This window comes from Geotrypetes seraphini, chromosome 2 (genome assembly GCF_902459505.1).
Source record: "Geotrypetes seraphini chromosome 2, aGeoSer1.1, whole genome shotgun sequence".
Taxonomy (NCBI): Eukaryota; Metazoa; Chordata; class Amphibia; order Gymnophiona; family Dermophiidae; genus Geotrypetes; species Geotrypetes seraphini.
In genome coordinates, this window is record NC_047085.1 from 359660384 (window position 1) to 359804562 (window position 144179).

Below are 144179 nucleotides of genomic sequence, written 5' to 3' on the forward strand. Positions count from 1 at the left end.
ATAACCAATAGGAAAAAGGAGGTATTGATGCCTCTCTATAAGACTCTGTTGATGCTTTTCCATATCATGACCAGGGTAGCTATGCAGATGGTAACCTGAAATTGGAAGAACTACGATCGTCTAAAGTTTTGGTGGGCAAATCTGTGCTCCAGCTATAGATATGAAAAAATGAATGGTGATAGTTTGGGGCACAGTAATTTATTTAAATTGGTTTGGGGGCCCGTTGACATCTTATAATACTTCACTATAGTAGGTCTTTGATTATGAGTCAGTTTATGTTTGTTTATTTTGTTTATTTATTTTCGTACACATCCAGGGAAGGGTGGGAGGGGGGGAGCTATTTCTGTCCTAATTTGACCTTTGAGTATTTACACTTGGGGTGGGTGGGACGATGGGAGGGTATTATTAATTTGAAAAGGGTAAGGTTATTGGGAAAATCTGTGTTTTTGTGTTTTATTGAATAATCATTGGGTGGGAGAAAATGGTTGGTTATGTATATTTGTAAGTTGAATGTGTTTTTATTGACTTATATTGCACTATTGAAGTTTGGAAAATCAATAAAGAATTTAAAACAAAAAAGACTCTGTTAACTCATTTATAATATAGTATGCAGTTCTGGAGACTCCATGTCTTTTCTCAAATGTGCCTCCACATGCATACCTTAATGTTTCCTATAAGTTGTGGGAGTGAACTCCACTCTGCCTACGTGAATGGCTACCTGCACAATGCGTGTGACATAAGATATGCATATATTTACAGAATAGTGCTTAGGTGAAATGTTGGCATTTACATGCATTTGTGCATACATATGCAAATATATGCCGTTATTCTAATCACTTACACAAGTAACTGGCCCACAAATGTAAGCATCTACTTTATACTCATAGAGCTTTTACTTTCCCTCTTCTCAGCACAAAATATGTGCTTTAGCTTTTCAATAACCAGGCATATCTGATCTGTTAAAAGAATTGCTTTTCTGACACTGACTCTTTGTCAATCGAATGTCATCAAATCATTTCTTTTTTTTTTGCTTGTATTGATGTTCTTGCTTCAGTGAACAGAAATAAGACGCTTAAAAAAAGGGAGAGAGAACCTTTTCATGAATACTGACCGATTCATACATGGTTTCATCGATTTTGCTAAGGGTACATCAGACTGTACTTAAGCCGACTTTAAAGAACTAAATTCAGAGGCTACTACGTTCGTTTGCAGCTGAAATGATGAAGCACAGTGATGTCACGTGAGTACATGGTCTAGTTGCTGAAAATCATAATTTCATGAGCAGTCACTGGTGATCAGGAATGTGGTGCTTCGATTTTTTATTTTTTATTTTTAATGTTCAAAAAGCATGAAATTTGCATGTGCTTTGTAGCTACTTTAATCCCCTCCCCCACTCCCTTTTACAAAACCATAGTGTGGTTTTTAGCTGTAACAGCTCTGACACTCACCGGAATTCTATGAGCGTCGAAGCTGTTACCACCACGGCAGGCGCTAAAAACTGTGCTACAGTTTTGTAAAAGGGGGGGGGAGGGGTTAATGTTTTAAATTTATGGTAAAATGCTTTATTGTTTTTATAAAAAGGCGTACAGCAAACAAAATTGAACTATACTCTCAAAAGTTCTTGCAGAGAACCATCAATTGAACTACTAAAAACTTCATCTTATATAGTATATCTAAGAATTGCTATTAGAGAATACTAACCTAAATTGGTATTTACATGCCATCATTTAGGCACGCCCACTTATGCCATGTCAATGGCTGGTATAAATGTCCGTGACTGACATGATTCTAGAATTTGAACTTCAGTGGTCTACTAAGGGGGGGTGAGGGGGTGGACTGCCCTGGGCGCCATCTCAATGGGGGCACTGGCAGCTCTCCAACCTGCCATACCATGCCATGCTTGCGCCATCCCTTCCCCCCCCCACCCCGTACCTCTGTAGATCTTTGCCAGCACGAGCAACTTCTCTTGCCTGTTGCTTGCATTGGCCTGGTTCCCCTTTGAATCACTCCAGGTTCTCAGGGCCAGGAAGTCATATCAGAGGGAAACCCAACACTAGCACGAGTGACATGCTGGAGAATCCACTTGCGCTGGCAATGATTTACAGAAGTATGTGAGGGGAAGGGAGATTGCGAGTGTGGAGTGGGGGATGGGAAGGAGCAGGAGGGGGTGCCACCTACCCTCACTATATCACTGCTAAACATGTCCATGTTTGGCATGCCCCTGACCTGCCCATGCTTGTCCTATGTGCACACCCCTTTGCAGTTGCATGCTGTACATTTTGAGCACCATGGGATAGATATCCAAAGCATGTGTGGGACTATCCAGTGATATTCCATGGCAGTTAACTGGAATATTCTATCTAACTGCCATGCTAAAACTAGTTAGTGTGTAGACAAACTGCAGGTGGTGTTAATACAGAGCAAAAGCTTAGCCAATAGTGGCAATTTTCAGTCTATTAACTGGCCGAGCATCCACATGGAATTAGGACAGAAAAATGGATGCTCCCCTAATCCCCCTTAAAAAGCACACAGCCCCCTTCTGATCCCCCCTCCCTCCCTCCCACTTCTGACCAGGCAAGACCTGGATCTCAGTCTCCCAGGTTTATGCCTCCTTCCAACCCTGTTCCCCCTCAAGAAAGTTCTCCAGGCCTCCCTAAAGTCCCTTGTGGTCCATTGGGGTTGATGGGGTAGCAGTGAACCTCACTCCTACCCTTAGTGGCTGTCTCTAGAAAATGGCTGCCCAAACCTCTCACTAGAGGCACTGAGGTACTGTGAAGTTGCCACTAGAGGTTGAGGGCAACCATTTTCTAGAGGCAGCCATTAGGGGCAGGAGTGAATGGGATTTGCTTCTGCCTCCATTTTTCCCACTGGCTCATTAGTAGGCCCAGGGTGCACACCTGGGAGGATAGGAGGTGGTTTTGCTCCATTGGGGGTGGGATGGAAGGAGGGGGGTTGGATGGGGGGCTATGTGCCTTAGGAAGAAGAGAAGGAGAACAGAGGGCATCTACATTCCTTATGTGGATCTCAGCTGGCATTCAGCCATGGCCCACATAAGCATCTTATGTGTATCCCAGCTGAATACTGACCAGGACCTGCATAAGCTCCGGCAGCCATCGCAACTGCAATTAGCCCCAGGTATTCAGTGCCAGTGCCAGGACACGGCCCAGCACTGAATACCTGAGGCCAATTCTGCCTGCTGTGGTAAGTGTTTAAAACAACATTGACGACCGTGGGCTGAATATCAAGCAGTAAGTTCATAAAATAGCAACTAAGTGTAGTTAATGGGTCGTGCAGTGCACTGAGAACTAGGGGAATGGGCTTCAGTTCCCATAGCACCTCCTTCCATTGCCTCAGGCGTAGATTGTAAGCTCACTGGAGAACAGAGAAAATACTTGCATAAAGGGCTCCTTTTACTAAGGTGACATAGCGTTTTTAGTGCACCTAAGGATTTTAGCACGCGCTAAACCCACGCTAGGCTTCTAGAACTAATGCTGGCATTAAGGTCTAGTGCGCGGCAATTTAGCGTGCACTAGTCCGCGCATTAAGGCCCTAACGCACCTTTGTAAAAGGAGCCCAAAGTGCTTTGATTTTATAGGTTCAAAAAGGGACTGGATGACTTCCTGGAAGCGAATGGGATTACAGGGTACAGATAGAGGTACCTTACAGGACATTGAGCGAATAGGGTATGGATATTTTAAGTTAGGTAGGGAACACTTTCAGGTCATGGACCTGGGGGGGCCGCCACGGGAGCGGACTGCCGGACACGATGGACCCCTGGTCTGACCCGGCAGAGGCAATGCTTATGTTCTTATGTTCTTATCCCAGAAAGGGTAGTATATTAAATCCCATTACTCCTTATGTACATAACTGCGTGTTTGCGCCAATTAACTCCAATAATTATTGGCCATTAGCACCTAATTCACTAAAACATTTATTTATTTAAAAATTTATATACCGCATAAAACCTATGCAGTTTACAAAATTACATGCATACATATTTAAGAAATGCTAAACATGCATTCAAAATCTTGGTCCAGTCACTATTATTAAGCCAACTGGACTATTGTAATAGATGTAATAACTACTCGCTTTCTATATCCTATATGCACAATTTTATATACTAACCCCAGATTCTCTATACAACAATCAAAATTGCATGCACAAATCTGTGCAGGCGGCCAATTTGCACCCGCAGCTTAATTGGTTAATAAGCCAATCAGCGTTGACAACAAGCAATTATCGGCACTGATTGGCATTAATTAGAATTTACACACACACACAACTCTGTCTAAGGGCATATTCTATAAAGTGGGGCGCATAAATTCTACTGCGCAGATCTCAAAAGGGAGCATGGGCAGGTCATAGGCTTTCTTAAAAGCTAGGCTCACTGTTACAGAATACGCCTAATCCGCGCACAACTTAGGCACAGGCAGTTAGGCCGGGTTTTCATTGGCATAAATATCTGCATCTACAGTAAAAGTTAGTCGCATTGACGGGCGCTACACGTGATTCTGTAAACCGCATCTAACTCTGGAAGTGGTTTATAGAATAGCACTAACTGCAGAGTTTTGTTTTCAGCATCGATTTTTTTTTTTTTTTTAGGCAACATAATTTGGTCCTAAGCATTGGCCTAGTAAGGGGGCACAGTCTTTGTAAAGGGTGCAGGCACCCGTCCTCCTTGCTGCCCCCCGTGCCACATGCATGCACCCCTTCCCTTGTACCTCTTAAATTTTTCCTGCATGAGCAGTATTATAAACTTGCTGCCCTCACTGGTGTTGCCTCTCTGTTATACACTTCCAGGCCCTGGGCCTAGGAAGTGATGTCAGAGGGATAGCCGACATGATATGGGCAGCAAGTTCGTGCTGTTGCTCTTGCCTGGAAAATTAAAAAGGTACGGGGGAAGAGAAAGGGGGCATGCACACGGGCAGGGGGGTCAGGAAGGAGCAGGGGAGGGGGCGGAGAAGAAGGTGGGGGTGGGGCATCACCACCCCAGGTGCCACTTACTGTCGCTACGTCACTGGTCCTAAGTGCATAAATGTACATGCCAGATTATAGAATTATAGGCGATACTGGATTGTACAGCAGTGATAAGCATTGAGTAAAATGTGCCCCTGCCTCCAACAACTTCCAGTCTAAGTGGGTACATACAGTAAAGCAATGGGAGATGATTTGCCCAAGGTCATAACAATTGTCAATGGCAGCAGTGGGATTTTAATTTTGGCTTCCTTGTTTTCCAGCCCATTGAGCTAACCAGTTGACTACTTCCTTTCCTTAACATCACATGTTAGTGTGCTAAATTGTCACATGTACAAACTAAATACAAATTCAGATCCCTCAGGGAAAAAAAAAAATCACATAGAGCATAACCAGAGCATACTCAGCTAGAATTGTAGGCTCTTTTCCTCTTGAAATTTTGAGAGAATGTTGCAGTTTACTCTTGTTAAATCCACTCAGACATTTAGGGACAATATTGCAAAACTGTAAAGTACAAAGGTTTGGTTCATGCTAAGTTTCAGAAAGGAACTCTCTTAAGTCATTGCTCTTTAAAAGTAATGTAAATATGTACCGTATTATTGACTTACATGCATTTAGCATTTGCTGCAGGTGTCATTTGGTTCTGACTCTCACCATCTTGTTTTTAGGCTTCCAAGGTGTGATGTGCCCTTTGAGTTCTCTCGCCTTGAAAGTGAAGGGTGGGGTACTCTCCAAGTCTAGGTGCATCAATCCATTTTATCAGCACTGGTTGGACAGACTGGATAGGCTTGGATGGTTTTTCTCCCCCCATTGTCTGTTATGGTACAGTGCATGCACATGTGTCTGAATAATACACATTTTTAATATTTATTCATATTTCCTCTCTTTTCTAATCTATTTTAATCTAATCATCCCTGTTCTTTTCCTATATCTAAAATTTTTTTTAAAAAACCCACAAACAAGTAGGTGATACCTGCATGTAATGCATTTTTGTTGTCTTGCTTATGGTGAAACCTAAATATAAACCAGTGTCTCTCCCTTTCACCCTGGTCTGGCTGTCCTTATCAGATCAATTAAGAGATGTGTGAAGAGAGAGGCAATGCAGCTAGAGATTAGTGATATCTGTGCCCTGTCAAGAAAAAAAAAATGTTGGAAAGCCATTCTGATCATGAATAGGCATTGACATTAACAGTGACTAACATCTCTCCTTGAACTCTCCTTACCACCATTACATAATATCTAATATTAGCTCCATAGGTATCATTCTGGGATACCCCAACACACACACACACACACACACACAAATCATGGGTGTTACAGAGAACAGTCACCAATGGCTTAAACTGTACTAATTAAGGAAATATATGGCATGCAGTGTTAATGTGTTGAAATATAAAAAGAAAATAATTGTACATAACTCATATACACACAGTTTTTATCCTTCATTCTTAACTGACTACTACTACTAATATTATTTCTATTAATTATTTTTAGAGTGCTACCAGGCATACACAGCACTGTACAGAGTCACAAAGGAGACAGTCCATGCTCAAAAGAGCATACAATGTAAACAGTCAAGATAGGCAAACAGGATGCCAGGTTGGAGGATACAGTTAGGGGGATGGTTAATCTGCTGGCTAGGGTGGTGAGCAGTAGGGAGTAGAGAGTTGCGCGGGGACAGAAATCCAACCCGTCCTCCCCACCCGTCCCCGCCAAAGTCCCACCCGTCCCCACCCGTCCCCGTGAGGAATCCCACCCGTCCCCACCCGTCCCCGTGAGGAATCCCACCCGTCCCCACCCGTCCCCGTGAGGAATCCCTCTGTCCCCACCCGTCCCCGCGAGGAATCCCCTCCGTCCCCACCCGTCCCCGCGAGGAATCCCCTCCGTCCCCGCCCGTCCATATAAACTTCAGAAATAGTTATTTCATTTAATTATGCTACTGAATTAAAGGCTCTGGTAGAAACCCATTTACAAATAAGCAAAAAGACTTTATTAATTTGAAAATATTAATTGGGAAGAATACATACTTTGCAAATGGGTTTCTACCAGAGCCTCTAATGTTTATAAATTTTTATCAACACAACTAATATACTACTTTATCCTGAAGCAAAATAAAAAAAAAGAAATATAATTCTTTTCCTACCTTTGTTGCCTGGTTTCTGCTTTCCTCATGTTCTCATTCAATTCCTTCCATCCACTGTCTCTCTTCCTTCTGCATCTTCCATTTGCTCTGTTACTGTGCCTCTCCCTTTCTTCCCCTTTCCAAATTGGTCTGGCACCCATCTTCTTCTCTCCGCTCCCCCCATAGTCTGGCATCTGTCTTCTTCCCTGCCAGCGTCTTCTCCCTACTCTCTCTTCCCCATTTCCTTTCAGCGTCCTTCTCCCCCCATCTTCCCCATGTCCTGTCAGCGTCCTTCTCCCCCCTCTGTCTCCCACATGTGCTTTCAGTGTCCTTCTCCCCCCTCTGCTTCCCCATGTCCTTTCAGCGTCCTTCTCCCTTTCTGTCTTCCCCATGGCCTTTCAGCGTCCTTCTCCACCCCCCCCCGTCTTCCCCATGTCCTTTCAGCGTCCTTCTCCACCCTTTTGTCTTCCCCATGTGCTTTCAACATCCTTCTCCCCCCCTCTGTCTTCCACAAGTGCTTTCAGAGTCCTTCCCCCCCCGCCCTTCCCATGGCCTTTCAGCGTCCTTCTCCACCCCTTTGTATTCCCCATGTGCTTTCAGCGTCCTTCTCCCTCCTCTGTCTTCAAGTGCTTTCAGAGTCCTTCCCCCCCTCCTCCCGTCTTCCCCATGGCCTTTCAGCGTCCTTCTCCCCACTCCTTCTCTACCGCCCCGGGTGCAGCACAGCCGGCCAGGTCCCCTTACTTTTGTGGCACTTCCCCGACCGACTGACAACAGCCCCGGTCCGACAAACCTCCCTGCCCTTAACTGCGAATCTAAATTACCTTATTACAGCTGCTGTAAGAAGATAATTTAGATTCGCGGCTACAGGGCAGGGAGGATTGTCGGACCGGGGCTGTTGTCGGTCGGTCGGGGAAGTGCCACAAAAGTAAGGGGACCTGGCCGGCTGTGCTGTAACCGGGGCGGGGTATGGCGGGGCGGACCGCCCCCTCCCTTGGTAGCCACTCGAACCGCGAGGCTACTCTCCTCCTTACCTGCATTGCCTGCAGCACAGAGCCAAACGGAAGTCTTCCCGACGTCAGCGCTGACGTCGGAGGGAGGAGGGCTTTGTTTAAGCCCTCCCTCCCCTCCAACGTCAGCGCTGACATCGGGAAGACTTCCGTTCGGCTCTGTGCTGCAAGCAGAGAAGGTAGGGAGAAGAGCCGCGCGACTGAGTATATCCAGCCCCGCAGGAACCCCGCGACCCTAGGGGGCGTCCCCACGGGATCCCCGCGACCCTAGGGGCGTCCCCACGGGATCCCCGTGACCCAAAGGGGGAACCCGCGGGATGCCCGCGGGTCCCGCGGGATTCCCGTTGTCCCTGTTCCCGTGCAGCTCTCTAGTGGGGAGTAGGGTTATGGATTGAAGGCTTTATAAAAAAAAAAAAAAAAAAAGTGGGTTTTCAGTCTCTTTTTATATTTAATATATTTATAGATTTTCAAATCAGACAACCAAGAATGAGTTGTACAGAAAGCAAAATTAGTAATTCTGCATAGAACAAGAAAATAATACAATAATATTGAAATACATTTATAACTAATATGCTCAAGTCCTCAAATTATGGGATCCAAGGTTTTTCTCAGCGAGAACAAAAAGAAAAGAATTGGACATAATGTACATTCTTATGCATAGAAATGGCTATAGAGCTGATTGCAGGGATTAATCTATAATCTTAGGGCTTAAGATTTTTCTGCCTCCAAACGGGAAAGCGCCAAGAAAGAAGTCAATTGACTAGGCTCAAAAAAATACATATTTGATTGTACGGTGATGCACTATACACTTACAAGGGTGTCGCAAGTAAAAAGTAGCACCTAAAGAACCTGGCTTCAACATAAGAAATTCACGGCGATGCTTTTGGATCTCCCGTGATAAATCGGGGAATATCTGTATTTTAAAGCCCATAAATTCTTTCTGCCTATTTTTAAAGAATAATTTTAACAACCAAACTTTATCAATAGAAAGAGCTACTGATATAATCAAAGTACTTGGTTCTGCTGCCTCTTTATCTGATTTCTCCAAAAACTCCGATACATTCAATGATCCTTGGTCTGGAGACCTTTTTAGAGATTGATTCTTGTTAGGTAGGTAATAAACTCGTAATAAAGGAGGTATCAAATCTTCAAGGAGATATCTCTTAAACATTTCCCTAGGTGTTACTAACGTTAACCTAGGGAAATTAATTAACCTTAAGTTGTTGTATCTGGAGTTGTTTTCCAAGTTTTCCATCTTTCTCCTAAGACTGATGTTATCTTTCATTAAAGTTTCCTGTAATTGTCTAGATGATTTTATTTCCTGTTCAAGCTTCTGAACAGAAGAATTAGAAGCAATCATTTCATTTTTCAATTCTTTAAGTTCAGTATTGTGTTGAAGCAATTTCCCATCAATTAGTTGGAGTTTTGGACTTATGGTCTTCACTAGGCCGGCCATAAGGTCCCATAGTGAGTCCAGGGTTACCTCTGAAGGTTTTTCCAAAGAAATTAAAGAAATGTTAGTGTCATAGTGCTCACCATTCTGTTGAATTTCTTGTCATTGTCAGATTCTTCAAAAGGGCTCATATTAATATGAGCTCCTAACAGCAGGCACTTCGATGGACTGCTTGCCTCCGGGGAAGGTAAAGCCCCAACTTCCGGGGTTTCTGTGCCCCTTGGAGAGCTGCTTGTCTGAGGCTGCGGGGGCGATGTCCTGACGTCGGAGCTCAATGTTTTTTCCAGTCCCTGAGGGACTACCACGGTCTCGCTTGTTCCGTGGGTCCTCTGCAGGCTTCTCTCCAACGCTGAAAATGCTCCTTGCATCCGTCTGAGTAGCTCTTCAATGTTGCTGGATGTGGGGGTGCCGGTGTGCCGCAAGGCACCAGCAGCACTTCGACCCCTCCGTTTAGGCATCAGGTATATGGATAAGTTTTCAGGAGCAAGAATAATTTGAAGAGACAATCCTCCAAACGGTTCCTCAGAGCATCTAGCTTGAAGCCATCTTGGATCTCTCTTCAGTCTCCTTTTAAACAAGGTTTGGGGTGTGACAGACAAACTCAGGTAGTTTATTCCAGGTGTACGGGACAGCTAGATGAAAGAAACTACAACTACGAGTTACATAGCACTACTAGGACGCAAGCCATGTACCTGTCTCATACAAATACATGCAATTTATAAGCCCAGAACTACTGTCATGGCTTTATAATCCCATTCTATACTACACGGCATAGCTAGAGGTACCTGACACTGAAGATTCATTTGTTATAAACATGTGTTCAGTCACCCCTTCCCCCCAGAAATGGTTCGACCTACATGCGCTTCAGTCCAAGAAGCTGGTTTAGTGATTTGATCATTTTCTCATCAGTATTCAACTTGTTTTACTTACTATTAATTTACTGATTTGCCTTGAAAAGCTAGTGTGTAGATTATTAGAATCCTGCTGAAGGATTAATGGATAAAACAAGCTGTACAGTATACATTTTATTTTTCTAATCTTGATACTGTACTATTTTGAATTTTGCTGTGACAGAGAGACTCTCTGATTCAAGCTCTTGAACCTTGGCAATGTGGGTTTTTTTCAATATTTTGCAAAGGCAGTCACTTTTTTGTGTGGTGGTATTACCTACTGACACAGTCTACTGTATGTGCACAATAAATTGGAGTCTGGTGGGAACAGTGGGTCAAACAGGGCCTCCAAAGTTCCCAAAAGCTCAGACTCTTTAACAGTCTCTGGAATATCAATCAGACACAAATTTTTGCAACAGGACCTGTTTTTCCAGGTCGTCCAAGTTCTGCTCAAGTGAGGTGACCCGTTGCTGGAGACGCTTGTGGTCCTGTAATGTAGATTCCATAGATGTTGCTAGGCCCTCAGTACGCTGCAGATGGACATCCATTTCCAAGCCCATCAAATCAAAATGCTTGTGGGAAGTTTCAAACTTATCCTGCAGCTGCTGGAGCTTTCTGTCTAGTGCCTCCTCCGCTGCCACGTGAACCTCATACGACCAAGCGGTAAAGGGGATGGAACTCCTCTCGTATGAGGAAAGACTAAAATGGTTTGGACTCTTCAGCTTGGAAAAGAGACAACTGAGGGGAGATATGATTGAAGTCTACAAAATCCTGAGTGGAGTAGAATGGGTACAAGTGGATCAATTTTTCACTCCATCAAAAATTACAAAGACTAGGGAACACTCGACAAAGTTACAGGGAAATACTTTTAAAACCAATTGGAGGAAATATTTTTTCATTCAGAGAATAATTAAGCTCTGGAACACATTGCCAGAGGATGTGGTAAGAAAGGCTAGCATAGCTGGTTTTAAGAAAGATTTGGATAAGTTCTTGGAGGAAAAGTCCATAGACTGTTATTGAGAAAGCCACGGGGAAAGCCACTGCTTGCCCTGTATTGGTAGCATGGAATATTGCTACTCTTTGGGTTTTGGGTTTTGACCTGGATTGGCCACCGTGAGAACGGGCTACTGGGCTTGATGGACCATTGGTCTGACCCAGTAAGGCTATTCTTATGTTCTTAATCTCCGCAATCCACGCCTAGCTATAAGAAGGGCTGGGCGGAGACATGTGGACCACCTTCTTTGTCCCACCACCTCATGGCTTCTCCTTGTCCTTCCTCACTGATTTAGACGCCATCAAGAGGAGATAGGGGCCAGTGGTTCAGGTAGGATACTTCAGGATGTAATCCAATAATCCTAGAATGCTCTACAATGGTCCAATAACTGCAAAAATGGGATGTAGAGAAGGGTAAACGGAGGAGCCGAGCAGATCAGCTTCCACTTCTGCTCATGGCATCACATGACTCCCTGTGTACATCATATCTATAATATATGAATATTCTTTATTTGTTGCCTATTATCTTATTCTTATTTCTAGGATTCAATTTGCCATCTCCAAGTTTACCTCTTTGATTGCAATTACAATTATGTTTGATCATTTCACTAGTGATATCAGTAAGTTTCATGTCAATCTGAACCTGTTATAGAACTCCCTAGGTGAAACTCTTTGTAAAGGGGGTTAATAAATCCCAATAAGTATAAATCAATCAACCAGAGAGTGGTTCTTTTTAATCAAGAAGCTGTCTAGCAGCCCATGAGATCAATATTGTTTGAAGCAATGTTACCCTCATCTTGCAAACTGAATCCTAGAAATAGGAATAAGATGATACACTATCAGAAATATAACTGGAGAGTGGAACAACCACATAATAGAAATATGATAAATGTCAGCAGAGTTCAAATGATAGCATAATAGGCATCAAGAAAAGAATATAGCTGCAACTCCATTATCTGACCTTTTCAATGCTTCTTTAGAGTCTGGTGTGGTCCCAGAGGACTGGAGAAGGGCAGATGGGATCCCTCTGTACAAGAGTGGGTTGGGAATTACAGGTCTGTTAGCCTGACCTTGGTGGTGAGTAAACTAATGGAAATCCTTCTTAAGAAGAGGATGGTGAGGTTTCTAGAAGCAAATGGACTGCAGGACCTGAGGCAGCATGGTTTTACTAGAGGAAGGTGTTGTCAGACAAATCTATTGATTTCTTTTACTGGGTGATTAAACAGTTGGATATGGGAAGGGTGCTAGATCTTAGCAAAGCCTTTGACATGGTTCCGCATAGGCGGCTGATAAATAAACTGAGTGACCTCGGTATAGGCCCTAAAGTGACTGACTGTGTCAATAGCCAGTTAAGTGGAAGAAAACAGAGGGTGGTGGTAAATGGTGCTTGCTCCAAGGAAAGGGATATTTTCAGTGGTGTGCCACAGGTATCTATCCATGGGCTGGCTCTTTTTAACATTTTTGTGTTGATATGGCAGAAGAACTATCTGGTAAGGTTTGTCTGTGTGCGGATGATACCACATTCTGTAATAGGGTACAGATACCCCAGAGGGTGTGGGTAACATGAGTAGGGACCTAACAAAGTTTGAAGAATGGTCCAGAAATTGGCAACTAAGATTCAATGATAAAAAATGTAGGGTCGGGGGAATGGATACATGCAAAGAGCATCGCTTCTAGATCGAGTCTGGAAAACGCTGTCCCTTACCTGACCAGTTTTGGAATAGGGAAGTGAAAAGGATCATCGTGGGCTGTTGCTCCAGTGGCCGGGATGCCTCAGCAGCTTGTCCAGATGACCTTAGAGGGATTGGCTCTCCACATTCTGCAGGACATACAGGAGTGTCGCAGGTACAGGTGGAGGGCTTCATTGAGCCCTGATTTACAACAGGCTTCTCTCCAGCTTGGACCAAACAGCCCCATGCCAAGTCTCCTGGAGAGGAAACATAAATGTTAAGCCCTGGAGGAGCATCTGGGGGACCCTGTGTGATTGAAAACCCAGACGGAGATCAAACAATGATCTGAAGCTTGGAGACTGAAGAAAGAAGAGAATCCGGAGAGGAGAACTTATAATACGGAGAGTTAGTGAAACCTGCCATCATTAACATGGAAGCTTTTTGGAAAGCAATAGAAGTTATGGACTCCAACCTGAAAAAAGCCGTTGCTATACTGAGGAATGATTGTGGTAATATCAACTCTAAAGTGAACCTCCACGTTGAAATCCTGGAAGAGTATGGTGAGACTATTCAGAAACATGAGCAACAGATCAATCAAGTTAAAGATCTTCAATTAGATATAGTTAAAGAAGGATCTGTTATTCAGAAAAAGTTGGAGTATATGGAAAATTTATGAAGAAAAAATAATTTGAAAATTTTGAATTTTCCTAGATTACCGGTAATATCAGCTATTGAGATGGTTCGCAGATATATGCGTGAAGTGTTATTGATTCCTGTTGAAAATTTGCCATCAATATTAAGAGCTCAATATCTGACCATTAAAACTATACCAATTAGCTCCACACCAACTGGTAAAACAGAGATTGCTGGAGGTGAAATTGATATGACAAATTCTTTTGCGAAATTCTCTTAAAGTGATTGTTGAAAGGATTACACTTGTAGTGACTTTTGCTCTAGACTTTGATAGAGATTTAATTCTTAAAACTTAGTTCAGACATATAAATGCTCAATTTTGGGGCTCTATAATATATATTTTTCCAGATGTCTGACAAATGCCACAACGGAGAAGAAGAAACTTTTTGGCTTACAGACCTAGAGTCCTGTCTCTAGGTGCTACATTTGTTTTGAAAATTCCAGCAAAATGTTATGTTGCTTAGGTTTTGAGCCTAAACGACTGTTAGAATTTATTGTGGTTAGAGAAGGGGTGTGTGTATAGGGGAGGAGGATAGACCCATACTCTCTAAATGCCTCAGTAAATTAGGTGTCTTGATCGCATCTACCGGTGCCTATCTTAATTGCTTTAGTTGGTTTTAATTGGCATGGTAATTGACCACATCAATTAAAAACTCAATAAAAAAGAAACTGCTACTAGGTGCTAGTCGGGTTAGGTTCCAGAATCGTGCCTACAGCATGATGGCTAGTGGCCTTTAAAGTCAAAGTAAGCTGGTTAGGGTCATAAATGACCTCAGGTGCTGCTAGGCCCGGTTCTCAAAAAAAACTTAGGCACCGGTAATGTAGGCCTTTAAAACCCTGGCCTGTATAAATTTGATGTAAAACCGTGTGAAACCCATATCAAAATTATTTATATGACATTATCCAGGACTGGTCAATTCAAAAACATTGAGCCCCTCCAATAAAAACTAAACAATACTACGATCAAAAGAATGAGCAGTCACACCACGTACAAATGACAAATGATAAAACAAAACAATTGACACAGAGGGGTGTAACCAGAGCAGAGCAGCAGGAACTATCCATTAGTGATCTTTAAAGCTGCTTCTTGAGGGACACAATAGAACATCCCGGTGGTTTGTCTATGGACTTGTGCACTATGTAAAACACAGATAGCTGTGTGGGATTTTGTGTCAAATATTTGTCTTCCCCTTTTTGTAAAGTTATCAGCCTCCAGGCTGTTTCAACAATTTTGAGCTACTGTGTCCCTCAAAGGTACCATCCTTGAACCCCTGTCAAAATTTGTTGACCACTTTTTGAAACCAGTGGTGAGCAGGGTGAGGTCTTATGTGAGGGACACTACACATTTTTTGTAACTTATTAGAAACATAAGGTAAGTAGGGTGGAGCAGACACATATTTTGGTAACCATGGATTTGGAAGTGCTATATAGCACCATCCCTCAAGAAGCAGCTTTAAAGATCACGAAAGAAGTTTTAGAATCAGAAAATTCTTCTCACTGGGTTCCTGTTACACTTTTGAAGTCTTTAGCCACTTATGTATTGCAAAAACATTTTTTCAAATGCAGTGACTGGTTTTACTTACAGATTCATGGTGTTGCCATGAGAGCAGCCATGGCGCATAAGTGTGGCCAATTTATACTCGATCCACTTTGAGGAACAATATTTGTATAACTCTGGGCGGTGTTTATTTATTTATTTATATACCACTTATATCCTAAGTGGTTTACATTCGGGTACTTTATCATATTTCCCTATCTGTCCCAGTGGGCTCAAATTCTATCTAGTGTACCTGGGGCAATGAGGGGATTAACTGACATGCCCAGGGTCACAAGGAGCAGCGAGGGATTTGAACCCACAACCTCAGGGCTGTAACTCTAACCATTATGCCAAAAAGCATTTGGACCAGATTCATTGATGATGTTTTTTTTCATTTGGATCTCTACAGAATCTTCTTTGCTTGAATTCTTAGCCTGGTTAAATACTCTACCTTTAATTCACTATGACATGGGACTTACACATGGTTACATTTCTAGATACCAGAGTACATAAGAAGGATATAGTTTTAGGCACTACTGTATATCGCATAAAAAACTGACAGAAACATTTATTTGAATTACAACAGCTGTCATCCAGCGAGACTTAAGCAAGCTCTACCTATTAGTAAGTTTTTAAGGATACATCATATTTGTTCCACAGATGCAGAATTTAAGGATCAGGCAAAGATTCTATTTCAAAGGTTCCACAATATAAATTATTCAGAACTATTGTTTAAGCCCATTACATTAACGGGTGTTAGAGCAGATGTCTGTCTGTCTGGGTTTTTTTTTTTTCTTTGTTCCATCCTATGTCCTTAGTATGTCCTTAGTGCCCCCAGTGCCGCCTTCCATGTCCTTAGTGTCCCATTCTATGTCCTTAGTGCCCTCAGTGTCTCCTATGTCCTTAGTGCCCTCAGTGCCCCTTCCTATATCCTTAGTGTCCCCAGTGCCTCCTTCCCGTGTCCTTAGTGCCCCTTGTGTCATCAAACAAGCATATTTGTGGGCTTTGTATGTGGATCCTACTGTGTTATTGTAACCTCAGCCAAAACAATTCATGGCCAAACAAATCTGTGTGCTGACCTATTCAGATAAGAACATAAGAACATAAGAAGTTGCCCCCGCTGAGTCAGACCAGAGGTCCATCTTGCTCAGTGGTCTGCTCCCGCGGCGGCCCATCAGGCCTAGTGCCTGAACAGTGATCCCTGATTAATTTTATAACTTACCTCTAATCCCATCCCTATAATCTACCTCTACTCTTATCTGTACCCCTCAATCCCTTTGTCTTCCAAGTACCTATCCAAAGCTTCTTTGAACCCCTGTAGCGTGCTCCTGTTTATCACATCCTCCGGTAGTGCGTTCCATGTATCCACCACCCTCTGTGTGAAAAAGAACTACCTAGCGTTTGTTCTAAACTTCTCCCCTTTCAATTTCTTTGAGTGCCCCCTTGTACTTGTTGATCCCCTTAATTTGAAAAATCTGTCCCTGTCTATTTTTTCTATGCCCTTCATGATCTTGAAGGTTTCTATCATGTCTCCTCTAAGTCTCCACTTTTCCAGGGAGAAAAGCCCTAGCCTTTTCAGTCTGTCAGTATATGAGAGGTCCTCCATACCCTTTATTAGCTTAGTTGCTCTTCTTTGAACTCTCTCAAGTACCTCCATGTCCTTCTTGAGGTACGGCGACCAGAATTGAACACAGTACTCCAGGTGCGGGCGCACCATAGCACGATACAGTGGCAGGATGACTTCCTTCTTTCTGGTCGTGATACCCTTCTTAATGATACCCAACATTTTGTTTGCTTTCCTTGAGGCTGTTGCACACTGCGCCGACGCCTTCAATGTTGTGTCTACCATCACTCCCAGGTCTCTTTCAAGGTCGCTCACCTCTAGCGCTGATCCCCCCCATTTTGTAAGAGAACATTGGGTTTTTTTTCCCTATATGTACGACTTTGCACTTCCCTATGTTGAAACTCATTTGCCATTTTTTGGCCTATTCTTCCAGTGTTGTCAGATCTTTTTGGAGATCTTCGCAGTCCTCCATGTTATTTACCTTGCTATATAGTTTGGTGTCATCTGCAAATTTAATAACCTCACATTTTGTTCCTGCCTCCAGGTCGTTAATGAATATGTTAAAAAGTAGCAGTCCCAGCACCGACCCCTGTGGAACTCCGCTCATGACCCATTGCCAGTCTGAGTAATGGCCCTTTACTCCAACCCTCTGTTTCCTGTCCACCAACCAGTTTTTGATCCATCGGTGGACCTCCCCTTGCACCCCGTGGTTCCATAGCTTCTTTAGTAGTCTTTCATGTGGCACCTTGTCGAAGGCTTTTTGGAAGTCAAGGTAAATGATATCTATGGATTCCCCTTTATCCACTTGGCTGGTTACCCCCTCAAAGAAGTATAATAAGTTCGTGAGGCATGACCTGCCCTTGCAGAAGCCATGCTGGCTCGACTTTAGCTGCCCATAGTTGTCGATGTGTTCCCAGATGCTGTCTTTAATCAGTGCTTCCATCATCTTTCCCGGGACCGAGGTCAAGCTCACCGGCCTGTAGTTTCCTGGCTCTCACCTTGAGCCTTTCTTGAAGATGGGCGTAACATTTGCTATTTTCCAGTCTTCCGGAATCTCTCCAGTTTTTAAGGATAGGTTGCATATTTGTCGAAGTGGTTCAGCTATTTCGTTCCTTAGTTCCTTGAGTACTCTTGGATGAATGCCATCTGGACCTGGCGATTTGTCGCTCTTTAGCCTGTCTATCTGCCGGAGGACCTCTAGTTGAATCAGATTTTCATCCTGCTCCCCCTTTACGATCTCCTCAGATTCCGGAATGTTGGTTGTGTCCTCCCTCGTGAAGACTGACGTGAAGAACTTATTTAGCCTGTCAGCTATCTCCTTTTCTTCTTTTACCACTCCCTTTCTGTTCCCATCATCCAAGGGTCCCACTTCCTCCCTTGCTGGTTGCTTCCCCTTAACGTACCTGAAGAATGATTTGAAGTTTGTTGCTTCCCCCACCAGTCTCTCTTCAAATTCTCTTTTTGCTTTCCTAACCACTCGGTGACACTCCTTTTGGTGTTTTTTATGCTCCTTTTGGTTCTCCTCTGTTTTATCCTTTTTCCATTTTTTGAATGATGCTTTCTTGTCACTTATCGCCTTTTTTACTGCATTTGTTAGCCACACTGGGTTTTTTGTTCTATTTTTTTTGCACCCTTTCCTGTACTTGGGGATGCACAGGTTCTGTGCTTCGTGCACTATGCCCTTGAGTAGGGCCCAGGCATTTTCTACAGAGTCCATCTTCCTTGCGCTATCGTTGAGTTTCTTTCTCACCATTTTCCTCATGGCGTCATAATTCCCTTTTTTGAAGTTAAGTGCAGTCGTTGTAGTTCTTTTTACCTTTGATGATCCAATCTCTAGCCTGTACTGGATCGTGTTGTGATCGCTGTTTCCTAGTGGGGCTAGTACCGCCACCTCCTTAGCGGGTCCCCCTAGTCCGTTGAGGATTAGGTCAAGAGTGGCATCACCCCGTGTTGGTTCCGTGACCAGCTGTTCCATGAAACAATCCCTCGTGACTTCCAGGAATTTGGTCTCCCTCATGCAGTTTGAGTGCCCAATACTCCAATTTATTCCCGGGAAGTTGAAGTCTCCCATCACCACCACACTTCCGCTTTTGCATACCTGCCTCAGTTCAGCCTCCAGATCCTGGTCGATTTCTTCCGTTTGTCCAGGTGGGCGATAGTACAGACCCAATTTTGTGTCTGCTCCAGTTCCTCCTGGTAGCTTAACCCATAGTGATTCCAAGTCGCCCGCCCTTACTGTTGTTTCCATCCTGGTTGAAGGTATGGATTCTTTTATGTATAAAGCTATTCCTCCACCCTTCTTGTGTGACCTATCTCTCCTGTATAGTTTAAAACCTGGTAAAGCCACATCCCATTTATTGTCATCAGTCCACCACGTTTCTGTGACTCCAATTATGTCTAGTCCCTTTTTGCTGGCTAGGACTTCCAGCTCTCCCATTTTAGCCCTTAGGCTCCTAGCATTAGTGTATAAGCAAAGTAAGTCCCGTTTGTTCGCCTTTCTTGCTGTTTTTCCTCGTGGTTTGGCGCTCCTGGCGTCCCCCTCGTGAGTAGCCAGATCCCAAGCCTCGTCTCGGTCATCCTCCTCCTGTGGTGTGTCTGTTTCGTCCTCAGCTTGTTTCCCTGTTTTCGGTTGTCCCTCTGGAATCCGTTGTTCTCTATTAGTGCTGCTTGCCAGTTCTATTCGTGCACTAGACCCCTGCATTTCTCCCTTAGGTCCTTTTTCAAAAAGTTCCCACTCAGTCCTGAGCCCTCTTTTACAGTGTCCTTGCTCAATATCTTTGGCCCGTGTTCCCTGCATTGCGTCCTTAGGTTCTTTTTCCAAAAATTCCATCTCAGTCCCGATCCCTTTTTTACAATGTCCTTGCTCCATGTCCATGGCTCTGGGTCCCTGTAATGCATCCTTAGGCCCTTGTTCCAAAAATTTCCACTCAGTCCCGAGCCCTCTTTTACAATGTCCTTGCTCAGTATCCTTACTTGATACTTTTGTCCGATGTGTCAGATCGACTGTCGGCTTTCCCCTCTTCCTCAGTTTAAAGCCAAATCTATGACACTCTGGACGTTGCGTGCCAGCATCCTCGTCCCCGTCGTGCTCAGGTGCAGTCCATCTCTCCTGTAGAGCTTATTCTTTCCCAAGAAAGTTGTCCAGTTCCGTGCAAAAAGGAAACCCTCCTCTTCGCACCATCTCCTGAGCCAACCGTTTATTGCTTGTAGTTCGCTCTGCCTCCTTGCGTCCACTCTCGGTACTGGCAGGATCTCCGAGAAGGCTACCTTCCTTGCCCTCAGTTTCAGTTTCCTCCCCAGGTTCCTGAACTGATCAGTTAGTGCAGTCCTGTTGAAGTCCCTCCTGCTGACGTCGTTGGTTCCAACATGGATTACTACAGCTGTCTCCTCCATCTCGGCCCCTTCCAGGATCCTCTCGACTCTGTCGATGACGTCCTTCGTTCTTGCCCCCGGGAGACATGTCACTAGACGGTCCTCTCTCCCTCCAGCTATGTGACTGTCCACTCCACTCAGGATTGAGTCTCCCACTATGATAGCAGATTTCCCCTTCCTCAACTGGTCTCAGGTCTGTGTCGGTGGCGCAGTCCTCAATTTCCTCCTCCGGGTTCTGTTGGGTCTCCTCCTCATCTGCCTGTCCAGATTCTCCGCAAGGTCCTACTCCCATGGTGTCTGGTGGATTCTGTCGTCCGCCCATTGGTTCCCTCCTGATGAGCTGGTGGTCCCGTGCCTCCACCATCCTGCAGGCCTCCTCGATGAAATTCTCGAGCTCTCTAACTTGTTCTGTGTTCTGTGTTCCACTCTGGCGGTGTCCTCCATTGCCCAGCATTGTTCCTCTATGGTGCAGAGTCCCTCCAGCTCCTGTATTCGAACCTGCAATCTCCCGACCTCCTTCTTCAGGTTATCCAGTTCCTGGCATCGACTGCATATGTACGCCCATCTCCCGGAGGGGAGGTAGTCATACATATGACATTCGATGCAGTATACTGGGTAGCTCTGCTGTGTTCCTACAGCCTCCATTACTTCTTTCTCGTTCCTATGTCCCACGGTGTGTATGGTGGTGCCTGGCACGCAGCTAGCTGAAAGAGTAGAGAGAGAAGAGAGAAATGAGTATAGAAGAGGTACCTGTGGTTTATTTTCAAGAAGTTAGATGTTGTTGCTGGGCTGCCCGGTCTCCTGGCTCCTTCTCAAGGCTCCTTCACAAAGGCGATCTCGCTAAGGCGAGCGCCTTTGCCGCACGGTGAACGGCTGCGCGCCGTTGGCTCCTCCCCTTTTATGGGGGAGTTTGGCTGGTGATGTCGGGGGTGGGCGGAGCTATCTCTCACCTCTTCCCCTTGGCTCCGCTTTGTCTGGTTTCGCCCCTTGGCTCTCCTCCCCTGCTTTCAGCTCCACTCTCCGGTTGCCTGCTTTTAACCCTCTCACTCTGTCCGCTCTAGTCTCTGTCCGCTCCGCTCTCTGTCTCCTCTCTCTTGACCACTTTTAACCTCCTCTCTCTGTCTGCTCCGCTCTCTGGCCACCTGTCTCAGTCTGCACCGTTCTCAGCCCTCTGTTCTCCTCTCTCTGCCCACTTTCCGATTCCTCAAACCCCGCAGCTTCCTCCACTGCCTGCCTGCCTCATGGTTTGGGTTGCAGTTCAGCACAGCACCTCCTAGCTTCCCCTTGCTGCAAAGACTGCGATTGTCGCCGTTGGCTCCTCCCCTTTTATGGAGGAGTTTGGCTGGTGATGTCGGGGGTGGGCGGAGCTATCTCTCGCCTCTTCCCCTTGGCTCCGCTTTGTCTGGTTTCGCCCCTTGGTTCTCTTCCCCTGCTTTCAGCTCCACTCTCCGGTTGCCTGCTTTTAACCCTCTCACTCTGTCCGCTCTGGTCTCTGTCCGCTCCGCTCTCTGTCTCCTCTCTCTTGACCGCTTTTAACCTCCTCTCTCTGTCCGCTCCGCTCTCTGGCCACCTGCCTCAGTTTGCACCGTTCTCAGCCCTCTGTTCTCCTCTCTCTGCCCGCTTTCCGATTCCTCAAACCCCGCAGCTTCCTCCACTGCCTGCCTGCCTCGTGGTTTGGGTTGCAGTTCAGCACAGCACCTCCTAGCTTCCCCTTGCTGCAAAGACTGCGATTGTCGCCGTTGGTTCCTCCCCTTTTATGGAGGAGTTTGGCTGGTGATGTCGGGGGTGGGCGGAGCTATCTCTCGCCTCTTCCCCTTGGCTCCGCTTTGTCTGGTTTCGCCCCTTGGTTCTCCTCCCCTGCTTTCAGCTCCACTCTCCGGTTGCCTGCTTTTAACCCTCTCACTCTGTCCGCTCTGGTCTCTGTCCGCTCCGCTCTCTGTCTCCTCTCTCTTGACCGCTTTTAACCTCCTCTCTCTGTCCGCTCCGCTCTCTGGCCACCTGCCTCAGTCTGCACCGTTCTCAGCCCTCTGTTCTCCTCTCTCTGCCCGCTTTCCGATTCCTCAAACCCCGCAGCTTCCTCCACTGCCTGCCTGCCTCGTGGTTTGGGTTGCAGTTCAGCACAACACCTCCTAGCTTCCCCTTGCTGCAAAGACTCTATAAAGCTTCTATTATTGCAAGCAGATTCATTGTGTCCTTTATCTCGGGGGGCATGTTAGCGGTAAACTGATTGTTGGCATGCTAGTAAAATTGATTCCTGCTACTATCTAGTTTTGGGTTCCTGAAGAAGGGGAAATTTGCCTTGAAACCGAGCTCATTAAAACTAGGGAATTTTATTCAGTTTGGCGTTAAGCAGCTTCATGGGATTGCATGCTATTTGTTGAACCAGAGCAGCCACCTACTTTCAAGCAAATAAAAGAAGATTATTTTGAGATAAACATAGTTACAATTAGACTGTTATTTCATTTTCATTTTTTATCTCTTTATTTTCAAAGGTTTTAACAAAAAAGAGACAGCAACTATTACAATAATCTAGTAATATGTTGGGAAAAAAACCCCAACCATATGTATAGAAGACACACATGAAAACAAAACAATGTGCCTGATTACAAACAATAACAGTATGTGAAGTCATACGACAATATCAAATCCTAACTGAAATATTCATCATATAAAACCAGAATGATTCAAGATGGACCATATTTCGCAGCTAGTGATAATGACAAGTGGTCAAATAATAATCATGATAGAAATAGGAGACCACAGTTTCTTAATGTCATAAACTAATCTAATCTAATATTTGTGAGTCACACAAACCTAAACAGGCTCTAGGCAGCTTGAAGAAGGAAAAGAGTAGATTGGGCAGAGAGGGGAAGTAAGGAAGAAAGGAGGGGAGAAGGAAGAGAAAAACCTATCCATACTAAGCAAAAGAACAAGTGCGTAAGGAGATCTTGTAAATTTAATTGTAAAAGAGTAGAGTTTTCAATTTCTTCCGGAATTGTGCGTGGTTGGCTTCTGTTCTTATTGTCTCTGTGAGATCATTCCAGATTTTGACTCCTAGGAAGGTGAACATGGATTGGGAAATTATTCTGTACTTGTACTTATATATGTCCCTTAGAGGTATGAGAAGTGGCTTTACATTCATAATTGTGGATCATCATTACGTAGATTAAACTAAACTTAAATGAAACTAAACGTATTTTAAATGTCTTATAGGAGTTTTCTTTCTCATTTCATCAGGGAGTATCTTCCAAAATGAAGGAGTGTTCCATTTGAGTAAAGTCCAGCCTAAGCAGAGTTGGAGTTGAAACAAAAAGAAAATTGCTCTGAGGCAATCAAAAAAGACAAAATTGATAGATTTTTATTTGATTAACAACTCTTGAGGTGAACAGCTTCATTTCGTAAAAGCACATAAAAACAACTGGGTCAATATTCAGTGGCAGTTATGCAGGTGAGAGGCACAGCTTCCTCCCAGAAGAGTGTCATCAAGTGCTGTTTTGTCTTGAAGTAAACTACAACCTGCAATCTGACAACCTACAATTTTTCATTCCAATTGAGAAATCACTTGGCCCATTGTTTAAGCTTTTGAAAACGTGCTTGCAAACTATAAGTTGAATGGCAGCAAATTGTGTTGCTTTAAACATCACTAAAACTGTAATCTTAGTGTTACGTAGCAGTAGGGTGCTTGATTTATCAGATGTCTTTCAAATGGATGGTTTAACTATTCCTATTGTAAAGAAAGCTAAAGACTAGTATTTAGGAACACATTTAGATTCTACTTTACTATTACAATCACATCTGAGACACATTGTTAAGACTGCATCTTTCAAGCCAAGATTGTTTTGTCATCTGCGTCATTTCTTGTCAAACAGTAAATTCCGGACTGTTATTCAGGCATGACAAAATGCCACATTTTGACAATTCTGTGGTTTGTCTCTAGGCTACTATATATAAATACCCTGTTATCTTTCTCTGGAAGTCCAGCAAATCCACTGATCAATCAAAAGCTAAGGGAAACAATATTTTTGCCCCTATTTTAAATGTCAACTAGGAGGCTTCTTTCTCATTTCATCAGGAAGTGTCCTCCAAAGTGAAGGGGCAAGGTAGCCAAAAGTGTTCCTTTAAGTAATTTCCAGCCTAAGCAAAGCTGGAGTTGAAACAAAAAGAAGGTTACTTAATGTAGTGATGAGCAAGATTGCCTCGTGGCTGTTTAGGAATGAGCTGGTTTTGAATGTAGCTACAAACGAGATTCGTAATATGCAAAATGTGCCTGCTGACATTTGTACAGGTGACCAAAAGAGTTTGTTGGTTGAGCAGGTACATAGGCCTGGATTCTCAAAATGGCGCCAGAATCGCCCAATGCCTGAAAAAACAGCACCGGTTGCACGTCACTCAAACTATGGTGCTGTTTATAACCCTGGCCTACATTTCCAGCACCTATCTTTGATGTAGAATTATGCTTAGCAGTACCAAACGTCAGCCCCACCTAGAATCATGCCTCTTTTGACATCAATACTGGTAAGCATCTGCATAGATGTGATTCAGGCACATTTTATGTAGGTGCCTCGTGGTGCCTACTTTTTTTTCTTAATTAGTTTTTAATGGCATGGTTTCATAATTAGTTTTTAATGGCATGGTCAATTACCGTACTGTTAATGGCCAATTAAAACACTTAACTTGGGCACTGTTTGGGCGCCTACTGGCGATTTCTGAACAGTGCCATTTTGAGAATCTGGGCCATAGTGTGGTGGTCCTGTTGGTCACAGCTCTGACAATGAAGATGAAGATAAAGAAGGCAGAAACTGTTACTGCAAGTTATGTGTGCTAGACAAATTGAAGATGTTGCCTCCTGAGGACTTTCGCACAGTGTTGCAAAGTTTGATCTATATTGGGATATCAATCCATATTTTTTTAATCTAAGAGAATGACCCCCTTATTCTATAAAGTGTGGCTATATTGATATACCTAGATGTTGTTGGTGCCTAACTTAATAGGCCAAATCGATGCTGATAATTGATAATTAGAATTTCATAAGAACATAAGAAGTTGCCACCGCTGAGGCAGACCAGAGGTCCATCTCGCCCAGCGGTCCACTCCCGCAGCGGCCCATCAGGCCCATTGTCTGAGCAGTGGTCCCAGACTATCCCTAAAACTACCTCTACTCCTATCTGTACCCCTCAATTCCTTTATCCTCTAGGAACCTATCCAAACCTTCTTTGAAGCCTTGTAACGTGCTCCGGCCTATCACAGCCTCCAGAAGCGCATTCCATGTATCCACCACCCTCTGGGTGAAAAAGAACTTTCTGGCATTTGTTCTAAACCTGTCCCCTTTTAATTTCTCCGAGTGCCTCCTTGTACTTGTGGTTCCCCATAATCTGAAAAATCTGTCCCTGTCTACCCTTTCTATACCCTTCAGGATCTTGAAGGTTTCTATCATGTCCCCTCTAAGTCTCCGCTTTTCCAGGGAGAACATCCCCAGCTTTTTCAGTCTGTCATTATATGAGAGGTTTTCCATACCCTTTATCAGTTTAGTTGCTCTTCTCTGGACTCCCTCAAGTACCACCATGTCCTTCTTGAGGTACGGCGACCAGGACTGGACACAGTATTTGACATTAAATGAAGATACTGTAATCTAATGTTAGATGCACAACTCGGTAGACTCATACCACAAATTAGTATGCACCTAGTCCAAAGTGCTTACCTAAAAGTGGGCATGGTTAGTGGCAAATAGTTGGAGTGTGTTTGACTTAGGCATCATTGTGCACACAACGTAGGTGCATGCATTTAGACCAAAAAAACTCTGGCATAAATAGGGTGCAGCTAAAAGTTAGGACTCATAACAACACCTAATTAAGCTTAGGCATCACTAAGTGCAATTCTATACAGTGTGCCTAAGTTTTATAGAATCACGCTTAACGCTGCACTAGTCAGCACAAATTTTTTAGGTGACGACGCTGGTGACGCGGTGCGGGAGAGTAAGCTCCGCCCACCTGCACCGCGTCACCAGCGTCGTCAGCGCCCGGACTCCCCCTTAGCAGGAAGGAGCCGCGGTGCGAGGGGCACAGAAGCCGCGTGGAGGAGGTGAAAGCAGGCAGCAGCTGAGGCAGGAGAGGACAGAGGAAGCAGTCGGGGCAGAGGGAGCAGAGCCCGGAGGAGGCAGGGACTGTTGGTGGCGAGGAGCGGGTAGCAAGAGTAAGTTCCGCCCACCCGCACCGCGTCACCAGCGTCGTCAGCGCCCTGACTCCCCCTTAAAAGGGGGGGAGCCAATGGCGCGCAGCCGTTCGGCGCGTGGCGAAGGCGAGTGGCAAAGGCGCTCGCCTTAGCAAGAGCCGCCTTCGCGAAGGAGCCTTGTGAAGGAGCCAGGAGACCAGGCCACCCAGCAGATTAAACTAGAAAGAAAGTAAGTCACCAGTACTTCTCTCTTATATTCTTTATTCTTTTTCTCTTCACAGCAGGGACCGCCTTGCACACTTCACACCAAGAGACTAGAAAGAGAAATGGAAGCAGCAGGAATCCAGAGAAGCTTTCCGGTGTACTGCACGGAGTGTCATATGTATGACTACCTCCCCTTCGGGAGGCAGGCCTACATATGCAGTCGGTGTCAGGAACTGGAAAGCCTGAAGAAGGAGGTCGGCAGACTGCAGCACAGGGTCCAGGAGCTGGAGGGACTCCGCATCTCGGAAGAACCGTGGGCAGCTGAGGACCCCACAAGAGAGAGCCACTTTGAGGAGCAAGTACGGGAGCTCGAGAGATTCATCGAGGAGGCCTACAGGAGCGTGGAAAATCAGGATCATCAACAGTGCAGACAGGAACCAACAGACGGAAGACAGGAGCCGCCAGACACCAGGGGAGGAGGACCTTATGAAAGCATTGAGCAGACAGAGGAGCCAAGGAGTCACCAGAACCCTGAGGGAGAAGCATCGAGTCTCACCAAGGATACAGACTTGAGACCAAAGAGGAAGCTGAGGAAGGGGAAATCTGCAATCGTGGTGGGAGACTCAATCCTGAGAGAAGTGGACAGTCACATAGCAGGAGGGAGAGAGGACCGGCTGGTGACATGTCTCCCAGGGGCAAGGACGAAGGACATCACCGACAGAATCGAGAGGATCATGGAAGGAGCTGAGACAGAAGAGACAGCGGTGATAATCCACGTAGGAACAAACGACGTAAGCAGCAGAAATTACAGGACTATGCTAACTGAACATTTCAAGAGCCTGGGGAAGAAACTGAAGCTGAGGACGAAGAGGATAGCATTCTCAGAGATCCTGCCAGTACCGAGGGCAGATGTAAAGAGACAGACTGAGCTACAAGCAATGAACGCATGGCTGAGGAGATGGTGTGAAGAGGATGGCTTCCACTTTGTGAAGAATTGGACGACTTTTTGGGGGAAGAACAAGCTCTACAGGAGGGACGGACTACACCTGAGCACGGCGGGAACAAGACTGCTGGCGAACATCAAGAAAGAAGTAGAGATGGCTTTAAACTGAGAAGAAGGGGAAAGCCGAACATCGACCAGACGTCGACATTTCGGAAAACAGTATCAAATGAAGATGCTGAGTGGAAAAAATGCTGGGAAGAAACGAATGACCCACCACAGGGGTCCAAAGGTCAAGCGGAACCAGAGAACAAAAAAAAGAGCATACAGCAGGAGTTAGGGGAACAGTTGAAATTGAGGAACCAGGCTGAGGACGAGAAGGACAAAACATTGGGAGAGGAAGAACAAAACGGTATTCAGGGGCTGGAAGCCCGCAAGGAGGACAGCAAGAGGGAAAATTCACAAGGCAGAACAACGAGGAAGGGAAAATACCAGGACTTAAAATGTTTATATGCTAATGCAAGGAGTCTAAGGGCCAAAATGGGAGAACTGGAAGTCACAGCTAAGAATGAGGACCTGGACATTATAGGAATTACAGAAACATGGTGGACTGAGGACAACAAATGGGACGTAGTATTGCCCGGGTACAATCTCTATAGGAGAGACAGGACCCACAAGAAGGGCGGAGGAATAGCACTATATATAAAGGACACCATTCACTCGACCAGATTGGATACAGCAGCAAGGGTGGAAGAACTGGAATCATTATGGGTTAAATTACCAGGAAGAAATGGAGCTGACATAAAATTGGGACTGTACTATCGCCCGCCTGGACAAACGGAAGCAAACGACAAAGAACTGGAAGCAGAATTGAGGAGAGAATGCAAAAGCGGAAGTGTACTGGTGATGGGGAACTTCAACTACCCCGGGATAGACTGGAACATTGGGAATGCAAGCTGTGCGAGGGAAACGGAATTCCTGGAGGCTGTGGGAGACTGCTTCATGGAACAGCTTGTTAAAGAATCAACGTGAGGAAATGCTACTCTCGACCTAATCCTAAACGGACTAGGGGGACCTGCAAAGGAAGTGGCAGTTGTAGGACCACTAGGAAATAGCGATCACAACATGATCCGGTACAAATTAGAGGTAGGAGCATCCAAAGTGAAAAGAACTGCAGCGACAACGCTCAACTTCAGGAAAGGGAACTATGAAGCTATGAGAGCAGTGGTGAAAAAGAAACTCAAAAATCGCTCAAAACGGATGGAAACCGTAGAGAAAGCATGGTCCATATTCAAGGACACGGTGCTGGAAGCACAAAACCTGTACATTCCCAGGTTTAGGAAAGGGTGCAAAAAAAATCGAACAAAAGACCCGGTATGGATAACGACAGAAGTAAAGAGGGCGTTAGGAGATAAAAGAAAATCGTTCCGAAAATGGAAAAAGGACCAAACCGAGGAGAACCAGACAGAACACAAAAATTACCAGAAAGAATGTCACCGAGTAGTTAGGAATGCAAAGAGAGAATACGAGGAGAAACTGGCTGAGAAATCCAGAGACTTCAAATCGTTCTTCAGATACGTCAAGGGGAAACAACCGGCGAGGGAGGAAGTAGGACCGTTGGATGATGGAGACAGAAAGGGGGTGGTAAAGGAGGAAAAAGAGGTAGCCGACAGGTTAAACAAGTTCTTCTCGTCGGTCTTCACGAGCGAGGACACATCGAATGTACCAGAACCCGAAGAGATCATAAGTGGAGATCAGGAAGAAAAACTGGTGCATATAGAGATAAGCCATGAGGAGGTCCTCAAACAGATAGACAGACTAAAAAGCGACAAATCTCCGGGCCCGGATGGAATCCACCCAAGGGTTCTAAAAGAGCTAAGGAACGAAATAGCGGAAACTCTCCGACAAATTTGCAACTTGTCCTTGAAAACTGGGGAGATCCCAGAGGACTGGAAAATAGCAAATATCACATCTATCTTTAAAAAGGGATCGAGGGGTGACCCGGGGAACTACAGGCCAGTAAGCCTGACATCAGTCCCAGGCAAGATGATGGAGGCACTAATAAAGGACACCATCTGTGAACACATAGAAAAAAATGGACAACTAAAAGTGAGCCAGCATGGCTTTTGTAAGGGAAGATCGTGCCAAACAAACCTACTACACTTCTTTGAAGGGATAAACAGCCAGATGAACAAAGGAGAACCCGTAGGCATCATCTATCTCGACTTCCAAAAGGCCTTTGACACGGTGCCCCATGAGCGGCTTCTTAGGAAGCTGTGGAGCCACGGGATGGAAGGGGACGTACACAGATGGATTAAACACTGGTTGGCAGACAGAAAGCAATGGGTTGGAGTGAAGGGCCACTACTCGGACTTGCGGAAGGTCACGAGCGGTGTTCCCCAGGGGTCGGTGCTCGGACCACTGCTGTTCAATGTATTCATAAACGACCTAGAAGCAGGGACGAAGTGTGAAGTTATAAAATTTGCAGATGACATTAAACTCTGCAGCAGGGTTAGAACCACAGAAGAATGTGAAGACCTACAAAGGGTCCTAAACAAACTGGAGGAGTGGGCAAGCAAATAGCAAATGCGCTTTAATATAGAGAAATGCAAGGTCATGCATTTAGGAAAAAAAACCCCGATGTTCAGCTACAAAATGGGTCAGTGCTAGGGATAGTAATCTTGAAAAAGACTTGGGTGTGCTGGTAGATACTACAATGAAACCAACGGCACAATGTGCAGCGGCCTCCAAGAAAGCAAACAGAATGTTGGGTATTATTAAGAAGGGCATTACAACCAGGAAGAAGGAAGTCATCATGCCGCTGTATCGTGCGATGGTTCATCTGCATCTGGAGTACTGTGTCCAGTATTGGTCACCGTACCTCAAGAAGGACATGGCGATACTTGAAAGGGTCCAGAGAAGAGCGACGAAAATGATAACAGGTATGGAAAACCTTTCATACACAGACAGGTTGGGAAGGCTGGGGCTCTTCTCCCTTTCAAGATCATGAAGGGCATAGAGAGGGTGGAAAGCGACAGATTCTTCAGATTATTGGGAACCACAAGCACCAGGGGGCACTCAGAGAAGCTGAAAGGGGACAATTTTAGAACCAATGCTAGGAAGTTCTTCTTTACACAGAGGGTGGTGGACACCTGGAATGCGCTTCCGGAGGTTGTGATAGGACAGAGTACACTACGGGGGTTCAAGGAAGGATTGGATAAATTCCAGAACGATAGGGGGATTGAAGGATACAGATAGAGGTAGAGATAGGTTTTAGACAGAGTATGGATAGAAGGATAAAAGGGATTAGAGAAGGATCACATTACAGGTCATGGGCCTGAAGGGCCGCCGCGGGTGCAGACTGCTGGGCACGATGGACCTTGTGTCTGACCCAGCGGAGGCAACTTCTTATGTTCTTATGTTCTTATGACATATATAGACTTGGAGCCCTGGAAGGGCATAATTTTAAAAAATGTCTACGTTACCTTTGGGCCTAGGCCCTAAACGCTGAAAGTAGAAGCAGGGAAAATGTCCATTCTAAAAAAAAACCGTCCCAAATGAGGGATTTTTGGGGAATGGCCCACCTCTACGTTCAACAGTTTAAACGGCCATATCACCACTATGTCTATACTTACAACACATTATCAATCCCAAAACAGCCTAAGCCCCAAACGTCCAAAACCAGACCTTTTAGGTCGCCTAAAAGCTGGATTCTGTAACCGGTATCTATCAAAAAAACACCGATTACAGAATCCACACACAAACCCCCTCGTAATGATCACAGTGGGGGTGGGCAGGTTGCCGGGGCTGCTGAACTGATTGCGACAGCCGCAATCAGCTCAGCGGCCCCTTTTCGGCACTCATACCTGTTTTGACTTGGTCTAAGTCAAAACAAATAAGTGCCGACTAAGCAACCTGTTAAAACTTTGGGTTATACCTGCTGTACAACGAAGTCTAGGTTGGCCTACTTCCTGCCCACCTTCCGCCCTTTCCCCTTCTCTAAAAACGCCTCTTTTCACTCTAGGCATTTAGAGGCAGGGGAAAGGCCTAAGCTGGTTTTAGATACGACTAAAACCAGCTTTGATTATCGGTACTTGGATGATCTGGTTTTTTGATTGTCCAAATACCGATTTAGGCCACTTTTTAGATGTTTTTTTTAATTATTATGAGCCCCCTAGTTTTCTAACATTAGTTTTAAATGAATTTTCTTCACAGTAGAGCAGGTGTTCTCCACCCAGTCCTTGGGACACACTCAGCCAGTTGGGTTTTCAGGATATCCATAATGAATAAGCATACTAGCAATAAGTTTAGGACTTATCAAAACAATTAAATAGTTCTAATACAGGGGTCTCAAAGACCCTCCTTGAGGGCCGCAATCCAGTCGGGTTTTCAGGATTTCCCCAATGAATATGCATGGAAAGCAGTGCATGCACATAGATCTAATGCATATTCATTGGGGAAATCCTGAAAACCCGACTGGATTGCGGCCCTCAAGGAGGGACTTTGAGACCCCTGTTCTAATATGATGAATATTTTCTCCTGCCGAATTGCTATTTCAAGTTCTAATATGATGAATACACAGGTATGATAAGTTTAATGATAAATGTTTTGATAAAAAATAATTAATGAGTATATTAAGTAGAGTGGGAGTATAATTTTATTATGTATGCTCTTCGCCTTGAGTTCTCAAGCAAGGTCCTCGGCATCATTATCGATTCCTCCCTCTCCCTAAACGATCACCTGAACTCCTTGGCAAAATCATGTTTTTTCAGCCTCCACATGCTGAGGAAAGTTAGATCCTATTTCCACCAAAAACACTTTACCGTCCTGGTACAATCCATCATCTTATCCAAACTCGATTACTGTAATGCCATTTACCTGTGCCTAACAAAAAAAAAGTCTTCACAGACTCCAGCTCATCCAGAATACTGCGGCCAAATTGATTTTTGCTAAACGCAAATTTGATCACGTCTCCCCCTTACTTACCAATCTTCACTGGCTCCCTGTACTTTCCAGAATTCACTTCAAATGTTCCTGTCTAGCTTTCAAGATAATTCATGGCATCCTTCCGCCACTAATTCCTCTATCCTTCCTCGCCCAAACGCCTGCTACCACCAGATCCGCCCACAGACATAAACTATCCTTCCCCTCTCTACATGGTATCCCCCACGCAGGCAAACTGGGAAGATCCCTCCTCTCCAAAATCACGGGCCTTTGGAACGATCTCACTATCCCCCTGCGGAACCTGGGCTCCCTCCAACTGTTCCGGAAACAACTGAAAACCTGGCTTTTCTCTAATATATAACATCTCCTGCTTACTTCCCCTCTTTCTCATATGCTCTTGTAAACTCTCTCTCCCCTCTCTTCTTGTATTTTTAAACTTTGTAAACCGTGTCGAGCTCCACTTCCGTGGAGATGATGCGGTATATAAACTTAAGGCTTAGTTTAGTTTAGTTTAGTTTAGCAGATGGAGCCTCACATCCATTAGCTCCTGAAGACGCCCTTTTGGAGTGAAACGCGGTCTCGTGTTAAGCAAATGAGCAAGCAATTTCATTGGACATAAATTGCACAGATCTTGGAGATTTTTTATTTCATCTGCTATTTGCATCATCTGTGGAGGTTTTCTACAGCAAGTATTGAACTGGTTACATAGGAATTTGAATAATTTGTGCCATGACATTCCTAGTGCTTTTCTGCTGAAGAGAGGACATTTATAAAGTTGTTTTAAGTGTATCAATTGGGGAAAGGTTTGTGTGCTAGTATGTGAAGTATTTATAGTAATTGATAAATTATTAAATAAACTGTCACACACACATATATATATATATATATATTTATTTATAGAGTATATTTATTGTGATAATAGTTTTCATTTGAATAATGAATGAGCATGAGATAAATTTGCATCTCTACTGCTACTGTATGGAAAACTAGCTCATTTGCATATTCATTGTAGGTTTCCTGACACCTGTTTGACTAGGTTGGTCTCAAGGACTGGATTGAGAACCCTTGCAGTAGAATAACCTGGTTTTAAAATGATTAAGAAACAAGAGTTTGAGCATTTGCTAGGAAAATTTAGTATCTGTGTCAGTATAACAGAACTCACCAAGTAGAGATTTAAGCAAGCTATCTTAAATTTGATTCACAAATGAATAGACAACCAGTGTAAACTTCTAAACAAACTTCCCAAGCCATAAATCAATCTAGCTGATGTATTTTGCAACAATTGCAATCTATGGAGAGGGAGAGTGTGGTGCAGTGGTTAAAGCCTCAGCACCCTGAGGTTGGGGGTGCAAACCCACACTACTCCTTGTGACCCTGGGCAAGTCACTTAGGGCACCTTTTATGAAGGCACTCTAGGGCCTTCACGTGCGGAATAGCGCGCGCTAAAATGCCCCGTGCACTAGCCGCTACCACCTCCTCTTGAGCAGGCGGTGGTTTTTTGGCTAGCGCACGCTAATCCGGTGCATGCGCTAAAAACTCTAGCACACCTTCGTAAAAGGAGCCCTTAGTCCTCCCATTGCCCCCAGGTACATTGAATAGATTGTGAACCCATCCGGACAGGCAAGGAAAAATGCCTGAATAAATTCAGATATCGTCTTTGATATGTCTTTTTTTTTTTTTTTTTTTTTAGTTCATTAGTTTTTATTGAATATTATAAGAGATTTACAGAAGGCAGTTCAAACACACAAAATCTGAATAAGACACAGTGGTGTAGAAAAAGTCCATATCTACAATCATTTACATACAACCAGATTAATAAAAAGAATCTAGGGTATGTGTAACTGCTAATAGAAGATATATGAAAGACAGAAAAGCAGGGAGAGTGAAATAAGAGAGAGGGAAAGAAAGAGGGAGAAAAAGAAAAAGAGAGAGATAGATAGATAGAGATAGAGAGGCAGAAGTGTCTTTGATATTTCTTGACAAAAGGATAAATCCAAAGAACCACAGCCATTTTCAATTTTAGAACCATTGGTTCAAAATCTGAGCTAGGCCACAAGCTATAAGACTTCTACAAAAGCTGTGTCATAATATCCAAAACAACAAAAACACTGCAACATAGGATAACATGCATATTGGATAGATTCCATACAAACGTAAGGAAGTTTTTATTCACCCAGAAAGTGGTAGGAATCTGGAAAGACAAAGTTAGATAACATACGCAGGTAAGGCTAGACCCAATTAGGGCACTGGTATTTGACCTAAGGGCCGCCGTGTGAGCGGACTGCTGGTCACGATGGACCACTGGTCTGACCCAGCAGCGGCAATTCTTATGTTCTTAAGTTATTTTTATTTTCAGTAATCAGATACTTGTGACGGACATGCTATTCTATATAGCATTTAGCTCCATACACTGCATACAACTGATCAGATTTTACTTTAGCCAATTACTTTGTTAGCGTAATTCTGCACACACTTTGAAGGGGACAGGCCCCATAGATCTTCAGGTTTCTGCAGTGTGTTTGGCGAGGCCGAGCCCTTCAGTATCTAGAATCAGGGTTCTGGGATTTCTGCCCGCTAAAGTGTGGATAGATGGTGTCAAAAATAGACATATGATCCATTTACCATCTTTAGCTCTGTGATGTTGCCCTCTTATACTCCGGAAGTTACCAAATACCAGACAGTGTTCAATAACAAACAGTTACACTGGAATAAATGTGTGAACTGTTAGTATGCTGTACAGATCTGAAAAGGAGGCCCGATTTTTGAGGAGATTTTAGTACATGTCCCAGTCCCTCCTTCTCTACCTAGCCATATTCCAAGCCTTACCCACTCTGCCTCCTGACTCCACCTCTTAACATACCTCAATCGCATTGCCATGCCCTAAAAATACCGTATTTACACTGAAAACAACAGGGATGAATGAGAAAAACTACAGATAATTATTTCTCTTATTCTCCTATCATCTCCTCATAACTCTACCACAAGTCTCAAACTCCACCTCTCACTAAAGCCAACTACCCCAAACAAATAACCTTACCCATTTCTCACTCTTTTTGAAAATGACCAATTTAATTTTTTTTTTTTTTTTTGTAAGTTCTTGTTGTAATACATCTTGGATAATTCTTTTGTAATCTGCCTTGAACTGCAAGGTAATGGCGGAATAGAAATCCCTAATGTAATGTAATGTAACTCTTCTTTTAACTTAGAGGGGCATTTTTGATATGGCATCTAAAGTCTGAATTGAGACATTTTGCCAAAAATGTCTCAAAAAAACCCTGTCTAGCTCACAATCATAACTGAACCAGTAAACCGTCTAAATTTCTTTTTCGACTGATTGTGACTGCTAGTATTTACTTAGAATTTAGAGGGCATTTAAAAACATATCTGTTTGCTAAGTACCTGGGTAACTAATTCTGTTCATTCAATTGTATATTTTATCTTTTGTAAACCGCATAGAGCTTCACGGTCCTGTAGTATATAAGCTGATTGTTATATTATGTTATTATGGCTTTGAGCTAGATGTTTTCAAGCTCAACATGTCCATCTGCAAGTATCATTTTTGAAAAAAAGAAATCCCAGGAAAGAAACAAAGAAAAACAAGCCATAGGGATGTCTGGTAGCATGCTTAGAAAACTGGCCACAGGGACATCCAGCAGTGCAGAGGGGCATCCTAGTTGTCAGAGCAGTAGATGTTGCGTTAAGGGACCTACACATAAATCCCATCTAAACCCCTTCATAATATATTAGGATGTGTCAATTTTGGAGATGTCATAATTTTAAAAATCGCTAGTGAAAAAGTAGCACAGTCTCATGTGGAAAATCAACAACTAGCTTTAAAATCTTGTATGTTATTTGCCTACCTGGAATTTCTAGGAAACTATGCAAAAATACACAAATTACTGAAATGTGTTTAAGTGCTCTGATAGTTTTTTCTGTGTTTGTAATGCATATTAATGCCTGCTGTGCCTCAATTATCAATTTATCTTTCTTCTTTACCAATAAGGGAGTCAATATAGGAGACAAGAATTTCAGCCTCTCTTTGGCTTTTAAATTTTCTCAATTATGGAATGAACATCCTTTAACTTTGAGATGTCCCAGTCCTTTCCAATTCTTCCATAAATCTTTAAAAACTTTTCTATTTGCTAAACATTTTGAAAATTAATTTCCTTGCAATTTTATCATATTTTTAATAATTATTGTTAACTGTGTCGAGCTTCCTCTGGTTGATGACATAGAAACTTAGAAATAGACGGCAGATAAGGGCCACGGCCCATCTAGTCTGTCCACCCCAATGACCCTACCTAACTCTATGAATAGATCCCACGTGTCTATCCCATCTGGCCTTAAAATCAGGCACGCTGCTGGCCTCATTTTAAGGCCAGATGGGATAGACACGTGGGATCTATTCACAGAGTTAGGTAGGGGAGGGTCATTGGGGTGGGCAGACTAGATGGGCCGTGGCCCTTATCTGCCGTCTATTTCTATGTTTCTATGTCATCAACCAGAGGAAGCTCGACACAGTTAACAATAATTAATAAAAATATGATAAAATTGCAAGGAAATTAATTTTTAAAATGACCTGGTATATAAAGCTAAGTTTTAGTTTAGTTTAATATTGACACTAAAATGTTAGTTTCATGTTCTCATTCACAGGTTTTCAACATAGCGCTATTATAGTGATAATCTAATATTGAAATTGCCCAAAAGAAAAACAAGACTGCAAGTTTAGGGCTCCTTTTACAAAGCTGCGCTAAGGATTTTAGCGTATACACATTTTTAGTGCATTCTAACCCCCGCGCTAGCCAAAAACCAACCGCCTCCTAAAAAGGAGGCAGTAGTGGATAGCGCACTCGGGAATTTAAACTATACTAAACCTTAAGTTTATATACTGCATCCCGCATCCTGTCCATAAATTATAGAGCTCGGCACGGTTTATAAGAGCTTAAATATAGGAAGGAAATAGAATAAAGGGGTTGGGGTTGAGTACAGGGGGAGGAGAGCATTACATTTTTGTGAAAAGATAGGTTTTCAGGTGCTTGTGGAATAGTTGGAAGGAGCCCAGATTTCGTAGGCCCTAGCGCGTCTTTGTAAAAGGAGCCCTTAGACTTCAAAAAAGATATAAAAAGGATGGAGTCGGTCCAGAGGAAGGCTACTAAAATGTGTGTGGTCTTCGTGATAAGGCTTATGGGGACAGACTTAAAGATCTCAATCTGCATACTTTGGGTGAAAGGTGGAAGAGGGGAGATATGATAGAGAGGTTTAAACACCTACATAATATAAATGTGCATGAGTTGAGTCTCTTTCATTTGAAAGGAAACTGCAATGAGAAGGCATTGGATGAAGTTAAGAGGTGATAGGCTCCGGAGTAATCTAAGGAAATACTTTTTTACAGAAAGGGTGGTAGATGTGTAGAACAGTCTCCCAGAAGAGGTGGTGGAAACAGAGACTGTGTCTGAATTCAAGAGGGCCTGGGATAGTCACATGGGATCTCTCTGAGAGAGAAAGAGATAATGGTTACTATGGATGAGCAGACTAGATGGGCCATTTGGCCTTTATCTGCCGGCGTGTTTCTATGTTTGGTAGGATCATGCAGAGAACTGCAGCTGAACTGTGAACTGTCAGGGATCTCATTAGATGTGGGTTGTAATTGAGAGACATCGGTGATCAAGACAGATGAAATTACAGTACTGATAAACTGGTCAATGACCTAATGACTAGATTGCTTGCCCAGTGGTACAAAGAAAATCCAAAATTAAATGGTCCTGTTATACACAACCATATTAGGATTAAAGCAAAGCTGAAATCCATGTGGGAAGAAGCCAACAAAGTTACTGTGGGCAAAGCAAAACTGGAGGAGAAAGACATTTATGGAGAAGCTCAACACACTGATGGACCTATAAGTATGAAATAAAGAGTTGTACTAGTGTGGGATGCAATTATACCTGTGTCAGTGGAATGCACATACTTAGTGACTACAGCGGAGAAAAGAAGATTCCTGTGATTGATTTAGCATTTATAAAGGCCAAAGAGAGAAGGGTCGGTATATTGGACCTCATCAGATTAGACTAGTTGAGAACTACAGAAGAAATGACTGACAAAAGGGAAGGAGGATAATGGTAGAGTCGCTGACAAAGGATCGCATCATTGATCACCTTGACAGACATGGGCTGAAGAGGACCAGTCAGCATGGTTTTAGCAAAGACAGATCATGTTTGACGAACTTGCTGCACTTCTTTGAGAGAGTAAACAGACAGATAGACAAGGGCAACCCGGTTGACATTGTATATCTGGATTTTCAGAAGGTGTTTGACAAGGTTCCACATGAATGACTACTTTGGAAAATTGTGAGACATGGGATCGAGGGTGAAATACTCACGTGAATTAAAAACTGGCTAGAGCAAAGGAAATAGAGCGTGGGGATAAATGGACAATTCTCGGACTGGAAGAGCATCACCAGTGGGGTGCCGCAGGGCTCAGTGCTTGGACCCGTGCTCTTCAACATCTTTATAAATGATCTGGACATTGGTACGATGAGTGAGGTGATTAAATTTGCAGACGATACGAAGTTGTTCAGAGTAGGGAAGATACAAGGGGATTGCGAAGATCTGCAACTTTACATAATCAGACTCGAGGAATGGGCATCAACATGGCAGATGAGGCTCAACGTGGATAAGTGTAAAGTGATGCATGTAGGTAACAAAAATTTCATGAATGAATACAGGATGTCCGGGGCAGTGCTTGGAGAGACCTCTCAGGAAAGATACTTGGGAGTTATGATCGACAAGTCGATGAAGCTGTCTGCGCAATAATAAAGAAGGAGATCACGAACAGATCAGAGAAGGTTATCATGCCGCTGTACCAGGCCATGGTGCACCTTCACCTGGAGTACTGCGTCCAGCACTGGTCGCCGTACATGAAAAAGGACACGGTACCACTCAAAAGGGTCCAAAGAAGAGCAACTAAGATGGTTAAGGGGCTGGAGGAGTTGCCGTACAGTAAAAGATTAGAGAAACAGAGGAGATTGAGAGGGGACATGATCGAAACATTCAAGGTACTGAAGAGGGAATAGACTTAGTAGATAAGGACAGGTTGTTCACCCTCTCCAAGGGTGAATAAGAGGGCATTCTCTAAAGTTGAAAGGGGATAGATTCCATACGAACGTATGGACGGTCTTCTTCACCCAGAGAGTGATAGAAAACTTGAACGCTCTTCCGGAGTTTGTCATAGGGGAAAACACCCTCCAGGGATTCAAGACAAAGTTAGGCAAGTTCCTGCTGAACTGTAACGTACTCAGGTAGGGCTAGTCTCAGTTAGGGCGCTGGTCTTTGACCAGAGGGCCGCCGTGTGAGCGGACTGCTGAGCATGATGCACCACTGGTCTGACCCAGCAGCAGCAATACTTATGTTCTTATGTGCTGAAAAAAGAACAGTAATAGATGATGGGGAGATCTATTATTGAAGTAGAACAGGAAGATTTGGATGACCTGTTGGAAGAACCAATGGAGGAAGCTCCTGTTGCTCTAGAGAAAACTAGGAAGAGGCCAAAATGTAATACTGAGGATATAATCAAAATAGAACTTGCCAGTTTAAGACACCATACTGGACTTAGAGATGCAGGACCATACTCGACACTTGCCAGTTTAAAACATCATACTGGATTGATACAGGACTCATCACTCACTTGGACACTGCTTTGGTGATTCACCACAACAAGGTAAAGAAGGCTCAGGAAAGAATCATGAAAAAATTGGAGGAAGAACTGTAACAGAATGGCATCAGTTGCATTTTCTATGATGGTCACCATGATGATACCAAGGTCAAGTTAAAGGCAGAAGAGAATGGCAAAATGTATCCAGGTATGGTGAAAGAAGAACATGACCCAGTTTGTATGGAACAAAAAGAGTATAATCCTATGGACACAACAGTTGCCAATACGTCCAATATACAAAACAATCTATAATTGGCTAGACTGGATAAATCCTCAGGGGGAGTGTTTATCCTTGAAGAAATAGAAATATAGGCCTATTAGAAATATTAGTGGACATCAGTATGAGCTCTTGGAATGTAAACGGGGGATTTCTGAGCTCAGGCAGTACCTTTCTTTCAAACAGGATTAAATAAGTACTCCTCGAGTGGCAGTAATTTTGAAACAAGACAGTAGTTTTGAAACAAGACAGTGTATTGTGATTCTTGACCAGAATGTTTCACGAATGAAGTGACATTATGAACTGCTTGTAGATAGATGAACTGTCATGAAGCATTAGGAACGATTATGAGCAATTTTTGAATTATTATCACACATACGAATGTTTATGTATTTATAGTTTGTTTGTACGATATTATCAACTTATTTATTAAGATTTATAGTCTGTTCATGTGATATTATCAACTTATTTATTAACACATTAAGATACTTTGAGGGGTTCTTTTATTTTAGAGTGTATTTATTATCAATTTTTCTAGTTTGGATTATCTATAGCACTTTGCACCCTATTATACTTTGCACTTTATTACATTCACAAGGCAGATTATTGGGAGCCTATAGAGTCTTAAAGTTAAATTTCTCAGGTGTGACTGTTTAACCTTGAATTTTTCTAGCATTTTACTCATTTGCGTGGTTTGCACATTTAGGACCAGATGATGTATGAGGCAGTGCTTATTTAAACTTTTGTCTGGTGCTGGTCACCCATGAGTTGCTGCCTGAGCTCAGAAATCCCCCGTTTACATTGCAAGAGCTCATACTGATGTCCGCTAATATTTCTAATAGGCCTATATTTCTATTTCTTCAAGGCTAAACAGTCCCCCTGAGGATTTATCCAGTCTAGCCAATTATAGATTGTTTTGCCAGTTTGTATGGAGCCAGGAGGCAGACATCTTTGGCATTTTGTTCCTGTAAAAGCAACTAAAGAGAAGGCTCATGCAGAAATAATTGCTGATAATTAGGTTGTGTGACAGAGAAAGAGGAGCAGACAAAACTCTTCAAGCTATTGGAATTGATTCCTGCAATGTAAACACTGATTGGGAGGGAGGAGTGATGCATTATGTTGAGGAGAAGCTACAAAGGAAGCTGGTGTGAATTGTCTGTAGCCTGCACATAGATGAACAACCATTCAGGCACTTGGTGACCGCTTTAGATGGCAAGACATTAAGCAACAACAAATGGGCAGATCCCATTGGAAAAATGCTGGATTCTACTTCTGAACTGGAAATAAATCCTGATTTTACTAAGATCTCTGCTGGCCATGATCTCCCTCAGCTCAGCGATGAAATGATTCAAGACTTAACCACAAATCAAAACTGTTGCTACAGAACTGTAACTACCATTGGAACAGATGTTTTGTGAAAGGATCTGACTCTGCTGGAAGAAGGGCCTGTGTCACAGATCAGATGGCTCACAATAGCTCTAAGGTTCATGAGAATATGGGTTTCCAAAGAAACCAAAATGGAATTGTCCAGATCAGAATGATGTGCACTAAAAAAGTGTCCTCCAACTTATCTGGTAATGTGAAGATCTTTATTCCTCCAATATCACAATGGTATATTCAGCAACTCAATGACTCGACATGTACATGTTTTGGCCAACAGGCCTGCCTCAGGAGTCTTAAGAAACACAAATGATGGTATTTGAAGAAAGCTGCCACTCACATAGATTAAACCAAAATTCAAAAAAGGAATGCCATATCTCGTGTATTTCAACTATTGCCAACTGGTGCCGAACATCTCGATACTAAAAATATGGGTTTCCAAGCATAATCTGAAAGGAAAGAATCTGAAAACTTAAGAATAATTGTAGAGTTTGGGGTTTGGTTTGCATGGTAAACTGGCTCAATGCAAAAATAAATAGTAATTGAACACAAGGTCCCAGATGTCTCCTCTTCTAGCTGCAACGGTTGAAAAAACAGTGTGAAGAAGTAAAGAAGACTGCCGTGCCTAGAGTGAGGTCAGCTTAGTATGGTTACAACGAGTGTGTTTTGCAAGCAACGTTGTGCAGTGAAGAAGAACAGGAGAGAAGAGATGCAGTGCAGAAGATATTGAGGATCAGAGAGAAGACACAGGAAAACATTCACCAACACTGAGGCAACTACATTCTCCCAATTAGTGCTGCCTGATTCGTGATTCGAATCGATTCTCCGATTCACTTTGGGTGAATCGATTCGAATCGGTTTGTTATTGAAAAAAATCGGACTTACCGATTCGTTGGCCCCCTTGCTACCACAGCTTTTACCTGGCCAGGCAGGAGAGGACAGAGCCTTGCTGCCGGGAAGGAGAGAGCCTTGCTCTGGTGCAGATCCGCGGCAGCAAGGCTCTATCCTCTCCTCCCTGGCCAGGAAAAAGCGGCGGTAACGAATTCAATTCACTACCCTACCGCTACTCTGGCCGTCTTCTCTGCATTTGGCTGCCCAAGCAGAAACAGGAAGTTTTCACTGAGGGCGGGCCGCAGTGGAGAGAAGACACGAGGAGTGCTGGCAGGAATGGATTGCTACCGCCACCGGCAGACCTCTTCCCAGATGCATCCCTCCTGCCGGACTCCCTTTGGGAAAGGTGCGGGGGTGTGGTGATGCTGGGGGTTTAGGAGTGCCATAAAAAATGGTAGATGGAGGGAGATGGGAGATTCAGCCTTAGAATCTGTTCAGCAATGCCTCTTTACAGGCTTCTGCTTAAGAATACAAATCACGGAACAGTCAAGAGAGCATATTCTTAGCATAGAATGATCTTTCCAAATTCATTTAGCCCTTCAATTTCCATCAGGGCAGGGCAGATACATCTCAACTTGCTACCAGTAAACAGTCTTACACAGTCCAAAATAGACAACAGGATTCCATAGTATACTGACAGTCAAACAAGATGTCCTGAAAGCACAGCAGTTCATAATAAATTTGTATTACATTGGTACAAAAGTACAGAGATGCCCCATTGAAGACTACGCTGCAAGAAGTTTGAAAATTCAGTCTCTTCTTTTTACCAGTATTTGGTTGTCAAACTGATATGTTGCTTTGGCTGCTCTACATGAACTGCATCTGAGCTCCCGAAACAGGTGCAAAAGGATTTGTTGGCCTTAGACCTGTTTGTGTATAAATCATTGGCTGGGGTGCCATCAAAGGTGTTGCACCAATCTGAGCAGGTACCATTCCATACACAGGCACTTGTGTGGTCACTGGATAGGTCATTGGAGGAGGTACCATCTATGGAATGGCAGCTACTGGGGCAGGAGTCCATGTGGTTGATGTGCTTGTTCATGCTTGCCAATTTGTTTGGTGGACTGGAGGAGAGATGGGGAGAAGATAGATGGGAGAAATGAACTTGGTAGAGGGGGGAGATGGACTTGGGTGAAATCATGGAGAGGGGAGATGGGGAAGGATAGAAGAAATAAGGATCTAACAACAGGAGAGGGAGAGAGATGGTGGACAATGGGATTTAGGGAGGGAAGGAACAAAAAGGAAGAGAAGTTGGACACAAGGGATGGTGTGGAGGGGGGGGGATAGAGATACTGTATAGGAGGGTAGTTGGGAAGAGAAAGGGAGACATGGTGGACCCTGGGGTTGTGGGGAAGGAGAGAGAGATGAAGGATGAAAGGGTAATTCAGAAAAGGTGGATCTGTGGATGGAGATGAAAAAAAAGGAAAGATACTAGACCTCCGGGGAAGGGAAGGGAAACAGAAGGGGAGGACAGAGATAGAAGATGGATGGTTAGCACGGAGAAAGGAGACCCTGGCAAGCAAGTTTATCAGAAGACAACTGGAGCCGGGGACCGATAAGATCTGAATAATGATCAGACAACAAAAGGTAGAAAAAATAATTTTATTTCCTATTTTGTGGTGTTAGACCACGAACAAAAGCTAGGATTTAAGAGAAAGAGGAAAAGTCTTTTTTGTTTGTTTATTTTGTTTACACTACAGCGCCAGTGTGGGTAGGAGAGGGCAAAGTGGGTGAAGAGGCTGTAAAAGGGGTGAAGAGCCTATAAACCCACCAGGATGTTTGAAAAAAACACCCAATTGGGCAGGAAAATCTAATTGAAAAATCAATTCAATAGGCTGAATCGAATCAAATCAATTTTTTTTTCCCTGAATTGGGCAGCACTACTCCCCAGTTGCTTGGCTGGAACCTCCCCTCACTGCGCCATGTCAACAGCAGAGATCAGGGCATTTCTGAGCAAGCCCATGGTTATTCCAGGATGGCCATCACACATCCAGACCATAAAAAGGTGTGTAAAAATAGCAACTGAGGCTATTGGCCATGTGTAAAATCAGGAGAGAAGAAAGCATTACATTAAGGGTCAGATGGTCAGCAGGGATCACATGAGCCGAAGCAGAAGCAAACAAGATATGGCCTCTTTGATAGATTTTGTTAAATAACATTAAACTAACAGCTTAAATGACATTTTAAAGACAATTACATGGCTACAGATGTAGTTCAAATATACTGTATATTACTTAATGTTAGATATATAACAAAAGTGGAATAAAAAAGATTAATTTTGCACAGAATTGCTGTTTGCACAGATACTTTAGCCACTAATTTAATTATTTTTTCATTTTTTGACAATCATATTAACTAATTTATAAAAACTACTACTAAAATTCTTTTCATAGTATTATATTAATTGGCACACTTAACAAATTATTGTATTTATATCAAAAGGAAGGAGGCGGACCAATGATTGAAACGGTCTGAGGTTTGCCTTCTTTCATTAACTATCTATCAGTACAATTGAATTGACGAATTCATAAATCAATCTTTTTATTCCACTTTTGTTATATTTTTGATATTGTGGTCGTGGAATTTTTGCTTTTGTGTTTTGTTTTTTTATTACTTAATGTCAACATATTTCAACTTTAATTTAGAATAGCTAAAACACAATTTAAGCAGCTTCTGAAGATAGCTTTAGATTCAGCATGCAAAAATATTTTTCTTTTACCTATAAAAATGCTTTGATGATTACCATTCCTGAGCTTCAGCCACCAGATATAACCTCCAATATTGTATATACTGTAAACCAGGGGTGTCCAACCTGTGGCCCGAGGGCCACATGCGGCCCCGTGAAGTATTTTGTGCGGCCCCAGTCAAATGCGATGCAGTGTTTTCCTCTGCTGCCTTAAATACTGGGAAGGGGAGCAGCAGAGAAGGCCGGCAGCAAGATGCCACTCCCTGAACAGTGCCTCCTGAGGCTGCCGCCTCAGTTGGCCTGACCATTTCTTCGATTTTGCATAGAGCTTGTTTTAACCTTGTTAGTCTGCTTCATTTTCTAAAGGACAAAGCAGTTTTCATCAAGGAGACAGAGACATACAAAGCATGCACATAAATTCAGTGATGAAAAGCAAAAGTGAGAAAAGGACACAAAGGACACCAGAGAAGCTCATTTCCATACTGTAATGAAGATGGATACAGGACAGAACAATGAGAGAAAGAGAGAGAATTTGGTTAAACAACTGCAGTCCCCAAGCAGCAAGATGTGAAGGCCAGCCAGGTATAACCTCTTTTCTGTCTATAGTGCTGCAGTTGAAATAGGCTCAGGTTTTCTCCTTTCTGAGCTGCGGTGGCATCTAAAAGAGAAATGCTTTGTAACTTTTGTCATTTTTCTTATTTTCTTATAGCTAAAACATTGATAAAAACTGTAACAGCTGGGAATTGTTTGAAAGTTCTCTTGTGCTGTTGAGTGCTTACAGTTTAATGCTGGAGGCATATAACAATGGCTGAGGTCATCTGAGTGTTGTGAGTGGGTAGGTTTTCTGTTTTCTGGGGACAAGTGGAATTAGTTAGGTAAGGGTGGGGGGGGGTTATATTACTGGGGTTTTGAAGTGTGTGCTAAGAATGGATTGGAGGAGGTAGAATGTGAGAGATGGCTGTGAGAGATGGTCGGTGACTAGTGAAGCTGTGTGGAGAATTTGGCAGGTTGAGCCATTTTGTGCAGGGATAGAGTGTAGGAGGGTGAAGGATGCGTGTATGAGGGAGATTATTTTCCGCAGCTTTTGTGGTTGCGGTAAAATGCAAGTGGGGTGAATTTATTGTCTCGTTGTGGCTAAGAAGGAGATGTATCAACTTATTTGTCTGCTCATGTACGAATCCGCCGTGGGTGGAGGTAGGACTCTGTGACACCACGGGTCTTGCTGGAATGGGGAATTGAAGCATAGAAACGTAGAATGTTGGGGAGTTGTAACCAGGGCTAGTGCAACACCAAATCGCTCCGGTTGTTTTTGAACTGTTAAGCTACATTAACATGTATCTCTAATTTAATATTGTAACCTAATTGTTGAGGTATTTTGAATATTGGAATAAAACTGCAGCCCATGTTTTGTCACTAAGTAATTATGTTGTTTTGGTAAGAGGTTGAACATGAGGAATGTGTGAATGCCAGTGTTATCAAAGATATCAAAGTGATGTATAGTTTTCATTAGGAGAAAACACTACACAAACAACAGACCCAATTTTAAAACACAGTATATTAAAGGTGTACAATGTACAACACGACCCCCCACACACACACACACACACACGCACACCCACACACACACACACACCCAGGCACACTGGAAAAACAGTCCTCAATATACGTACAAATTAGCATCACAAAGGCTGTTTTCCGCCAAGATTCTGCATTAATAAGAACATAAGGATAGCTGTACTGGATCAGACGAATGGACCATCTGGCCCAGTATCCTGTTTCCAACAGTTGCCAATCCAGTTCACAAGTGGCTGGCAGAAATCCAAACAGTAGCAGCATTTCATGCTACCAATCCCACTGAATCTTATCATCCATATAAATCACTAACCTTTGCAATCCAAATCAAAAAATCTTTATTCAGATTTTGACAGTCTCAGCAAAATATTTTGCAGTGAAATCAGAAGTCAATATTTGAAATGATTTCATGTGTATAAAACAGGCCCAACCATGCTGTGACTCTGACTGCTTGCACTTTCTCTTCTCATGCCTAAGGTGACCTTATGTCCCGTTTTGACGGGACCGTCCCGTTTTCAGACCTCCTGTCCCGTTGTCCCCACACACAGCTTCGGGACGCCGAAATGTCCCGTTTTCAGGGAAAGCGTCCCGAAGCTGTGCTCGGGGACAATGGGACATGCGATCACTTCCTGATCCTACCTGCCACGCAAAAGCCACCCTCTTTCCTTTCCCCGGTCCGCTGCTATCTTACTGCCCTGCTGCTGCTGCTAAAGCCAACAGGAAGTCTTCTTTCTGACATCAATTCTGACGTCGGAGAGGACGTTCTGGGCCAGCCAGTCGCTGCCTGGCTAGCCCAGAACGTCCTCTCCGACATCAGAATTGACGTCGGAAAGAAGACTTCATGTCAGCTTTAGCAGTAGCAGCAGCAGGGTGGTAAGATAGCAGCGGACCGGGGGAAAGGAAGGAGGGAGACTTTTTTGTTTTTGTGCGGCAGGGAGGGAAGGAGGTAGGCAGGCAAGCAGGCTGGCTTTGGCCAGGGAGGGAGAGAGAGAGGTAGACAGGCAGGCAGGCTGGCTTCGGGGGTGGGGGTGGGACAAAGTGTGGAAGGCAGTGAGAGGGATATAGGAAGGAGGCACTGGGGGCACTAAAGACATAGGAAGGATGCACTGTGGGCACTAAAGACATGGGAAGGAGGCACTGGGGGCACTAAAGATATAGGAAGGAGCCACTGGGGGAACTAGAGACATGGGTAGGAGGCACTGGGGGCACTAAAGACATAGGAAGGGGCACTAAGGACATGGGAAGGAGGCACTGGGGGCACTAAGGACATAGGAAAGAGGCACTGGGGCACTAAGGACACAGGACAGAGACACTGGGGGCACTAAGGACACGGGAAGGAGGCACTGGGGGCACTAAGGACATGGGAAGGAAGGAGGGAGGGAATAGAAAAGGACAATTGTGAAATGAAAGAAAAGATATACAGTCAGAAGGAAACGCAACCAGAGACTCTTGAAATCACCAGACAGCAAAGGTAGGAAAAATGATTTTATTTTCAATTTAGTGATCAAAACGTGTCAGTTTTGAGAATTTATATCTGCTGTCTATATTTTGCACTATATTTGTCTATTTTTCTATAGATACTGAGGTGACATTGCATATTTTAAAGTCATCTGCCTTGACATCTTTGAAACCCCCCCAAATATAAATGATAATGAACATTTTCTCTGCTTTGTACTTTTTAAAAATTTTATGGTTACCATTATGAATTAATAAGATATGTGTACATGAAAAATGAATGAAAGAAATTGGGGGCGGGGCTGGGGGTGGGGCTAGGGCGGGATTGGGGGCGGGACTGAATATTAATAGATGTCCCATTTTGATGAAAAAAAATAAATGGTCATATTACGCATGCGCCAACATGAGCACATTGCTCCTCTACCTCCCCTCCTGGCAACCGGTGTGCAACACAAACAAGTGCCATGGCCATCGGGAGGGAAGTCAGCTGAAAGTCCTGCCAGCCTGGAGCACCAACACCATGCCCACTTCTGGGTCATGTCAGGACTGTGGCCCAGAATTTGCATCGGGCCCTGCATCCCGCATCACAACAGGACCCGCACTTCAACTCCAGGTCCTACCTGGAGCCCTTCTCTCCCCCTGTGAGTTTTACAATTAATTTTTGTTTATACTGGTTGCATATGGGTTAATGTTAAGGATTGCCTGTATAGGATTCAAGGTTCATGGAAATGACTGAGAGAAAAGCACTAAGGGGGTCTTTTACTAAGGTACGCAAGCCGATTTAGTATGCGCTAAGTGCTAACGCATCCATAGAATATAATGGGCATGTTAGCATTTAGCGTGCGCTAAATCGGCTAGCGCACCTTAGAAAAAGACCCCCCTAAATTACTTACATGTGATATTCTGAGGACTGTACTTGATTGAATTTTGTTTTCTCTATTTGCTGGCTTTGTTTTGTTGCTTGGAAATGGACATTGTCTGTTTGTGTTGTTTGATTTGCCTTCACACCGAGAAAAGCACAAAGCCATGTGCCATTGGTTTGTTTTTATTTTAAAAAAAAACCCCCCCACACACACTAACGGCCTCTTTTACAAAGCCGTGCTAGCGGCTGCGCTGCACTAACGGCCCCGAAGCCCATAGAGATTTAAAGGGCTTCGGGGCTGTTGCTGTGCGGCTTTGTAAAAGAGGCTGTAAATTATTTGTGTCTGATATTTTGAGGGCTGTTCTTGATATGTTTTCTCGTATGAATAATTAGAACTAACATTATTGTCTGGACTAAAATATCACTGCTATTGAGCTGATGTTTGGCTTTCTGTGTGCAATGCAGAACCCAGCATGCCTCACAAATTGTAGTTGTATTGATTTCTTTCAATCAAAATTAAAGTTAGAAAAATAACCCAGAAGAGGCATAAAATGTTTATTTGCAATGCCTTAGGCCTATAAAATTGCATAAAATCATCTTTCTGCTTTGAGCGGGGAGAAGCGGGAAAGAAAATTAAGGCTGTGGGGATGGTAAGGGGGCAGGGGTGAAAAATATACTTCATCTGGTTAGGAGCTCTCAGAGATTAAAACTTTCCTTTCCGTCCCTTAAGGGCAAAATCAAATCTATCAGAAAACTTAGGGGTCCTTTTATTAAGGCGCGGTAGGGGTTTAACCCGCGGCATACCGCACGTTAAGCCGCCTGTCACGCTAGTCGCTAACACCTCCATTGACAAGGCGTTAGTTTTTTGGCTTGCCACGGGGGTTAGCGCGTGATGAAATGTCCGATGCACTAACCCCCCGTAGCGCGCCTTGATAAAAGGAGCCCTTAGTCATTCTTTTTCCTACAAACTAACCGAGCTTTGGAATAACTTGCCACTCTTGCTAAGAAGCTTAGGCCCCTTCTTATCTTTCAGGAAGGCTCTGAAGACAGTCTATTTCACCAAACATTTTAGAAATTAATTATTCTATTTTTTCCAAATTATATTTCTTTTATTCTGTTCTTTTGTATTACTCTATTCTTTTTTTTTTATTCTTTATTTATTTTTAATCAAAAACAGTGTCATACAAATTAAAGACCATAAGATATTCCACATATTACACTATTATCTATACAGGTAACATAAATATCATTCAATAATTTCATTTTCCTGCATGTAATAATAACATAATATATCCTAATATACAATACAAATAAAGAATAAAGTTACCCAAATATCACTATCAATATTTATTCCCCTCCCTCCAACCCCCCACCCCCTGGATGTGTAAAGATAAATAAACCAAAGAAAGAAGAGATATGATGAATACATTATTATGTTTTTACAAATTTAGTCAATGGGCTCCAAATTTTATTAAATACCTCAAATTACCCCTACATTCTGCGTTAATTCGTTTGTATCTGTATGTAGTACACACATTCACCCACCAAAATGTATAATTAATTCTATCATGGTTTTTCCAATTACTTGTAATCAATTGAATGGCTATACCTGTTAGGATCATAAATAGACGACTCTTATATTTATCTATTCTTAATGTTAACCAAGTCGAGCTCCAAATTGGTTGATGACCCGGTGTATAAAACTAACTGCCTGTTTTACAAAGCCGTGCTAGCGGCTGCCGTGCAACAACAGCATCGAAGCCCTTTAAATCTCTATAGGTTTCGGGGCCGTTACCGCGTAGCAGCTGCTAGCGCGGCTTTGTAAAACAAACCCTAAGTTTCAGTTTAGTTTTTAAAAATCTTTGATTGCGGGGAGGGAATGGGGATAAATCTTTGTCCTTGGGTTACTCTCCATATGAAGCTAGATTCACTAACTTGCCTGATCCGTTGCCGATTCGCGACAGGCTGACTGATCCATGATGGGTTAGCATGCAAATGGGGGCGATCGGAGGAATGCTCTCCCCCCCCCCCACCGACTAGTGAGCGATCCTGAAGCATGCGCAGACCATCGTCTTTGCCTGTAGATGGTCTGCGCATGTGATTGCCCTCTGTAGCCCAACTTTTATTTAACTTATTTTTAAGTTCCTGATCGATCCAGTGGAGGAAAAGCGTACCCAGGAGGTTACCTAACTGGTTTTTGAGCTGTGCCTCTGAAAGGCTGAGCCCGGGACTAAAGTTTTTCGCCATCCTGGGGAGGCACGGCAGAGCTCCACCAGTGACTGGAGGCAAACAGGGCTTTTAAAGTTTCACTTTCTCTGTCCAACCCCCTTCAGGGGCTCCTTTGCAGTTGTTCAAGACTCCGGCACTGCAAAAACAACTTCGCCGTAGTGCAGCCCCGTCTAAAACTGCATTATGTCTATGTGGCAAGGGGATGTGGTCTGGGTATGTTTTGGGAAGGACTAGGAAGGTGTAAAATATCGACATCCAATCCCCATTTCTGAAGTCGAAGGGATGCCTATATCTGAAAGATAGATTTTGGCATTTATACCTGCTTCCCCAGAAGTCCACGCTCAGAAAAGTAATCTGCTTGAGAAGGGAATGGGGGGGGGGTGTATTACCCCTGTAATCCCCCAATGGTTGCTGTTTCCCCTCTACCCTTTGCATTCTTTAAGTCATTTCAACACCTTCCACCAGTGTGCATCACTTATTGGTTGTAATCCAGAGAGCTCTGTCAGCCTGAGTCAGGCTATCAGGGGATCTCTGGTGTTCCCTCTCTGAATGAAGGAATATGAAAGTACTCTACTCACCTACCTGGATCTTTTCTTAGTTTTTCCTCTAGCCCCAAATGAGGAAGGATGCTGCATTTGAGCTCCTCCACGAACCCTTGAGAAAGCCTTTTGGGCGAAATGGGTCCCGTCGAGGCATGCTAGAGCCACTGCATTAAAATGATAAGTAAAAAGAATTTAAGCTGTTTTTATTTCTGGATCAATAATACAGAAGTAAATAGACAAGCTACACCACATAAGGAGGCAATGAAATGAGCTGAAACCCGACGTACAGTTGTGGATGCTTTGACATAAATGACTTTGAAAGCCCTATTGCCATCCTGGTGTTGAATCCGAGCAGTGAGGATTTCAGTCGCTGTGGTTGTTTCCATTTACTTTTTCATCTTCTGCACCTTTTAGGGAATATTAAAGTACTCTACTCACCTACCTGGATCTTTTCTTAGTTAATTAATATTTTTCCTTTATTCTGCTCTATATTATAAAAATTGGAACTTCTAATTGTAGTGGACTTGAACTGAATACTTTCTGGTTCGTTTCATAATACTAGGTTTCCTATGCTAGCATTGTGCTTATTTCAATACGGTTTTTCTGTACAAATTCTGCATGATTTGTCTTTACTTGAAATTTGATTTTTTTTTTTTAAAAACCCATCAATAACAAAGGGTGGGACCCAAGGGTCCTACTGAAGACCACAGTGTATGTGTGTGATACAGGAGAGATTGAGATAAACTACTATTTTGGAGGTAGAGGAGAGATTCAGAGGCTACTGCAGTGGTGGGGATGTGAGCCGAGGCTGCTGCTGGGGTGGCTGGGCAAGCGATGAGGAGTGGTTGTGTTTGCTAGGGGTTCGTGGGGTGGGCAACCGAAAAAGGCTTAAGCTGCAGCTTTTAGACTAGAGCAGTGGTTCCCAAACCTGTCCTGGGGGACCCCCCAGCCAGTCAGGTTTTCCATATATCCCTAATGAATATGCATGAGAGAGATTTGCATATAATGGAAGTGACAGGTATGCAAATCTCTCTCATGCATATTCATTAGGGTTATCTGTAAAACCTGACTGGCTGGGGGCCCCCATGGAAAGGTTTGGGAACCACTGGACTAGAGGTAGGTGGGTGATACATTGTCCCATCCGTGCTTAGCAGCCACAGCTTTAGTTCCTCTCCCACTGTTCTCTTAGGCTTCCGCAGCTGGCGTTAGGATTGTTGCGACTGTGCCAGTCTCACCGTGTCTGGGCTTTCTTAAAAACAGTGGCGTGGCAAGGGGCGAGCGGCGCTCTGGGCGGTGGCGTCCTGTTGCCCCTGCCGCACACATGTGCGCCCCTTCCCGTACCTTTTTAACTTCAGCGGGAGCAGCCACCAACTTGCTGCCCGCATCGGCTTCGGCACGCTCTCTGATGCCACTTCCTAGAAGTGAGGTCAGAGAGAGCACCAAAGCCAACACGGGTAGCGAGCTGGTGACTGCTCACTCCAAAGGTAAAGGGGGGAGGAGAGGAGGAAGGGGGGCTGGTGCCCAGATCATGACGGCGCCTTGGGGTGGACCACCCTCTTCGCCCCCCCCCTCTTTACTAAGCCACTGCTTAAAAACATTGGTTATACCTACCCAGATGCAGCAAGACCCAGACAACTGCAACCATTCTCTTCCATTGCCCCACCAACCACAGCCTGAAGCCTCTTTCCATTGGCAGATAGGTTGTAGGTGGGTGGGCAAAGAAGACAGCAGTTGCATCCTACTGCTGCTTCCCTGCTACTATGCTTAATAACTTGCTATGCATCATCTTGACCACATTATGAATTTGCACTTTATAAATGTGCATACATTTTTTTTCAGTTCAAAGATTTTTATTGATTTTAATAAAATACAAATGTAAATCATCTATATACAGTCAAACCTGATTAATCGGAGTTGGTGATTGCTATTATTGTCATTCCTTACACTTGTTGTTCACATGTAATTTTCAAAATAAATACAAATTTTTGAACATAAAAAAAACTAATGTAATACAAATATAATTGTTAACAAGGCAAGATGCAGACAAGTTGTAGAAAGCAAAGAATCATAAAATATTATCTATGCAATACAACAAGCTGACCCTTGCCTATCTAAAAAGAGAGTGTCAGCACAACCTGCAGCCATAACCATATACAATATCCAAAGCACAGAGAAACACCGGAGTTATATCCCCATATACATATGGATAGTGAGCCATGATATAATGCATAAGTTTTGTTGTGGATATCTATATTCTAGCACAATAACTGAATGCCATCAGTCTGTATTGCAATAAGAGTTGACCGGACTCCAGATTTTGATAAATGAGCTCATAGACTTGTGCCTTTCCACTTTGACACTTTCATATTTTACTGTAAGGCATAACGGATTCCACCAATTAATATAATTCACCTTAGATAGGTCTTTTCATCAATGTAAGATATTTTTAAGGGCCAAAAATAGCAAGAAATTAAGCAGCCTCGCATTATGATCAGGCAGCGTGTGCAGTAGGCCACGATGACCCAGTATGATAATGCACAAACTTAAGGGCTCTTGTACATTCAAGATTGTAGAAATGGTTTCCCAGACTTTGCTCCAATAGACTGATAGATCATATGAGTTGGCGTGCCTTCCTGTGAGTTACAAGACCAACACATGGTGACAGAGTCCATTTGAAATCTTAGCTACCTTAATTGGAGTCCAGTGCGCTCTATGCATAAGGAAGAGCAGAGATTGAAGAACGCCGGCAGAGCGAGAAGATCGAAACATATTTTTCCAGACTTCCTGCCACGTCTCTTCCTCAGGGAAAAAGTTCCAAATCTCTATGCCAAGCATTCATGTGCACAAATGAATAAAAATTGTAGTCATTATAAGTCTGGCACCAGTTTTGCCTGGCTCCTAGATCCTAAGAAATTTTGTGAAGCCCTGACTTAAAAGCCTCGTTTGTGTTCTTGTCTATGCTTTAACCCTGAATACGCTCCAGCAATGCTGGTAGAAGCAGAATGTGTTCAGCACATCCCTATGAGTTCTTCTGGCTGGTGTAAACAAATCCACTCTATGTTTTGCACTTAGTTGACTGCAGGTTTATTTGAATCCCACAACAAGCAGAAATGCCTTTTTTTCTGGTTTTATTCCAACCAGGGAAGGAAAACTCCAGAATTAGATATGTTTAATACCAGAGGCAGTGGAATGCCTTTTTGTCTACGCTGGGTACCCAAGCTACATCCCGAACTCTACCCCAGTACTAATCCAATTCCCAGTATCTTTCTCTCCTTTCCCTGATGTGGTCTGCAGCATCTCACTCCCTCCTCTCCCCCACTTTCATCTGCAGTGTTACACTTCCTCCCTCCCCCTCTGACTGCAGCACTTCTGGCTTCCTTCCCTCCACTGGATTTCCAGCATCCCTTCTTCCCCTCCCCTTCCCCCAGGTCTCCAAAGTTTCTCTCGTTCCTTTCTTTCGTCCCTCCCTCCACTGAGGTCTCCAGCTTTCTTTTCTTGCCCCCCCCCCCCCCACACACACACACACATACACACTTCATGGTCTTTACCATTTGTCTTTTTCCCTTCCCACCCCAAATTCTCCATTATCATCTTTTCCTTTCGCCTTCCCCCATGTGGTGTTTTCTTACCTCCTCCCTGGGGCAGCAATGCTAGTCAGCACAAGAGGAAACATTAGTTCTAGCAGCATGAAGCTTCAAGCATTGATGCATGCTCAGGGCCTTTTGGCTCCCAGCCCCTCCAACTTCCTGTTTCATAGGAGGCAGAAGCCAGCAGGCTTTCAGCATGAACCGATGCTCAATGCTCTGAGCCAGCAGCTGCAATACTTCATCCACAATTTTGGTTGTAACATCACCACTTTGAGAAAGGAGATAAAAAGAAATACACCTTACCTGAGAGGGGAAGAAACAGAAGGGAAGGAAAATTTTCTGGGTGTCATGGCACTTGGTGCTACTCCCACCCCACCCCCATTCTGACACCTATATTTAATTCTCAGTTCTTTATAAACTCAAGGGGATTAAGTCTTCTTTATAGTGAGGCCCTCTCACACAAGAAATTAATATAGGCCCCTTTTATAAAGCTGCGTTAGGTTGTTCTTATTGCCAGCCGTGGCAGTATTAGCTCCGACGCTCATAGGAATTCTGCGAGCGTCAGAGCTTTTGCCGCTGCAGCTGGCAATAAATAAAAGCCCAACGTGGCTTCATAAAAGGGAGGGATAGAGCATAAAATTTTTGTTTCAAGTACACTTTGCTTTGCTCCTGACATTTAAACATACAGAAAGAGATGTCAAATAAAATGTTTGAACCCTACCAAAATGTCAAAGAGTCAGACAAAAAATTCAGAACAGCCATCTGAAAATCAGTGGTACGTGGAAAATATTTGTACCATATTCTAAAGAGTGATGAACTCTGCTTAATATCTGAAATACACATGCAGCACAAAAGCAAAGTACCTTGATTTTTTTCTTCCATATCTAATCTTATGGTCTTGTTCATGCTGTAAAATAGCCATGTTATTTTAAACTCCTCGCAGTGTACCTTCAGGTTGGTAAATCATGCTGTTAGATCATATGTTCCTCTGTGAGTAATGTTGGAGGGGGGGGGGATTATCTCTTAAATCTGACTACTTTCATAAGAATGCTTAACAATTTATTTATTCTTTCCCGTAACAAAATAAATCACGATGCCATATGTCAAAGCAGGCAAACAAAAATGATACGGCAATATGTCTTTTGATAAAGCTTGTCCAAGGACTTCTAACATCTATTTGCCTGACAGGCAATTTTTTTTTTTTCACCATGCAATTTTTAAAACATGCCTTATGAAGCACTGTTAGGCCATCAGAAACCTTGCAAGTAGATTAATGCTATTTATAAGCAAAAATGGAATGCAAAGTGTTACAATGCTCACAGATTTCTACCTCCAGTGAATCTTGCAAATTAGCTCATTTCAGAGAAACATGTATACAAAATACATTTTCTGAATATTTATTATGAAAACCAGACCTGTTTGCTAGGTAGAGAAGGAAACAGTGACAGAATTTGTCACCGTCTCCGTCCCTGCACATAACCGCGGGAAACCATCCCTGTCTCATTCTTTAAGGAGAGAGGGAAGAATCAAAGTATGAATGGGCACAGTCACTGACCCTCAAGCTTTGAACTGTAGAATGCTGATGTACGTAGAAGGACTGAAGTCAAAATAGACACTCAAGAATGACAGTTTCTGGTATCCAGAGCAGATATTGTGATGTCATAATGCCTCATTCCACCAAAGCCTAAGAGCCAACCTCATCCGTGATGTCACAATGACTTTATTGTCCTATACTTGGCTCACATGAGAATCAGAGTATGAATGGGCACAGCCACTGACCCTCAGGTCTTTCATTGAAGAATGCTGGTGTAGAAGGACTGAGGTTGGGATAGACACTAAAGGATAGCACAGGATGGTTTCCCATGGTTATCTGTGGGGACAGAGACAGTGACAAATTCTGTCACCATGTCATTCTCTAGCTAGGGGTCACTGGTGCCATTTTGGATGATGGCGCCAGCGAGAGCAGTAGTGACTGGGGATCATTCTTTGCCAAACCACTAGACACCAAGGATTCTATAACACTAGGAATGGGAGGGCATTAAAAATAGGGGGGCCCTTCAGATGGGGTGGGGGGACAGTTGAAGGTTTAACTTTTGATGGAGCTTGATTTGGGGGTATGGAGAGTCCTTAGAGAGACTTATGACTTTGAGGGGTACTCTTGCCACCTATTTCAGTTGCAGATGCCAGCCTCTTTAATAACCTGACAGCATCAGGCCACAGCTTGTTGAGTATACCAGTACACTGCAAGCCACATTATAATCTGCATAGTAATAAGCTGATTTCTTTATTTTAAAAGGCTTGATATATTACCAACCATATGTGTGCAGTGTAGCTAAGTAGTTTACAATTCTAGAAAGTAAATGTAAAGCAAATAAGGGAGAAAATTAATAGAACAAAAAAAGGTAAGGAAAGATAGTAAGAACATAAGAATTGCCGCTGCTGGGTCAGACCAGTGGTCCATCGTCCCCAGCAGTCCGCTCACGCGACCAGCCCCCAGGTCAAAGACCAGTGCTCTAAATGAGTTTAGCAGGAACTTGTCCAACTTTGTCTTGAATCCCTGGAGGGTATTTTCCCCTATAACAGACTCCAGAAGAGTGTTCCAGTTTTCTACCACTCTCTGGGTGAAGAAGAACTTCCTTACGTTTGTACGGAATCTATCCCCTTTTAACTTTAGAGAGTGCCCTCTCGTTCTCCCTACCTTGGAGAGGGTGAACAATCTGTCTTTATCTGCTAAGTCTATTCCCTTCAGTGTTTTGAATGTTTCGATCAAGCCCCCTCTCAGTCTCCTCTTTTCAAGGGAGAAGAGGCCCAGTTTCTCCAATTTCTGTACGGCAACTCCTCCAGCCCCTTAACCATTTTAGTCGCTCTTCTCTGGACCCTTTTGAGTAGTACCGTGTCCTTCTTCATGTATGGCGACCCGTGCTAGTAGGGTGAGAAGTTGGGAGAAAAGAGAAAAAAAAATACAGGATTAAGCTTGATACAATGTGGCAGGATTACATAACGGGAAAACTAAAAGTACAATGAAATAACCAAAGCAGTGGTAGCGATTCCCCTGCAGCAAATGTAACAAAGTCCATTCCTAATAGCTTAAAATAGGCCTGAAAGTACACCAAGTTTTCAACCTGCATTTAGGGGTCCTTTTATTAAGGTGTGCTAACCAATTTTATTAAGGTGTGCTAACCAATTTTATTAAGGTGTGCTAACCAATCATATTCCTGTGGACCTCTTAGCATTTAGCACACACTAATCTTTAGCGCGCTAAATCAGTTAGTGCACCTTAGTAAAAGGATCACTTAATATTAAAATATGTGCAGCAATATCACGATTGTGTCTGAGCAGTGGCAAAGCAAGGGATGTTGGCGCCTGGGGCAGAGACACCCAGCATCGCAACTCCAGGTGCAACCCCTGCATTTTTTTCTGCTGCCTTGGCATCGCTGTGCCCCTCATGTGCTGTTCCCTGCTGTCATGAAAGAGTTTCACCCCTTGTACCTCTTCACATCTTCACCAGCAGCGAGCAGTCTGGACTATCACACCTTCTCATGTTTATGTCTATTTAAAAAATAAAATTGGTATACCGTCTGACTTTATTGGATCAGGATGAATTTCAATATTTTAAAATACAGACATAGATAGATAGATACCAGATCCACCCACATACTCAAACTATCTTTCCCCTCGTTAAAAGGCGTCATGTATGCAGGGAAATTAGGGAAATTCCTTTTCTTCAAATTCACTGAGCTTTGGAATAACCTTCCTGCCCCGCTGCGGAACCTAGGCTCATTCCAATTCTTCCAAAAGCATCTGAAAACCTGGCTTTTCTCCAAAACATAAAGCTATCTATTTAAAATGTAAAGCTAGCTATCCTCTTCATAACCTCTAATTTCTTATTATGTCCTTCCCTCATTTATTGAATTACCTGTAAACTGTGTCAAGCTCTATCTTTATGGAGATGATGTGGTAATCAAACTTAAGGTTTAGTTTAGTTTAGTTTAGTTTGGATAAATAGATTAGAATAGAACTTCAAATAATTAATAGGAAACACCTATCACAACCATACCTAGATACATTTTTTCTAGAGTATAATCATACATATAGTCCTAACAAAATTTTAAATAACAAAACAAAACCTACACATCCATTTTGGGAGATTTTCGCTAAACTTCCTTAAAACTAATCAGTTAATGGTCAAAAGCCATTTAAAAAAAAAAAGTATGTCTTCAATTGACCTTTGGAAGAGAATTCAAGATGTTTGAAGAAGGCCACAAAAAAAGTTCTTTCTCTAGCGATGGCCCAATGTGCCATTTTAAAAGGAGGAGATGTGAGCTTAAAATCTTGTAATGATCTTAAACACCTTACAGGTGTATATAGCATTGTCCATCTGTTCATGTAATAAGCCTCATGTTCCCAAAATGCTTTATGGTTTAGGCAGAGCAGTCCCACAAACAGGAAGTGACATAAGAGTGAGGGACAAGGTCAGAATGAGCAGCGTGTAACACAGCCTACCCGCTGCCAGCAAAGATTTGAAGAGGTAGCAGCAGCAGTGGTGGTGGCAACAGGGGGTGAAAATGAGAGATGCCGGTGCTCCTGCCAAGTCAGCGCCCAGGGCAATCCGCCCCACCCCTCCTTGCTACGCCACTGTGTCTGAGCCTGGCCTAACATGGATAATAATGCAAAGAGGAATTTACAAGTAGTCTACAGAGTTTCAGACACTCAGGCCAAGATTCTATAAATAGAGTTTGAAGTTAGGCAACTAGATTGGCTTGCCTAGCCGTTCTAGTGGCCTAACTTAATCATTTAATAGGCTTAATCAGCTCCAATAACAAGCTTAATTGGTTTGATAGTTAGTTTAATTTAAAGTTAATTGGGTGGTAGGTACTTACCAATTTCAGGCAGGCATCTTGCCCAAGTTGCCTACCAGAAAGTGGGCATGGTTAAGGGCAGATTGTGGGTGGAACTTAGGTGTTTTTTCTGTGTAGGCACCTAAAACTGTCTTAGGCACCGATATTTCGGTCAAAAAGTTCTGGCATAAAAAGGGAGGGGGGGCTAAGATTATTTTAAGAGTCACTAGGTACAATTCTATAAACGGTGCTTTTTAGGTGCCGTCTATCGAATCAGGACCTCCCTTTGTATCTCACATTTACTTATCGCCTCAGTTAAGGAGGGCAATTTTCATTCAAGCCATCTTGTCTTATAAAATAGTCCTACTGTAGCTTTCTGTTATGGTAGTTAGATTTGGAAGTGTTCTTAATTGCAAGAAAAGACAATATCTCAGTTTCCAAAGTAGTGTCCCAACATATTCCTAAAAGGTCAGATATCAATTAAATAAATAATAAAAATCTTATCTAATCTAATCTAATGCTTGACTTTATATACCGAGTTATCATTCAAGGAAAGCTCAACTTGGTTTACAGTAGTTAAGTTATCGAATAAAAAAACAGAAAAGAATAAGACTAAATTTGATAAAGTTAATTTTCAAAGTGTTTAGCAAATAAAGTAGTTTTTAAGGATTTGCGAAAAGGTTGAAGTGAGCCAGAACTTCTTAAAAGAAGAGGAAGGTCATTCCACAGTTGAGATAGCTTAAAAATCAGAGAGTGACTGAAAAACTTAACTCCCTTAATCCCTTTTTTGGAAGGAAGAGATAATTTGAATTGTTGATCACCTCTTGGAAAAGGGTAAAAATACCACGTAAAATTTTAAAAACACAGGCACACTTAAATTGAACTCTAAAACAAACTGGGAGCCAATGAAGATTCTGAAGCAACAGCATCACGTGATCAAATTTACATTTTCCAAAAATCAATTTAAAATCAATTCAAAAGCAAGAAAAGCCAGTCTATATACTGCACTTTCTTTTTCCATCATAGCCATTTGCTTTTTTTTCCTTCTCAAACTCAACATGTGATTAAATTTATTCACAAAAGATGGCAGGTGTCTTTTTTTTCTGCTAGAAATTGTCCTACAGACTGAATTGGACTGAATTGAATCATTTGTATTTATAAATGGTGACACAGTACTTTAGGCTTTATTTTCTGCTTTTTGGTGGACTTGTTTCTACTAGAAGCCATTTTCCCTCTTCCCCATTCGCATTTAATTTTAGAATTATCGGCATAAGCCGTGACACCTAGAAACCCATCTTGCTTTGTGCTGGTAGGCAGTACCTTGCTATTTTCAGACAGCTTTCATGCTTTATTCTTTGGGGTTCCGTACTCAAGGCTTAAGATGCTTTACACAGTCTGTTAGCTAAGCATATACAAGAAAGGAAAATCCTCCCAGGATTTAAACCTTTCAGAATTTGCAATCACATGTGGAAAATGCTGAAAATGTGCGGTTAATTAATTCTCATTGTGTATGTGTATGAATCTTTACTTTCCACTGCTGATCCCATAGCAGCATGTTATCAAAAACCTTAAGAACAGTATGAGTTCTCTTTTTTTTCCTGTTGGCTTGTTAATTAAAGAAAACATTAAAAGCAACCAGATGACAAATTAAGTCCCTGCTGAGGTGTCTGAATTAAATTTCAGCTATTATATTGGAATGCCTGTAGACCATAAGCTATATGGAATGAATATAATAAAAGCTATATTTCACTGCATATAAAATGATAGAACACAGACCACTAAGGATTCACTTTACATTTTTGTTTATTTAATTTTCTATATCATTCTCCTAGGCATTTTCCCAGTGGGCTCACAATCTAGCTAATATACCTGGGGGGGGGGGGGATGTGGGACCTATTAGCCTGCCCAGGGTCGCAAGGAATAGCGGGGGTTTGAACCTATAACCTCAGTGTTCAGGCTGTAGCTCTAACCCTTGCGCCATACTCTCAGACACAATATGGTAGAAGGTAGCATGGCAATCATTAACTGACAGAGATGGCAAAACAGTTAACAAAATGTGGTAACTTAATATGACAAAACATGGCATTCTGAGCATAGAATGGCAAAACATTGCAGGGCAAGCTTAGTATTACAAAGCATGGTTAACATAGTATGACACGACTTGGCAAAATTGGTAAGGAAAGCATGCATGATGAAACATAGCATGGAACAGCAAACATATACTATCATACCCAAGTCTCACTCCTCTTTCATGCACAAAAGTTCTGTACTGTTAACTTGAATTTTTGCAGCCCAAATGCATGACATTGCATTTCCTACGAGAGATTAAATCTTAGCTGTCAACTTTCAGACCATTCCTCAAGCTTCATTAGGTCCTTCTTCATGTTATCTACTCCATCAGGGGTGTTTACTCTATTGCAAGTACTATCCACAAAGAGGCAAAAATGTTAAAAATAACAGGCACAAGAACCAAACCTTGAGGCACACCACTGGTAACATCCCTTTCCTCAGAGCAATCTCCATTGACAACTACTCTCTGGCATGTTCCACTCAACCGGTTCCTGGCCCAGTCTGTGACTTTAGGGTCCATCTTGAAGGCAATCAGTTTATTTATTAAACTAGTTTTTAAGCCCATTACATTAACGGGTGCTAGCATAGATGTGTCTGTCTGACTTTCTTTCTGTCTCTCTGTATCCTTAGCCGCTGTCTGTCTGTCTTTCTTTCTTTCTGTGTCTCTCTCTCCTTGGCCGCTTTCTGTCTGTCTTTCTTTCTGTCTCGCTCTCCCCTTGGTCGCTGGCTGTCTGTCTTTTTTTCTTTGTCTCTCTCTCTCTTTGGCCGCTGTCTGTCTGTCTGTCTTTCTGTCTGTCTCTCTGACCCCCCTGTCTGTCATTCTTTCCATGTGTGTCTCTCCCTGGCCCCCTAGTCTGTCTGTCTTTCTTTCTATCTATCTCTCTCTGCCCCCCCTCCCCCCGAGTAAACCAAGATTGCTGTCTGCCCCCCATCACACCCCTCCCCCAAAGCAGCCCCTTTTTCCTCTCCCCTCCACTTTTTTCTGTCTCTCTCCCTGGCCTCCTGCCTATCTCTCTCTCTGCCCCCCCCCCCGAGCAAACCAAGATTGCTGCCTGCCCCCCAGCAAACCCCTCTCCCCAAAACAGCCCCTTTTCCCTCTCCCCCTTCACTTCCCTGTGCAGCAGTAGCAGCCGGACACCTTGCAGCACCTCGATGGACACCCTCCTGCCATTGCTCTCGCCGCCGCACAAGCTGCAAGCCAACGCATGCCACATGTGCCGCAAACCACCACACAAGCCGCAAGCTGCCACACGCCACACGAGCTGCAAGCCGCTGTGCATTGCAAATCGAACATGGCCACAGAGTCACAAATCATGCTGTCAGGGATCACAGCGTTGTAAGTGCGCATGCGCGCTTAGGGTTTTATTATAGAGGATGCCTGTGTGGATTACTGTCAAAGGCTTTGCTAAAATCTAAATACACCACATCTAGTGCACTCCCTCTATCCAATTCTCTGATCATCCAGTCAAAAAAATTGATCATATTTGCCTCTAGTGAATCCATGTTGCCTTGGGTCCTGTAATCTGCTGGATTCCAGAAACTGCACTATTCTGTGTTTTAAAAGTGTTTCCATTAATTTAGGGAAAAGGGATTTGTATACCGCATTTTTGTCACTTCAAAGTGGTAGGCACTGGATGATTAAGTGACTTGCCCAGGGTCATAAGAAGCAACACTGGGATTCAATCTCACAACCTCTGGGTACAGAGGCAGCAGCTCAACCAGTGGGCCAGAAGTCAGATTTGTGGGCTTATAGTTCCCTACCTCTGCCTTACTTTCACTTTAAGGAGAGGGACCACATCCACCGGTACCACTCCAGACACTAGAGAAGCATTAAAAAGGTCACTCATTGGAGCTGCCAGAACTTCCCTAAGTTCCTTCAGTACCCACAGATGTATGCCTTCCATCCCCATGTCTTTGCCCACCTTTAGTTTAGCTAGCTCCTCATGAACACAATCCTCTGAAAATCGATTAGGGTCTACCACACCTCCAGCCCTATTTGCTTTTGTCTTCTGTGGTCCTGCTCCTGGCACTTCAGCTGTGAACACAGAGCAGAAATATTTGCCTTATCTTTCTCAGCTTCTAAATATTCCTCCCATTCACTTGAATCTCTCAACGCCATTTTTGCACTTTCTCCTATCACTAAAATATATATATATATATATATATATGAAAGCCTTGTCCCCCTGTTTTACCGTGTCAGCTATTTTTTCTTCAATTTGAATCTTTGCTACTTGACCAGCCTTTTTTAACTTTTCCAGATATTTTTGCCCATCTTCCTCTTTCTGCAATGTTTTCTAGTTTATGAAAGATAACCTCTTTATCCTTACCTTCTCAGCTACTACTTTTGAGAACCAAACTGGCTTTCTTTTCCTCTTACTTATACTTGCTTTCCTTTCAAATAGGTTTGTTGCCCACTGTTTTCCTTCTTCCAGATGTTCCCATCCAGACAATTCATTGACGTAATCTCCATCTGAATAAAATTAAGGTGTTTTTTTTAAATCTAGAAACTTTACTTTTGAATGAGCCCTCTCTACACCTGTCGTAATAATAATAAATCACACCATATGGTGAACACTGGATGCCAGATGATTACCCACTATAACATCAAAAACATTTTCCCAATTTGTAAGCATTAAGCAGTGGCGTACCTAGGGTATGTGGCACCCGGGGCCCATCATTTTTTGACACCCCCCCCCCCCCCCCTCATGTAAAATTTTTTTTTTTTTTTTTTTGCAATAACCATGAAATGGAATAAATGGTCAGAATAGAAACAGGCAGTGAAAATTTCCTTTTTTTTTTTCCAAAGTATTTTTATTGAGAATGGCAAAAGGTCCAGACAAGCAACCATGGTCTGTACAGAAACTTATACATTATCAAAAAGAACACAGAATGAGAGTAACAAAAATGTGCAAAGGTCTGTTTTTTTCTTTCGATCACTACATAGCCTAATGCCACACAAGCAGCGCTGTTACAAACATATTCTGAAGGTCAATGCTAAGGTTGACAAAGTTTCCTTCCTTGGACCAGAAGGAGATACTGACAAACCACTGGAAGAGATTCTAAAACAACTACCCAGAAATAACACCCAAAGACCCACTCAGTGTGTGAACCAGTTGAGTGGAGTGGACTAACTGGGGGTGGAAATGGGCCCAGAGTTTGCTCAGCAGAATTTCCCAGACTACCTCTTCCTCTCAACACACTGACATGCTACCACCACCACCAACACTAGGAACACCTCACCGAGTATGCCAGCAATGCTTATAAACTTTATAAAACACATTATTATATTTTCTTATAAAGCATATATTTTAACTGAACTCAGCCTTGCCATTCACAAAAATAGAAAAGTTCCCATTTCAAGCTGTCTCATGTACACTTTTCAAATCTAACATATTGTAATCACAAAACAGAAAATAAAATTATTTTTTCTACCTTTTGTTCTCTGATCAATATTCAAATCTTGTTGGTCCCAGGCTCTTGTTGTCTTGCTTGCCAGGGTCTCCTTTCTCCGTGCTAACCATCCGTCTGCCATCTCTGTTCTCCCCTTCCGTTTCCCTTCCCTCTCCCGGAGATCTGGCATCTTTCCTTTTTTTTTGTCTCCATCCACAGATTCACCTTTTCTCAACTCCCCACCACCCCAGGATCCACCATCTCTCCCTTTCTGTTCCCAACTATCCTCCTATCCAGTATCTCTATCCCCCCTCCACACCATCCCCTGTTTCCAAGTTCTCTCCCTTTCTGTTCCTTCCCTCCCTAAATCCCATTATGCACCATCTCTCTCCCACTCCTCTGTTTTTAGACCCATTATTTCTAACCCCCAAAGTCTGGCATATGCATGTATCTTTGAACCCCCCCCCTTCCCTCTCTCCCTCTGTGTACTTTTACACCAGGACCCCCCTCCCCCGAAGGTCTGTCCCCCCTCCGAAGGGCTACACCCCACCCCTGAAGACCTGCACCCCCCGAAGGACTTTACCTCCCACCCGAAGGTCTGTCCCCCTCTGAAGGCCTAACCCCCCCCCCTGAAGGACTGCACCCCCCCCCCGAAGGCCTGCACTCCCTTGAAGGTCTGCACCCCCCCCGAAGGCCTGTCCCCCCCTTGAAGGCCTGTCCCACCCCCTTGTAGGCCTGTCCCCCCTTTAAGGCCTGCCTGCCTGCCTTTCCCCCCCTTGAAGGCCTGTCTCCCCCTTGAAGGCCTGCACCCCCCTTGAAGGCCTGCACCCCCCCTTGAAGGCCTGTCCCCCCCCCTTGTAGGCCTGTCCCCCCCTTGTAGGCCTGTCCCCCCCCCTTGTAGGCCTGTCCCCCCCTTGAAGGCCTGCCTGCCTTTCCCCCCTTGAAGGTCTGCACCCCCCCGAAGGCCTGTCCCCCCCCTTGAAGGCCTGTCCCACCCCCTTGTAGGCCTGTCCCCCCTTTAAGGCCTGCCTGCCTGCCTTTCCCCCCCCTTGAAGGCCTGTCTCCCCCTTGAAGGCCTGCACCCCCCTTGACGGCCTGCACCCCCCTTGAAGGCCTGCACCCCCCCTTGAAGGCCTGTCCCCCCCCTTGTAGGCCTGTCCCCCCCCTTGTAGGCCTGTCCCCCCCCTTGAAGGCCTGCCTGCCTTTCCCCCCTTGAAGGCCTGCACCCCCTTGAAGGTCTGCACCCCCCCAAAGGCCTACACCCCCCCCCCGAAGGTCTGCACCCCCCTGAAGGCCTGCCTGCCCCCCTTGAAGGCCTGCACCCCTTGAATGTCTGCACCCCCCCCCGAAGGCCTGTCCCCCCTTGAAGGCCTGCCTGCCTGCCTGTCACCCCCTCCCCCTTGAAAGCCTGCTTGCCTGCCCGCCCGCCCCACCCTGAAGGCCTGATGCCCCGACCCACCCCGAAGGACCGCTCGCCCCCCTGGCCTCCCCGCACCACCTATGAACAGCCGCAGCAGGATCGCGAAGTCAGCGTCGGGTACCAGCCCTAAGGGGGTGTTCCCGGCCTTGCCGTTCAGTCCCCCGCCACCCCCGAAGGACCGCTCGCCCCCCTGGCCTCCCCGCACCACCTATGAACAGCCGCAGCAGGATCGCGAAGTCAGCGTCAGCGATCCCTGCTGCTTCCTGCGCCACGGTCCCGCCCCTCCTCTGACGTCAGAGGAGGGGCGGGATCGCGTCGTAGGAAGCAGCGCAGGGATGCTGACGCTGACTTCGCGATCCTGCTGCGGCTGTTCATAGGTGGTGCGGGGAGGCCAGGGGGGCGAGCGGTCCTTCGGGGGTGGCGGGGGACTGAACGGCAAGGCCGGGAACACCCCCTTAGGGCTGGTACCCGGGGCGGCCCGCCCCCCCCCCGCCCCCCCCTAGGTACGCCACTGGCATTAAGTCCAGTATGGCCCCATCCCACGTGGGTTCCATTACCAACTGCTGGAATAGTTCTCCTTGTAGAGAATCCAGGATCTCCCTACTTCTAGAAGACCTCGCTATAGGGATAGCCCAATCAACATCTGCCATGTTAAATCACCTATTACTAATACTTCCCCTTTTTTCAGCTACATTTCTGTTCACTTCTTTCTGTGAATGTGGCCTGTATATTAATTACACCCAGTGGCGTACCTAGGGTATGTGGCACCCGGGGCCCATCATTTTTTGACCCCCCCCCCCCCCCATGTAAAAATTTTTTTTTTTTTTTTGCAATAACCATGAAATGGAATAAATGGTCAGAATAGAAACAGGCAGTGAAAATTTTCTTTTATTGAACCTCATATATGTAACCATTATTCCAAACATAACATAACATAAATTATGTCTAAATTGTCATGACATTAGAAGTACATATGGAGTAGTTGCAGGTGATGCTTGGGACAGTTCTGATTGTGTTAGTTCGGTTTTATGTGTTTTTTGAATAGAAGGGTTTTTATTTATTTTTGAAGGTTTTGCAGTCTATGGTTGATATCAATTGGTTGTAGAGTTGGGGGTCGAGTGTTGCAGCTCGAATGGCTAGGAGGTTGTCGAACAGTTTTTTTCTTTTGACGTTTTTGGTTGGAGGGTGTGTGAATGGTGCACAAGTTCTCCTATGTCTGTTTGAAGTGGATTGAATTATTTAGCTGAAGAAATTAGTTACCCCCCATTCCACACACATTAATTCTCTTCCATTTTTGTTCCCATTATAAAAAACACTGATAAGTTCCCAGAAAAAAAATACATTAAAATAAGAAGTGAAAACAAAGGCCCCTACAGATGAGAACATAACATAAGAATAGCCTAACTGGGTCAGACCAATGGTCCATCATGCCCAGTAGCCCATTCTCATGGTAGCCAATCCAGGACACTAATACCTGGTCAAAACCCAAAGAGTAGCAACATTCCATGCTACCGATCCAGGGCAAGCAGACACTTCCCCCATGTCTTAATAACAGATTATGGACTTTTCCTCCAGGAATTTGTCCAAATCTTTCTTAAAACCAGCTACACTATCTGCTTTTACCATAACTTCTGGCCACTTCATTTTTAAGTTTAGATCTTTCCTTTCAAACAGAGACCTTGCTAGATGTCAAATACAGCACAAGGTAACTTCACATGGACTTAGCTGTGCAGGAAATGTGAATCTCCTCATACACCCACCATATAGTGCAAAAATGTGCAAAGGTCTGTTTTTTTCTTTCGATCACTACATAGCCTAATGCCACACAAGCAGCGCTGTTACAAACATATTCTGTAGGTCAATGCTAAGGATAACAAAGTTTCCTTCCTTGGACCAGAAGGAGATAAACCACTGGAAGAGATCCCAAAACAACACCCAAAGACCCACTCAGTGTGTGAATCAGTTGAGTGGAGTGGACTAACTGGGGGGTGGAAATGGGCCCGGAGTTTGCTCAGCAGAATTTCCCAGACCACCTCTTCCTCTCAACACATTGACACGCTGCCACCATCACCACTAGGAACACCTCACTGGGTAGGCCAGCTATGCTATAAACTTTATAAAACACATTATTATATTTTCTTATAAAGCACATATTTTAACTGACCTCTCTGACATCCTCAGCCTTTCCATTCACAAAAATAGAAGGAAGAAAAGTTCCCATTTCCTGCTGTCTCATGTCCCCGGCCTATACAATATTTTTTTTCTGCAGACCCTTCAAAAGTCTGACCAAATCCTCGTTTCACTTGCATTATAAAGTACTGAGGATGCCATCTCTCCCCAATCCCAGGTCCTAAAGTCTAAGACAGTAGCGCAAACTAATGCTGACAGATACAGGAAAAAAAAATTTTGATTCGATTCAGCCCTATTGAATTGGTTTTTCAATTCGATTTTCCTGCCCAGTTGGGTGATTTTTTTCAAAACTCCTGGTGGGTTTTATAGCTTTTTCACCCCCTTTGGCTTCTCCTAACCACACTGGCGCTGTGGTGTAAATAAAATAAAGAAACAAAAAGGACTTTTCCTCTTTCTGTTAAATCCTAGCTCACGTTTGCAGTCCAACACCAGGATACACATTTCAAATCTGACATGTTATAATCACAAAACAGAAAATAAAATTAATTTTTCTACCTTTTGTTGTCTGGTTATATTTCAAATCTTGTTGGTCCAAGGCTCTGGTTTTCTTCTGATAACTTGCTTGCCAGGGTCTCCTTCTTTCTGCATGCTAACCATCCATCTGCCAACTCTGTCCTCCCTTTCCATTTCCCTTCCCTTCCCAGGAAGTCTGGCATCTTTCCTTTTTTTCATCTCCCTCCACAGATCCACCTTTTCTTAAATACCCTTTCATCCGGCATCTCTCCCTCCTTCCCCACCATCCCAGAGTCCACCATCTCTCCGTTTCTTTTCCTAATTACCCTCCTATCCAGTATCTCTATCCCTCCTCCACACCATCCCTTGTGTCCAATTTCTCTCCCTTTCTGTTCCTTCCCTCCCTAAATCCCATGGTCCATCATCTCTCTCCCTCTCCTCTATTTTCAGACCCATTATTTCTTCCCCCCCCCCCCCAAAGTTTGGCATATGCATGTCTCTTTGAACACCCCCTTCCCTCCGTGTACTTCTAAATCATGGTCCCCCCCCAAAGGCCTGTCCCCCCTTAAAGGTCTGCCTGTCCCACCTTGAAGGCCTGCACCCCCCTTGAAGGCCTGTCCCTTCCCCTTGTAGCTTCTCCCCCCCCTTGTAGGTCTGTCCCCCCTTGAAGGCCTGCCTGCCTGCCTTTCCCCCCTTGAAGGCCTGTCCCCCACTTGAAGGCTTGTACCACCCCCTTGTAGCTTCTCCCCCCTTGTAGGCCTGTCCCCCCCTTGAAGGCCTGCCTGCCTGCCTTTCCCCCCCTTGAAGGCCTGCACCCCCTTGAAGGACTGCACCCCCCCCCCCCGAAGGCTTGCACTCCCTTGAAGGTCTGCACCCCCCCGAAGGCCTGCCCCCCCCTTGAAGGCCTGTCCCCCCCCCTTGTAGGCCTGTCCCCCCCCCTTGTAGGCCTGTCCCCCCCTTGAAGGCCTGCCTGCCTTTCCCCCCTTGAAGGCCTGTTCCCCCCCTTGAAGGCCTGCACCCCCTTGAAGGTCTGCACCCCCCCAAAGGCCTACCCCCCCCCCGAAGGCCTGCACCCCCCTGAAGGCCTGCCTGCCCCCCCTTGAAGGCCTGCACCGCTTGAAGGTCTGCACCCTCCCCCCGAAGGCCTGTCCCCCCTTGAAGGCCTGCCTGCCTGTCACCCCCTCCCCCTTGAAAGCCTGCTTGCCTGCCCGCCCACCCCACCCTGAAGGCCTGATGCCCCGACCCACCCCGAAGGACCGCTCGCCCCCCTGGCCTCCCCGCACCACCTATGAAGCAGCCGCAGCAGGATCGCGAAGTCAGCGTCAGCGATCCCTGCGCTGCTTCCTGCGCCACGGTCCCGCCCCTCCTCTGACGTCAGAGGAGGGGCGGGATCGCGGCGCAGGAAGCAGCGCATGGATGCTGACGCTGACTTCTCGATCCTGCTGCGGGCTGCTTCACAGGTGGTGCAGGAAGGTCAGTGGGGCGAGCGGTCCTTCGGGGGTGGCGGGGGACTGAACGGCAAGGCCGGGAACACCCCCTTAGGGCTGGTACCCGGGGCGGCCCGCCCCCCCCCGCCCCCCCCTAGGTACGCCACTGATTACACCAATGTAAATACGTTTTCCATTCCCTTTTCCAGATTGATCCACATTGCCTCTTCCTTACACTGCAGATTCTGTAATTGTGTGGCTTTAATATGATCTTTGGTGGAATATGCTATGCCTTGCAGTAAAATATGAAAGTGTTATAGCAGAAAAGCATAAGGCCATGAGTTCCTATACTAAAATACGGAGTCCGGTTAACTTCTATTGCAAACAGGCTGACGACATTCTGTTCCTGTGCTGAAACATGGATATCATCATTTAAACCTGGCTCTTACTTTATGGCTCACTCCCAGTGTCTCTGTAGGTGTATGGCTTCGGTGTCTCACTGTGTTTTGGATATTACATGTACTTTTGGCTGCGTGTTGTGCTGCTACTTTCTGCCTTATAGACTGGCATGGGTCTGCCTGCTGCACTACATTATGGGCTCCTTTTACAAAGGTGTGCTAGCGTTTTTAGCGCACGCACCGGATTAGCACGTGCTATAGCACGCGCAAGCCGAAAAACTACCGCCTGCTCAAGAGGAGGCGGTGGCGGCTAGCGCGCGGGGTATTTTAGCTATTCCGCGCGTTAAGGCCCTAATGCACCTTTGTGAAAGGAGCCCGATGTAGATAATATTTTGTGACTCTTTGCATTGGTGCGGCGTGCCTGTTTCTTGCCTTGTTAACATTTATTCTACTTTATATACTAAACTCAATAAAAATTTATGAACTAAAAAATAAACTAACAACATATAATGCCCCTCCCCCTCCTTTTCTTCCTACCCTGTCTTTCCTGAACAGATTATAGCCCAGTATAACTACATTCCACTCATGGTTCTCGTGAACCATGGCTCTGTGATCACCATTAAATCCAACTAATTATCTTCCATTGCAGCCTCTAGATTCAGAACCTTGTTTCCCTTTTTCTCATTTGTAAAGAGGTAATTAGTGATTCACTGACCTGATGCATTGCTGATGTTATACAATATGTACAACTATGCATGCTCTAATTGCACTGATCACTTTTTTTGTTAAAATATTTATCTGTGTTGCGCATATGGGCTGCTTTCAGTTCTGTGGTATCACCTCCTCCCCCCCCCCCCCCCCGAGCAATATAATATGTGCAGAAATATTTTAAATAAATAGATAAATTGACAAATGTTAAGGTTTACTGTTCCACTGCTTTGAAAATCTTGCTGCCTTGTCACAGCTGAGTAATGCTTCCACTGTGATAGGCCCCTTTACGGTTATACTCCAGACCCCACTGCTTGCTCTTTTAACAGCAAACGGCTTTGTGACTCCACTGAGAATTTGGATTCGAAAGTTGAAGCTGAATCACCTTCATCTTTTCAGGCGACGGCCCCAATGGTTGTTCCACAAGACAACAATTCAAATGATTTATCAGTCTGATCTGATGGCATCTGTGGGAAAATTCCTTCTAAGAAAGAAGCTTTAAGATCAGATCATTCCTCTCTTGTGCCTGGAATTATGACACTTAAATCTTCCTGATCTGTAAGCATTTTATCACCAGAAATAAGTATGTCAAGCAATTCTTAATTTGGAGGGGAATATAAATAAGAGATTCAATATAATTACTAATACAGTTCAGGCATTTTTCTACTTTACCATAATGTTTATAAGATGACCAGTCTTTAAGCCTGTTGCATTAACGGGTGCTAGAATAGATGTGTGTGTCTGTCTTTCTTTCTTTCTCTCTCTCTCCTTGGCCGCTTTCTGTCTTTCTTTCTTTCTGTCTCTCTCTTTCCTCGGCTGTCTACCACCACCCCTTGCCTAATCCCCCTGTCCAGCAGTAGCCCTTATCCCTTACTTTTACCTCCCCCGTGTCCAGCAGCACCCTTCCATACTCCCCCTGTCCAGCAGCAGCCCTTCTCCAAGTTTTCCAAGTTTATTATATAATTTGATTAATCGCCTATCACAATTTCTAGGCGATGTACAGTTTACATAAATAATCAAATATAGGGAACAGAACAAACAGACAATATTCAAATCAAATTAAAATACTGACTACAAACATTTCTATACACAGTTTAACTTATACATATAATATCGAGGCAAAAGGGAAAATTATTAATGGGTTACAATCAATATTAATTTAATAACGTTTAAGGAAAGAACAATAGGAAGGGCAACAGGTAAAGTTTATAATAATATACAAAGTAGAAAGAAAAAAGAAAGCAAGTCTTTGTGATTTATTCATTAAAAGCATCTATAAAAAGGAAACTCTTAAGTTTGGATTTGAATTTATCTAAGTGCTTTTCCTCTCTAATAAATAGTGGGAGATCATTCCAAGATTGGGGTGCTGTTATTGAAAAAATGGTGTGACGCCTCGTATTGATAACTTTCAGTGAGGGAATGGCCAATAAGTGTTGATCTTGGGATCTTAACTGTCTCGAAGTAAGATGAGGAATTAAAACTCTAAATATAAAAGCAGGGGTTTTAAATAATAATGATTTAAAAGTAAGCAGGCATATTTTATATAAGATTCGGTGTGCAACTGGGAGCCAATGTGCTTTTTTAAGTAATGGAGAAACATGATCGAATTTTTTGGCTTTATAAATAATTTTAACGGAGGCGTTCTGGATAATTTGCAGACGTCTAATTTCTTTTTGCGGTAAACCTTTAAAGAGTGCACTACAATCAATTTTGGAAATTACTAACGAATGAATTAAAATATTCAGAGATTTTGCACATAAAAATTTGGCCACTGAACGAATTTGACGGAGTCTGTAGAAAGTAGATTTGATCACATGGCTTATGTGATCATGATAAGTTAGTTTATTATCGAATATTACTCCAAGAATCCTAATATTGTGTGCCATCTGCAAAGGAGTGCCATTAATAGAAATGGGGGAAAGAAGTCTTTGGCAGTCCTTCCATGGAAAGAGCATAACATTAGTTTTATTGATATTCAAGGCTAGTCTATTGGTATCTAACCAGTGATGAATTTGATCCAGTTTTCCATTTATTGCTGTTATTTCTTGTAAATTATTGGGATCTATTGGATGTATCAACTGTATATCATCTGCATATGCGAATACTGAGAATCTGATAGACTGGCAGAGAGTCATAAGGGGAGCAAGAAAGATGTTGAACATTAACGGTGAAAGTATTGATCCTTGAGGGATGCCATAGGGAAATGAAAAACTATCCGATGATGAATTATTGAAGAAGACATTTGATGAATGGTTTTCGAAGTAAGACTTGAACCAGAGCAATACCTGGTCTGTTACGCCAATAGATTGAAGCCTGTTTATTAAAAGGGTATGGTCAATTGTGTCAAATGCAGATGAAAGATCGAGAGAAATTAATAATACAGAAGTGTGATGATCTAAATGATACAAAATGGACGTGGTCATACCAATTAAAGAGTGCTCTGTGGAATGATTTTGCCTAAATCCTGTCTGATTTGGATGTAAGACGTTGGTTTTTTCAATGTATTCCGATATTTGATTGAACACAATTTTTTCAGTAACTTTTGCTAGAAAAGGAATGTTAGCAATTGGTCTGTAATTAGTTTTTTCCTCGGGGCATATTTTTTGGTATTTTAGGACTGGTCGAATAGTGGATTTTTTCCAAGCTAGAGGCATAACTCCCTGTTGTAAACTCATATGAATTAAGGCAAGTATATGTGGACCAAATATTGAGAAATATTTCTTGAGGATAAAAGGAGGGATGGATTCTATAAAGGATCCCTTGGGATTGACTGTTTTGATTATTAATTCAAGATCTTTAAGACTAGGAAGGTTAAAGTTGGAGCATTTAGAGGAGAATGAGGAATTGGTTTCTTCATCCGAAACAAGAGCGGTTTGTGATTTTAATGAAAAGTTTTTCCTTATATTATTAACTTTATCTACAAAGCAGTCTGTTAATTCCTGTGCAGTTGGAAGTGTTTTAACATCTTGAATAAAGTTTTTAGACTTGTTGGTGATTGATTTTAATATATTGTATAACATGGACGTGTTTTTGGCTTGAATGATTTGTCTGGAATAATGTGTTGATTTGGCTTGAATTATTTTTTTTTTTATAAAATATTGCATGTTCTTTATATTTTGATAAATTTAAGGGACTTTTATCTTTCCTCCAAATTCATTCTAAGGAGCGAAGTTGTTTTTTAATTAAGTTAAGTTCAGCGTTGAACCATGGATTAATGTGTTTTCGTGGTGATATATATTTTATTTGAGTAGGAACCAGTTTATCGATTAGGGACTGCGTAGTGTATAGCCATTTAGTTAATGATTCATCTAAACAAGTTGTTTCTGAGTTTACTGGATCGGGATCGAAATTTGCTGCAATTAGGTCCGAAGATAATTTACTAAAGTCTTTAAACTTACTAACCTGAGGAATTTTGTTTGGTTTAGATAGTACAGATGTGTGTGTTATTGTAATTAGGAAATGATCTGACCAAGGGACTGGTTGAGATGAGTGGACATGAAATTTGTTAAATGTGGATGTAGAAGAAAGGATCATATCAATCGTATGGCCTGCTGTATGTGTTGGTGATAATATTAAAGGGGATAGATCCAATTGCTTGAAGTGAGAGAGAATGTCTTTAGTGTAGTTATTGTTTAAATCCTCAAAATGGATATTAAAGTCTCCTAAAATTAGAGGATTGGAGGTAGAGGATCCAAAATCAAATAAAAGTGATTGTAGGTGAAATAAGTTATTACTATTAATGGGGGGAGGAAGATAAATCAAGAGAACTTCCAATTTGGGTTTAATCCTCACAGAGAATTGTAAAAATTCAATAGGCGTGTTTATTAAGGAAAAATCTGAACCTGCTACTAAAGAATCTTGAAAAATAACTGCTAAACCTCCTCCCCTTTTGTGGAGGCGATGATTAAAGAGGAAGGAGAATCCTGGGGGGCAGGCATACGAAAGGTAGGCTTCCTCCCCCTCAGTAAGCCAGGTTTCTACTAAGCATAATACATTGTAGGATGATTGGATAATAAGGTCTTTTACCAGATGATATTTGTTTTTAATTGACCGAACATTTATTAACCCTATTTTTATTTGATCTATTTTTATGGGGCCTAATTTTCTTGTAGGTGTTGTATTAAGGTCCTGTAGTGGCAAAGAAATATTAAATCTTTCTAAGTTCTCAGTAGAGTAAGATGGGTTAGAGAATTTAGTAGGCCTACGCCCATAAATTACAGGAATATTAGAAGTAAGATTTTCCATTTTAAAAAGAGTTTTAATCGAAAGCTGACCTAGTACGTTTGGTGTAAATGCAAATGAGGTATTAAAGGCAAACTGACCTGGTACACTTGGAGTGAATATGAAAGAAGTAGGGTATGGTGTTAGTATTAGAAATATCAATATGAATGTTAGCAGAATATGCTTACCTAGGACAAGTAAATAGTTTTCTATATATCGAAAAAGTCACGCACAAAGGAGCGCAATAAGGCAAGAGGCTTGAATATAAGTGCCATGTACCGGGGTTAAAGGGGGCGGAGTCCACAGCGTGCCGCCGCTATGCGGCGGCTGAGAGGTCAGAAGTCAAACTGTAGAAGAAAATTAAGAGCAAGGTAAAATAAATAATATCTAAACGAGCATAAAAATAAACTTTAAAACCTTTAAAACCTTCAAGTAAGTCAAAGTGCAACGTGCAAAAATCGCAATGTCCCCTGTCCAGCAGCACCTCTTCCTTGCTCCCCATGTCCAGCAATAGGCCTCCCTTCCTGTTACCTCCCCCCCCCTGTCCAACAGCACTTCTTCCTTGCTCCCCCTGTCCAGCAGTAGGCCTCAATTCCTGTTACCTCCCCCCGTGTCCAGCAGCAACTCTTCCCTACTCCCCCTGTTCAGCAGCACCCTTATCTGCTCTCCCTGGTCCGTTCACTTCTGCTCTCCTCTTCAAACCAGCCTGCTGAGGATTGCAGCCGGCTGTAACGAACCTCGCAGGCCGCTCTGCACGTCGGTAGCATGTTCCCTCTGACGCGATCCTATGCGTCAAAGGGAACGTACTACTGAGGTGCAGAGCGGCCTGTGAGGTTCGCTACAGCTGGCCATGAACCTCAGCAGGCTGCTTTGAAGATGAGCAGCGGCAGTGGCAGCGGTTGGTGAGTGAGGGCGGGAGGGGGGAGTCGCCAGTGTGTTCCCTGCCTCTGTGTTCGAAAATGGAGTTCGGCATGGATGGATACAGCATGCTGCCAGGGAACACGCCGTCCTAAGTGCGCATGCGCGCTTAGGATTTTATTATAGAGGATGTGAAGCTTTTACAAAAGGAAGCCATTAGAATCAATACCAATATGAATCCCTTATACAACCTCCAGATTGCTCTGATCAACACAGCAACATCCATTAGCAATTCCCTCTATTCGCCAGATATTTTATGATTCAACTCGCAAAACAATTTTTTTCAGTCATGGCTCCTGCACTGAGGAGCTCTCATCCCTCGAATATAAGGCAAGAATCATGTGCCTCCAAATTTAAATCTGACCTAAAATCTTTTCTTTCTAAAGATGCCTTTGACCTATAGATTCAGATTTTGATATCAGCTTACTATAAGCTTACCTGTACTCCCTTATGCTTTTTCCTTTCCCCGCTCATTTTTTATTTTATTTTATGAAATGACGTAACCCTTGCTGTTTTCTTTTTGTCTCCTGTGAAGTTTCCCTTATCACTTTAAAGAGTCTGAGTTAACTTCCCTTTATAAGTATATTTTTTAGCTATGATTTTATGTAAACCGCTTAGGCTGTACAATAAGCGATATATCAAGCCGTAATAAACTTGAATCTAGTAAGGCAGTAATTGGGACCTTAATCAAGGAAAATGCAATGTTACAGCATCAACATAAAATGATGCCTAATAGGGTATGTAGTTTCAAGTTTGTTATTGATTTGATATACGACCTTATCATTTATTTCAAGGTGGTTATACAATAAAAAAAATTAGGGTAAAACAGATAATACAATTAACATGACTAAGCAAAAGATAAGGTACACTACTGGACAAACAGGCACAAATGGAGAAAAGGAAAGAACTACAATAGTTAAAGAAAAGTGAGGTACAAAGGAGAAAACAAAAGGACAGGGTTAAAAACATGTAGGTCCAATACAAATGGATTAAAAAGAAAAAGTTTAAAAATCCGTAAAAGGACACTCAAACTGTACAAGGATTACACATCTGATTGGTCTTCCTGAAGAGGCCAAAGATGGCTTTATCAGCTCTATCTGTTAAAACAAAACCCGTTTAATTAGCAAAAACTCTTGATTGTCACTTTGATCATGTGTTATCTTTAAAGCTTAGCATATGCTTTACATATAAGTACGTATCTCAGAGGTTTCCAAGAATAACTCAAATTCATCTGAAATAAAAACAAGAATTCTATGACTTGAGTTCTGAAATTTCTATTTTGTTTTTTGTGAAGCTGTAAGGTATCAAATATACTGTATGGGCTCGATTCAATGAAGGGCAGTAAAAATTAGCTGTCATAAAACTGGGCACTAAGCTAGTGTTACAATATATAAGGGCACATTTGTATAACAAATCTGTTATAGAATACTAACCCCCCTCTTCTAGCGGTTTTTAGCGCAGAAAGATGTGCTTAATGGCCCACACTGCTCCCGACACTCACAGGAACTCAATGAGCGTCGGGAGCAGCGCGGGCCATTCAGCCAAGCTCCCCATGCTAGAAACTGCTAGCGCAGTTTCGTAGAAGAGGGAGTAAGTATAACGAAGAAGTACTTTGCCATTTTTTTTTCTCTATACGTAAAACAGCTTGCTATTCATCTTGTATGGTAGCTTGCTTTTCAAGTGCAGGGAGATCACCAAGAGGAATTTGGGAACGATTCCAAGTTCCTGCCAGTGATAGCTGTGAGACCACAGGTATTCCATAGCCCATAAGCTGCAACAATGACCAGTATATGAGTGTGTGGGAGAATATAGGCTCAACAATATTTCAGTCTTCATCTGTATCTGCTGCACTTGAAAAGCAAGCTACCATACAGGATACAGGATGAATAACAAGCTGTTTCACATATAGAGAAAAAAATTGCAAAGCACTTAAGAACAGAAGAACATAAGCAGTGCTTCCGCCGGGTCAGACCATAGGTTCATCCTGCCCAGCAGTCCGCTCCCGCGGCGGCCCAAACAGGTCACCTGTCTGAATCACCAGAAGGGGCCCCTTGCCACCTTGGTTTCCCATTTAAGTCCTATCTTCCCATCGAAGTCCTAACCCTCTGGTCTTGCACATGCACGACCTGGTTGGGTTTCTATACTTTTTACCTGGATACCTCTCTCAGTATCCCACGATCCCTTTATCCCTCAGGAATCCGTCCAATCCCTGTTTGAATCCCTGTACCGTACTCTGCCTGATCACGTCCTCCGGTAGCGCATTCCAAGTGTCCACGACCCTTTGGGTGAAAAAAAACTTCCTTACATTTGTTTTGAACCTATCTCCCTTCAGTTTCTCTGAATGCCCCCTCGTACCTGTTGTCCCCTTCAGTCTGAAGAATCTGTCTCTATCCACCCTCTCTATGCCCCTCATGATCTTGAAGGTCTCTATCATATCTCCCCTGAGCCTCCTTTTTTCCAGAGAGAAGAGCCCCAGCCTATCCAACCTCTCGGCGTATGGGCAGTGTTCCAGACCTCTTACCAGTTTCGTTGCTCTCCTTTGGACTCTCTCAAGTACTGCCATGTCCTTCTTGAGGTACGGCGACCAATACTGAACGCAGTATTCCAGATGTGGAAGCACCATCACTCGATACAATGGCATGATGACTTCCCGCGTCCTGGTTGTTATGCCCCTCTTTATGATGCCCAGCATCCTGTTGGCTTTTTTCGAGGCTGCTGCGCACTGTGCAGATGGCTTCAGTGATGCATCCACCAGCACACCCAAGTCTCTCTCAAGTCTGCTGTCTCCCAACAATGCCCCCCCCCCCAATTTGTAGTTGAACAACGGGTTCTTTTTCCCTATATGCATGACCTTGCATTTTTCCACGTTAAAGCGCATTTGCCATTTGTTTGCCCAGTCTTCCAGCTTGTCCAGGTCCCTTTGCAGGTCCTCACACTCCTCCCTGGACCTAACTCTGCCGCACAGTTTGGTATCGTCTGCAAATTTTATAACCTCGCACTTTGCCTCCTTTTCCAGGTCGTTGATAAATATGTTGAAGAGTAACGGCCCCAGCACCGATCCCTGTGGCACACCGCTCGTGACTCCCCGCCAGTCAGAATATTGGCCCTTTACTCCGACCCTCTGTAGTCTACCCGACAACCAGTGCTTGATCCATCTGTGCACATCCCCTCCCACCCCGTGGTTCCACAGCTTCCTAAGCAGCCTTTCATGTGGCACCTTGTCGAAAGCCTTTTGAAAATCGAGGTAAATGATGTCTATGGGTTCCCCATTGTCCACCCTACTGCTTATTCCCTCAAAGAAGTACAGAAGGTTCGTTAAGCACGACCTTCCCTTACAGAATCCGTGTTGGCTTGTTCTCAGTAGGCCATTTCTCTCGATGTGCTCGCAAATGCCGTCCTTGATCATAGCTTCCACCATCTTCCCTATAATTGAAGTCAGACTCACCGGCCTGTAGTTCCCGGGGTCACCCCTCGATCCCTTCTTGAAGATAGGTGTGACATTCGCCAATTTCCAGTCCTCTGGTACCTCTCCAGTTTTCAAGGATAGGTTGCAAACATGCTGGATTGTGCCCGCTATTTCTTGTCTTAGTTCCTTCAGAACCCTTGGGTGGATCCCGTCCGGGCCCAGTGATTTGCCGCATTTTAACCTGTCTATCTGTTTGAGGACATCCTCCTTACTTACCTCTATGTGCTCCAATTTTTCAGCCTGTTCCCCACTCATGAGCTCCTCTGAGTCCGGTATATTAGATGTGTCTTCTCTCGTGAAGACCGACGAGAAGAACGTGTTCAACCTCTCAGCTACCTCTTTATCCTCCTTTATCACTCCCTTCCTATCCCCATCGTCCAACGGCCCCACCTCCTCTCTCGCTGGTCGCTTCCCCTTTACGTAACTGAAGAATGCTTTGAAGTTTTTCGCCTCCCTGGCCAGCCCCTCTTCGTATTTCCCTTTTGCTTTTCTAACCTCTCGGTGGCATTCCTTTTGGCATTTCCTGTGCGTCTGGTGATTTTCCTCCATTGGGTCCTTTTTCCATCTCCGGAAGGATACTTTTTTGTCATTTATTGCCCTCTTTGCTTCAGTTGACATCCAAACCGGGTCCTTTGACCGCTTGTTCTTGCAGCCTTTCCTGAAACTGGGGACGTACATTCTTTGTGCTTCCTGCAGGGTGTCCCTGAATAGGGTCCAGGCACTTCCTACAGTCTCCATCTTAAAGATGTTTCGAAGCCTCCTCCCCACCATTTCCCTCATAGCTACATAGTTCCCTTTCCTGAAGTTGAGCGCAGTTGTTGCGGTCTTCCTTACTATGGGTGTCCCCCTTTCTAATGTGAATCTGATCGCGTTGTGGTCACTGTTGCCTAGTGGTCCTCCCATTTCTACCCCTCGTGCAGGCCCCCCTAATCCGTTTAGGATGAGGTCAAGAGTAGCACCCCCTCGCGTTGGTTCCGTGACTAGTTGCTCCATGAAGCAGTCCCTCACAGCTTCTACAAATCCTGTTTCCCTAGTGCAGTTTGAGTGACCCGTGCTCCAGTCTATCCCCGGGTAGTTGAAGTCCCCCATCACTGTTACACTTCCAGTCCTGCATTCCTGTCTCAGTTCAGCTTCCAAGTCGTGTCCGACTCCTTCTGGCGTACCAGGTGGGCGATAGTACAGCCCCAGTTTTATGCCTGCACCCTTGTTTCCCGGCAATTTGACCCATAGCGATTCCAGCCCCTCTGCCTTCGTTGCCATATCCATCCCGACCGAGTAGATAGAGTCCTTTATATATAGTGCTATGCCTCCCCCTTTCTTGTGGGTCCTGTCCCTCCTGTAGAGCTTGTACCCCGGCAGCGCCACATCCCATTGATTCTCCTCTGTCCACCAGGTTTCTATAATTCCAATTATATCCAGGTCCTCCCCCTTGGCCACGACTTCTAGTTCATCCATCTTGGCCATGAGGCTTCTTGCATTTGCGTATAAGCACCGCAGGTCCCATCGTTTTTCCTCCACCTCCGCATTTACCTGGGCCACCTCCCCTTGAATTCCGGGCAGTTCTCCTGTTCCCTGTGCTTCTGCTTTGCCCTCAGCCTTTACCCTCGTAGCTTTCGGCTTCCCCACATTCCCGCCACCCCACTTCCCCGCTTTTCCTCTGGGTTTTCTAGCCCTACCGGCCCCCTCCTGGGCTATCATCCCTTGAGCCTCTGTTTGATCCCCCTCGCCTTGTGGCACCCCTATATTGCCCTCAGCTTTCGCCCTCGTGCCACCCAGTCCCCCTGTGTCTCCATGCCCCTTAGTCTCCTCCCAGCAAGCTCCCTTTACCTGATGTTTCCCTCGCTGTCTGATCATAAGATCCACCGGTCCCTCTACTTCCTCCTTGCAGTCAGCCCGTTCAGCATATGTTCTGGATACTGTTGTCCGAAGCGTCAACATCAGATCAGCTGTCGGCTTTTCCCCTCTCCTCAGTTATACTCCTGATGTAGGCCATTTAGGCCAAAAAACGTATGTGTTGAGTCTTTGTATGAACAAATAAATATTGTAGAACACAGAAGTCGCCTTTACTGTTTTGTTCCAATTCTCTGGAGTGAGAAAGCATTTTCTCCTGTGTTTGTGACAACAGAATACTTAGTCCACAGTAATGCACTTCATTGTAGGTGCAACCACTTATGCCATGTCTATAGCTGGTAAGAGCAGATAGTGTAGCTCGTTTTTAAGAAAGGTTTGGACAATTTCCTAGAAGAAAAGTCCATAGTCTGTTTTTGAGAAATACATGGGAGAAGCCACTGCTTGCCCTGGATCGGTAGCATGGAATGTTGCTACTCCTTGGGTTTTGGACAGGTACTAGGGACCGGATTGACCACCGTGAAAATAGGCTACTGGGCATGATGGACCATTGGTCTGACCCAGTAAGGCTATTCTTATGTTCTAAACTTTCACTATTTAAAACGTTGAGTGTTTATTGTGGATTGTTATTCATACTTAGCAGACTCTTTTTTTTACGCATGCATATTCATAAGGGATATTTTGAAAATCCGACTGGCTGGGGGTCCTCCAAGTCAAGTAAGAACCACTGGTCTAGGGCACCAAGTATCTTTGCACTGATGCTGACACCTGGCATTCCCTGTTCACTGTTGCCTCCTGTTGGAGCCACCACTGAAAAGTGATGACAGTTGTGGCAATTCATTAAGGTATCTAGGGAATTTCTCAGGCTCACTCTATTGTATTTTTTATCTGTAGCACCATCTTCTGGCAAGAACATTGCACTGTTCTGAAATATGAAATTCTGGATATTAATCTTTTTATACAATTATATAGTGCCAGTGGGAACCATTTCAACAGGAGTTAATGCTGTGCCAACCAGATCTTATATATATGCTTAGGGTTATTATTCCATGTGTTTTAATTAAACTGCTTAGAATTCTAGATAGGCAGTATGGATAACATAGAAACGTGATGGCAGATAAAGGCCAAATTGCCCATCCAGTCTGCCAATCTGCAGCATCCACTATCTCCTTCTCCACCTAAGAGATTCCACGTGGCTACTCCATACTTTCTTGAATTCAGACACAATCTTTATATTCACCACTTCTACCGGAAGACCTATTCTACTAGGGCTACAAGATTTTACAAGAGTAGAACTGGACAAGTGGCCTGTCCCCAGCCTTGCCCAGTTCCACCTAGTCCTGCCCTGTTCCGCCCAAGTCACACCCCAGCCCTACCCCCAAAACCTCTTCTCCTCAAGCTTGGAGCCACATGTGGAGAGCCTCCAAGCATGCGCAGGTGTGATGTTTCCAAACCTTTCTTATAACCAGCTATGCTATCCGCTCTTACCACAACCTCTGGTAATGCATTCCAGAACTTAACTATTGTCCGAGTGAAAAAAAATTTCCTCTTATTGGATTCAAAAGTATATCCCTATAACTTCATTGCATGTCCCTTAGTCTTTGTAATTTTTGACAGAGTGAAAAATTTGATCCACTTGTACCCGTTCCACTCTACTCAGGATTTTGTAGACTTCAGTCATATCTCCCCTCAGCTGTCTCTTTTCCAAGCTGAAGAACCCTAACCTTTTTAGTCTTTCCTCATATGAGAGGAGTTCAATCCCCTTTATCATCTTGGTTACTCTTCTTTGAAACTTTTCTAGCACCGCTATATCTTTTATGAGATAAGGAGAGCAGCATTGAACGCAGTACTCCAGATGAGATCACACCATGGAGTGATACAGAGGCATTATAACATTCTTAGTTTTGTTAACTATCTCTTTTTTTTAATAATTCCTTGCATCTTGTTTGCTTTTTTGGCCACTGCCGCACATTGGGTGGAAGGTTCCATCGTATTGTCTACAATGACACCCAGATCCTTTTCTTGGGCGCTAACCCTCAAGGTGGACCCTAGCATCTGGTAACTGTGATTTGGGTTATTATTTCTAATGTGTATCACGTATATTTATAAAATAATTAACATACTACAATCATTAATGCTAATCATAAATACATAAACCCAGTGTCCAGAGAATACCCCTGTATCCCAAATACAAATGGTTTATCACAGCCTTGAATTTCTTTTGAAAAGATATAGGCTTAAATCAGGGGTAGGGAACTCTGGTCCTCGAGAGCCATATTCCAGTTGGGTTTTCAGTATTTTCCTAATGAATATGCATGAGATCTATTTGCATGCACTGCTTTCAATGCATATTCATTTGGGGAAATCCTGAAAACCCGACTGGAATATGGCTCTCAAGGACCGGAGTTCCCTACCCTGGCTTAAATGCTTTGTAATCCTCTGATGTTATGTTGATGACAAAAAAGCATCTTCTTCTGTTAATCAGTTCTATCAACTGTCTTCACAAGGATCAAGAACATGGAAAGTCTCTCTCTCAAATTCTCTCTCAATACCACTCTGTGTTTCGCTAAACTGCGTCTTCAGGAGTAGAGAACCAAACAGGAGAATATACAAGAGACAGATTTGCATGTAATAGAGGTGACAGGCATGCAAATCTGCCTCATACATATTCATTAGGGCTAGCCTGAAAACCCAATTGGCCTGGTGTTCCTCCAGGACAGGGTTGGGAACCACTGCATTAGGGATATCTTGAAAATCTGACTGGTTGGGGGTCCCCCAGAACAGGTTTAAGAATCACTACCCTAGACAAACCTTCAACTTTGTTCCTTCCCCCTCCTTGGGTACCTAACAATCATTACCTCCCTAACACCATACCACCCAGAATAATTCTGGTAAACAGTTTGAAAACTCCTCACCTTCCTTGCTGGTAAAAGTACTCTCTGTTGCTTCTTTGATGTAGTATAGCTTTCAGGACCTGTTGTTTTGTGTTGATTGCAGAGCTGCCTAGTTATCCAGTTCCAGGCTGGAGACTTTTTTGGCTAGTCCTGGTTTTGAACTAATATCCCAAAGTTGTGTGTGATTCGTAATGCTTGATCCTACCGATTGAGATCAAGGCCTCAAGTCCCATAATGCACCAGGATGGGATGGTTAGAAATCCAGGACTGTGCCAAAATCTCCAGCCTGGATCTGGGTAACTTGACATCTCTGTGACTGCAGCTGCTCTTTGGTATCCACAAGAAACTGATGCCCTAAAAAATTACATAGTTCTATGTAATGCTTGGACCCATCCTGGCAAGCTCTGAGGGAAAGAAGTGCCAGAATATGGTGAAGTGCAACACAACAAGGAAAAAAAAGAAGACCCAATACAGTACTCCCCTGATATTCGCGGGGGTTCTGTTCCGGGAACCCCCGCGAATCTTGAAAAACCGCGAATACAGTTTTTCATGGGGGAGACTGGAGAGGGCAGCAGGAGAGGCAGGAGAGAGCAGCCAGAGCACCAGCGAGCACAGGAAATCACTCACTGTATGCTCCGACCACCTCTTCCTGCACTAAGTCGGGCCTTAACCAATCAGGAGCTGCGTGTCAAAGCAGCTCCTGATTGGATAAGGCCCGATTTAGTGCAGGAAGAGGCGGTCAGAGCATACAGCAAGTTATTTTCTGCACTTGCCGGCGCTCCAGCTGCTCTCTCCTGCCTCTCCCGCTGCCCTCTCCTTGTCAGTGGTTCGCGGTCGGAAATGACCGGGACCGCGAACGACCGGGGGAACACTGTATTCCACAGTGAGAACAATCCAACAATAAAAACAAAAGACTGTGGATGTAGATGTTCTGAAAGATGATTTATTATTCGCTCTTCACAATAAAAACATAAAAATACAAGTAGAAGTCTAAATATGTAGTACACGTGTGATTGTCCAACCGGACCCTGCACGGTCCGTGTTTCAGCGAACATGCCTTCCTCAGGGGTCCTAAAGGGGATTAAGGTGAAGGACACAGAAGAAAAGTTGTGAGAAAAAAAGTAATAGGAAGAGGTTGAGGCCAAAGATGAAAGAAAGGGAAGCAAACAAGTTGAAAAGTGCATGCCGTAAGATTTATATACAAGCATTTTAGGCCAATTGCCTGTTTGTAGTGTGTGCATGTGTAAAGTGGGATATTGGTGGGTAGTTGAATAAGTGCTGTGTTGGGGTAATTAGTAGCATGTGGGTGGTGATCGTGGTTGGTGGTATGTGGGGGAGATGCCTAGTGGTATATGCCTGGAGGAATATTTCATTTTTTGTTTGTTTTCTATTTTTTTCTTTTAAATATGATCATTTTATATTTGATCTGTTATTTAGCAGGGATTGTACAGGCAAAAATATTTCAGAACTTTCAGCAATTTCCTCACTTTTTTACTGTATTTTTCAGTTTACTTCACATATTAATTTATTTATTTTTTCATTGTATTATTATGAATTTAATACATTAAACAATATCAGGTGATATCAAAGAAAAAAAGGTATTCTCAAAAATTTTTTAGATATATATATAATACAACAATCCTTTTCAAGCCTACAATATTGGGGAGACGTGCTACTTTTCTACTACATATTTAAAGGAAAACAAAGAAATGGGTTGAATTCATATGAATCCTAATCATTCCCTACTATATGGGACTCTGACAGCCTACCATTTTCTCAGTAATGAATCTTTAAATCAAAGAAAAGAAAAAGAAAACTCACTTCTGTTCTCGAGCTAACAAAAATTGTTGCAATTGAATGGGATCCCAAAATACATATTCAATGTCTTGTATCTTAACAAGACATTTGCATGGAAATTTCAAGTAAAAAGATGCCTCAAGAGCTAAGACTCTTATTCTTAATTTCAAAAATTCTTTCCTTCTCAATTGTGTAGCTCTTGAGACATTGGGAAAAATTCTAACCAAATCTCCGCAGAATTTAGTCAGCCTGTTTTTAAAGTAAAGTTTCATTATCAACATTTTATCTGTCTCACTCATGCATGTTATTACCATGGTGAACCTTTTTTGGATAACATCCTGAGTATCTTCCAGAAACTCTGTCAAATTTACTTCATCTGTTACCAGATGGTCCACCTCCTGGTCGGATTTTATTTTCTTTTGCGGAATATAATAACAGTTATTTATTGGAAAATTTTCCGCATTGGGTAACCCCAGTATTTCTTTAAGATATTTCTTTAACAATATTTCCGAAGACAACAAATGAGTCACTGGGAAATTAACCAAGCGGAGATTCCTCGATCTATGCATATTTTCCAACATTTCCGTTTTGGAATGTATCACCATAGAATCCTTAACAGCAGATACTGAGACAGCTTGCAAAGTATTACTTTGAGTTTCAACCACTCCTAATCTTTTATCCAAACAACTTAAATTAGAATCCACATTCTCAAACTTTTTAGCCACAGAATGTGAATAATCCGATGTTTGTTTCACTGATTCTCTGAGAAACCCTTCAACTCTAGTAATACCTAACCACAAATCTTTAAGGATAATATCTTGTTTTTCCACTGCTTGTGGTTGCTCTTTTACTACACCTGTAAATTCAGGTGGTTTAGGTATTTCAGTAAAAACCAATTTACTTGCCTGAGTAGATGGTACCACAAAACCAGTAGAAATAGCGAGAGTTATAATCCCGCTACCTCCAGATACTGGATGAAGAGGAGATGCCCTTTCGAGGGGTCTTAACGATGCTCCGGATATGGGAGAATTCGAATCAAGTAAAGTTTGTACTGCAGTTTCTGTGGGAAATGTCAAGTGTCTGTCCATAGGACCAGAAACAGCAGTTGTTGAGCTCTTAGGCTTAATTTTTCTCTTACCCATAATGTCAAATTAAAGTTATACAACCTGGCCTCCCGCTCCCCGGCTCCACGGTGCTCCAAGGGGCTCCCAACGCCCCTTGGGAGCCCCTTCGGCCACGCCCTGTGGTCTCAACCACGGCAGCAGGCTCAAATTTAAGGATATTGAAAGGCAGGGAGGACGGACCCGATGACGTCAGGGGTCCGTCTTCCAAAGTGCCTGTCCGAGTACAGCTCCGGGCTTCTGCAGCTGCTGCAGGCAAAACGGGGCAATGACCAAGTCTCCTTCAGCATCTACACAATCAGGCAAGCAGCTCCCAGTCACACTGCGACAGCAGGCTCAAATTTAAGGAGATTGAAAGGCAGGGAGGACGGACCCGATGACGTCAAAGGTCCGTCTTCCAAAGTGCCTGTCCGAGTACAGCTCCAGGCTTCTGCAGCTGCTGCAGGCAACACGGGGCAACGACCAAGTCTCCTTCAGCGTCCACACAATCAGGCAAGCAGCTCCCCACATATTAATTTTAATAAAGTTTTTAAAGCGCTTTATAATTTTTTTAATGCATGCATATCAGTTGGATGCATGTTCATTTGTAGGTTAGTGTGTGTTAAAATCAGTTTTTCCTGTACAGTGCTCTCCCGTGAATTTGCAGTCCATGGTTCATGGTCTTGGTCATTCGCGGTATTTTCCGACCACGAAGGGGAGGCAGGAGAGGGCAGCTGGAGAGGGCAGTCGAAGCACCGGTGAGTGAAGGAAATCACTCCCTGTATGCTCCGCCCGCCTCTTCCTGTACTGAAGTCGGGCCTCACCAATTGGTGAGGCTCGACTTTAGTACAGGAAGAGGCAGTCGGAGCATACAGCGGGTGATTTCCTTCACTCGCCGGCGCTCCAACTGCCCTATCCTGCCTCTCCAACTGCCCTCTCCTGTCTCCCCTGCCTAAAAACTGTATTCACTGTTTTTTGACATTCATGGGGAGTCCTGGAACGGAACCACCGTGAATATTGGGGGGAGTACTGTACTGAGGTTTCATGTAATAGCGAACCAAATGCATGCTAACAAAGGCATATCCCTATTATCTGTACAGGGATTCTGGTATAAAAATTAATTGTTCCTCTTCCTCATAGAAACATAGAAGATGACGGCAGAAAAGGGCTACAGCCCATCAAGTCTGCCCACTCTGCTTACCCACCCCCTGTCTATGCCCTAATGACCCAATTTCCTTATCTTGACCCTCCTCACCCTCCAGTCCAGCATTCTCTTCTCCCAACCTTCTGCTCTTTCATTTCATCCCTAGTCACCTGTTTTTCAGATTTTTTTTTCTTATCAGTTGGCAAGGCCTGGCTCCCTGCCGTTCCCACCACTTCCTTCCTTTAGGGCTGGCTAATTCTTTGGTCAGCATTAGTGGAACAAAATACACCTAAAAATGACTATGGCAAAAGAAGAAAAAAAGTTAGGCTCAGAGAATGAGAAGGCTTGAGTCTGAAGGAAATTAGTGTTAGACAGCAGTGCAGTAAGAGGCATTGTGTGGGAAAATAAAAAGGCATCATTTATCTTCCTATGTAATTTTCACCCGCAGCTATGCAAAATTAGTTTTGCTAATCAGTAGCCAACATGAAGAAACGGGTATAAAATATTCCTATCTCCTGCTCTAGACTTCAAAAAATATATTGAATGGGCTAGCACATATATAGCACACTGGATCCTCCTGAGAATTAGACAGAATCACTTTAAAGTTTCTGATCAAGGGAAGAAGTTGAGTCATGTACTGAGTATCTCTGTAGATAAATTCATCTCAGCAGTTCAATGTTCTAGGCCAGCTCTGCTAGATATCTTTAAAATGAAGACTAATCTCTTCATAGCTGCAAGGGAAGAAAGCTAAAAGCTGCACTTCCTGTTAAAAGGTGTCCTATATATATGACAGGATTGACATATTAATTTTCACAACACTATGGGCAGTGTAAGTTCCCTTAAAACACAGTTTCTAGGGTTTGCTTTTTTGTTTTAATCAGTCCGATTAACCAGTTTGAAATGATTTTACAACCATCCTTTTATCTCATCATAACAATTCACTCTTGCCTTTTTAATAATGTCATTTTAGTTAAGGATGCTCCATAATTAAAGAGCACATCTCCCTAACTAATTAAACATTTTCACTTTGCCCTTCAGCAATGCTTCAGGCAGGTTTTCTTCAACTAGAGAAGAATAAGGCAGAATGGCAGAGCATGGAAAACAAGTGAATTATTCATTAAAAATATTTGCCTTTCCAATTTTGTACAGTAAAATAACCAATGAAGAATAAATCAGAAATAATGTGCAGTAGTGCATATTGAGGTGAAATGCTTTTATAGCCAGCAGCTGTTTGCCTGAAGCTAGAGGAATGTAAAGCAACTGTCCCGCTTTGACTGAGAGTATACTACAGGGGCAGATATACCATGTCCAAAGGCCAGGGCCACAATCAGGTCTCGTATTCAGGATGCTCATGATAAATAACCATTAGATTTCCTGGCATGCACACAGTTGAAGAGTAAGGCTGATTTGTAGAATCTGATTACCGGAACTGCTTCCAACCTTTGAGAGCCAGATTTGAGGAGCTGTGCACTTGGCATTCTTCCCAAGGACTCATAGTGAGGGGAATGAAATTTTAAAAAAAACCCTCTGTGGTCGATGTTCAGCTCATGGTAGTATCACAGCTATGGACTGAGTTAATCGAATATCCACGAATGCGAGGCAACCTGGATGGTAAATGGGCACCGGTTAATATTGAAACCAGTGCCTGGTTAACTCAGTGGCTAAAGTTAAGATGTCTCTTCTACTTTGCTGCACTGTATGCCTGGAACAAACTGCCTGGCTCGATATGTCAAACTTCATCTTTGGCAGTGTTTAAATCCAGACTCAAGCCCACTTCTTTGAAGCTGCTTTCAATTCCACCTGCTAAGCACCAATATCTGTCTTATGATTACCTTTATAATTCTCCCTGTGTATAGTTGCACCTTCTTGTCCAGTTTGTCTGTCTTGACTACAATGTAAGCTCTTTTGAGCAGGGACTGTTTCTTATTTGTTTTGATGTACAGTGCTGCGTATGTCTATAACAGCGGGATCTGGATAGTCTCTATTGCTACCCATCAACTCCCTTTTCCCATAACCCACCCCCAAATGAGACCAGCACACTTCATTATGGAATATATAGCCGCAGCTCTTTATTAAATCTACCATAACAATAAATTAACATGAATAACATAACCTCATAAACATATTGACCCTCTATTAACAAACCACATCAGCAAGCTCCTCCCGAGCTACCCCTATGTAACCATTAACCTTTGCCCCCGACCCCGCCACAAACAGCAAGCGTCCGAGGGGTGGCATGACCTCATGCCCCTTTAACCCGGGTCACCTGACCCCAAGGCGCGGCTCCCAGCCGGCCCCCCGCTCATCGCCTGATGAGCCCCAGCACCCAGTAGCTCGGGAGACCCGCCTACCCGAGCTACCAAGGCCACCACCGCGGGAGGGTGGGAGGGAGAAAAAACGCCCTGGAGGACCTGAAAGAACCGAGTCCTCCAGGGTCCCGGTCTACTCATTCCCTCTGCTCCACCCCTCCAACTCACTTCACCCTATCCTAGCCCTGTCTTTTGGCGGTAACCCCTCCCCAATTCCTTTTACTAAGTTTCCCTAACTAACGGTCCAATTCCCCCCCCCCCCCCACCTTGCCTTTCTGGCAACACGAGGCCTCCCAGCCCCGTGTTACCATACGCCCTTCGAGACAAGCTCTCGGGCTCCTTAGTAGTGCTATAGAAATGATTTGTAGTGGTAGTACCTTTCAGCTAGTCTAACCTTTTTCACCCAACTAGTTAGCGAACTGAATATTACGACTGACCAGTAAAGTGATTTCTTTGCGCACGATCCACTGCCCAACCACTCCTAACCTAACCGATTAGTGCTTTGGTGGTCAGTGGGGATATTCAATAGCAATAAATGGATGAGTGCCAATGCCTGGTTAAACCCTTTTTAATATCAACCAGGAGGCTATTCCATACATCTATCAACCTTTCTGAAAAAAAAGGTGTTTCCTTAGATTACTCCAGAGCCCATCACCTCTTAACCTCGTTCTATGCTCTCACTCTGGAGTTTCCTTTCAATTGAAAGTGACTTGCCTCTTGTGTATTTTTGCCACAAAAATATTTAAACATCTCTATCATATCCAGTGGCTTACCTAGCATATGTGACACTCGAGGCCCATCATTTTTTGACACCCCCCTATCTGTATGAAAAACATGATTTTTAGTAACAATCCACACGTCATACAGGAGTGTACCTAGGAAAAGTGAGGAGTGTGTGGCGCAGTGGTTGGAGCTACAGCCTCGGCACCCTGGGGTTGTGGGTTCAAACCTGCGCTGCTCCTTGTGATCCTGGGCAAGTCACTTAATCCTCCATAGCCCCAGGTACGTTAGACAGATTGTGAGCCCACCAGGACAGATAGGGAAAATGCTTGAGTACCTGATTGTAAAAACCGCTTAGATAACCTTGATAGGCGGTATATAAAATCCTAATAAACTTGAAAAGGCAGCATCTTACATACTGCAGCGAGCAGAACAACATCAATACACCCTTTGTAAAACTAAACAAGCCAGACTAGTACAGATCAATCCTAACAGAAAACCATGTCTTTTGAACACAGAAAACACCTTCACCTAGTATGTAATCACAAACTAACCCCTCCCCCTTTTACAAAACTGTAGTGTGGTTTTTAGCCACAGTGGGAACAGCTCAGATGCCAACGCTAAAAAACGCTCTACAGTTTTGTAAATGGGGGAGATAGAATAAAAATACATAGATAAAGGTTAAACTGAAGCACCAAGAAGCTGGGCTCTGCATACAATGCAACACCACAGAAACAGCGATGCATCTCCTCTAAAGCAAAAAAAAAAAATAAATATAATTTTTTTTCTACCTTGTCTTCTCTTGTTTCTGCTTTCCTCATCTTCTTGTCACTCTCTTCCTTTCATCCACTATCTACCCTCTCTCTGCCCTTTCTATATGGCATCTTCTCTCCTTCTATTTCTCTTCCAGAAACTTTATGCCTCCCCCTTCCATCTCTCCCTTCACCCCTATTGGTCTGACATCCATCTTCTTCCCTTCCCTCCTCCAATGATCCTGGCATCTCTCTCCTCTCCTTCCCTCTCACACACCCTCATGGTCTGGCATTTCACTCTCTCCTCTTCCTTCCCCTCACTTCCATCAGCATCTGCCCCCTTTCTTTCCCTCCAACCCAATTCCATGCAGTATCCTTCTCCTTAAGTCTCTTTCCCCTTTCCCTGCACAACAATTCCATCAGTATCTGCCCCCTTTCTCACCCTCCACACCCTTCTATACCATCCTAATCACCTTTCCCACCCTTCACCACGCTTCCATACCATCCTGACCCCCTTTCTCTCCCTTTACCACCTTTCCATACCACCCTGACCCCCTTTTTCTCCTTCCACCACCTTGCTATGCTCCTTTCTCTCTCCATCCAAATCAGCAAGGTCCTGCAATGACTACTTCTGCTGCCTCTGCTCCAGAAGAGGTAAGTAATGTCGGTGGGGGGTAGGCTAGCAGACGCAGGGAGTTGCGGCAAGGTCCCACGATGACTGTGGCTGCTGATGCCCCTCCAACTGCGACTGCTGCTGCAACTGCGGCTGCCCCTCCGACATCACTTACCTCTTCCAGAGTAGAGGCAGTAGATACAGTCATACCGGGACTTTCCTGCACTTCAGCGCGGCTGCCAACTCTGCTCTGGAATAAGTACAGCAGCCGCGCTGAGGTGCCGTTTAGAGCAGCGCAGGAGGTTCAGGACCCGACCAGCTGTGCACCCCCTTGGAGCGTGTACCCGGGGTACCAGTCCCCCCCCCCACCCAGGTATGCCACTGATCATATCCCCCCTTTCCTGCCTTTTCTCTACAATATACATATTGAGATCTTTAAATCTGTCCCTGTACACCTTATGATATAGACAATTGACCATTTTAGTTGCCTTCCTCTGGACTGACTCCATCCTGTTTATATTTTCTTAAATGCTTGGTCTCCAGAATTGTATGCAATATTCTAAATGAGCCATAGAGAGGAAGATCTAGTGAGCCATAGAGAGGAAGACCCAGGCCCATAAGCCACTCTAATCACTACACTTATGGTGGATAGTGTGAGTCCACCAATATCCTACTATATTGTTATATACAGTAGGTGCCACCTGCAGCCATAAGGGCTATTGGGGTGGTAGACAGATGGGTATAGTAGGTTTGGGGGGAATTTTAGAGGACTCAGTATACATTATAAGGGGGTTATGGTAAAATGTACTTCTGGCACCCTTTATGTGATGTTCACAGCAGTGCCCTCTAAGGTGCCCCACATTTCTGCTGGTATGTCTGTGTGGCCAGTCTACTACAATGCTGGCCCCTCCTACATCCCAGTGGTCTAGATTTGGACATTTTGAACTTGGATATTTTTGTGGTCAGAAACTCTGAACAAAGCTGGCATCCTAATGTTGTTTGTCCTGGTGGACAAGATGTCTAAGTAATTCCCGTAAAGACATCTATGTAAGTATATTTCCAAAGTGCTGTAAATACTATTCTGTTTAATATGTTATGTGACAAAAAAAAATCAAAATAACGCACATCAAAATAGCACAATTCCCTGGAGTGTATTCAGTGTGCAGAAGACCATTGGTAACAGAGGTACTAGGGAATAGGTAGCTGCACCAGAGACAGTATGACAGTATTTTTAATATGGATGTCTTGCGGTTTTGCTGGTTTCAAAAAAATGGCTATTCTCTGCCTGTGACTTCTTGCGGGAAATGTTCAAATTTGGACTTAGGCAACCTATCAATAATGCCCCTCCATGTATGTTGGCTTCAGTAATGGTGTGCAAAATAAATTAAAATGACTGTAGAACATGGCTGCCAGGATGATTTTCTCTAGGCCTAGAATTGATAGTGTTACACCTCTGTTTAGAAAATTACATTGGCTTCCTGTTGAAGCTAGGTCTATTTTGAAATGGTGTGTTTTTATTTATCTCATATTGTATGGTGCAATTCCAGCTTATATGCAGGATTTGGTTTTGATATCAGATAAGAATAAGTTAAGAGCGGCTAGACATTTTTAGACCCGTCATACTTAAGTTTAGGAGGTATGGTGTATAAATCAGTGCATTCAGTTACATTCCAATATTTGGCTGCTAAATGGTGGTATTCTCAAGTCATGAAACATGGGCCTGTCATGCCACTGGAGCTTACATGCATCTGTGAAGTTGAATGCTTTGCCATCAGTAGTTTCACTACCAGCAGGACCTCCCAAGCTGGACAGGTTTCAGCAGAAATGTCAGACTAACGATGTTAACACCCATCTGGGCAGCAGAAGATGAGCAGTGTTGGAGGCGGAAGATCGCGTTTGATGCGACAAGAAGAAATATATACTGCACAGAAAAGAGGTCCCACAATCTACTTCTGTATTCTGCCACAAAAACTTGATATCATTAACAAGTTGCTAGGACTTGAAGACGAGTCGATGGCACTTAACAAATGGTGGTCTCAGTTACCAGTAGAAATTAGGATGATAAACATAGTAACATAGTAGATGACGGCAGATAAAGACCCGAATGGTCCATCCAGTCTGCCCAACCTGATTCAATTTTAATTTTTTAATTTTTTCTTCTTAGCTATTTCTGGGCAAGAATCCAAAGCTTTACCCTGTACTGCGCTTGGGTTCCAACTGCCGAAATTTCTGTTAAGACTTACTCCAGCCCATCTACACCCTCCCAGCCATTGAAGCCCTCCCCAGCCCATCCTCCACCAAATGGCCATATACAGACACAGACCGTGCAAGTCTTCCCAGTAACTGGCCTAGTTCAATCTTTAATATTATTTTCTGATTCTAAATCTTCTGTGTTCATCCCACGCTTCTTTGAACTCAGTCAGATGATGCAGAACTATGGTTGGTTTAGAAAGAATCTTAAGACTTTTCTATTTTTTAAGATTGTATCTTATGAAAATTAACTGTTCTTATTAAGTGTAAGCTGTAATTCCTGGGGATACCCATTCCACTCTCGATGTAAGTCACATAGAACGCTTAGGGATATTTACGGGGTAAAAGACTAGATGGCGATTAGGCTACCCCTCTGCTTACATTGGATGCCTGTCTTTGTGGCCATTTTATAAGAAGGAGATTCCTATGTTGCCACACAGATGTCCAAATCTATTGTTTCCTCCCAGTCATAATTTGGATGTTTCAGTTTGTAAATCAGATGTTTCCAGTACATAGATATCTATCTCACATGAATTTTAGAACAGTCTGAATCCTACTGTAAAATACATTTCAGATGGATGTCCATTTGTGATATTCTGATAAGTTCTCTTGCATCTGCTACAAAACCGTATTGGGTATGTCACCTGACTATCTCTACCCCCACTTCAACCTGAACTATAATAATAAGAGCTCCCGCAGAATAACTATGTTCGCTTTCCCCTCACTGAAAGCATGGCATCTTAAAAGATTCCTTGAACGAACCTTCTCTTTTCAAGCGGCCAAACTAAACTCATGGCTCGCCCAAATTATACTTCACGCCTCTTCATACCTCCACTTTAGAAAAAAGCTCAAAACTCTACTTTTCAATGAACCAAATCCTTAATGCTCCCCTCTTCCGCCTTAACGCTCCCCCTCTCCTCATTAGTAAACAGATTGAACTCTCTTCTCTGCATCAGACCAATTCCTTCTCTCCCCCCCTCAACACGGCCCCACCTTTCTTTACTTTTTCCCCCTCCTCCTCCCCCCTCCCAATGATCCCTGCCCCCTCCTCTCATACAATATGCTTTGCTCCCCCTTCTCTCAAATTCAATTGTACTCTTATACGGTAAATACCGTTTATGCTCTGTATTAGTCCTTCCTTACTTAAATTGTCAATGTAAACTAGTTTGACCCTTTGATTGTCTTGTTATGTTCTTCTTTTTCAACTGCACTGTATGTAACTCATCTATTTGTTGTGAACCGCCTAGAACTCCCTGGGTATGGCGGTATACAAAAATAAATTATTATTATTATTATAAGGACGTCCATTTGCTATGCTACAACAGTTGAGAAGGGTTGGATCTTACTTTCTCCACCAATATTACAAGATACTAGTCCAATCAACAATCTTATCACTACTAGACTATAGCAATGCATTTCTCTCGGGACTCTCAAAAAAATTACCAAAACTCTTCAACTAATGCAGAATACAGCAGCAGACTTTTATTCTATAAATATCAAGATTCTATCATATCACACCACTAGTTATATAGTAGAGTTATATTGGTTCACAGTTGACAAGAGGGTCAAATTCAACTTTGCTGTTTAACATACAAGATCTTACATGGAGAGTCTCATGATATCTTCCCCAGATTTGCAGAGCTACTAAGAAGATATCCTGAACAACGTAAAACCAAGCACCTGATATTATCCTTTCCATCCCTGAGAGGAGTAAAATACAAAAGGATTCACTGCAACTCATGTAACTATTCAAATTACAAAAACGTGGAACTTATTACCTGCAGAGATTCACACATCCACCATGTACATCCTGTTTTGTAAATACCTGAAAACATAGCTCTTCCAAAAATCCTGGCTAAGAGCCTCGCTCGACCCTAATGCTGAACAGTATAGAAATATAGAAACATGACGGCAGATAAAGACCAAATGGCCCATCTAGTCTGCCCATCTGCAGTAACCATTATTTTTCTCTCTCCGAGAGATCCCACATGCCTATCCCAGGCCCTTTTGAATTCAGACACAGTCTCTGTTTCCACCACCTCTTCCAGGAGACTGTTTTATGCATCTACCACCCTTTCCGTAAAAAAGTATTTCCTCAGATTACGCCAGATCCTATCGCCTTTTAACTTCATCCTATGCCCTCGCATTGCAGTTTCCTTTCAAATGAAAGAGACTCGACTCATACATTTATATCACATATGTTCATGATTATGAATAAAATACACTACTCGAGAACTCACTGTACCAGTACAACTGGATTTTTCCTGTACTATGTATGGATGTTTACATTGCTGTAATTGTTGTATTGTTTGTGATGCATTAATTGATGCTGTAACCCTCCTTGAATTCTACTTTCAGAGGACTTGATGGGATTTAAGATCACAAATAATATAACATAACATGCACAAGGGACTTGTATGTGTGAACCCTATTATAGAATTGCCCTTTTAATGGTTGCCAGTAACCACATAATTTTTGTTAGAGTGTTGTTGAACTTCACTGTTTTCATGGTCAACTGGAAGATGCTGGAATGGGGAGCGAAGTATTAATGCACCCGCATATATTTCCAAAGTGCTATAAATGCTATTCTGTTTAATATGTTATGTGACAAAAAAAAATCAAAATTCAGTGGTACCTTGGTTTACGAGCATAATTCGTTCCAGAAGCATGCTCTTAAACCAAAACACTCGTATATCAAAGCAACTTTTCCCATAAGAGTTAGTGTAAACTAGAACAATTCGTTCCACAATCCCAAAAACTTAATTACCATTAGGGACGCTTCCACCGCTGCCTCTGCCACAGACCCATCCACGCGGCTCCTCCAATTCTCTTCCTCTGCTGCTGTTCGCTGCCTCTCACTGCGGGTGGTGCTGGCTAAGCAAACGCCGCCACCGCAGCCATAGAGCCGACTGGACACTGTTGGCTCTGCTGCTCCCGAACGCTGCCTCCCCCCCCCAGGATGCCACTACCCCCTCTGCTGGGACTTTCAGGTGCTGGCTCACTCCTGCCGGACGCACCCCGACTCCTATGCTCCACCCGAGGCCACCGGTGCTGCTATCACTTCTTCCCACCCTCTCCCCGACTGGCCCTGTTCTTACCCCTGCACCGCCGGTGATAGAAAGTGCCTGCCGCCGGTCTGCTGCTGAGCCTTGAGCATCTGTGCATGCTCAGTCCTTCTGGATCTCACCCTCTCCGAGATTCTCATGAGATCTCGATTCTCATAAGAATCTCAGTGAGGATGAGATCCAGAAGGCCTTGAGCATGCACAGATGCTCAAGGCTAAGCAGCAGACTGGCAGCAGGCCCTTTCTAACTCCGGTGGCACACGGGTAAGGACAGGGCTGGTTGGTAGATGGGGAGGAGATGATCGTGAAGGGAGGGAGCAGCACCGATGGCCTCGGGGGGAGCAATACTGTTGGTTCCCGTGGTCGGGTCGGGTCGGGTGGGAGCTCGCAAATTGAGTCAATGCTCGGTTTACGAGTCAAAAGTTTGCTGAGTGCTTTGCTCGTCTTGCAAAACACTCGCAAACCGGGTTACTCGTAAACCGAGGTTTGACTGTAATGCTCATCAAAACAGCACAATTCCCTGAAGTGTATTTAGTGTGTAGAAGACCATTGGTAACAGAGGTACTAGGGAAGGGTAGCTGGTACATCTGCACCAGAGAAAGTAAGAAGAGGTCCTTCCCTCCTGTATTAAAAAGTGCCCCACTCTTCCTTTACTGCTGACATACCTGTAGATGTTGTTCCCACCCTAAGCATTTTAATTTGCCGCAGTACAAACCAACTCACTCCAGCCTAGTCTCAAACAACTGAGCAGCCAACCACCCTATCATAGTTCCCAATAATAATGTGCCCAGTCTCTGTAAACCCTACATACAAAGTGCCCATCGTAGGAGAAGCAATGTCTTTATCCAGTCCCTGTAGGACCACAGGAAAATAGGGAGGTGTATCTTGCATCCTGTAGACAGCACATAGTAGCTCAGACTCTGAGCCATGGGCTACTGAGGCTGAGCTGTCCAGACAAAAAAGGTGGTTTCGATTCAGTGATTTTGCACATGCCAGCTTTGGGAATATGAATATGCAGCACCTCTGATCTATAGTTTATGGTTTAAATTTGTTTAATATGCTGCCATTCCTCAGGCACCTCTGATATCTTTGTATTTTGCACAGTAAAAGTTTTCCAGTTTTATTTAATATTTGATTATAGCGCTTTTCAAACTTTCTAAGACATGCACAAAGCTTAAAAATGAGTACAGACTTGAGTACTTTCAGACATTTTGATTAATTACAATAGACAAATACAAACAGACGGACCGAAACAGAGAGGGGAAAAAAAAGAGGGAGAAATACACTATAAGAGAGGATAGTGGCACATTTAAGGTAAAAACAGCGAGGTGGGGGATGAGAAAGATGAAGAATTCCAAGAGTGATTGGAAGCAGGGAAATGTAATTGATAGAAAAATAACCTATAATGGATGTTATAAATTGAAACGTCTTTAAATAGGAAGCATTTATGTTTCTATTTCTGTGCTGTTGTACTGCAGGCTGTCTCGCTTCTTGCAGTTTCCAGTTCAGTTTTGTCTGCTCATTTCTCTTTCTAGTATATGTTATCGCAGTGAGGTATTTTGTGAACAAATATAGGGGTCCTTTTACTAAGGGCTCCTTTTATCAAGCCGCGCTAGCGAGGTTAGCGCGTTGGACATTTCATCAAGCGCTAACCCCTGCTGCCGGCAAAAAAACCTAACACCTGCTCAATGCAGGCGTTAGCGGCTAGCGCGGCAGGCAGTTTAATGCGCGGCATTCCACACGTTAAACCCCTACCGCGGCTTGATAAAAGGACCCCTAAGGCGTGCCGATTTAGCACACACTAACTGATTTAATGCGTGCTAATTGATTTAGCGTGCGCAAAAGATTAGTATGCGTTAAATGCCAAGGCGCCCATTACATTCTATGGACGCTTTAGCATTTAGCGTTTAAATTGGTTAGCGGCTTGTTCTTTTCTTCCCAATAAGCAGTCTGTTCCAGAGACTGGTATAATATTTTCAGTGCTGCCTTTTCATAGGCTGGTTGCAGGGGGATGTCTCTTGTAGCAGCGGATTCCTTAGTGCGCATCTTATCCCATTCTCCTACCCTTCCAACACGGCTTCAGACCCAACTTTAGCACCGAATCCCTACTGGCTTCATTAATCTCAAAGGTCCAACAACTTCATTCTTGCAATAAGTTCGCTGTTCTTCTTCAATTTGACCTTTCTGCGGCTTTCGATAGTGTCCATCATGATATACTAATTCTCCAACTTTCTGAAATTGGCATAAACTCAACAGTCCTAGATTGGTTCTCAAAATTCTTACATTCCCGCTCCTACTTCGTTAACATGAATGGCTCCTCATCCCTCCCTTGGAAACCGATTTGTGGAGTTCCCCAGGGTTCACCTCTATCTCCGATTCTTTTCAATGTTTATATGTCCTCCCTGAAACTCCTCCAACTATCCCCCTTGGAAACACTTTACACTTACGCTGATGACATCCTTGTCCTCCTCGAGACAGACTCTAACCTCACCAATCTCTCTGAGAACATCTCTTCATGTATATCAAACCTCCAATCCTGGGCCCTCACCATACAAATGAAACTAAACGAGACCAAAACAAAACTACTATGGCTCAGCCCAAAATTAGATCAGCTACCCACCCTCATTTCACTTTCCTTTGGCACCACTTTGCAGCTTGAACACTCAAGCAAAGTTCTGGGCATCATCATTGATTCTAAACTGTCCTTTAACGACCACCTTAACTCCCTAGTAAAAAAATGCTTTTTCAATCTTCACATGTTAAGGAAAGTGAGATCCTGCTTCCATCAACAACACTTTGCTGTCCTCGTTCAATCCATTATTCTTTCCAGACTGGATTACTGTAACTCCATCTACCTATGCCTAACAAAGAAAAGCCTTCATAGACTCCAGTGGATTCAGAACACCGTGGCTAAAATAATCTTCGCAAAAAGCAAATTCGACCACGTCTCCCCGCTTCTGTGTAAGCTTCACTGGCTCCTAGTAATCCTTAGAGTTCACTACAAATGCGCCTGCCTAACCTTCAAGTCTCTACACGGCATCCTTCCTCCCCTTTTTCCACTATCTTGGAACTCCTCGAATCCCAACACCACCAGATCTACTCAAAAATTCAAACTATCCTTCCCCTCTTTAAAGGGTATATCCCATGCAGGAAAATTAGGGACATCCCTCTTCTTCAGGATCACCGAACTCTGGAACAGCTTTACTATCCCGCTTGGGAGTCTGACCTCCCTCCAACTCTTCCGAAAACATTTAAAAACATGGCTTTTCTCTAAAATGTAACGACCTCTCCCTCTTCGATATACTAAGTCTCTCTAAACTTCTCTGTACCAAGTTCTTCTACTTTTCTTTGGAGTTCCTTTCTATATCAATTCCTGTAAACCATGCCGAGCTCTACTTCTGTGGAGATGATGCGGTATACAAACTTAAGGTTTAGTTTAGTTTAGTTTAGATCCCTTAAAGTTTTGCTAGGAAAAAAAAAATGCTGAATGTTTCTAATACCAGTCCTCTACCTGAGAATTATCATTCCAATTTCCTTATCTATTGAGATAAAATTATGGAAGTCTAGAAGTCAATTAAGGGCTCCACAGTCTCTTAATCAAATCTCTATTGACCCATTTCTTGATTTTGCCCTTTCATTATTAGAAGTTTCCTCAACGTATCTCTTCAGCTCTCAACCATCTTGTTTCCTCTCTGCCCCATAATGATCCACTCCTCTGGTCATGGGTGAAGAACATCACTGTGGGCCTTCTTTCAGATCTCTGTCATCTGATCAGTTCTAGCTTAACTCGTGGTACGATTACTAAAGCCTTTTAAGAGGAGAGAGTTAAGCTGCTTCTTAGAAGAGCTAAAATAGATAATTCTATTATCTTGCACTAGACCTGTGTTGTACCTGGTTTTCATGTATATAGTACTTGAGAAGGTAATCCTTTTTCATCTTTCATGCTTCCCAGAGAATAAAAATGTTTTTCATAGCAGACAATCCAATTCTAATTGTAAGATTGTAACTTTTCTTGCCCTGTTTCTTCTCCTGGTTCCATCTTTTTCTTGTGCATTGGTTTTATTTTCTCTCAATTCTACCTTTCTTCTATTAGTTTTATTTTCATTCTACTTTTTAATATCTAACATTTTATTACTTTTATCATTTTTATATATGAATATGTTATAATATTTTAAAGGCAGTATATGAAATTTTTTTAAAAACCTATCTTTTATTGCAAAAGATGCCAAATAAGGAGAAACCGATGCGTTGCTTAGCCCAATGCATTTCCAAACTATCCTAGGGGAGCCCAGCAAATTGGGCTTCAGGATACACACAATTAATATGCATAAAATAGAGTTTTCAGTTCCCTGAATGCACATTTACCCCAAAACATATTAATTGCAGAAATCCCTAAACCCCCAACTGACTGGACCCCTCAGAACAGATTTAAGAGCCACTAATTAATCCTCTGTTTGTCCTTCTGATGGTCAACAAAATGTGCTCCTCATTTCAAAAAAACTTCACATTCTATAAAAAGCATGCAAAGCATGGCTGCACTTCTGGAAGGAATACTTCTAGGTGGGTCATTGTCAAGCTACATAACAGCGCAAGTCTAACCAATTGAAAGAAAGAAAAAAGCTTATAACAGAATTCTAATTGTTAAGACCATACATGACTTCACACAACAAATATCCATGCCATTTATGACAGCAGTGTTTGCAAATGCTGTCCTAGATGCATCTCTCACAAGTCTGGCTTGTATTAAATAGGTATGAAAAAGTTTTGCATACGTTGGAGCTCTTTTATGTGCAATGCTATGTCATGGATGTTTCCTGCGGTAAACATGAAAACACAATCAACTAGTTGTGCCTTCAGAAATGGTTGGGAAGCACCGCACAACTGGACAACTGAAATCTCAGCTATGTAAATCAGCTCTTTCTGTACACTGTGTCCCACACTTCAGAGTTCCATAGAGTTAATCCTTATTAATACCTGCACGAAGAACCTCCCAGGAGGACAAGATGGTGTGGTCTACAGCAGTGTTTTTCAACCTTTTTTGGGCAAAGGCACACTTGTTTCATGAAAAAAATCACGAGGCACACCACCATTAGAAAATGTTAAAAAATTTAACTCTGTGCCTATATTGACTATATATAAAGTAATTCTCTTGAATAGGAATCAAATAAACACAAAGAAAGTATTTTATAATGCTGCCACCGCCAACAACACCGTTGGCGGCGGTGGCACTCAATGGCTAAAGAGCCGCAGTTTGCCGGCCTAGGGACAACACTGGAGGGTGGCCAGCTGTGCACCCCCTTGGGACGTAAACCCGGGGTGGGGCAGACCGCCCCCCCCCCCACCCTGGTATGCCACTATCTGTATCTCACTCCCTCCCTATGACCAAAAGTTCTCCTTTCTTCTATTCCCCGTGTACACAACCATCTCTTTCCCTCCCTTCCTCTCTCCAAAGTCCATGCCTTCTGTGTCCAAACACTCATTCCCTCCCCCACCTCAGCATCTCTTTCCCTCCCTTCCTCTCTCCCAAGTCCATTTCTTCTGTGTCCAAAAACGCATTCCCTCCCCCACCTCAGCATCTCTTTCCCTCCCTTCCTCTCTCCCAAGTCCATTTCTTCTGTGTCCAAAAACGCATTCCCTCCCCCACCTCAGCATCTCTTTCCCTCCCTTCCTCTCTCCCAAGTCCATTTCTTCTGTGTCCAAAAACGCATTCCCTCCCCCACCTCAGCATCTCTTTCCCTCCCTTCCTCTCTCCCAAGTCCATTTCTTCTGTGTCCAAAAACGCATTCCCTCCCCCACCTCAGCATCTCTTTCCCTCCCTTCCTCTCTCCCAAGTCCATTTCTTCTGTGTCCAAAAACGCATTCCCTCCCCCACCTCAGCATCTCTTTCCCTCCCTTCCTCTCTCCCAAGTTCATGCCTTGTGTCCAAAACGCACTCCCTCCCCCCTTTTGTGTTCCGTGTTTGCCTCCCAGCTCATCTTTGCAACTTTCTCAGCAAAACGAAGCTCAAGCCGCGAGGCTTGTCTTCTGCTTCCTGCCTGCCCTGCCGCGCACAAATAGCCGAACGGAAGTATTCTCCGACGTCAGCGCTGACGTCGGAGGGCAGGCTTTGCTTAAGCCCTCCCTCCGACGTCAGCGCTGACATCGGGGAACGCTTGCGATCGGCTATATGTTAGCTGCAGGGCAGGCAGGAACAGAAGACGAGCCTCGCGGCTCCAGATGTATTGAACTCCGCGGGTCCCCCGTCCAGCTCTCTCCTGTCCACGTGAGGCGGACCGCCCCTCTCCCTAGACTGGTGGTACTGCCCTGATGGCGGCCCTGACAGTACGGCACACCAGGCAACATCTCGCGGCACACTAGTGTGCCGCGGAACAGCGGTTGAAAAACACTGGTCTACAGAGCTAAATGGTTTACCTTGGTAGTATTCTCTGAAGTAAAAGTCACAAGAGCTATGATGAGGCCATGGTAATGTAACCATCAATATCCAGAAATAGATGCAAAATGGACAAGAAAATCAAATCAAAATCACTCATTATTGGGACGGAGCATGAAAACATTTTTCTATTTACTTTCATTCCGTTCATTTTGCTCATCCGGCCCATTTGGTTCATTAAGTTTCTTAAGAGTCCCCTTTTGAACACTTAGGACTCCTTTTACTAAGCTGCGATACCGGTTTTGCCGCGTGCTAGACGCTAACACCAGCATTGAGCTGGCATTAGTTCTAGCCATGTAGCGCGGTTTTAGCGCGTGCTAAAATTCTGCGTGTGCTAAAAATGCTATCGCAGTTTAGTATAAGGAGCCCTAAATTTAGAATTTTCCTTTCACTTTTAAGAAACCCGCAAGCAGGTATCCATAGCAATGGCAACAGCAGCTCAAGATAACAAGAATGGCACGGACACCTCATGGCATCAAAAGAGGGAGACAGGGCAACAGCAGTGACATGGATAGGCCAGGACACCATAAAGAGGGGCAAGACTACACAAACAGTATATGGTGCTAATGAGTATTGATTTCTGTCTTAGGTCTATTTTTGGCACGTTTATCTCTATTCCCTGAGAAAGCCTGTATATCAGGTGAAACAGGCTCTGTTGGGACTATACTAAAAGAGAAGCGATTTATTTGTTCGTTGCTGTTAAAATTTGATTGGACTTATAAAACAATTGCCCTGCCCCCCTTTTTATTAAGCCATGGTGGAGGTTTCTTCCAGGGCCTGGAGCGCTAAATACTCTGATACTGCTCCAATAGTCTTAGAATTCCTATGAGTATTGGAGCATTTAGCCCCCGGGCTGTTGTACTAGAAACCTCTACCATGGCTTAGTAAAAGAGGGTCTTGAATATTAATATGAAGAGGTACCCTTGGTCATACCCTTCAATTGCAAACCTCAAAGCGATGGTCCTACTCCCACTTCATACCAAGCCACTGGAATCGACTGCCCCCCCCACAGATTAGATCCCCTGAAAAACTCCGCAGCTTTAGAAAAGCAATAGAAACATACCTCTTCACCTAAACCCCTGACCTTGACCGATAAGACTACAAAGAAATGTATATTGGTATCAGAACCCATATGTGTCACATAAGGATGCACTGTAATTTTCTGTTTGTCAAATTAGGATATAACTTGTATTGAAAACCAAGCACCGTAAGGACAACTATAGCAAAATATAGCCAGTAAACTTGTACATTATGCATATTAATATTAGACCCTACTATATATAAAGTTAGGATAAAAACTTGTATCGTAAACTTGTACAGAAATGATGTATTGTATGTTAAACCTGTAACCCGTTCTGAGCTCCTGGGGAGCAACAGGATAGAAATTGAATTAAATAAATAAATATTTTTTTTTTATATACATAAGTACACATTAATTAATGCTGAATAATTATACAGAAGTTTTTTTTTTAGACTGATTAGAATAAGTAGAACCAAGGAAGTAACCAGTGAATGAAACTGTGCTGCTTTTTAAAATTTTTGAGGTCTTTTTTCCTCTGTTTCAGCTATTAATTAATTTATATATATATATATTTACATAAATACTGATACTAAATGAGGGCCCCTTTTATCAAGCTGTGCTAGAGGTTTTTAGAGTGAGCCAATGTAGTAAATGCTCTGACGCTCATAGAAACACAGAAACATGACGGCAGATAAAAGCCAAATGGTCCATCTAGTCTGTCCATCTCTTTCTCTCTCTGAGAGATCCCACATGCCTATCCCAGGCCCTCTTCTGGGAGACTGTTCCATGCATCTACCACCCTTTCTGTAAAAAAGTATATAAATTTTTAAATAAATAAAAATAAAAAATAAATAAGTATTTCCTCAGATTACTCCGGAGCCTATCACCTCTTAACTTCATCCTATGCCCTCTCATTGCAGAGTTTCCTTTCAAATGAAAGAGACTTGACTCATGCACATTTATAACACATAGGTATTTAAATGTCTTTCGAGAACAAAAATAATTAAAAAAAACTAGAAAAATGTTATTAGCCAAGTGGTGGAAGTACCCACTGAAAACCATTTACTCAAAGTGGAGAAAAAGCCTCAATCATAAATACCGTAATATGCAAACGGCAACCCAATGAGTTTTTAGCCGTTCTAATTCTATATCATGGGCAAAAAAACTCCACTATTCTCAAAATGTTATTTTCAAAACCAGGGAAACATCCCACCATTGTGCAAAGGGGAAAGGAAAAAGAACAAGAGGCCAAAAATTAGTACTTATCTAATCATGTCTACTTTTCAGGTAGGCGTTGTTAGACATCGCAAGGTGCCTCGACTTAGGCATTGCTAAGCATCGTGTGGTATTCCACACAAAACCTAAACTGATCATTAAAATAATGTTTTTTAAAAATTTGTTTTAATGGTGTGGTCAATTATCATGCCATTTAAACCAATTAAAAGCTGCACTATGCGCTCATAAAAGAGAAGGTAAGTTAGCATTGCTAAATATCTGTGATTAGTGAGCCATTTATTGAATTAGGCCCTTTAGGCCATATTCTGTAATGGGTGCCTAAAGTTAGATGCCTATCACATGTCAATAACACTTAGGTGCCCATTACAGAATCGTGCCTAACTTAAAACTTAGGCCCCTGTAATGTAGGTCAGGGTTTTAAAAGGCCTACATTATAGGCACCTAAGTTTTTTAGAGAATCGTGCCTATCGGCACCTTTCTCTACCCCTACTTTTATGTTAGGCACCACTAGGTACCATGAAATAGGTGCCTATTGTTTGTAGAATTGCACCTAAGGTAGGTGCCTATCTCCTAATTAATTTTTTTTCAATAAAATATTTCTCCACGCTGCTCCTGATGCTCATAGAGTTCCTATGAATATCGGGAGCAGCACAGAGCATTCAGCGCAGCTCCCTGTGCTAACTGCTATCACGGTTTAGTAAAAAAGGGGGGAGGGGTGAATTTAGGTGTCTACCTATTTAGGCATCATTTATAGAATTCTCCAGTTTGTGCTTTTTCTGCTCCAAACTCTGACTCTACAATATAACAGAAACAGTCTGTTCTTTTATTTATTTGTTCAGCAATAATTTTTTCTTTTGACATACTGTACATTGTGCCCTGAGCATTCCTTTTTTTTTTTTTTTAGCCCAGTCATACAAATCAGAAAAGTAAACTAAATTTGTTTAGACTCTGAAAAACTACAGTATCGTGCCAGCTTGCCCCAGCGTCTCTCCCTTTTTAAAAAACGCAATTAAAAATAGAAAACATCCTGCTAGTACCACCAGCAAAGTGGCACTTTGCAAATCTTGGTGTGCCCTGCATGCATGAAAACTGTTTTGAACTTCTGACTTTCTGGTTCATTTTATTGTTGCTTTGATACTTAAGCTGATCAGCACATGGTACTGGAAATATAGTAGATCTGTCCAACAGTAGATCCAACTTGTCATAACATACCAGAAAATATCAGAGGAGGGCTTCTTTATGTAAAAGTCTGTAAATCCTTAAGTGATACTTTCCTCCATTGAGTGGCAGTATTTTCAGAGAGCTCACAACAGCTGAGAAGCAGGATTGAAATGGGCACAGATTTGTTGACTCCAGTCTTATCCTGGCAGAAGACACATTGTGAAGAGAACGAAAGGGAGAGAGAGACACACACAGATGTTGCATGTTATAATTTAATACCACCTATTTCCATTCTATTAACACACGAGTTTATAATGCATCGCTTATTATTGAAAAACAGGCTATAATTGACTGACTCTCTTAGCATATGCGAGATAATGAGGTTGTTTTTCCCCTCATTATTTAGTCACTGTATGACACATCTTTTGACTACACTGTTCTGTATTTTGCTTTATTTTGCAAATCTGCCTCATCCTTATTTTTGAGGTGTGTGTGTGTGTGTGTGCATGTGTGGTTTTTTGTTTTGTTTTTTTACAATGTATCTGGACCACAATGGAAGGGTCCACAATGTATCTGGACCCTTCATGTGCAGTAGGTAATTTAGTTGCCAGGTTGCAATGCAACCTAAAATTTCCAGTTTACATCATTCTTGAGCTAGAAATTTTCTCTTGTCATTAATAAAAAAGAAGCAGTTTATCAACGAATATCTTATTGTAATGGGTTATATGGTCCCATCAGTGGGCAAGGATCTACATTGTCACATACTAACTGATTAGTGTGTGGTTCGTGGAGGACCCCTTACCACATAGTAAATAGTTGATAGTAAGAGTTTACACAATAATGGCCAAGTGCTAATTGAGAAATTAGCATATGGCCATTAATAGGAAAAATAGGAGATGTAACTATTTTACAGCCGCACTTAAAGTAACCTCAGTGCACGGAAAAATCCTGCACTAATAATGGTGCAGCTTAGTAAAAGAGCCCCATAGAGAATACTTCAGGAAAGAGAACCCAAGAGGGCATCACAGAATTAGAGCAAAAAATCATGGCATGAAGTGGTTATAGACACCCTTAAAGGAATCACAGCCTACATCTAACCAGTAATGTAGGCCAGGTACCTATGTTTGATGAGAATCATGTCTACAGAGACACCTAAGGCCATTTCCAGCATAAACCATGCCTACCGTATTTTCACATAGATAACGCGCACCCGTGTAAAACGCGCACACGGGTATAGCGCGCAAAAAACACACATTTATGTACAGAAAATTTTATATACCGCGCACACCCGTATACCGCGCATGCTGCCCGACTCTCCCGTCGCCGCCTGACTCTCCTTTCGCCCGCCCCGACTCTCCTCTGGCCACCCCGACTCTCCTTTCGCCCGCCCGACTCTCCTCTCCCCCTTCACCCCCCCAGGACCGCTCGCACCCCCACCCCGAAGGACCGCTCGCAGGCACCCGCACCCCCACCCCGAAGGACCGCTCGCACGCACTCCCACCCGCACCCGCACTCCCACCCTGAAGGACCGCTCGCACCCCCACAGCCTCCTGACCACCCCATCATGTAAAAGCTCCTACCGGTGTCCTGCTGCTTCCTCTTAGCGGTCCCGACTCCCCGACACGATCGGGGCAAGAGGGAGCTCAAGCCCTCTTGCCCCAGCCAACCGCGGCACCCCTGACACGATCGGGGCAAGAGGGAGCTCAAGCCCTCTTGCCCCAGCCAACCGCGGCACCCCCGACACGATCGGGGCAAGAGGGAGCTCAAGCCCTCTTGCCCCCCTGACTCCCCAACTCCCCGACAATATCGGGCCAGGAGGGAGCCCAAGTCCTCCTGGCTCTTGCGAACCCCCCCCCCCCGCTAGTTGTTCGGGCCAGGAGGGAGCCCAAACCCTCCTGGCCACGGCGACCCCCTACCCCCACCCCGCCCTACATTACGGGCAGGAGGGATCCCAGGCCCTCCTGCCCTCGACGCAAACCCCCCTCCCCCCAACGACCGCCCCCCCCAAGAACCTCCGACCGCCCCCCCCAGCCGACCCGCGACCCCCACGACACCCCCACCCCCTTCCCCGTACCTTTGTATAGTTGGCCGGACAGACGGGAGCCAAACCCGCCTGTCCGGCAGGCAGCCAACGACAGAATGAGGCCGGATTGGCCCATCCGTCCCAAAGCTCCGCCTACTGGTGGGGCCTAAGGCGCCTGGGCCAATCAGAATAGGCCCGGGAGCCTTAGGTCCCTCCTGGGGGCGGGGCCTTGGGCACATGGTCGGGTTGAGCCCATGTGCCTCAGGCCCCACCCCCAGGTGGGACCTAAGGCTCCCGGGCCTATTCTGATTGGCCCAGGCGCCTTAGGCCCCACCAGTAGGTGGAGCTTTGGGACAGATGGGCCAATCCGCCCTCATTCCGTCGTTGGCTGCCTGCCGGACAGGCGGATTTGGCTCCCGTCTGTCCGGCCAACTATACAAAGGTACGGGGAAGGGGGGTGGGGGTGTCATGGGGGTCGGCCAGGGGGGTCGCGGGTCGGCTGGGGGGGCGGTCGGAGGTTCTTGGGGGGGGGCGGTCGTTGGGGGGAAGGGGGTTTGCGTCGAGGGCAGGAGGGCCTGGGATCCCTCCTGCCCGTAATGTAGTGCGGGGTGGGGGTAGGGGTGTCACCGTGGCCAGGAGGGTTTGGGCTCCCTCCTGGCCTGAACAACTAGCGTGGGGGGGGTGGGGGGGGGGTCGCCAGGGCTTGGAGGACTTGGGCTCCCTCCTGGCCCGATATTGTTGGGGAGTCGGCGGGGAAAGAGGGCTTGGGCTCCCTTTTGCCCCGATCGTGTCGGGGAGTCAGGGGGGCAAGAGGGCTTGAGCTCCCTCTTGCCCCGATCGTGTCAGGGGTGCCGCGGTTGGCTGGGGCAAGAGGGCTTGAGCTCCCTCTGGGTCGGGAGGCTGTGGGGGTGCGAGCGGTCCTTCAGGGTGGGGGTGTGGGTGCGGGTGGGAATGCGTGCGAGCGGTCTTTCGGGGTGGGGGTGCGAGCGGTCCTGCGGGGGGTGTGAATCAGACGTGGGGGGGGGGAACTATGTAAAAAAAATTTTGTACAACGCGCTCATGCGTATAACGCGCAAGGGTGTGCGCGGTACGTAAAAACCACGTATAACGCGCGCATTATATGCGAGAAAATACGGTAGTTTGATCTTAAATGCCATTAGCAGCCTCTGTAGATGTATTATTGCGTCCTTTTTTGTAGACTGTGAACTTCACATAAAGGGAGCCACATATATATCTCATAATAACTCCCTTAAAAATTATGGTGAGCCCTCCAAACTCCCCCCAAACCTACACTTAACCTACACAAAATCTACACACTAATCACAAGCACCTACACTTTATTAAATGACTTTTTAATTGGTTTTAAACATGGTCAATTACCTTGTCAATAAACATCAATTAAAACAATTAAGGTCTGTGGTAGGGCACCTACCACTGCCTAACTTATAGCGTCATTTAGGGAATTTGGACCTTTGTGTGTAAGTGGTGCCTTTTTCCCTTATATGTGATTGACATACTGCCAGTGCCATTTTTGGAAGTGCCAGACATTATAGGCACCGTTACTAGAATCCGACCCAAAGGGTGTAGCCAGACAAGCAATTTTGGGCAGGCTTGAGCCCAAACTGAGTAGGCACAAGAACCCCGCTCCTGAGCAGCATCTCTCCTGCTCTTCCACCCCTAGCGATTGGGCCTTTTAATCCTCCCCCCCCCAACTCTCCCCTCCCCCCCCCCCCGGTACTTTATAAGGCCTGTAGTTCTTCACCAATAGCAAGAATTGACTTTTACTCACTGCTCATTCAAGCCCAAAGCCTTTGTTTTGTTTGTTATCTGCATATTGAAGTCATTAGTAAAGCATCTGAAAATCTAATAATTGCAGGTGACTTCAATTTAATAATTGATCCTTTATTAGATAGAAAACCTTACAGAAAGAATGAGCAGATGAATAAGGATATTAATAATCTAATGATTGAACATGGATCAGTTGACATCTGGAGATCACAACATCCTAGAGATTTGGAATTATTTTTTTTTTTGTTCACAGGTCCACCAATCATTTTCAAGAATTGACATGTTTATATTATCCAAAAGATTTGTACCTAGCATTATGTATACATCCATTGAAAGTATATTAATATCATAAATATTATTCAATAATTTCATTTTCCTGCATATAATAATATCATAATATATCCTAAAATACAATACAAATAAAGAATAAAGTTACCCAAATATCACTATCAATATTTATTCCCCTCCCTCCAACTCCCCACCCCCCTGGATGTGTAAAGATAAATAAACCAAAGAAAAGAAGAGATGATGAAAATACATTATTATGTTTTTACAAATTTAGTCAATGGGCTCCAAATTTTATTAAATACCTCACTAAAACTCCTACATTGTGTGTTAATTCGTTCGTATCTGTAGGTAGTACACACATTCACCCACCAAAATGTATAATTAATTCTATCATGGTTTTTACAATTACTTGTAATCAATTGAATAGTGTAATATGTGGAATATCTTTTGTTCTTTCATTTGTATGACACTGTTTTTGATTAAAAATCAATAAAGATTTAAAAAAAAAAAGAAAATATATTAATATCAGATCATGCTAGTATCTCATTAGAATTAGTAAATAACTCTCCAGCACAATTGCTCTCCATATATATTTATTAAAGACCTGGAGGCAGGAACAAAATGTGAGGTTATCAAATTTGCGGATGACACCAAACTATACAGCAGGGTTGCAAACACGGAGCACTGCGAAGATCTCCAAAAAGACCTGACAGCACTGAAAGAGTGGGCCAAAAAGTGGCAAATGAGCTTCAACATAGGGAAATGCAAGGTCATGCATGTAGGGAAAAAGAACCCGATGTTCACATACAAAATGGGGGGATCACCGCTAGGGGTGAGTAACCATGAAAGAGACCTGGGAGTGATGGTAGACACAATATTGAAGGCGTCGGCGCAGTGCGCCACAGCCTCAAGGAAGGCAAACAAAATTTTGGGCATCATTAAGAAGGGTATCACGTCCAGGACGAAGGAAGTCATCCTGCCATTGTACCGTGCAATGGTGCGCCCGCACCTGGAGTACTGTGTCCAGTACTGGTCGCCGTACCTCAAGAAGGACATGGCGGTACTTGAGAGAGTCCAGAGAAGAGCAACTAAGCTAATAAAGGGTATGGAGGACCTCTCATATACTGACAGACTGAAGAAGCTGGGGCTTTTCTCCCTGGAAAAGCGGAGACTTAGAGGGGACATGATAGAAACCTTCAAGATCATGAAGGGCATAGAAAGAGTAGACAGGGACAGATTTTTTAAACTATGGGGAACCACAAGTACAAGAGGGCACTCAGAGAAATTGAAAGGGGGAAGGTTTAGAACAAACACCAGGAAGTTCTTTTTCACCCAGAGGGTGGTGGATACATGGAACGCGCTACCGGAGGATGTGATAAGCAGGAGCACACTGCAAGGCTTCAAAGAAGGATTGGATAGGTACCTGGAGGACAAAGGGATTGAGGGGTACAGATAGGAGTAGAGGTAGGCTATAGGGATAGGACTAGATTAGAGGCAATTACATAATTCGTCAGGGACACTGTTCAGGCAATTAGGCCTGATGGGCCGCCGCGGGTGCGGACCGCTGGGCAAGATGGACCTCTGGTCTGCTTCAGCGGAGGCAACTTCTTATGTTCCTATATAGAGATTCAATAATGAGGGCTCTGTATCTTAAATTATCACACCCTGTGAAGCATTTAAAACTACATTAACAGCTCCTTTTACGAAGCCGCATTAGCAGCTTTATCGCGCCGCAACTTATTATCACACGCTAACCCCCATGCTAGCTGAAAAACTACCGCCTGCTCAAGAGGAGGCGGTAGCAGCTAGCACGGCCAGCAGTTTAGCATATGTTATTATTATAAATCGCTAATGTAGCTTCGTAAAAGGAGCCTTAAGAATACTCATAAATGGCTAAACTAAATAAAATAGAAAAAAAAATACAAATAATCAAAATGAAATGATAAAATGTATGCGCGTTAAATCGCTAACGTGGCTTTGTAAAAGGAGCCCTAAGAACACTCATAAATGGCTAAACTAAATAAAATAGAAAAAAAATACAAATAATCAAAGATAAAATGATAAAATGTAAAAATCAATTGATACAAAATTGGTCTTTATCCACATCTTCTAAATTAATAAAATTGGGCATCTCAGTAACAAAGCAAAGGGTGAAATATTTACTCAAAAAAATCAAAATATATATGAAAATTCTATTAAAGCTAGTAAAATCCTTGCAGCAGATCTAAAAGAAAACAAAACAAGAATGAATCAATTTAATAAGAAATGATGATGGTGCGGTCCTTATACATTTAAATGAAATTGAACAATTTACCATGTTTTATGATCAACTCTATGCTTCAGAAAGTCTGTTTAATAATTCTGACACAGATGAATTTCTTGATAATATAAATGTCCCCAAATTAAACACTAATGAACAATTAGAATTAGAATCTGATATCACCATTGAAGAAATAATGTGTAGTATTTCTCAGCTGGAAAAAGGGAAAACACCAGGTATGGATAGATTAACAACCAAGTTTTATAATGCAATTTAAAAAAATAAACTCTAGCCATATATCTGCTAAAAATATGCAATGAATTTATATCAGCTGAGCGCATCACTGGCCCTATGGCAGAAGCTCTAATTGTATTGCCAAAAGAAAGTCATCACTCTATGGATGTTACTAATTAAAGACCACTTTAATTAATAAATATAGATGGAAAATTTTAAGCCAAAATTATTTATCTCAAAAGATTGGTAAATTAATTAAACAAAATCACATGGATTTCATAGCCAAGAGACATTCTACTAATATAAGACTATTAGAGCATAATCAAAGCAGAAAAACATTTTTTTTAAACCCACCTAAGTCGACATGTGGACGTCCAAGTGCCGATTTTCTAAATTAGATAGTTGGACATCTAGCGAGATGTTTGTCCCACTGTGCATTTAGGGACTCTTTTATTAAGGCACGCTAACTGATTTAGCACACACTAAATGCTAAGGCACCCATAGAATATTATGGATACTTTAGCATTTAGTGCACGCTAATCTTTAACGAGTGCTAAATCAGTTATCGCGCCAGAATAAAAGGACCCCTTAGAGTTGAAAGGGGAGTATTGGGAGGCATGCAATGGGCAGGCTATGGGTGGAGTTTGGGAGGGTTTAGACTTGGACATCTTGCAGCAATAATCAAACCTTTTGCAAAACATCCTAGGCAGAACTTAGATGTTTATGGCTAGACTTGTTTTAATGCAGAACAAATGGCAATATTTTGAATATCTTAATCAGGAGCTGTATCAAAATGTCTGTCTCTAACTCAAAGCACCAAATGTAATCTTATCATCACTAGCAGTATCCAATATTTCATTGTTAGGAGTTCGATATCAAACCATTTGTTGTATTTGTTTGAGCACCTTTTACTTTTTCGTATAGAAGCAATTTTATCTAAGATGGACGTGCTAGTTTTCATCCAGTGAGCATAGAAGTCAACTCCTTCTTCTTCTTCTATCTTTGCTTGTAAGTCATATTGTGACCAATATTCCTCTGGATTGATATGGCCCCTTGTGAGATGTTCTCTTTTTGTCCGTGGGCATGTCTTAGATTTTAGCCGGGTCCAGACTAGATTGAAATAATAAGTGAAATGGTCGGACCAGATATCACGGCTCCAAGTACCGTCCGAGAGAGAGAGGGAGGGTTTATGATTTACTTTATGGACATCGCTACCATTTCTAGATGATGGCCTTTTTCATGCGTTTGAGTGGGTGAAGGGAGATTGTAGTTGAGTACAGAGAGAAAGTTTTTAAAGTCTTTCACTTATGGATTGTCTATTTCATCTAGATCTAGGTTTATGTCTCCTGCGATTAGATTATGTGATGAAGTGATTGAGTTGTGTAGGACAAATTCGCAGAAGTCCTCTCTAGCTTTTGGGCAGTTTTTCGGTGGAACATAGAATAGTATACAAGAAAGGGAGTCTTCTAGTTCCTTATTGCTAATTTTACAGGCTAATATTTCTAATTGATTGGTCATTTTGGAATCCAATAGTTCAACTACAAATTCTTCCTTGGCGACAATTGCTAAGCCCTCCCCCCCCTCTTCTTCCTTCGCGATTTAGCATGTGGATTTTAAAATTATCTGGTATAAGATCATTTATTATTGGGTCAGCTTCAGACAGAAGCCATGTTTCCGTTAGAAAAGACAGGCTATTTGCTTGTTGATAATCCAATCTTTAATTAAGAATGCTTTGTTCCTAACAGATCTGGTGTTAAGATATGCACAGGGAACGGAAATAGATGTGATAGGTTTGGTGGATGTAGTGGTTCTGATAGGTTTTACTTCCCTTATCCTTTTATTTTTCGGGGTATGTTGATGTCTTCCGTTGCTTGAGATTACCTTGATATGATTTGCTCTGTCTTCCTGCTGGTTGATTATAAACATAATGGGTAAAGCAGGGTAATGGGATGAATGTAGCTGTGGATAGAGTGACTTAACATCCTTAATGTTATTGCATATTAAATAGATTAGTAGGATCAGTAGGAGATGCATGCTTGTAGGTTAAACTGACTCCTTCTTGTCCTAATGGCTATTTGGTGTTTCAGTTACTTCCCATTTCTAGGATAATTAATTAACAGTGAATCAGATAGCCCTAGATCAGATTCAATAACAACAGATGGGTTAACAGTTAAATTAGTTAAATAGTAGAAAGGCAGATATCTGGTCTCGGTGCTGATTTTGAGTATCCCCGCTGGTTCGGGGAAGGGGCGAATCAATTCGCTTGTCTGCAGGATCGGGCTCCTGCTTCTCTCTCCTGCCCGCTGGTATCGATGCTGATAAAGACCTTAAGTGTGTTACGTCATACAGTAGACACTGGAATTTGAAATATTTACTTTATCCTTCTGATTATGATCCAGATTTGAGAATGAACAGATTGAACATTGGCAATGTGGGGACTGTGTTCACCGCAGTACAGTGGTGCCTCGCATAACGGACGCCTCGCACAGCGAAAGCTGCGCATAACGAACTTTTTGTCTTGCTCCCTATAACGAACTTCGTTTCACACAACGAAGTCGCCCGAGGGGCCCGGGGGGGGGGGCGGAACTACTCTCGCCGCTTCCTAATGTGAGCCGGGAACAGCAGCACCCTCCTGTCTGAATGCAGTGTTCCATCATCTCCCTCCACCTTACCTTAGATACCGAGTTTTCCGGCTTTCTTTTTCAGCCAGCCACACACTTTCAAAGAGCAGCACATGCGCGCATGCTCTGTTGTTCAATCTTCTCCTCTGACGCAACCGGAAACCGGAAGTTGCAGGAGAGGAGAACATTGATCAACTCCAGCAGCTGCTTTTTGAAATCGTGCGGCTGGGTGAAAAAGAAAGCTGGCAAACTCTGCATATAAGGTGAGGTGGAGGGAGGGAAATGTAGGGCTGCAGAACGAATTATTTTGTTTTACATGTATTCTTATGGGACAACAGGGCTGCAGAACGAATTATTTTGTTTTACATGTATTCTTATGGGAAAACGCGTTTCACACAACGAACTTTTCGCATAACAAACTTGCTCCTGGAACGAATTAAGTTCGTTGTGTGAGGCACCACTGTATTATGCTTGAGGATACAGATTAATATTCCTGGAACTGTATCATTACCTTAACTAAATATACTACTTGCCAATCAAAATTAATGGTGTACTTATTGATATGTTCTTGTGATCTTATGCACATTGGACAAGCATCACATCCTTTGAAAGTTTGATTATCTGAGCATAAAGTATAATATGGAGGTGGATGAGCAGTGAACCCTTTGGTTGCCCACTGTTTGGAGAACCAACATGAATTTATAGATCTTAAATCCCATGTTTTGGAATCAATTGTTGGCTCAGTACTTCATGGGAATCTGAATAAGAGATTGTGGCAAATGGAACAGGGGTTTATTTTTTTTTTCCATGAAGACACTCTAGCCTGATGGCCTAAATGCTAGAATTGAATGTAATGCATTTTTTTTAGGCAGCTATCTCTTTAACTGACTTTGATGTCTGATTGGTGGATGCACAGCACGAAACCGATAGTGCTTTCTCCTGCAGCGTTTTTTTTTAAACAGGCGCCATTATTGCTTGAGTTGTGCACAGGGTGTGTGTGTTTTCCCCTGAAGCAGCCGGCTTGACCGGCGAGATGAAAACTCTTGTTGGGTTACTTTTGCATGGAGTTGGACTGTTTTTTGGGCATTCTACAGAATTTTTAAATTCTGGCTTAGCTGGCTGAAGTTGAAGCCTTGATCAACAGCATTGCACCAGATAAGTACTAGCATCTTGCATGTATCTCCGCTGAATACGTACAGGCTCTTGCATGGTAAATCTGCATTGTATCTTCGCTATATAATCACCCATGCCGAATATGTACAGTCCCCTGCACTGTAAACTGTGCTCAACTGCATAGCACATTCCCTTGCACTGTATCTTCGCTGTGTATGTACAGTCTCTTACATTGTAAACCACTCTGAACTGTTTGTGGTACTGCGGTATACAAAAATAAAGTTATTATTATTATTACCCTTACTATAGTTGTGAGCATCCTCTCTTTATTGTAGGATTAAAAATGTTAAATAGGGAGGGAATTTTTTTTATGCCAATGATTGTGGTTATGGCAGCATTACATTAGATATGTTTACTATTGCCACCTTACTCTGAGTTTTTTTTTCTCCACCCTTTATTTTTGCAGTGAAGATTGGTGCGATCTCACTCTGGCTATCTCTCATTTCAGTAGTACAGTGCGAGCATTGACAGATTTTCTGTTGAAACCTTTGATTGGTTATGTATACATATTTTTTATGACTGTGCAAAGGCTGATGAGAATCAGTAAAAATAAAACCCTCTGGTTAACGAATAACATTTTTTCTCTCCTTTGAATATTATGCTTATCTATCTATCTACTTTGTAAATTATTAATACTAATATCCTTGCTGTGTGGCATATGAAGTAATTGCATTATTGACTACAGTCCAGAGGTTACTATCTATCTGCTTCTCTCTGTCTCTTTGTTTATGAAGTACTTGGGATTTGAGATTCACACAGCACAAGGCTGTTATATCAATGCAGAGCCCTTTGCTTTCCCGACCAGAAAGAAATGATTTATACGTCATTCTTGTCTGATTGATCTACACCAAGGGGCCAATTCACTAAGCCATATTACATTCAAAAGGCTATAACAGGTAACCTTTCAAACTTAAAATGTGATATTAAGAACTTTTTCATCCTGTTCATAAGTTAGTAATGTGCAGAATACATAAAAACATGAGTTGTCATACTAGGATAGACCAAAGGTCCATCAAGCTCAGTATCCTGTTTCCAACAGTGGCCAACCCAGGTCACAAGAACCTGGCAAGATCCCAAAAGAGTAAAACTGACTTTATGCTACTTTTAAGGCGACCACCGATATTGGCGATTTTATGTGATTTACTGTTCCACAAGAAATCAAGTAGAATTTTTGGGAGGTTCTAGTAAAATTTAACTTTGAAGAAACATGATATCATATTGATTGTATAGGGACAATGGACATTTTAATAGTCTCTAGCCTGCCCCACCATGATAATCATTTCAGTTTCCACCTTTGGCACAAATCTTTATCTTATACATTTTGTTGGTTAACTGATATAGTGTCTTACAATTCAGATAATATTTTTAAACCTAAATATTTTATTGGGGAAATTTTTCAAATTGCCTTTGTGAGTATAATTATTCAATGGGAGAATTTCAGATTTAGTCCAGTTTATTTTATAACCTGAGAAGATACCTAATTGGTTAATAGTAGTAAGTACCCCTCTTTTACAAAACTGTGAATGCTCTGCGCTCCTCCCGACGCTCGTAGGAACTCTATGAGCATCGGTAGCAGGGCAGAGCATTCAGCATGCTGGCCTTTGCTAAAAAACGCTATCACGGTTTTGTAAAAAGGGTGAGGAGGTAAATTATATGACGTGGAGTGGCATAATTAAAAAAAGTCTAAGTCCCCTTTTGTCCTAAGGCCCTAAATGCTGAAAGTAGCAGCAGAGAAAATGTCCATTCTCAAAAAAAACTTCCAAAATGAGGGTTTTTTTGAGAATGGCCTACCTCTACGTTCAGCTGTTTAAACGCCCAGACCACCACTACGTCTAAACCTACAACACATTATCAACCAAAAAATAGCCTAAGTCCCAAACGCCCAAAACAAGACCTTTTAAACAAAGGAGGGGCCAGGTCTTCGCTTAAAAGCTGGATTCTGTAACCGGCGTCTATCAAAAACAACACCGGTTATAAAATCCACCCCCTCCCCCCGCAGCGATCACAGCAGGAGAGATGGCTCATCTCCCCTGGCATGATCACGATCACCCCACCCCCAAACTGCCACAACCCGCGGCAGGAGAGATGCTCAATCTTTCCTCCTGTGGTTCGTGGCAGTTCGGAGGGAGGAGTGATCGCAATCGTGGCAGGAGAGATGCCCAATCAATCCTGCTGCGATCCACCCCCCACCCTGAACCAATACCGGAAGGAGGGAGCCCAACCCCTCCTGCCCACAGCGACCCCCCACCCTCCCCTAAAATACGGGCAGGAGGGATCGCAACCCCTCCTGCCCACTGTTGAAGATTTCTGGAATTTACAGGGGTGACATTTGTTAATGATGATATGAAAACTGAGATTGTGAATGAATCAAACTTAAGTGAATACATTAAAAAAAATACAGTTATCTGCACATTGTATTGGAAACTCAGCCATGAGGTCTTGTAATAAATAGATTTAGCTAGCTCACAGATTGGCATTCCCTGTCTAAATTGCTGATTCTACATTTCAGCTAATGCTAGGAAGTTCAGAAGGTTGATTTTGTGACTCTTAAGAGACATAGATTTATGTACCATTGTTCACATACATCTATAGCAGGGGTCTCAAAGTCCCTCCTTGAGGGCCACAATCCATTCGGGTTTTCAGGATTTCCCCAATGAATATACATGAGATCTATGTGCATGCACTGCTTTCAATGCATATTCACTGGGGAAATCTTGAAAACCCGACTGGATTGCGGCCCTCAAGGAGGGACTTTGAGATCCCTGATCTATAGGGATAAGGTTCTCAGAGGAACTGGAAATTTGGGTGTTTTACAGAGAATCTGTTTCTTATAGATTAGAAAATACAATACTACACTTTGAAGGTCATACAGAAGTTAAGATGTGTCTGCAGGAAGTAGGGCTTTGTACTGACATAGAAACATAGAAACATAGAAAATGACGGCAGAAAAGGGCCATAGCCCACCTAGTCTGCCCTTTCCAATTATCCACCCCCCAGAGTTCACTCCCCTAGATATCCCACGTGAATATCCCATTTCCTCTTAAAATCTGTCACGCTGCTGGCTTCAATCACCTGCAATGGGAGTTCATTCCAATGATCCACCACTCTCTCGGTGAAGAAGTACTTTCTGGAGTCGCTACGAAATTTCCCTCTCCTGATTTTCAGCGGATGCCCTCTGGTGGTTGAGGGTCCTATGAGACAGAAGAGATCATCTTCCGACTCGATACATCCCGTGATGTACTTATACGTTTCAATCATGTCTCCCCGTTCTCTTCTTTCCTCAAGTGAGTAAAGCCGCAACTTTTTTAGTCTTTCTTCATACGTGAGATCCTTGAGCCCCAAGACCAACCTTGTTGCCATTCGTTGAACCGACTCGATCCTCAGTATGTCTTTACGGTAGTGTGGTCTCCAGAACTGAACACAGTACTCCAAGTGAGGCCTCACCAAGGATCTGTATAACGGCATCATTACTTCGGGTCTCCTGTTGACAAAACCTCTGCGGATGCAACCCATCATATGTCTTGCCCTGGAGGAAGCCTTCTCCACTTGATTGGCAGCCTTTATATCCTCACTAATAATCACCCCTAGATCGCGTTCTGCACTGGTCTTGACCAATGTTTCTCCATTCAGTACGTAAGTTCTACGTGGATTACTCTTGCCTAGGTGCATTATCTTGCATTTTTTAGCATTGAAGCCTAGCTGCCAAGTAGTTGACCATCTTTCCAGCAGCAGTAGATCATGTGTCATATTGTCAGGTAATACGCTTTTGCCTACTATGTTGCAAAGTTTGGCGTCATCAGCGAACAGTGCTACCCTTCCTTTAAGTCCATGCGTCATATCTCTTATGAATAAATTGAATAGAATCGGGCCCAGGACTGAGCCCTGCGGCACCCCACTGATCACGTCCGACTCCTTGGATGGGGTACCGTTCACCACCACCCTCTGAAGTCTACCGCTCAGCCAATCCCCAACCCATGTAGTTAGAGTGTCTCCCAACCCCATCGTTTTCAACTTGTTCAATAGCCTTCTGTGTGGGACGCTATCAAATGCTTTACTGAAATCCAAATATACCACATCCAGTGATTCTCTGGCATCCAGTTGTCTAGTAACCCAGTCAAAAACGCTAATCAGATTAGATTGGCATGATCTACCCTGGGTGAACCCGTGTTGGTGGGGGTCACGTAGGTTAGGATTGTGTCAAGATTCCATTTGATCAGAGTTTCCATGAGTTTACACACTACAGATGTGAGACTCACTGGTCTGTAGTTTGCCGTCTCTGTCCTGCAGCCCTTTTTGTGGAGTGGGATTACGTTGGCTGTTTTCCAGTCCAAGGGGACTCTTCCTGTGCGTAGGGAAATATTGAAAAGCACAGATAATGGTTCCGCCAGGACTTCGCTTAATTCCCTGAACACCCTGGGGTGTAGGTTGTCTGGTCCCATGGTCTTGTTTACTTTGAGTCTTGATAGTTCATTGTAGACGCTACTGGGCGTAAACTCGAAATCCTGAAACGGGTCTTTCTGGTTATCTCCCGTCTGAAGTTGTGGACCAGCTCCTGGTGCTTCACAGGTGAAGACTGAACAGAAGTATTCGTTTAGTAGGTTTGCCTTGGCAGAATCTGATTCCGCAAAGTTACCATCCGATTGCTTCAGCCGTTCTATCCCAACTTTGTTTCTTTTCCTGTCACTAATATAGCTAAAGAAAGATTTATCCCCTTTCTTAATATTCCGTGCTAGCTCTTCTTCCATTCGGAGTTTGGCCTCTCTGACTTCTTTTTTGACAGATTTAGCTCTGTCTAGGTAGTCCTTTTTCGCCCCCTGGTACCCTAAATGTTTATAGGTGATGAATGCTTCCTTTTTCTTCCTAACTAGGTCCGAAATTTCTTTAGTGAACCATCGGGGTCTTTTGGTTCTTCTGCTTTTACTTGCTGTTCTTATGTATCGGCTTGTTGCTTCATGTAGGATAGACTTCAGAGACGACCACATATCCTCTAAATTGTCAGATTTTGTTTGTTTATATAGCTCCTGATGGACGAAATCTCCCATGCATTTGAAGTCCGTGCCTCTAAAGTTGAGAACCCTTGTTGCTGTGGTTGACTTAGAGAAACCTTTCCTGAGGTTGAGCCATACCATATTATGGTCGCTGGAGGCCAGTGTATCACCCACCGAGACGTCTGAGACGCTATCCCCGTTGGTGAGTACCAGGTCCAGTATCGCCTGGTCCCTGGTGGGTTCCAGCACCATTTGCTTGATACGTGCACCCTTTATGGAGGTTAATATTCTTTTACTGCTACCTGTATTTGCGGTGAGTGTGTTCCAGTCTGCATCGGGCATGTTGAAGTCTCCCAGCACTACTGTGTCCCCACGTAGTGTGATGTTCTCTATGTCCTCGATTAATTCCATGTCTTTGTTTTCCTGTTGCCTGGGAGGTCTGTATATCACACCAAGGTACAGGCATTTTTCATTCCCTCTGGCCAAGTTCACCCAGAGTAATTCCCCGGTGTATCCTACATCTGTGATTCTGGTAGTTTTGATGCTTTCCCTGGTGTATAGCGCTACACCTCCGCCTGATTTACCTTCCCTGTCACAACGAAGTAGGTTGTAGCCCGGTATGACCATATCCCACCCATGCGAGTCCGTGAACCAGGTTTCGGATATGGCTATTACATCAAGATCGGCATTTGTTATTTCAGTCTCCAATTCTAGAATTTTATTGCCCAAGCTGTGAGCATTAACATACATAGCCCTCCATGTCTGCGGATAGATTCCCTTATGAGTTAGTGTGGCTCCTAAATTATTATTACTAACTCTCCCAGAATTATCGTGGATATCATTGGTACTTACCTTAGGCTCTTTAGTGCGACTTGCCTCCTCAGTATGGTTTCTTACTGCTCTGGGATATAAGTATGTACCCTCCCCCAACTTACCTAGTTTAAAGCCCTGTGGAGTAGGCGGGCCAGGCGATGTCCAAACACGCTCCTACCTCTTCTAGTCAGGTGAAGTCCGTCTGGTCCCTGTAGTCCCTGGAGCGTCTCGCCGTGGTCTAGGTATCCAAAGTTCATTTCTACACACCATTCGCGTAGCCATTCGTTATTCCGTTGGATGCGCTCTTCTCTAGCTCTGCCTTTGTTTCTTACCGGAAGAATTGATGAAAAGACCACCTGTGCCCCTATTTGCTTCAGCTTCTTTCCCAGTGCTCCAAAGTCTCTGGGAATGTTCTCTGTTGTACTCCTAGCAGTGTCGTTTGTGCCTACATGGATGAGAAACATGGGAAAATAATCAGTAGGTTTTAGAAGCTTGTCAAGGCTGGTAGTAATATCCTTGATCCTTGATCCTTGCTCCAGGGAGACAGCAGACCTCTCTTGACTGCAAATTGGTCCCTCGGTGCCCCTTAGCATGGAGTCTCCAATGACTACCACTCTACGTTCCTTCCGGGGGGGCCGATCCGTGAGCCCTGAGTTCGAGGTTGGGAGCTGAGCATCCTCCTGAACCCCCTCTGCTATTTCCTCGGTGGTTCCTTCTTGTAGGATCTGGAATCTGTTTCTGAGAGTGAGTTGTGGTATTGATGAAGAACTACCCTGTTGGAGAGAAAAAGAAGAAGAAGAAAGTGAGAATGATGTGTGTTTTCTTCGCTTGCCCGTAGAGGAGGTTACCAGTTGCCAGGGGCCGGCATCTCCTATCATCTCCTGTACTCCAATCATTGTATTTAGGGCTGTAGGTATGGGTGTGTCGAGGATGGACCTGTCGTGGGTTCTCTCCGTGATATGTGATAGTTCCAGGATGGCATCGTCGATGAAGGCCTCGTCATCTCTGATGCTCCTCAGGCGCTTTACCTCCTCCCTGAGGCTCAGCAGTTCCTGCAAGATATCCTCGTCTAAGTTTCCTCGTCCCGGCTCCTACGTCTGCGTAGAGACTGTAGTGTACCTTTGGAGGGGGATGGTCTCGGTCTGCACTGAGACCTCTACCCTCCGATCTGTGTCTCCTTCTTCCTTGTTTGTAGAGACCTCGGCCATTCCCTGGGTCCCTCCAGATGCCGGAGTGCTGATCTTGATAGTGGCTTTGGTGCTCCGTGTCCTCCCTGCCATTTCCAAGTATGTGAGATTTATTTCTGTAAAGAGAAGGGTTGAGATGTCAGAGAGTGAGTAAGTATAAACATAAGAACATAAGAACATAAGAACTGCCATCTCCGGATCAGACCTTCGGTCCATCAAGTCCGGTGATCCGCACACGCGGAGGCCCTGCCAGGTGTACACCTGGCGTAATTTATAGTCCACCATATCTTTATATGCCTCTCTTAAGGAGATATGCATCTAGTTTGCTCTTGAAGCCTAGGACGGTCGATTCCGCAATAATCTCCTCTGGGAGGGCATTCCAGGTGTCAACCACTCTCTGAGTGAAGCAGAACTTCCTGACATTAGTCCTGAACCTGTCCCCCCTTAGCTTCATTACATGTCCTCTAGTCCGTGTCAAATTGGACAATGTAAATAATCTTCTCTGCTCTATTTTGTCGATTCCTTTCAGTATTTTGAAGGTCTCGATCATATCCCCACGCAGTCTCCTTTTCTCAAGGGAGAACAATCCTAGTGTTATAAGTCTATCCTCGTATTCCAGTTTCTCCATACCCTTTACCAGATGACGATAGAGATATTTAAGAGAGTTTGAGAGGGAAGACTAACTATCTGATTGTGAGTGTAAGAACAGCGTTTGGGTGTGAGAAGAAAGGAAAGGGAAAAGTGTGTTTGGTTAAGTATGAGAAAAGTTTAGATTGAATATGAGAAAAGAGTTTAGATTAGGCCTTGTATAAGGCCCTTCTCGAGGCACTTAGCAAAGGCGCTCTCGCCTCCTTTAATGGAGGAGCCCGGTCGCGAGTCTCTGACGCGTAGGGGGTGGGCGGAGCTTCACTCTCGCCGCTGCCCCGATCATCCCTCATCCGCCCCAACTGTGTCTGCGCTTCTCAGCGCTTGTTCTCTCTCCCCACGTGCTCCTCTGTCCTGCTCCTAGTTCGCCTCCTTCTCCTGCAGCCGAGCCTGGACTGTGCCAGTTGGCTTGCCTCCTTTAATGGAGGAGCCCGGTCATGAGTCTCTGAAGCGTAGGGGGTGGGCGTAGCTTCACTCTCGCCGCTGCCCCGATCGTCCCTCAGCCGCCCCAACTGTGTCTGCGCTTCTCAGCGCTTGTTCTCTCTCCCCACGTGCTCCTCTGTCCTGCTTCTAGTTCGCCTCCTTCTCCTGCAGCCGAGCCTGGACTGCGCCCGTTGGCTTGCCTCCTTTAATGGAGGAGCCCGGTCGTGAGTCTCTGACGCGTAGGGGGTGGGCGGAGCTTCACTCTCGCCGCTGCCCCGATCGTCCCTCAGCCGCCCCAACTGTGTCTGCGCTTCTCAGCGCTTGTTCTCTCTCCCCACGTGCTCCTCTGTCCTGCTCCTAGTTCGCCTCCTTCTCCTGCAGCCGACATGATTGATACTTGGAAAGGTCAAAGATCAAAACTGATTTTAGAAGGTTGAATGAGCAGGAGCAGAGATACATTTTCAGGTTTGACATTGTGGAACCCAATGGTTTGAATGGGGAACTAGAATGGGTGTCCTTGTTTGATTGATTGATTTTCGGTCCAATTGGGTACAGGGGGCGGTACTTCTACACTTAACTTCCTGTTATTTAAACACCGGGTCTGCACGCCGCTGTCAGCTTCCTTTCACAAGATTTTTGGGAGTCAGATGACAGATACAGCCCCGGTAAGAGAACTTAGTTTTGTGGTATGGGTGAGTTAGAATTTGATGCATTTGAGTATGAAAGAGGGGAGTGTTGTATAAGGGTTTTACACCTGTCCTTTTTTCTATTTTAGGGAGCCCCTTGACAAAGTGCTATGTGTGCGAAACATGTTGGGGCACAATTCCCGTTCTAAGGCTGAGCTAAGTGCTTTATATTAATATTTATCAATATAAGAATATTTTGTTATACCATTTCATACTATTTATACTCTATAAATGACCTAAACAACAAAGCTATGTATACATGTTGAGACCAGTGATGAAAGGCACCATGTGATTCTTCCCGCTTTTGAATGATCTACAGCAGTGGAGTGGTGGGGCTGAGGTCTCTTCATAGTCCCAGTCCATCAACCCAGTCTCCTTGGGAAGCCTTCTCAACCAGCCTTTCAGGTCACTTCATAGTGGAATTTGAAACTTCCCAGAAGGTCTGGGCTCATATAGCCTGGCTTCCCAGGGGTACTGAGGAGACTTCCTCTCCATTCCTGGCATCTCTAATGTAGGCCAGGGTTTACTTCACCAGTTAATGACACCTAGGAATGCTTAGGGTTTACCTCACAGTGCCTAATGATGCCTAGAAAAGCCTAACTTTAAATAAATGCCCCCCTGATCCACCCTGAACTATGTCTACCAACCAATTAACCTTAACTTTTTGTCACAATGAGCTTGCTAAAGCTCATTAATGATACAATTAACTAATTTTGAAACAGATTTTTATTATTGCACTGTAGGTGCCTACACTTTAGGAACCTTTTTACAGAATTTCCTGCTAGGTGCCTAACTCTAGATGACCTGCTATACAGTGGTGTAACAAGGGTTAGAGGCACCCGGGGAGGTGGCACCCCTCCCCCACCCTCATCTCTGCCCCCGCTCCTTCCCTGATCCAGCCTGCCAAGCGTGCCCCTCCCCTTCCCTTCCCCCATACCTCTAGTTGAAGTTGTTTCACATGGCAGTCAACCACATGCTCCTCGTGACCCTGTTGGCTCTACCTCTGACATCACTTCCTATGTGTGGCACCCAGAAGTGTCATCAGTGGGAGAACTGACAGGGTCGCGAAGAGCACATTGATGACCGCAGGCATAAGGGCTGTTGGTGTGATATACAGATGGGTGCACCTATAGCCTGGCTTCCCTGGGTAGGCCCACCCTTGCCTTTGAAAATTAAGCAGGATCAGCCCTGGCTAGTACCTGGATGGGGGACCACTGGGGACTACCAGGTGCTGTAGGCTACAGGGTCCTACATTGGGCAGCAACAACACAGTGGAGCCATACACTACATAGGAGAAGGCAATGACAAACCACTCCTGTACTCTGCCTTGAAATATCATAGGGAGGATTCCTCATTGTACATGCAGCCATAGGTCAGTGGTTGACTCATAGGCATACACATTTGGGTGCAGTAGGTACTTTGTGGGTTTTTCAGGGTTCCTCATACATTATAAAGATGTTATGGTTAAATATGTACCTGGGCCTTAATGTGAAGGTCACTGCAGTGCTCCCTAATGTAACCAAGGTTATATATATATATATATGTGTATATAAAGATATTCATGTAGGTTTAAGAATTTTCAGCTGTACGTGTCACTTTTGGAATTCTGGACAGCACAGCTCTCTCCAGGAAGTGAGTAATGCTAAAGAAAGTTCTAAAACTGCCTAGGAGAGCAGTTGAGGGCTATTGAGTTGGTTTGTGGCAGAGACAGGTGTTTGTTATATGCTGTCTCTGGAAAATTGAGTTTTAAAGATATTGGATATTTACTGGATATTGGAAATTGGATATTTATTGGATATTGTAAAGGAATTATATTGATTTTTAATTAAACCTTGGTTTAATAAAAAATAGGTGGGATTAGTTTTTAGGAAAATTATCCTTTGATTTGGGGGGGGGAGTAGCTAGTGATCACAGTGAGGTTTTTTTGGTTTTTTGTCATCAAATAGGGATATAGGGTTTTGCTTCCTTTTTTAGTTAGGGAGTAGGTACACCATTTGTTGAAGCTGAATCTCCTGGAAAAAGAAGCGCAGGTACCCAACGGCTCTGCAGAGCAAAAAAAAGGAAGAACACCTGGACCCTGTGAGGAAAAAATTTATTACAAAGAACTAAATTATTTGAGAAAGGTTTTATTTGGAAATTTATTCTGAAGCTCTATAGATATATACATTTTGTTAGATTTGTATAAATAAACTAACAAAACTTTTTAAATCAGTATTTGGTTAAAAGGTTTCACTTATTGTTCACCCGGCATCTTTTATTTAGGGTGAAATATTATATTTTATGCTAACTTTTCCTTCTTTTTAGAAAAATTCTCACTTTGACTAACCTGACTACAGAAGGTGAAGTAAGTGAGAATTGATATTCAAAGAGGGAGAGGTTACACTAAGGGCTCCTTTTACGAAGCTGCGTTAGGACATTAACGCACGGAATAGCGCGTGCTTCATTGACACACATGCTAGACACTAATGCCAGCATTAAGCTAGCGTTAGTTCTAGCCGCGTAGCGCACGGTAATATCCTGCATGTGCTAAAAATGTTAGCACACCTTAGTAAAAGGAGCCCTCAGGTTCTCTGCTGGGAACTCTGTGTGGCCAGTCTACTAAAAATACTGGCCCCTCCTACATCCCAATGGCTTGTTTTCTGTAATCTTTTTTTAAACGGGTTTAAAAAGATAAATGCATATCTGAAAAATGTCTATTTTCGGAAAAAAATCCCCCAAAAAACAGGATAGACATTTTGCAGTTTTGAAAATGGGCCCGTCTGCTGCTAGATTTTGTGTGTCTTCCGCAAAATGTCCAAGCTTAAGCTTGGACGCACGTCATATAAAAAACGGTCCTCTAAATGTACTAGCCCCTATTAAACTGGTGACTACAAGACATTTCCACTGGGCACCTCGAACTACATCAGAGTTGAGGGTGACAAAGCAGCAAGGAAAGAAGGATGTTGGAGGCCTTGTCCCGATACCTTCATGCTTGCTGCTTATTCTGAACGCTAAGCTCACTACAACTTGTTAACTACCATATTCTCACATAGATAACGCGCACCCGTGTAAAACGCGCACATGGGTATAGTGCGCGGAAAACACAAATTTATGTACAGAAATTTTTATATACCGCGCACACCCGTATACCGCGCATGCTGCCCGACTCTCCTTTCGCCCGCCCTGACTATCCTCTGGCCACCCCGACTCTCCTTTCGCCCGCCCCGACTCTCCTCTGCCCCTTGAAGTCCTGTCCCCACCCTGAAAGCCTGATGCCCTTCCCCGATGTCCGATTCACCCCCCCCACGGAGGACCGCTCGCACCCCCACCCCGAAGGACCACTCGCATGCACTCCCACCCGCACCCGCACCCCCACCCTGAAGGACCGCTCGCACCCCCATCATGTAGAAGCTCCTACCGGTGTCCTGCTGCTTTCTCTTGGCGGTCCCGGCCCTTCCGTGAGCTCTGCGCCTGCGCTGCTTCCTCTTCCAGCGGTTCGCCCTTTCTCTAACGTCAAGCCCTCTTGCCCCGCCGACTCCCCGACTCCCCGACACGATCATGGCAAGAGGGAGCTCAAGCCCTCTTGCCCCCACGACATGATTGGGGCAAAAGGGAGCCCAAGCCCTCTTGCCCCGCCAACTCCCCAACTCCCCGACAATATCGGGCCAGGAGGGAGCCCAAACCCTCCGGGCCACGGTGACCCCCTACCCCCACCCCGCACTACATTACGGGCAGGAGGGATCCCAGGCCCATGGACCATGTTTAGCATTTCTTGTACTAATGTTTTAAAATTTTCAATAAAATTTCATGGAAAAAAAACAGCTGCTAAGAGGGACTTTTTAAAAAATACCGTAAGTGCATTTGTGCAGTTGTGAATTCATCATCTGTGCTGGTTAAGAATGTAAAAGAGCAGACTAAAGCCACCAATGATAACAATCCAGTTGAAGTCGTTGGATCTCAGGGATTTTGCAGACATGGACATGGTTAGGGGCATTAATGCATCTTTCTTGCACACTGAAGTAATTTGTTCCCCTGTGTGCTTGGGTGTTGTGCGGGATAGATTTTCAGATGTTACTAGAGTACAGACAATGCACTTAATTTCATCATTTAACAACTCTTCTAGGTTGCTACTTTGAATCAATTTTTAAGACCTTACCAGGTGAAATTGATGAGTCACTGGCTAGTCACAGTGTAGTAAACAAATCGTTAACTGAAGAGCTGCTTCTGGTAAGTTATAAAAAAAAAAAAAAAGGCAAGTTGTTGGTCCAGTTTAGATCACAAAGATCCAAAAGATTAAAACAGCAGCAACACTTTATTGCAGTGTATCCCAAACTCTGTACCGAGGCACACTAGCGTGCCTCTTGAGATTCCAAGTATGCCGCGGCACACTGAGGAAGAAGAGAGGCGTCTTCCAGCTGACTTTCTTACGCGGTACAGCGGCAGCGCTGTCGATTCGCTGAAGGCCTGCGTGTTCCCCTGTCTCTCTAGCGTCCTCCAGCTTCCCCCCTGGCCTCCCGGTCTCACCGTTAAAGCTAAATACAGCAGCCTGCAGAGGATTGCCGGTAGGTAAAATGATTTTATTTTCAATATAGTGATTAAAATGTGTCAGTTTCGAGAATTTATATCTGCTGTGTATATTGTGTGTACATGAAAAATGAATGGAAAAAAATTGCATTACAATTAGTAAAGGGGATGGGATCTGGGGCGGAGCTTGGGTGGGCCTAGGGAGGTCTGTGGTTGGGGTACTCAGTTGATATTTGTTAGTCTTAGGGGCTACTTAGCTTGAAGTAGTTGAGAAACACTGCAGTAGGCAATCAGCTGGCACCAGTGCCTCTCCTTCTTTCTGGCCCTCTTTCCTGCTGGCACCCCCTACTGGCGTCTCAGGGCCCATCTGGAGGGCCTCTGCACATACGCAGACGTCGCCGTGATGATGTCACGCATATGTGTGATGTCATCATGGCAACATCCGCGCACTTCTGGGTGCCTCAAGCCGTGGCCACCACCTTTCGTGTGCCCCCATCTCAAGAAGGTTTTGAGAGACACAGCTTTATTGATTCCTATGATACTGTAGATCATTTCCGGTTTGTTTGTTTTATTCACATCATGCTACTGAAACTTTGTTGCTGACAAACTTCAATATCATCCAGCAGAGCTTTCAATTAGGAAATTCTTATATTCCTATATGGCTCGATATATCAGTAGCTTTGTTTGACATCATTAATCATGAAATTATCCATCAGTGATGGGTAGAATGATAGACTGGTTTAAGTTTTTTTTTCTGGGTCAGTGTATGCTGCAAATGAGGTCTGGAAGAAATGATGGCTCTCATTGGCCTATTTTACCAACAGGAGGAGTTTGCTTTGATCAGCTATGCTTTTTAATATCCACGTATTTATTCATTCAATTTTCTATACTGTTCTCCTAAGGGATTTCAGAACAGTTTACATGAATTTATTCAGGTACTCAAGCATTTTTTCCTGTCTGTCCCAGTGGGCTTACAATCTAATATACCTGGGGCAATAGGGGGATTAAGTGACTTTACCCAGGGTCACAAGGAACAGCATGGGTTTGAACCCACAATCTCAGGGTGGTGAGGCTGTAGATTTAACCACTGCACTAGACCATGTCAGTAAATGTCTGACTATCCTTGGTATCAGTTATAGATTATATGCTGATGACATGCAAATATTTGTTTCTGTAGATGGAAAACTAACTCAAATGCTTGATTTTGTAGATTTTTGTCTGAAATCTCTTGATGACACTCAACCAACCAACCCTAAATCTGTGTAAAACAACTCATGATACAAACAGGGGCAATTTTCATATGACATTTAAATCCAATGCTATGAAGAAAAATCCAAAAATCCAGTGGGCCATTTTCAAAACAGAAAAATGTCTATCATTTTGTTTTGAAAATGGCCATTTTCTAGACATGTTTGTCCTCGGTGCATCTATCTTTTAAACCATAAAAAAAAGTCTTACAAAAAAAACAACTATTGGGACAAAGGAGGGGCCAGAATTCTTTTTTTAAAATTTAATATGCTTTATTAGATTTTATAAAAAGGAGATATTGCAATGCAATTGACCAAACAAGTGGAGGGGCATAATCGAAGGAACGTCTAAGTCCGTTTAAGTCGCAAGTTTCAGTCCAAAGTAAAAAAACAGACTATGATACATTTTTGAAAAATATGTCCAAAATTTTTTTTATTGTGAAAATCGTCTGACTATACGTCCTGCTGATCTGATCGCTAAATTGTCCATCTTTATACCACATTTTCATCCAACTTTTCGTCCAAGTCAAAAACGCATAGAACAAGCCCTGTTGGACATGGGAGGCGTCTGCAAAGTGATGGACTCAACACCCAGACATGGCACCTAAATAGTGGGGTACCTTACAGGGCACTGCTGTGAACTTCACAAAAAAGGTGCCATGTCTTCTCCTCACTTATAGGCCATGGTGAGCTCCCCCAACCACCTCCAGAATCCCCTAGATTCACTTATCTACCACCCAAATAGCTCTTATGGCTGCAGGAGCCATTTATATTACATTACATTACATTAGTGATTTCTATTCCGCCATTACCTTGCGGTTCAAGGCGGATTACATCCAAACTAAAACAAGAATTACATTTCAACTTTGAAGTAATAGAATAAATGATGAGATAAAATTTTAAGGGAGAATTATGGGTTTTAGATAATGTTTGGTAACTAGAAAATTAGAGAGTACTAAGGGTTTATAGAGTGTTGGATGTTGGGTTAGGATTGTTGTGCTGGATAGGTTTAACGTGTTTTTTGAAGAGTATGGTTTTAATTTCTTTCTTGAAGGTTTTGTAATCTGTGGATGAAGATAACAGAGTGGTAAAAAAGGGTTTTGGGGGTGTATAGGGGAGTACACATGTTTAAGTATCAATGCAGTGATTACAGGGGCTTATGGGCATGGGTCCTCTTCTCCATGAATCCCTAACCCACCCTCAAGACGGCTTAAGCCAGCACTGTGCTTTCCTATGCCAGGCTGCCAGGTGATAATGGTCTGGAGGCTGAATTTTAAAGGTGTGATTACGATTTTTATGGGGTTGGGGTCGGTCGGTGATCACTGGGGTAGTGTGTGGGGGTCTGTATTATGTGTTTGCAGTGCTTATCTGGTGACTTTAGGTGGGTTTTAAATGGTCTAAGTCAGTGGTTCCCAACCCTGTCCTGGTGGACCACCAGACCAATCGGGTTTTCAGGATAACCCTAATGAATATGCATGGAGCAGATTTTCATGCCTGTCACTTCCATTATATGCAAATCTCTCCCATGCATATTTATTAGGGCTAGCTTGAAAACCCGATTGGCCTAATGGTCCTCCAGGACATGGTTGGGAACCACTGGTCTAAGTCACAACGTCCAAGTTCCATCATTCCTGGGCTGTATAACTTTCGGTTATACATGCTGTACGACTAAGTCTAAGCCAGCCCTCATCCCGCCCAACTCCCGCCCTCGACACTCCTGAAACGCCCCGTTTAGCTTTTGTCATTCAGCAGCACTATGAAGGCCTAGATCGTTTAGAAATATGTCCAAAACCCGTTTTCATTATCGGCACTTGGACGTATTTTGACAATGTTCGTCCAAGTGCTGACTTAGGCCGGTGTTTGGACGTTTTTCTCTTTTGATTATGAGCCCCTTAGTCAATAAATATAAAATACCAACAAAACCAAAAACAATCAAACCTAACAATAGGTCTTAGGTGATATGTAATACAGTATCAATTGGCCAATAACATTATATTTATAACAAAATTCTTGGTAGACTGGCCACACAGACATCCCAGAAGAGCGGTGGGGCACCCTAGGGGGCACTGTAGTGGACTTCACGTAAAAGGTTCCAGGTACACATCTCACCATAACTCCCCCCTTACATTGTATAGAGAGCCCTTCAAAACTCACCCATAACCTACTGTACCCAATTGTATACCTCTCAATAGCCTTTATGCCTGCAGATGTGACCTAAATGTCAGTGCAGTAGGTTTTGATGGGATTTGGAGGGCTCAAACTCTCCACCACCAGTGTTTTAGTTAGATTGGGATATGGGGTCCCCATCTCTATAGTCCACTCACCACTAGGCTACTCCAGAGACCACTTCCTGCTCTAATAGGATTGGTTGTAACATCTGAAGCTGTCATACAGACTGGTATGATTTGTTTCATTCATATCTTTGAGGGGTGACAGAGGGTCAGTACTAGACGACAATTGATCTTTTCAATCACGGCCCCCCAAACTTGGAATTCTCTCCCTAGCCACTTAAGGGAAGAACCCAATATAGAAAAATTCAAGGGTAAACTAAAGAGCTTTCTCTTTAAAGATGCCTTTGTAAATTAGTCATTTAGTCTTCTAACTAATTTTATTTTTTCTCTATAATTTTATTGAAGTAATTTTCATCTTCCCTCTCCTTATGTATCTCCCTTATTTGTTTCTATAACTTTTAAACAAATTGTAACTCTTATCCATCTCCTCCTTTATGTTCCTAGTTTCGTTAAATTTGTCAATAGTCTTGTTAGTCTTAGTTTCGTTATTTACTGTATTATTCCTCTTATTTTGTAATTTTATTATTATGTACACCGCTTAGAATTTAGATTAAGCGATTAATCAAATTATTATTAAACTTGAAACTTGAATAGGGGAGGCTCCATGCCTTCATGCCTCCAGTGGTCACCTGGCCAGTTTAGCCACCTTTTGGCACTTGTTATTAAAATAGATCTAGCCTCAAATATTCAAGATGTTTTCTGCGATGTTTCCCAAAACACCTCCACCCCAACATGCCCCCTTGAGATTTAGATGCACTGCAGACAAACAGCATAGAAAGCTATCTATAAAGTGTGTTTCAAAAATGGCAGTTTGGACATTTTAGCAAACAAAACATCCAAATCCCACTTTATGCCAATTTTTGGGCGTTTTTATTTTTTGAAAATGAGCCTATAAGTCTGTTTGCAACTGCATCCCTTGAGATCGAAGAATGGTCTGTACCTATTGTATCACCTGCAGAAAGACTGGGCTGTTCAATTGATTTTAAGTTGGTCCTAAAGCTCCAAATAAGAACAACTGTTAAAAAGATGTTTTTCAAGATGATTCACCTTCTTAAGCACTTTCTCAAAGATGATAATTTTAGAAAGATGATAATTTTAGAAAGATGATAATTTTAGAAAGATTTTTGCAATTTTTAGTCAGTGCTTGATTACTTTAATGGTTTAAGATTATTGTGTTAACTACAAATTAGAGAGATAAGTTTCTTTGTACTCTGTGACAATAATTACTATATAATCATATAATCACAGCTATGTTCCAATTAAAAAGTTAACCGTTTACGTTTATACAACATACGTTGTTGAAAATATATTTGTGAAGTGCTCAGACCAAGAAACCCACTTTGATTGTTCCTGAACTCAGCGAGCCTTTACTAGTGTCCCTCCCTGACGAAGAGACGAAATCCGGGTCGGGGGGACGGGAATTCATTCAGAAAAGAAAAAACTTTCAGGACTTTATTGAAGCACTTGCACTTTAATTTTAATAAGTCACCAATGAGAGACAACAGCACTAATTGCTCCCCAATACAGATAAGTACCACAAGCTGGATAGACCTAACAGTTAGGTTATAGGTTTTATAGTATATATAGGGAGGGCAGGGGACTTGTGAAGGCGATGATGGTCCCCTTGTAAACCTCATTGTAATGGCATCACTATTATATGGGTTTCTTGGTCTGAGCACTTCACAAATATATTTTCAACAACGTATGTTGTATAAACGTAAACGGTTAACTTTTTAATTGGAACATAGCTGTGATTATATGATTATATATTAAGATTATTGTGAAAATGTGAAGTACTCCATACTGTGTGTATGTTTATTGTGAGCCGCTTTGGTTTAAAACAAATTATACATGTTTTAAATAAATAAATATTGGTCTTCCTGTTTCTTTTTGGTAGCCCTTCAAATTTTGGCAGCTTGAATCATACTGAGTGTGGTAATCTGTAGGATCCAATTAAAATTTTTTTAATTTGTATTTAAGGGTTTGAATCATAAGGCCTCACTAAGCATCGATGCTGTACTTAAAATTTATTGATGCCCTTAGGCTTAGACCCATAGATCAGCAGGATGAATTTGTCAAATGTCCCTTCGTTTTATTGAATGTGGCTTGATGAAACTTTGGCTCTCTTGTTTGCTGTTCCTAAACCATAACTCTAGAATTCTTTGCTGAGTGATTTAAGTATGGCCATGTTTTGTAAGAAACTCAAGGCATTTCTTTTTCATCCTGCCTTTCCTTTAAATTTATAAGAATTATCTAGCAGCAGTGATATAGCCACATGTAGGCCTGGGTGAGCACAGGCCCACCCACTTTGGGCTCAGGAAATGCAGCAATATCCTAATATACGTCTATAGCACTGAACAATATTCAAAAGCACATATCTAGGTAACAGAACCTGTCAGGCATACAAGATAACCACAATACAATGGTTTAATGCATTTGATATTTGCATTTTTGATGGATTTAAAGGGCTGCAGCATGACTTTGTTGGAGATAATATAAAAATGCATAAAGCCAAAAACATGATATAATTAGGGGCATATTCAAAAAAACAAAACACTCAAAAAACCACCTAAGTTGGCACTTGGACGTCCTTATCTCTGGGACATTCAAGTGCCAATTTTCAAAACCGTTTTCCTGAACATCTAATGAAACGTTTCACCCACTATGCATCCAGAGTTCAAGGAGGCATGTTAAGAGGTGTGTTTTGGGGAGGCTTTGGGCGTGCTAGACTTGGGCATCTTGTGGGAATAATCAAACCTTTCCCAAGATATCCTGGATGGAACTTAGGTGTTTTGAGCTAGACCCCTTTTGGAAGCATCTAAATGCCAAATAAAGGTACTCAAACTGAGCAGATGACCACCACCCACTTTCCTAGTGGTCACTAATCCCTTTCCACTCCACAAAGATCTGAATGAAACAGTATATACCTGTCTCTGGAACAGCAGCATCTGGTATAAGTTAAAAGCTTACCTACTCTTTGAGAATGCTTTCGACCCCTAACTCCTTTCACCTTGGGTTCTGCATCCCCAACCCTGTATGTCATGTCTGTCTGTCCAAGTTAGATTGTAAGCTCTTCTGTGCAGGGACCATTTATAAATGACCAAATGTACTGTGCTGCGTACACCTTTCAGCACTAGTAGTAATAGGTTTACAATCTGGTACTCAAGCATTTTTCCTATCTATCCTGGTGCTTTCACAATCTGTCTAATGTACCTGAGGCAATAGAGGGCTGAGTGATTTGCCCAGGGTCATAAAGAGCAGTGTAGGGGTTGAACCCACAGTCTCAGGGTGCTGAAGCTATAGCTCTAACCACTAGGCCATTCATCCCTCCTATAAATAAGTTAAATAGCACCAGTCTCAGTACAGATCTCTGTGGCGCACCACTATTTACCCTCCTCCATTGAAAAAAATGGCCATTTCAATTTCCGTATAGTGGTACAGACAATAGTCTTATAAATACTGGACTATTGCAATGCCTGTTAGGGATTACAACAGTACAGTATAAAGCATTACAAATGATTCAAAACGCTGCAGCAAGGTTGATCTGTGGTGGTAGAAAGTTTGAACACATAACACCATGGGATTCCCTGGTATTTATCGCAGGCCATGGCAATCTAAGTATCGACCACTTAGAACTCTGCAGTCTGAGGATGCAATATGATTGTCATTGATGGACTTCTCAAAAGTGCACTATGAGAATACGAGATCTGCTATTTCCACCATAGGAGTAATTCTGTGGAACAAATTAACTGATATTCAGAAGTTTAAGAAAATGCTCAAGACTACACTTTTTATCGAAGCATTCCAATGAATGATGATTCAGATTTATTCCGGTTTTTGAATTAATATATTATGGAGCACTGTGAATTAATTATCCTCACTGAATGATCTGTAATCTTTGATGTTTGTACAAATTTTGTCTGTTTTATTTTATGTATGTTACTATTTGTAAAGCCGCCTAGGAATAGGCGGTTAAGAATTTATTTTTTTTTTTTTAATAAAATATTATTCTATATTATAACTTTTTATTTTCAATTACTTAACTTTGTGGTCTCGTGATCAGGGAAAATGCAGCCAACGTGTTGAAACCTTTCTCAAGGCTTTTCCCCTATTTATCACACCACCTTCCCCGTTTGACCATCTTTCCAAACTCTCTAGATTGTGGCATAGCAGGATACAGCGGTCAATACCGGAGCTTGTCTGGATAGTGGCAGTATGTAGTCTGCTATCCAGATAACTTATCCAGATAAATTAGAACTGCTGCTATCCTGATACGTTCTTGGACAACTCTGGCGATGCCCTGCCACTAACAGCATAGTGCACAGACAGCCTGTAAAGATATTCAGATGCACTATGGTCCAAATTCTGTACATAGCACCATAAATTGTATGTACAAATTGGTGTGCACAGTTGATTTGTGTGCACAACGTAATTGTTTAACAAGCCAATCAGTGCTGGTAATTGGCAATTAACACCTCATAATTGATGCTACTTGGCATTTAGAAGTTACATGTACTTCTTGGTAGGCGTATTCTATAAATAGAGGTGTGTGTCAGTTGTAGTGCGCAAATCTCAAAAGGGAGTATGGCCAGGGGAGAGGCTTGGGCAAAACACTCCCAATTTTATTTTGTCCTCCCCCCTCGTTATTTTAATTATTTTTATATCTCGATGTATTTTATTATCACCTCTTGTTCCTCCCTTCCTATCATGTTAGTCCCTGCAAATTTTAACTGTCAATGTGGATATTGTTTTCTATTGGGGTTTGGGGTTTTTTTTTGCTTTTTTTAATGTCTTTTTAATGATTGTAAACCATCTAGATAAATTTTTGATAGACGGAATATCAAAGAAATAAGAAACTTGGATGGTGGGTGTTCCTAAAAGTTAAGTGCACTGTTATAGACTATACCCAACCTGCACACAACTTAGACGCAGGTATGTAGGCCTGGATTTTCTTGGCCTAAATGTTAGAGACTTGCATGGCCACTAAACATGATTCTACATATGGCAAGCGCCTTTTATAGAATCGCACTAACTGCCGTTATAAATGACATCAATTTTTTAGGCACTATATATAGAATCAGGCCTCACTGGATAATGCCTCTAAATATCCCAGTCAGCAGCAATTATCCACATAGCATGTGCCTATTGCCTGGATAAATGCTTTTGAATATTGACCCTGGGTGTTTAGTTATATGGAGTCCAATTTAGGCAATCTGTTTCTTTTAGAACTGAAGGAGAAATATAAATATCTTGGGGTTTTTAAGCAATTGAAAACATGACTATTTGTGCAAGTTTTGGGGCTCTGAATGAAGATAACTTATTGACAGTTGCTTTCTCATTATCGTTATTAACTTAGCAAAGATTGGGTAGTCCAGTGGCTCATGTCCATTGTGAGAACTCATTCACTGGGTTTTACTAAACTGCATAAGAGCTTCTTACCACAGGCTGGCGAGGTAAATGCTGTGGCGCTCATAGAAATTGAATGAGTATCAGAGCATTTACAATACCGGCACACAATAAAAAGCTCTTCTGTGTTTTGGTAAAAGGAGCCCATTGTGTGCTGAGAAATTAAGAAGCCAATGACTGATGTGCTTAAAGATTTCTTGTGCTGATACAGTTAACCCTGTTATAGTGCCTGTGTTGGCAGTTGATAGCAAACATATATGCTGGAGCTCATGAGGGAAAAGGCAAAATTATACAGGGTATTGAAGACCAAAAGCTAGTAATAGTCTTGAATTACTATACAGATCCCACTGAATAGAAATTGTTAGCTAGAAGACCTGGGATTCTTTTTCTGTTGGGGGAAGGGGGTGGGGGTTTGGGGGGAGGGGGTACAGGTCTGTTGGGGGGTGTTTGGGTCTCTTTGTTCCCTGAGAGGACATCAGAGTCCAGTCCTCTTTGGGGGGGGGGGGTGTCCCTCTTTTGCCTGTTGTTGGAAAAGTTACAATCCTTGTCTGTGTTCTGTGGTTGTGAGTTGTTATTCTCTTTATCAATAAAAACAGATTTAATAATAAAAAACGAGAGCCAAGAGAATGTCTAGGGAGAATGATATCCTGTGAAGTTAATCTGGCTGGGGAAGTCCAGTCTGTGTAGTTCCTTTATAAACCAAATGGGTGCTAACCAATACATGTACATTTTACAAATAATACAACACGCAGCTGTTGGAAAAGTGGCTCATTAGCTTTCTTCCACTAATGGTCTTCTAACATAACAAGCAATCTGCATTACACATATCCTGAAGCATTCAAAAATGCTGCTGCACCACTGCTGTTTTATGGGACTGCCTCTCTTTCCTTTGGGGCTGCTGTTATTGATTTTGGTTCTTGGATATGGAGCTGAGAGCAGACCAGAAGGTGAAAGCCAAGAAACAGCCTTCACAAACTTTACTAAATGCTGGATAACTAGCAAGTGGCCACCATCATGGATTCCCTTCAGCTGTTATATTACTTGATATCTACTCATCTGAATCTCAGAGCTCTTTCTCTGCAATATGTCTCATTGAGTGGTGACTATACAATCTCACTGGGCTGTGAAGCCAGACATCCTGAGAGATTTTCTAAATTCACTTACTGTGTTTATGGCTCTGAGACAGATATAGTGCTGCTTGTTCGTTTCTCAAAGTCCTATCTTGTTCTTATTTTGTTTTTGGATGGTTTTGAATTGTTGGGTGGTTTCTGCATTGTAACACAGTAAATGACGGCAGATAAATATATGCACAGTTCATCCAGTCCGCCCAACAGGGGTGCTCAGAGCTGCACCCACTACTCTGTTCAGGTTATAGTTATTCATGATTAAACACTGGTTGGCAATTTTCCATCATACCAATCACATATAGACAGTTAAATATGATGCAATCTTGAAAAAATATATGTTAGCAATACTTTTAGTTTTAACATATATTTTTTCAAGATTGCATCATATTTAATTTGCATCATATGCTAATTTCAACATTACAGTAGGATGTCTTCCCCTTCACCTTGAGATGCACAGAATCCTTATTCATAGCATGTTGTGTTATACCCAGTGACTTACTAAGGAAGGGTGGGAGGGATCCACCCTGGATGCCATTTTGGTGGGGGCACCAGCACCCCTCCTCCTCTCCACACCTTCCCCCCCCCCCGCTCCTTCTCACTCCTCCTCCCGAAGTATGTGTGCCTTTACTCCCATCCCCCACCGTACCTCTAGATCTGTGCTGGTGCAAGCAGCAACTCCAACCTGCTGCTTGCGCCAGCATCGGCTGTCCCTCTGATGTAACTTTCGGGTCCCGTGCCTAGAAAATGATGTCAGAGGGAGAACCGATGCCAGCGCAGGCAACAAGTTGGTGATGCTGCTCGTGCCAGGGAAGTTAAGAGGTACAGGGAAAGGGAAGGGGCATGTGCATGCGGTGGGGCCAGGGAAGGGCAGGGGGGGGCAGAGAAGAAGGTGGTGAGGGGCACCACTGCCCCAGGCGCTTCTCACCTTGTTATGCCACTAGTTATACCTTCAGAAAAGTAACTGGTGAAGCAGCAATCC